This window comes from Myotis myotis, unplaced genomic scaffold (assembly GCF_014108235.1).
Source record: "Myotis myotis isolate mMyoMyo1 unplaced genomic scaffold, mMyoMyo1.p scaffold_m19_p_10, whole genome shotgun sequence".
Classification (NCBI taxonomy): Eukaryota; Metazoa; Chordata; class Mammalia; order Chiroptera; family Vespertilionidae; genus Myotis; species Myotis myotis.
This window is the reverse complement of record NW_023416314.1, coordinates 10,291,796-10,435,974: the sequence shown is the minus strand read 5'-3', so window position 1 is coordinate 10,435,974 and position 144,179 is coordinate 10,291,796. Positions and strand designations below refer to the sequence as shown.

Here is a 144,179-nt window from a genome sequence, read left to right as displayed (position 1 = left end):
GAAGTTCTCCCACTGTAGACACAGCTGATTCTCACAAAATATTGGCCTGGAGGCCAATTCCTCCCAGTGATACCTACAACAATCAAGGCTTAACTACAACAAGACTGTGCACACAGCCCACAAAGGGGTGCACCAAGAGTGTCCACCTCAGGTAATTGGGGAGGCTGAGCCACTGGGCCCTATAGGACACCTAGCACACAAAGCCACTCTACCAACACAGGGAAGCAGCCAAAATGAGGAGACAAAAAAAAAACAGATCACAAATGACAGAAATGGAGGAAAGCAAACTACTGGATATAAAGTTCAAAACCAGGGTTATAAGGTTATTCAAGAAATTTAGTGAGACCCTTGAGGATATGAAAAAGGACCAACTAGAAATTAAGAATACATTGACTGAAATAAAGAATAATATACAGAGATCCAACAGCAGACAAGAGGATCCCAAGAATCAAGTCAAAGATTTGAAATATGAAGAAGCAAAAAATACCCAACCAGAAAAGCAAAAAGAAAAAATAATCCAAAAATATCAAGATAGTATAAGGAGCCTCTGGGACAACTTCAAGTGTCCCAACATCCAAAATATAGGGGTGCCAGAAGAAGAGAGAGAGCAAGATATTGAAAACCTATTTGAAGAAATAATGACAGAAAACTTCCCCTATCTGGTGAAAGAAATAGACTTACAAGTCCAGGAAGCACAGAGAACCCCAAACCAAAGGAATCCAAAGAGGACCACACCAAGACACATCATAATTAAAATGCCAAGGGCAAAAGACAAAGAGAGAATCTTAAAAGCAGCAAGAGAAAAACAGTCAGTTACCTACAAGAAAGTACCCATACGATTGTCAGCTGATTTCTCAACAGAAACTATGCAGGTCAGAGGGAGTGGCAAGAAATATTCAAAGTGATGAAAATACAACCAAGATTACTTTATCCAGCAAAGCTATCATTCAGAATTGAAGGTCAGATAAAGAGCTTCACTGATAAGAAAAAGCTAAAGGAGTTCATCACCACCAAACCAGGATTATATGAAATGCTGAAAGGTATTCTTTAAGAAGAGGAAGAAGAAGAAAAAAGGTAAAGATAAAAATTATGAACAACAATTACATCTCTATCAACAAGTGAATCTAAAAATCAAGTGAATAAATAATCTGATGAACAGAGTAAACTGGTGAATATAATAGAATCAGGGACATAGAAAGGGAGTGGACTGACAATTCTCGGGGGGGAAAGGGGTGTGGGGTGTGGGAAGAAACTGGACAAAAATCGTACACCTATGGATGAGGACAGTGGGGGCCGGTAAGGGCAGAGGGTGGGGTGGAAACTGGGTGGAGGGGAGATATGGGGAGGAAAAAGAGGAACAACTGTAATAACCTGAACAATAAAGATTTATTAAAAAAAAAAAAAAAAAGAAATACCAGTCAGAAAAAAAAAATACAGGGTAAAGCAAAAGTAGGTTTACAGTTGTCTAAATGGAAAATAATACAACATTTAATAAATAATAATACAATAATGAACTGTGTTTTGCGTACTTTTACCATCACCTCACCCCCCTGTATATTCTATTAGAACTAAAGGAAAAAGAGATGGTTCCCTGCCTCCCCTCCTGCTTTGACTATCCTGCAGGACTGGATGCTATGTAAAAGTCTAGCAGGCCATGGGGGTGGGGACCAGGAAATTAGAAAAATGCCTTTTTGTTGGGTGTAGGCGCTCTTCTAATACTTATAATGGTGCTCAGAGCCACTGATCCGGGGAGTGGCATGCAGCTGAGTTTCCAGAAGTTTAAGCTGAGAGCAGTGTGAAGGAAGCCACTGGAGGGAGGGCATCTGGCCTGCAATAGTGCCAAGGAGAGTCACAAGGGCATGGATGGGGCCATGGCAAAGGCAAAGCGAGTGGTCAGCAGGTACTGACTATGGAAGAAGCATTGGCAATCAAATGGTGTTATTGCTGACCTCTCTCCTGAACCACAGACCCTCACTTCAACACTCCCATGGGCTTATCAACACCCCTGGGCGTCTTTCAAAATCCTCCTGGTCCACTCTGAACTCACCACCTTTTTTACTTGGCTATTCCACACAGTTCATGGCCGTGTTAAAATATCTCTCTCACGATAAACATTAATCAATATAAAACCTTTCTCTGGTAAAACCTGGGGTCTCTTTGTTTATTTGGTCTTTCTGTTTTTGGTCAAGGACAAGATAACAAAATGAATTTTGAGGGGAAGAGTAAAGAAATTATAACCATCTCTCTGTCTGCCTTGTGGGCTTCTCTCTTTCTCTTGGGTCTTTTTCAGGTGGTAAGATGATCCCTTGGAAGGAACACTTACTCCTGGGGTTGTTACAGAAGACCAAAGAAATACCAAGCACGCTTCCTAGAGAAAGGGAGGGACCCCGTTTATTAACACTAGTGGACTCCGGGAATAATTTCCAAATCAGAGTGAAGAAACATGCAGAGAGCCTGTCTATATATAGTCTCCTGGGGACTTTGTCTTGCAGATATGCCCCCTGCTCCCTCCGTGGCCCTGCAGGAAGGCCCCCATGTGTCAGGCCACATCCGATGGCCCGTCCTGGCACCAGCATATGACCCCCCCTCCCCCGCCGCCCCCGGCAGGACAGGGCATCGTTCACAGTTCCATGGCCTCTGCATTTAGATAACAAGTTCTGCAAGACCAGTTTCCTCCTCATGGTTTGAGAGGAGTCAGGGTGGGCCCAGGGAACCAAGTTCAAGCCCCACTCAGCTCATTAGAGTAAAAGAGAAAATAGGAATTCAAGCCAAGCCCTTCTCAAAAACAAGGTGTGCATTTGGTTGGGGCTGCACTTCGTCTTAGCTCTAGATTTTATTTTTTTTTTTTTAAAGCAGTCTGGCAAAGTCCAGGCCATTCTTAACATCTGGCACAGCTGCAAGTAGACAACCCCAACAGCTGGTAATCTCATGTATTCATGCCTCTGCCTACTGAAATCCAGCTTCCATTTCCATTACTTTATTGAAACTATTCTAGAAACATGGCCTTCTCATCTTCAGTTCCTTGGACTCTCTCCCTTCTGCCGCTGGCTCTCCGCAGGGGCTCTGAGCGGACTCTGGCTTCTTTGCCCTCTGGGTGGTGTCTGGCTTGCCTCCAATCTCTGGCTGCCCCTGTTCAACACACACCACACTCTCTCTCCTCCTCAGTCCTGCCTTTAGCCCTCTTCTCTTCTGGATATTTTCTCCAATGAAAATAAGAATTCATCATATGACTTCAATATTTACACCCACCCAGAAGTCTAAGTCTCTACTTCTAATTCTGAAGTCCCACCTACCAGTAAGCTGCAGCCTTATATTTTCAAACTTCTGTTAGAAAATCACCTGATATTTTGCTCCCTTCTCCAAATGAATGCACCCAAAATGAAACTCACCATTCTCCTTCCCAAATGTGCTCATTCTCCTAAATTTTCCTACAAAACAATGCTCCCAGACACTCATACTAGATGGCTAGTTGTTATTCATTCATTCACTAAGAAGAAAAGGAAATACTAACTGAACATCTGCTATATGCCAGGCACTGGAGACTGTGACAACTGCTGGATACACATTCTCGCCACAGTTGCATTTAATTCCTTTTTTCTTTATTATCCAACTAGAGGCCCAGTGCACTGGCAGCAGGGGTGGGGAGTGGGGATGTCTGACTGCTATGGAGGTGGGAGAGGCTCCCGCCACCGCTGCTGTGCTCGCCAGCCCCATAAGCCCGACTTCAGGATGAGCAGCTCTCCCCTTGTGGGAGTGCACTGCATTGAGCGTCTGCCCCCTGGTGGTCGGTGCGTGTCATAGCGACTGGTCATTCTGCCATTCTGTTGATTTGCATTTTAGGGTTTATTATAAAGGATTAATTGCTAAATTCTAACAACTTTATAATATCTTTCAGATCCTTCCTATCCTAGGATGCCAGTTTCCACTATTCAAACTCAGACCTTCATAATTTCTTTGATGGATCATTGTTATGGCCTCTGAATGGGCTGTTTTTCTCCCTCCTTTCTAACTCATTTTACAATCCTTCATCAGGTTAACTTTCTCTCTTGAAGTACAGTTGTCACTGGCCACGGTTGTCACTGGTCACAGGCCAACACAGCCAGGTAGAAAGTCAGCCCCATCTTAACTAGCTGTGTGAAACCTTGGCAAATAACTTGTAAAATGATACCTTCCTCACCCGGGATGATGTCAGGATTAATGAAATGATAACATTGTTCCAACCACACATATTACTTCAATAAATCCTTGCAACAACATTATGAAGTATTATTCTTATCTTCCTTTTGTAAGTAAAAAAAACCGAAGCACAAAGAGAAAGTAACTCACCCGAAGTCATAATGCTAGGCAGCAGCAAAGCCAGGATTGGCACCTAGGCCATATTACCTGAGCATAGTAGGCACACACAAAATTTTAGCACTCATCATCTTCCCAAATATATGCGCTAATTTTTCCCTCCTTGCCTAAACTAGGTAGAATTAGGTCTCTGGCCCGTGCAATGGAAGAGTCTTGATTAACAACTCTGCACACTCTGAGTTCACCTTCGATGAATATTAGGAGGCACAGGAGCGTCTCTGCACACCAACAAATGAACCTTTTTATGAAAAACATGCCACTTTAAAGGATAGGAAGCTTAACAAAAGCATATTTCTCAAGTATATGCTCTAAACAAACACTCCGATGCTAACTCAAAAACAAAACCTTTCTGATGATCAGTTTTACAGTCTGCAGTGTGCAGTTTTGAGTTTGAGCTTCCTCTTTAGCCTGAAATTGCTAATATGTCATCTGAAATGTCAACTGTCATTAAGCAAATAAACTTAAACAGGTATGTAATCTATACTTGCTCACCCACTCACCAGCCAGAGAGATGCTGATCATGCCCATGGCATCTTTGTATATAGATAAATATATACTTTATTCAGCAAGAGCTTTGTCTATTCTCTAAAAAACAGAATTGTACTTTTTTAAAAAGTTTTTATTGATTAAGGTATTACATATATATCCTTACCCCCCAACCCCCCCCCCCCACTCATGCCCTCACCCCACTGGTGTCAGTGTCCATGGGTTATGCTTATATGCATGCATACAAGTCCTTTGGTTGATCTCTTCCCCTTACCCCCACCCTCCCCTACCTTCCCTCTGAAGTTTGAGGTCTGATCGATGCTCTCTGTCTTTGTTCACCAGAATTGTACTTTTACTTCTCAATTTCCCTTCCTCCACCATAGAAGGGACTGAAGGCTCAGCCCCAGGAGCCCTCTCAGCGCGGGTCTTCACACAGGACCTTGGGAGCCATCATTTAGACTGCTCAGGCATATCTTTATCTTTACATCCTCAGGTTTTGCCCTGCGAAGACAGAATTTCCTTGTGAAGCATACATTTTGTTAAGTAGTTTCAGCTCTGCTTGGCATTGTATGCAGAGGACCCAGCATAGGGGAAATGCCTTTTGAATTGTTCTGCATAGAGTTTCTGCATATATAAAGATGATAATGCTAGCTAGCTTTACAAAAAAAAATTGTATAAAAATAAACCACCAAAGTGAGTACAATACAAGTCAGATGAAACAAAAATACACTTGGCTGTATCTAATTTTACAGGGTATTGGGTTTTCAATGCTCAAGACAAAATAAATAAAAATAAAAAGTCCTGAAGCTTGAACACTGAATCAATGTCTTTCCATATCCACTGCTGCTATGAGTAGAGAATGCATAAAGCTGGGATGGATGCATTGTCTGGATTAGAATTAGTTTTTGGGCTGGCAGATGGCTTTTTATTTTCATGCATTTTATTTGGATTGTTCTCATCCCTGAAGTTAGCTTCATTAAGATGTATGAGCTTTGAAAATACCTTTAAAGATTTTATTGCACCAGAGGTGGCCTGTGGAACAGACAACCCCCGTTTTGGACAAACAGATAAACAGGTAACTTAGTCACTTCCACGTAACCTGACAATGAGAGTTGTGCTATCAATGAATAAGCTCATTTGTGGGGGGGGGGGGGGGGGTCAGCAGCTGTTCATTAGTTTACCTATCTGTAGATGACAAAACTACATCATAAGGATGAAGTATCTCATTTAACAATTCTTTTAAACCTCCCTTTTTAATTCATAGGAGATTCAGGCAAAGCTTAATGGAAGACTTTTAAGTAATAATACTAATCTTTATTAACCATCAAAGGAATGGACTGCTTAAAATCCTTCCAATGGCTTTCAATAATCTAAAGCATAAAATTCAAATCCCTTAGCCTAATAAATTATTGATGACCCACCATCCTACTTACCATTCACCTCTCGTGGCAGCCAACTTATGAATCTCAGAAGCTAATTATTCTTCCAACTAATCCACCAACACCCAACAGAGAGAGCAATGTTCCCAGCTGTTTCCTTTCTGTGCCTTTGCTGCTGCTTCATTCACGATGCCTCCTCCCTCCTGTTAGCCCAGCAAATAACAAACACTTTCAGGAATTAGGACAGTTGGACAACCTAGAAAAAAACAAGTAAATTCCTAGGACAGCCTACCAGTTATGAAAAAGTAAAAATTCTAACAGACCAATAACAAATAAGGGGATTGAAGCAATAATTAAAACAAAACAAAATAAAAAACTAACCACAGAGAAAAGTCCAGGACGAAATGGCTTCGCTGATGAATTCTGCCAAACATTTAAAGAAGAATTAATACCAATTAATTCTTCTCCAACTCTTAAAAAAAAAATAAAGAAAAAAAAACTGAAGAGGAAAGAGCACTCTCAAACTCATTTTACAAGGCCAGCATACCCAGGCCAGACAAAGCAACCATAAGGAAAAAAAATTAGAAGTCAATATCCCTGATAAACATAAATGCAAAAATTCCGAATGAAATACTAGCAAACTTAATTCAACTACAGATTTAAAGGATCATAAATTATGATACAATAAGAATTTATCCTTGGAGTGAAAGATTCAATAAACAAATCAATAAATGCGATACATCACATTTATAACAGAATGAAGGATAAAAACCACATGATAATCTCAATAGATGCAAAAAAATAACAGAAGTCAGCATCCTTTCATGATTAAAAAAACCCTTAAAAATTGAGTATAAATGGAATATACTTCAACATAGTAAACGCCATGTGTGACAAGCACACAGCTAACATCATACTCAATGGCAAAAATGGAAAGCTTTGCTGTAAGATCAGGAACAAGACTAACATGCCCATGCCCACCACTTCTATTCACCATAGTACTGGAAGTTCCACCAATGGCATCCAAATCAGAAAGGAAGAAGTAAAACTGTTTGCAGAGGACACAATCTTATATTCAGAAAACCCAAAAGACCCCACCAAAACACCCATTAGAACTAATCAGTGAATTCAGCAAGTTTCAGGATACTAAATCAGCATACAAAAAGAGGTCATGTTTCTATACACTAATAATGAACTAACTACCTGAAAAAGAAAGACTCCCATTCACAATAGCATCAAACACAATAAAATACTTAGGAGTAAATTTTGTTGGTTTGCAAACTGACCCCTGCATACAGAGGGCACGGAGAGACCCAAGAAGCAGATCATTTCAAATGGGTAGGTGGCAGGTTCAATAAGCAAAGGAACTTACTTACAAGTCGTATCTTCAGTGGCTGCAAGAGAAGTAGACTTCCGCAGACATCCACCAGAATCTTAAAAGTTTACGTAGCAGCCTTAACTGGGTTCAGTCACCTATTCAGCCTAGATCAGTGGTTCTCAACCTTCTGGCCCTTTAAATACAGTTCCTCATGTTGTGACCCAACCACAAAGTTATTTTCATTACTACTTCATAACTATAATGTTGCTACTGTTATGAATCGTAATATAAATATCTGATATGCAGGAAGGTCTTAGGCGAGCCCTGTGAAAGGGTCATTCGACAGCCAAAGGGATCGTGACCCACAGGTTGAGAACCGCTGGTCTAAATGGTCTGAACAACACATTGGTCTCTCAAGGTTGCTTTTTTTTTTTGCTTTTTTTTAAATATATTTTTATTGCTTTCAGAAAGGAAGGGAAAAGGAGAGAGAGAGATAGAAACATCAATGATGAGAGAGGCCCTAACCGGTTTGGCTCAATGGATAGAGCGTTGGCCTGTGAACCAAAGGTCTGAGTTTGATTCTGGTCAAGGGCATGTGCCTTGGTTGCAGGCACCTCCCCAGCCCGGGCCCTGGTCAGGGCACATACAGGAGGCAACCAATTGATGTGGTTCTCTCACATGGATGTTTCTCTCTGTCTTTCCCTCTCTCTTCCACTCTCTCTGAAAGAACAGCAACAAAAAATGATCAGAGAGAATCATTGATTGGCTGCCACCTGCATGCCCCATACTGGGGATCGAGCCCGCAGCCTGGGCATATGACCTGACCAGGAATTGAACAGTGATCTCCTGGTGTATAGGTTGACACCACACCAGCAAGCAAGGTTGCATTCATAAAATGTCTTTGGCTGTAGGAATGGTGGACAGAATGTATATACCAAGGGCAGGGAGTAGGTGAGGGTCCTCCGATTGCTGGCTTCAGCTCAGGGGTCAACCAGCAGTCATATCCTCTCCATAACTTCCTTGAACATTCCACCCCTATGAGCAGGTCTTACACTCTTACACGCCCCCCTCTTCCTCAATGTGGCCCGAGTGTGAGCAAGGGGTTTCACTAGCATAGAGGTGGCTGTTTGGCAGCTATCTGGCTACACTGGAGGCAGATACCACAGCAGCAATACAGGCACATGTAATTCCTCCTAGGAGTATACCCCCAAAAGTCAGAAACACCAGTGAGAAAGGATATATGAACTCCTATGTTCATAGCAGCGCAATTCACAATAGCTAAGATTTGGAAACAGCCTAAGTGCCCATCAGCAGATGAGTGGATTTAAAAATGGTGGTACAGCTACACAATGGAATACTATGCTGCTGTAAAAAAGAAGGAACTCTTACCATTTGCAACAGCATGGATGGACTTGAAGAGCATTATGCTAAGCAAAATAAGCCAGTTGGAGAAAGAAAAATATCACTCATTTGTGGATTATAATGAACATAAACTGATGAACGAAAATAGAGCCAGAAGAAAAAAATATTTTAGAATATAATAGAAGTAATGCTGTTATTTGTAGATTTTTAATGTCTCCTACAACTTTTGTGATATTATGCTATGTTAGTATAGTTTTGGTAGTATTATTATATTTAAAAATTTTCTTTTTCTTGAAATATTAATGTTTATTGCATGTAAATGGCTACTTATTTTGTATCTACAATCTGGCAATAGATTTATTTTGTATATTGTAAAAAAATAAAATAAAGAGTAAAAAAAAATAAATAATAAAGAAAAGTAGGACTACATTAAACTAAAAAGTTTTTTTATAGCAAAGGAAACCATCAACCTACAAAATGGGAGAAATATTTGCAAATCATATATCTGGTAAGGGGTTAATATCCAAAACATATAAAGAACTCATACAACTCAGTAGCAACTAAAAAAACCAAACTTATCCAATTTAAAATTGGGCGAAGGACGTGGTTAGACATTTTTCCAAAGAAGACATACACATGGCCAACAGGTCCATGAAGCAGTGCTCAACATCACTAATAATCAAGGAAATGCAAATAAAAAATTATGATGAGATACTGTGTCACATCTGTTAGGATGCCTATTATAACAAATGACAAGAGATAATAAGTGTGGTAAGATTGTGGAGAAAAGGAAACTCCTGATAGAAATGTGAATTAGTAAAGCTGTTATGGAAAACAATATGAAAGTTCTACAAAATATTAAAAGTAGAATTCTCATATAATCTAGCAATTCCACGGTGGGTATATATCCAAAGGAAACAAAATAATTATCTCAAAGCTATATCTATCTACAGCCCTAGTTCATGTCTGCATTATTCCCAATAGCCAAGATATGGAAACAACCTAAATGTTCACTGACCAATGAAAAGATTAAAAAGATGTGAGTGCAGTCTCCCTCCCAGAACATGCCCCTGTCTTTCCCTCTGCCTCTTCTTCCCACAGGCATGCATCTCCTAAACTTTAATAGTCCCCACAAGACTTGCAACCAGGGGAGCAATGGGAAGTGGCAGCTCATCCTGGACTCACCCCCAGAATCTCCAAGGTCCCTTTTCTCTTCCCATTCAACTAAAGCTCATTTCTTTCCTATAACATTTTTAAAGAAGTAAAGCAGCCTAGCCGAGGCTCTTCTGTTGCTTTTTCTATGCTAATCCCTTCCCTGTTTCACTGTCCCCTGCTTTAACAAATGTACCCTCAAAGTAAAAAAAAAAATAAAAATAAAAAAAAATAAAAAAAAGTGATATAAACACTAAAATATTATTCAGACATAAAAAGAAGAAAATCCTGCCATTTATGACAATATTGATGAAAGTTGAGGACATTATGCTATATGAAATAAGTCTAACAGAGAAAGATAGTTGCAGAAATCTTGAGAAAGAAAAACAAAGTAGGAGAGATCACAATACCAGGTATCAAACTATACTACAAAGCCATTATAACCAAAACAGCCTGGGACTGGCACAAGAACAGGCATAGAGACCATTACAGTCAATTCATATTTGACAAAGAAGGCAAGAACCTACAATGTAGTAAAGACAGTCTCTTTAACAAATGGTGTTGGGAAAACTGGACAGACACATGCAAAAAGATGAAACCAGACCATCAACTTACAACGTACACAAGAATAAACTCAAGGTAGATAAAAGACTTAGATGAAGGCATGAAACCATAAAAATCTTAGAGGAAAACATAGGCAGTAAAATCTCAGACACCTCACATAGCAATATGTTTACGGATAGGGCAAAGGAAACTAAGGAGAAAATAAACAAATTGGGACTACATCAAAATAAAAAGCTTCTGCACAGCAAAAGAAATGACCATCAAAATGAAAAGGGAACCCACTGAATGGGAGAAGATATTTACCAATGTTACATCTGATAAAGGGTTAATATCAAAAATATATAAAATACTCATACAATTCAACAAAAAGAAGACAAACAACCCAATTAAAAAATGGGCAGACGACTTGAATAGACATTTTTCCAAAGAGAACACACAAATGGCCAAGAGACACATGAAAAAAATCCTCAAAGTCACTAATCATCAGAGAAATGTAAATTTAAGCCACACAATGAGATATCACCTCACACTTGTCAGAATGGCTGTCATCTAAAAACCATCAAATAACAAGTACTGGCAAAGATGTGGGGAAAAGGGAACCTTAGTTCATTGCTGGTGGGAGTGTAGCCACTATGGAAAACAGTATGGAGTTTCCTCAAAAAATTAAAAATGTAATTTCTATTTGATCCAGCGATTCCACTTCTGGGAATATATCCTAAGAACCCCCCCAAAAACAATCAGAATGACTATATGAACCCCTATGTTCATAGCAGTGTTATTTACAATAGCTAAGATTTGGAAACAGCCCAAGTGGCCATCAGTAGATGAGTGGATAAAACAGCTGTGGGACATTTATACTGTGGAATACTATATAGCTGTAAATTCTTGGGACAGCATGGATGGATCTGAAAAATATTATGCTAAATGAAACAAACCAAACTGAGAAAGACAAATATCGCATGATCTCACTTATTTGTAGAATCTAATGAACAAAATGAATTGACCAACAAAATAAGACCCGAAGTAGAGAGTCACGAAACAGACTGACATACTTTGATGTGGGGCTGAGGGGATGAAAAGAGATAAACCAAAGAACTCATATACTTATATGCATAGCCCATGGACATGGCCATGGGCTATAGCAGGGGTGGGCAAACTTTTTGACTCGAGGGCCACAATGGGTTCTTAAACTGGACCGGAGGGCCAGAACAAAAGCATGGATGGAATGTTTGTGTGAACTAATATAAATTCAAAGTAAACATCATTACATGAAAGGGTACGGTCTTTTTATTTTTTTAGTTTTATTCATTTCAAAGGGGCCAGATCCGGCCCGTGGGCAGTAGTTTGCCCACGGCTGGGCTATAGGGTAGTGAAGATTGGGGGGGTTAGATAGAGGCTGGGAGGAAGGGGGGAAGGAGGAGGAAATGCTAGATATCTATAAAACTATCAACAGAATATATATATTTAAAAATGAAAAAATGTATAACAAGTAGCAATAACATTAGAATCTAAAAGTGAAAGTATTCTTTGTCCATTCATATATTCATTCCTCATTCAATTATCAAATATGTATTGAGAGTCATGAAGTTTTTAAGGATATGCAGATCAACAAGAACTGGTTCATACTCGAGAGGAGAAAAAAAGTCTGATTTGAGTGGATTCTAGATGTAATGAATGAGAGAAATTGTAGATAACGAATGCATCATTTGTAGAAAACAGAAACGGGATAGTATCCAAGGGTGAGGGATGAGATCAAGAGAGGATCTTTTTTTAACAAATGGAAACAGAAAAAACATGTTTATATTTTTGGAGGTATTGTGCAATTAAGATGGGGAAATTGACATGCCAAAGAGGCGTGTCATCCTTAGTAAGGGAGAAGAAACTGAATTTAATGTACAGATGGAAGGGGTGGTCTTAGGCAGGAGCATGGACAATTCCTCTCTGGTAACAGGAAGGAAGGCAGAGTGACAGGAAACAGATACAGTGAGGAGGGTGGATGTGGTGGACGGAGGGAGGCAGGCTGGGGAAGGCCTCTTCCGAGTGACGCTGCTTTTTCAGTGGAATCAAGAACAAAGTAATCAGCTGAGAGTAAAGATGAGGATGCTGTATTAGAGGTTGGAGGAGAGGGGAACCTATAGAATAGTCATCAGGGTGAGCAGACCAAAAAATGCACTACAACTGCAGGGCCACACTACAACCCATTTAATATGAGTGGCCATGAATTTAAATGAGGCAGGCAGCTGGGAAAGGCAGAGATAAATGAGGAGCAGGTGTAGCTACAGAATAGTGTAGTGCAATACAGTAGAGAAATGACGATCTGGAGGGGTTTACGAGTGGTGTGTTGTAAGCCATATTAAGGATTTTATACTTGAGTCTACAAGATAAAAAGAACAAATCCTGCTTTTCAAGCCAGGCGATGATATAATTTAGTTTGGTTTGCCAGGGAGACAATCTGGTAGGTATGAGCATGATGGCCTGAAAGTTTATTAGTGAATATGTGAACTTGGTGGTACTTAAAACTTCTTTTTATAACCAGAAAATACAGTTCACTCTACAAAATGAAACTAGTAAGTAAAAGATATCCTAACAGAATGTCGTTGCAAAATCTGAGCCCATCATGAACCCTCATCTAGTTTTTCTTCTAAGTGGCTTTCTTTTTTTTTTTTCTTTTTTTTTTAATATATTTTATTGAGTTTTTACAGAGAGGAAAGGAGAGAGATAGTTAGAAACATCGATGAGAGAGAAACATCGACCAGCTGCCTCCTGCACACTCCCCACTGAGGATGTGCCCGCAACCAAGGTACATGCCCTTGACCGGAATCGAACCTGGGACCTTTCAGTCCACAGGCCGACGCTCTATCTGCTGAGCCAAACCGGTTTCGGCCTAAGTGGCTTTCTTAATTTTCCTAGGTACCTCTAGGTATGGGCCATGTTTCCTAAAATAAATCTCCTCTTGCCTCAAATCAAGGTTAATAGAAAGAAATATTCTCCCATGACTCAGCTTGTTAAAAAGAAAGAAAATAGGAAAGGAAATGTACTTGAAATAAATCAACTATATTGAATGATGGAAAATCCCCAGGATTACTTTGGACATAATGTATTACATTTGTTTCTGACTCTAGATTAGTTGAGGTTTTAAATCATCAAACACTGCACATTTTCACACACACACACACACACACAATAGTATTAAACACAAATAACTGGGAAATAACATAAATGAACTAAAAACCTAAAAGATTCATTTTCCTGTGAAATAACTGCTTTGGGAACACCTTTCTGCTTGTTTGTTTTTAATCTTTATTGTTGAAAGTGGGACCACTTTTCTATTTGATAACTTCACAAGCACATTTATCTTGATTTACAATCTATCAACTACTTTGATAAATACTGGTTTTAATGATAATTCTAAATACAAATGTGATTAAGGTCCAGGGAGAGGTAAACATTTTTTTTTTCCAGGACTACAGGCTTTATTAGAGAAGAAGGACCTGCCGGGCTGTCTCGCAAGGGGAGAACAGCAGCACGTGCAGGGGTGGGCACGCCTTTTGAGGGGCCGAATGGGAAGGGGTGGGGGCTTAGTGTACTCGGCGCACACTGATTGGTGGCTTACTGTGTTGTCCATATAGGACAAGGGCTTAGGGTGTTTGGCAGGTGTGGATTGGTGGTCCAATGTATAGTCCATATGAGGTACATGGTTAGTCACTCAGGTATTTCTGGGCTGCAGGTTACATCATACTCCACCCACCAGTTGGGGGAAGGATCTATCATTCCAGGCTTTTGGTAATACAGTGGGGCCTTGACTTACGAGTTTAATTCGTTCCGTGACAGAGCTTGTAACTCAAATTACTCGTATGTCAAATCAATTTTCACCATTATAATGAATTGAAATGCCATTAATCCATTCCAGACACCCAAAAAATACCGCAATTGTTTTGTTAAATGTTTTTAAATAAGAAAAATGTATTTAAAAGTAATGAATATTGTATAAAAACACAATACTGAACAATAGAATGTAGTGCAATAAACTTGTTTTATTAAGTTTAATGTACAGCATTTACCTTGGAGATCAAACGACTTAAAGATGCTGATGGAGTTGGAGGAGAAAGGCTGAACTGAATAACTGAATAACTGAATCTTATTTGCTGATTTTTGCCCTTTTCGCCACGCTTTCATCACTTTCATCTACAGGAGTTTTCAATAAAAACCTGTCCAATGAGACCTGTTTCATCCTCCCTTTCAGAATATTCTGAACTGAGTTAGGCAAGTGTCATTACATAGCTCCATCGCACGCCCAGCTGCAATTTTTTCTGGGTGTTTCTTTTGAATAAAGCCTGAAAGTTTCTCCCACATTCCCAACATTTCCTCTATCTCACTTACAGAGATAACCTCCTCCTCCTCCTCCGTGTCATCTATTTCCTGCAAAACCTCCGTGTGCTGCTGCGTCTGTAGCTCCTTTAGCTCCTGCGCTGTCAGTTCCTCGGAGTGCTCCTCGATGAGCTCATTGATGTCACCTTCCTTTATATCCGCGCTCACTGCCTCACCATGTCTGACAACGGAGTGAATGCCGGTCCTCTTTATGAAATTTTCGAACCAGCCCCGACTGGCTTTAAACGGCTCACCCGATGCCTCGTCCATTGAAGATAGGATCGATCTATCACTCACTTGAGCAGCTGCCGTCCCCCTCACTGGAGCAGCTGCCATCCCCCTCACTGGAGCAGCTGCCATCCCCCTCACTGGAGCAGCTGTCATTCCCCTCACTGGAGCAGCTGCCATCCCCCTCACTGGAGCAGCTGCCATCCCCCTCACTGGAGCAGCTGCCATCCCCCTCACTGGAGCAGCTGCCATCCCCCTCACTGGAGCAGCTGCCATCCCCCTCACTGGAGCAGCTGCCATTCTCCTCACTGGAGCAGCTGTCATCCCCCCCACTGGAGCAGCTGCCATCCTCCTCACTGGAACAGCTGCCATCCCCCTCACTGGAGCAGCTGTCATCCCCCCCACTGGAGCAGCTGCCATTCTCCTCACTGGAACAGCTGCCATCCCCCTCACTGGAACAGCTGCCATCCCCATCACTTTCCCTCCCGTCTGCCTCTGAGACCATCTCTGGTGTTGACGAGCGGGTAGGCACCGGGATGAGTGGGCCCAAGGACCTGGTCCTGCCCTTCCAGAAGGTGCAATTCAGCTGCCTATTTCCTCTCTGTGTTCAAGTCCTGCCAGCTCATGGAAGCTGGATCCCTCAATAAGCCCCTCCCACAGTGGCCTCAGGCTTTTCCTGCCTCCCTTACAGGTTAACACGCCTGGCTTTGTGCATTGTCATCGTAACACATTCCCAATAGTAATGAGAATAATGGATGCTTGGAAGGCGCCTTAAATCCCACCAACTGCTCCCCTGACATCCTCTCTTCACAGTCCCAGGGCAAACCGGGGGCAGGCAGAGCTGGGTGGGCACAGTGCGCCCTTGTACACAGGCAGCCCAAGGAAACCTGCTGAGCGGATGAGCCGCGCCAACGAGCAACGCTGGCTCAGAAGGCGCCCGGCCCCTCCGCTGGCGAGCGGGTCCGGGCCCAGCCCAGGCCTCTTGCTCCAAGCCCATTCTCCCCACAGGGTGGTCGGGAGGGAGGGCTTCCAGAATACTCGGTCCAGACACATTTTTGCGATTGCCCACGCAGCCGCTATGCCATAGGCTGGGGGAGATATCGGTGTGTCACTACTTAAATAGTATTAGTATTTAGTAACAGCTGTCCTTCACTGAGGAGCTTCTACTTGAGTGCTTTGCGCATGTTGTCTGGTCTCATCTTCCCAGACACCTCTGGACGCAGGGACCGCCATCCCTCCCTGCAGGCCCAGAAAGCAGAGCCTAGCTGCCAAGTGAGTGAGGGGTGGAGCCGGCGTGTGAGTCAACACCTGTCTGCGGGAAGCCTTGGCCGCCTACACTGTTCACATGACTAGCCTTTGCCACTCACATGACAAACGGCAAATTCCTCAGGGTTCTGGATGCCAGGGATCCAGAGATTCCCGGGGGAGGAAGAGCAGAGAAAGAGCGAACAGGGTCACCTAGAGGGGAGAAGAAGCTGGGGTCCCGCTTTGCTGAGACCCGTGACCACCCAGCACACCGGCTCCTTCCTCAGCCCTCCGCACACGACCGCTGCTACTCCTAGAAACAAACCTCCTCCCCGGCCCCGCATCCATGGGGTCCTGGAATTCCAGCTCTAAAGGCGCTCGGCATCATCTCATCGGCTCCCTTTTTGTACATACAAGATGACTGAAGAGCAGAGAAGGCAGGAGGCTTGTTTAAGGGCTGACAGCAATTTAACGCCAGAGTTGGTCCTGGGACACAGGTCCCCTGATTCCCAAGTCATTGCCCCAAATGACCTTAAAAATAAACATGGCAACCTGGTTACGCTTAGGGGCCAGGGACGTGGGCGTTGCCATGGGGACTGGCATCATTCACCGTTCATTCCAACCGTGTTCAGGTCCTGGGCCTGCAAAGGGCTTCCTACAGATGGAAGGAGATGAACTTTCACCCTTTACTCACCCAAGGACTCCCCTCATCCCACAGCTTGGCTTCAAAGAGACTGTTTCTCTTGGGACTCCCTCTGGATCCTTGTCCTGCGTTGGTCTATCACAGCTCCCACCCTCACCCCCAAATCCCAGCCAGAGCGGCAGGGACTTGGCTCCGAGCCGGAGTTCCAAATTAGTGTTGGCTCAGACTCCCCGCTCATCAGCCGCTGACACGCCCGGGCACTCGCCCGGGACAGAACGCGGAGCGGTAAACATTTTTTTAAATGTTTAATCATGCCCAAGCTGAAAGGATGTCAGTTGTGCAAACAGACAATTCCAACAGACAATGTATTTGATATTTGAACTGTAATTTCTGTGAAAGAAGATTTGTAAGGCTGTATCCTTCACCCCAAATCACATATTTTGGAACCCAGAAACCCTCTTCTACTTGATGACTATTATCCAAAAATTGTACTTTTAAAACAATTCATTCGGGGGGGGGGGGGAGGGAGAGAGAGAGAGAGAGAGAGAGAGAGAGAGAGAGGTGAGAAACATCATTCAGTTGCCTCCCCAAACAGGGATCGAACCTACAACCTGAGTATGTGCCCTGCCTGGGAATCAAACCCATCACATCTCAGTGCATGGGACAAACCTCCAACCAACTGAGCCACACTGGCCAGGGTTATACTTGTTCATTGAAGAAAAGGAAGGTTCAAATTACCTTTATCAAGACTCCAGGACGTGGCTTTTCTAGTCTAGATAAGCTCTAAAATGAATTTAGTTAATTTGTTTCAAGGTTATTTAGCTTAATCCTAAATATCCAAATACAGTGGGGGCCTTGACTTATGAGTTTAATTCGTTCCGTGACGGAGCTCGTAACTCAAATTACTCATATGTCAAATCAATTGTGAACGAGTGAGACATGTGATGCTGGGCTGATGTTGTGGCGTTCACTGTGACGTTCGCTGCGCCAACTAGCGGTGGGGTATCTGAAGCTGGCTCATAACCCGAATTTTAGCTCGCAACTCAAAGCAAAAAATCGGCTGAGAGACAGCTCGTATCTCGAAAAACTCATTAGTCGGGACACTCATAAGTCAAGGCCCCACTGTATAAGAGATAGATCTCAAATTAATTATTTGATTATTAAAGAAAATATGCCGCCCTAACCGACTTGGCTCAGTGGGTAGAGCGTCAGCCTGCTGACTGAAGGGTCCCAGGTTCCATTCTGGTCAAGGGCATGTACCTTGGTTGTGGGCACATCCCCAGTAGGAGGTGTGCAGGAGGCAGCTGATCGATGCTTCTCTCTCATCAATGTTTCTAACTCTCTATCCCTCTCCCTTCCTCGCTGTAAAAAATCAATAAAATATATATTTTTTAAAATATGCCTTCAGTAATGGTACAAACCAAATTCTACTAAACAGTATGCTTATCTCTTCAAGTTACTAAAACACTAATGCTTTCATTTACCTTAATGGTCAACTGCACTCATTTATCTATCAGGGATTCCTAGGAAAACAACAGGAATTTATGCTTGAAGATTCATGCTATTTCTTTGTTTTAGTTTCCATTAATATTAAGTATTTAAATGTTTATGGGCTTATTGTAGACCTATTTTCAATCCCCAAGATATTATCAGATTTCAAGTGTATTGATAATTATCTAAGTCTTTAGCTAATTTACAATGAACATTTACTTTGAACAAAATTAAATTTATTGATAAAATGGTCTTGTCTTTCATTTTTAGGAGCTACTCATACACAGAAAGAGAAAACTAATATACAGCTTCCTCAAACACAGCTTAAGACTCATCTCCACACCCCAGATACCAATTTAAAAATGATCATTAAACGCCCACTTGACCAACATCAATACATTTAGAGCAGTGGTTTGGAAATGCCAAATGAAAGCTGGAGTTCAACAGCTATGAGTCACACTGTGATTTATATTATTTCTGTCTACAGATCAAAAGAAAATATATTAATATATATTTTCCTGTCAATTAATGATTGCTCAATTCATAGTCAATAGAATTAAATTTTTCAATGCAAACATGAAATACATTTTATAGCAATGCTCATTCTAAAGTATAAAATCTATGGAGAAAAATTATAATTTTTATTTTAAACAAACACCTACACCCAGAGAGAATGATATTCTCCAATCCTATCTAATAAAAGAGAAACATGCAAATTGACCATAACCCCAACACCCTTCCCATTGGCTAATCAGCAGGATATGCAAATTAACTGCCAACCAAGATGGCGGCCGGCAGCCATGCAGCTGAAGCGAACAGGAGGCTTGCTTGCTCCAGTGACGGAGGAAGCCAACTTTCCCGGCCTGCCGCTGCTGGGCTCTGAGCTGCATTCTAAGAAACAATGTTGCAATTTTAGAAGCTAAACAAGCTGCAGAGACCTGCTTTCAGCCAGCTTCGGCCTCAGAGCTTAGAGCTCCTGTGATGGCAACAGAGTTTCAATTATAGAAGCCAAACAGGCCCAGAAACCTGCTTTCAGCCCTCAGAGCTGGAGCCGGCTCTCAGCTCCAGTGACAGCTATAGAAGGTAAATAAATCCCAGAATAAAAAAAAAGAAAAAAAGGAGAGGCTGGGAGCTTAAGTTGCCCTCCAGCCTGAAAACGGCTCTCAGGCCCCCACCCAGACTGGCCAGGCACCCCAGTGGGGACCCCCACCCTGAAGGGGGGTGTGACCAGCTACAAACTGCCATCAGCCCATCATCCAGGCTGGCCAGGCACCCAAGCAGGACCCCCACCCTGATCCGGGACACTTTCAGGGCAAACCAGCCAGTCCCCACCCGTGCACCAGGCCTCTATCCTATACTACAGGCAGGGCGGGACAGCGCGAGCTGCCATCCGGGCCCCATGTGCAGCCCTGGGCAGCGGGGCATAAGCCCCACCCCCAGCCGGGACCCCTGTGTGCCACCTGAGCCCCCAGCCAGGACCCCCGTTCCGCCTAAGCCCCGCACTGCTAAGCCTCGCCCCCAGCCAGGACCCTATGACTATTGGAGAGCAGGAAAGTGCCACTGGGCCCTGGGTTGCTGTGGTGATCCGGCCACTGGTAAGTAGAAAAGTGCGGCCTGTAGGCAGCCCCCAGCTGCACCTTCTCCCCAGTCACCATGAGGATCTGGGAGCAGGAAAGCAAGCCTTGCCTGCGGGCAGCCCCAAACTTTGCCTGCTCCCCAGTTGCCATGGTGATCTGGGAGCAGGAAAGCAAGCCTGGCCTGTGGGCAGCCCTAAGCTGGGCCTGCTCCCCAGTCACCATGGGGATCCGGGAGCAGGAAAGCCCAGCTTGCAAGCAGCACCCCCATCCAGGCCATAGCTCAAGGGAGAGTACTACATGCAGTGGAGGCCAGGAGCCTGAGAGATCAACACAGAGGGACTCCTGCTCCAAGCCTCCATGGTGTGTCTGGGGGCAGGCCCCCAGCAGACACACACACACACACACACACACACACACACACACACACACAAACACACGGGACGCCTGCTCCAAGCCTCTGCTGCCAGACTATGGCCATCAGTAGGACATCCACTGAGGGTTCCTGGACTGTGAGAGGGGCAGGCTGGGCTGAGGGAACCCCACCCCCCAGTGCACGAATTTCATGCACCAGGCCTCTAGTTCTATCTAATAATAGACAAAAAAGATAATTAACCGTAACTTCAGTACCCTTCCCATTGGCTAATCAGGGTGATGTGCAAATTAACTGCCAACCAAGATGGCGGTTGGCAGCCACGCAGCTGAAGCGAACAGGAGGCTTGCTTGCTCCAGTGATGGAGGAAGCCAAGGTTCCCTGCCTGCCGCTGCCGGCGTCTGAGCTGCAGTCTAAGAAACATTGTTGCAATTATAGAAGCTCCAGAAACCTGCTTGCAGCCAGCTTCGGCCTCAGAGCTTAGAGTGGCAGTGATGGCAACAATGCTTCAATTATAGAATCCAAACAAACCAAGATACCTGCTTTCAGCAGCCGAAATCTCAGAGCTGGAGCCGAGCCTCAGAGCTAAAGCTGGCTCTCAGTCCAGTGACAGCCATATAAGGTAAATAAATCCCAGAATAAAAAAGCAACAACAACAACAACAAAAAACAACAGAAAAAAAGTAGAGGTTGGGAGCTTCAGTCAACCGCCAGCCTGAAAATGGCCCTCAGCCCCTCACCCAGGCTGGCCAGGCACCCCAGTGGGGACCCCCACCCTGAAGGGGGTGTGACCAGCTGCAAAAAGCCATCATCCCCTCATCCAGGCTGGCCAGGCACCCAAGCAGGACCCCCACCCTGATCTGGGACACTTTCAGGGAAAACCAGCCAGCCCCCACCCATGCACCAGGCCTCTATCCTATATAGTAAAAGGGCAATATGCCTCCCAGCATCAGGATCAGCGGAGCCGCGAGGCCTCCCGAACCTGGGATCAGTGGAGCAGTGAGGCCTCCCAGCACTGGGATCAGCAGAGCCACGAGGCCTCCTGGCCTCTGGAGCAGCGTGACAGGGGGCAGCACCCAAACCCCCTGATCACCCTGCAGCTCTATGTGTGACAGGGGGCAGGGCCACCACCTCCCTATCCGCCCTGCTCTGTTGGTGACAGGAGAAGGCGCCCCAAACCCCTGATCAGCCCTGCTCTGTGCCTGATAGGGGGAGCTCCCCAACCCCCTGATCAGCCCTGCTCTGTGTGTGACAGGGTGTGGTGCCCTAACGCCCCCCATGGGCCCTGCTCTGTGTGTGGCGGGGTGGAGCCACAACCTCCCCATCGGTCCTGCCCTGAGTGTGACAGGGGGCGGTGCCCCAACTCCCCTATCGGCCCTACTCTGTGAGTGACGGGGGAGCTCCCCAACCCCCTGATCGTCTCTGCTCTGTGCATGACAGGGGGGAGCTCCCCAACCCCCTGATCGGCCCTGCTCTGTGTGTGACAGGGTACAGAGCCCCAACCCCCCTGATCTGCCCTGCTCTGTGCATGACAGGGGGTGGTGCCACAACCTCCCCATCTGCCCTGCCTTGAGTGTAACAGGCGGCGGCGCTCCAACCCCCCAGTCGGCCCTACCCTGAGCGCAACCTCCTGATCTGCCCTGCTCTGTGCATGACAGGGGGAGGCACCCCAACTCCCCAATTGGCCCTGCTCTGAGCCCGACCAGGGTCTGTGGGGCAGGCACCTAGGGATTGGGCCTGCCCTCTGCCACCCAGAAGCAGGCCTAAGCCAGCAGGTCGTTATCTCCCAAGGGGTCCCAGACTGTGAAAGGGCACAAGTGGTGCTGAGGGACACCCCCCACCAGTGCACAAATTTTTGTGCACCAGGACTCTAGTGTAATCTAATAAAAGAGAAACATGCAAATTGACCATAACTTTGCTACACCTCAAGCCACGCCCACCAGCCAATCAGAGCGACTATATGCAAATTAACCCAACCAATACGGTGGTCGACAGCCACGGAGCTGGAGCAAGCAGGAGGCTTTGTTGCCCCGGCGATTGAGGAAGCCAAGCTTCCCGCCTGCCCTAGCCGGCTGTGGCCTCCGCTAAAGGCAACAAAGTTTCAATTATAGAAGATAAATAAATCCCAGATGCTGCTTCCAGCCAGCCACCACTGGGAGCTTGGGTGGCTGGGGGCCGTGGCCAGCCTGCAAACAGCCATCATCCCCTCACCCAGGCTGGCCAGGCACCCCAGCAGGGACCCCCCTTCATGAAGGGAGTGTGGCCAACATGAAAATGGCCCTCAGCCCCTCACCCAGGCTGGCCAGGCACCCCAGTGGAACCCCTACCCTGATCCGGGACACCCTTCAGGGCAAACCAGCCAGCCCCCACCCATACACCAGGCATATAATAAAAGGGTAATATGCAAATTGACCCTAACAGCAGAAAGACTGGTCACTATGACACACACTGACCACCAGGGAGCAGACGCTCCATGCAGGAGCTGCCCTCTGGTAGTTAGTGCGCTCCCACAGGGGGAGCTCTGCTCAGCCACAAGCCAGGCTGATGGCTGCCAGCACAGCAGTGATGGCGGGAGACTTTCCCACCTCCTCAGCAGCCCTAAGGATGTCCGACTGCAGCTTAGGCCTGGTCCCCGCTGGCAAGTGAACATTCCCCCGAGGGCTCCTGGGCTGCCAGAGGGATGTCTGACTGCCAGCTTAGGCCCGATCCCCCTGAGGAGGTGGCCTAAGCCGGCAGGTGGACATCCCCCGAGGGTTACCAGACTGCAAGAGGGCACAGGCCAGGCTGAGGGGCCTCCCTGAGTGCACAGGTTTTTGTGCAGTGGGCCTCTAGTCCTATATAATGAGGGAATATGCAAATTGACCATCACCCCTAGCACAAAATGGCCGCCCCCATGTGGGCACAAGATGGCCACCAAAAGATGGCCGGCAGGGGAGGGAGTTAGAGGCGACTGGGCCAGCATGGGAGGGCAGTCGGGGGCGACCGGGCCAGCAGGGGAGCAGTTAGGTGTCGATCAGGCTGGCAGGGGAGTGGTTAGGGGGTGATCAGGCTGGCAGGCAGAAGCGGTTAGGGGCAATCAGCCAGGCAGGCAGGCAGGCAGGTGAGCAGTTGGGAGCCAGCAGTCCCGGATTGGAGAGGGTGCAGGCTGGGCTAAGGGACACACACCCCCCTTCCAGTGCATGAATTTTGTGCACCAGGCCTCTAGTGATAAATTGAGTTTCAAAGCCTGCCACAGTTTTTCACATAGAGCTCTTGCTTGTCTTCAAGAACATATGTTAAAACTTTTATAACAAAGGCACTGACCTTTCCCTCTGTACCTTAGAATAAAATAACAGCATTGCCTTGACATTAAACATTCATTGTATAATTCTGACACTTTAATAAGGAAATGAACTCTCTTAATACCCTTAGTTGTTAAATTTTACAAAGGGAAGAATAACTTCAGATGATCATCAAGGGCAACAGAATTACAGCTTTAAAATAATATAGATATGAGATTCAAATTCAACCTGTGGGTGTAATTATTCAGTGCTGGGGTCCCACCCCAGCAGGTCCAGGGGTCCCCAAAGGTGTGGACGGAGTCGGCGAAGAAGGAATGACACGGAGACAGCGTTCAGTTGATCAGCAGCCTAGCCAGGATCTCTAGCCAAGTTCTGGTCAGGACCTCCAGCCAGGTTCTGTGTCCATGTTCTCTTGCTAGGTTCTCCAGCCAGGTTCTCCAGGTTCTCCAGCCAGGTTCTGTAGCCATGTTCCCTTGCTAGGTTCTCCAGCCAGGTTCAGTCACCAGGTTCTAGTCAGGTTCTCTTGCCATGTTCTATCCAGGTTCTGTAGCCACGTTCTGTCTCTAGGTTCTTCAGCCAGGTTCTGTCTCTAGGTTCTGTGGCCAGTTTCTGTCCAGGATCTTTTGCCATGTTCTCTCGCTAGGTTCTGTCTCTAGGTTCTGTCTCCAGTTTCTGTCCAGGATCTTTTGCCATGTTCTCTCCAGCAAAGTTCTTCTGTCTCTAGGTTCTGTGTAGGTTCTGTGTCTAGGTTCTGTGTCCTGTTGTCTTGTTACATCTGTATTTATACCAGTTGATTCCAATCCTATCAATCTCTATTCCAAAGGTTAGGGCGTTTCTTATCTCCATTCCAGAGAGTAAAGATTATGTAGCTTAAGCATGATTGTTCATAGTTAAAGTGATTAATTACCCGCCTGGCACTTAGTTAAGGGGTTTTATTCCCTCCGTAACTTCAGGGGTAAATCCCTACCTGGGGAAACAACCTTTCTCAGAGAGGTGACCTTGGTTAAAACACATAGTGCCAAGAAGGTGAGCAAACATATTAAGAACAGTATGCCATATATGCTAGGTCCCTTGAAACAGCAAGGATGGACTGGCTCCCGGCAATTCAGATTCTGTACTTAGTCCCCTTTTTCTGAACCGTGAGACCTGCTTCAAAGTTAGTCTCACGCATAATACGTAAGGCAGAAGTATAGCTTTTCCCCATTCATCCTGATGTCAGTGTGGTATAGAAAAGAAAAGAGGTGCCCTAGCCAGTTTGGCTCAGTGGATAGAATGTCAGCCTGCGGACTGAAGGGTCCCAGGTTTGATTCTGGCCAAGGGCACATGCCCAAGTTGCGGGCTTGATCCTCAGTAGGGGACATGCAGGAGGCAGCTGATCAATGATTCTCTCTCATCATTGATGTTTCTATCTCTCTCTCTCCCTCTTCCTTCTTCTCTGAAATCAATAAATATATATTTAAAATAAAAATTTTTAAAAAGAGGTGTTTGAGTGAATTAAATTCAAATCACAGTGACACCATTTACTACTAGTACTGTGACCTCGGAAACATCACCTAATCTCTTTTGAGCCTCAGTTTGTATACTCTTGAAATGAGAGTAATCATACAGACCTTGAAGGGAGTTTATGGTGTTCAAGTTAAGAATATAATTGGAGTTTTTTGTTTGTTTGTTTTTTTAGTTAATCCTCATCCTAAGATATTTTTTCATTGATTTTTAGAAAAAGTGGAAGGGAGAGAAAGAGACAGAGAGAAATATCGATGTGAGAGAGACCCACCAATTGTTTGCCTCCTGCACGCACCCAGACCAGGGCCTGGGACTCTGCAACCAAGGTGGGTGCTCTTGACCAGAATTGAACCTGAGGCCCTTCAGTCCACAGGTCGATGCTCTATCCACTGAGCCAAACTGGCTAGGGCAAGAATATAATTGAAGTTTTAACACAATGTTAGGAACTGAGAATCCTAAATTAGAAGGAATACACAGACACTATACAAATAAATATATAGATATATAGTTACAACCTGGGATAAGGACAAAGAAGAAAAGACATCAGCACCAAGTGAGCAACTAATGAGGGGGGAGAGGGGACAGAAATAACCCATCTGAGGAAGTGATTAAAAATGTAATAGAGGGGCGGACTGGATGAAAGAAGGTGAAGGGAATAGCCAAAGGACATATATGCAGAGCTAATGGACACAGACAACAGTGTGGTGAGGGTCAGAGGGAGAGGAGGATGGGCTCTGGATGGAGGTGGGCAAAGCGGGGAGGGGGATGTGGGACATCTGTAATAGTGTCAATAAGATAAAAAATTAAATAAATAAAATATATTAAATATGCATAAAATACACAATATAGATAGAAACATGTTATGGAATGAATTGTACATCCCCGAATTCATATGTTGAAATCTCCCAACTCCTCTTATGACTGTACTTAGATACTGGGTCTTTAAAGATGTAATTAAGGTTAAATGAGGTCATTAGGATGGGCCCTAATCCATTATAACTGGTATCCTTTTATGGATAGGCTAGGACACCGACACACACAGAGGCAGGACCATGTGAAAACACAGTGAGAAGGTGGTCGTCTACAAACCAGGAGAAAGACCTCAGACGGAACCAACCCTGCTGATCCACTGACCTTGACTTCCAGCTTCCATGACTGGAATTTCTGCTGTTTAAGCCCCCCAGATTGAAGTACTTTATTAAGGCAGCTCTAATAAACTAATAGAAAATCCCAACATTCATTCATTCAACAAATAGTTTTGGACCTTTTATATGAGTTAGAAACTGTTCTAGGTCCCTGAGAAACCCCAGCAGTAAATAAAACTAATTTAAATTCTTGTCTTGCAGGGACTGGAGCAGGGCACAGATAGTAAACAAGAAAGGAAAATAAATGAGCACCATGAAGAAAAATAAAGTAGGGAAGGGACATTAGAAGTGTTGGGGTGGGAGAAGGGGAAGTTTTCAATGCTAGTGAGAGTAGCTAGGAAAGGCCCCACAGAGGAGGTGACAGATTAAAGAGCTGATGGAATAGAGGAGGGAGTCTCTTGGATATGTGGGAGAAGAACAGTCCAGAGGCAAAGCAAGTGCAAAGACCTGAAGCAGGAATGCGCCTAACATTTAAGAAATGGCAGGAGGCTAGTGTGCCTGCAGCAGAGTAAATATCCTCCTTCCTATGTAATAAAAGGCTAATATGCAAATTGACCAAATGGTAGAATGACCAGTCACTATGACGTGCACTGACCACCAGGGGGCAGACGCTCAATGCAGGAGCTGCCCCCTGGTGGTCAGTTCGCTCCCACAGGGGAGCACCGCTCAGCCAGAAGCCCTGAGCCGGGCTTATGGCTGGCAAGCATAGCAGCGATGGTGGGAGCCTCTCTCATCTCCACTGTAGTGCTAAGGATGTCCAACTGAAGGCTTAGGCCCGCTCCCCATGGAGCCATCAGTAGGACATCCCCCGAAGGCTCCTGGACTGCAAGACGGCACAGGCCAGACTGAGGGACCCCCTGAATGCACAAATTTCGTGCACCAGGCCTCTAGTGGGGAGAATAATTAGAGATAAGATCATGGAGGTAACAGAGGCCAGTAGATGCGAAGCAGACATGTTTAGTAGGCAGTTGGAATTATGAGTTTGAAGACAGGTAAGAGGTCTGGATAGGTCTGGGCAGAATACAAAGATTTGGGAGGCACAGACATGTCAGTAGATTTGAAGCCTGAGGTTGGATGGGTAGAAAAGAGTTGTGGTTCAAGGACCAAGATTCGGGCTGCTCTTCCTTTTAGGAAAAGGAGGAGGAACCCACAAAGACCCTGGTAAACAATGAAAGGTGGGTTGGGAAGAGGAAACAAGTAACATACCACGTTCTTGAAGATTGGTGGGTTGAAAAAAGTATTTAAAGAAAGTAATTTAACTGTGTCTATAAAATGGTGTCAATTAGTATTGTGAATGTCACTCACAAATTAGATAGAACCGTTTCTATGGATAAGTGGAAGTGAAAACCTACTCAGAATTAGATTTAAGTGAGAATAAGAGAAGAGTTTGCAGTCACTGAGTATATACAATACCATAATGTAAAAAGAGAAATAGGGGGGTAGCAGATGGGGATTAATTATTAACTTTAACAGGGAGAAACAAATGTAAGTTGGTATGCTGAAGTGAATGATCCAATTCAGAAGAAACAAATGGTGATACAGAAGAGAGAGGGAAGAACTGCCAGAGCCACATTTTTGATTAATGAGAGGGGATGGGAAGTGGTCCACAGGTGCCTCCGTTAGGAGCATGATGCATCCGTAGTAACAGAAGAGACGCCAGAGTTGTGAGAACAGAGGTAGGAAGGTGGGCTGATGAGATATTGCTAAGAGTTTATGGAAGTTCTCTTTTGAAAGCTTCAAATTTTGTTCCGTGAAATAAGGAATGGCATCTGCTGAGAGCAATCCAGTGCAATGTCAGGGGTTTGAGAGAGGGAGGAGAGGTATGAAACAGAAATTTAGAAGAACAGAAGACTGAATGAATTATAGTGTGATGACTCACTAGGTGGCCAGCTTGTGGTCAATTATCATGAATTTAAACTGAGATCATGGAACCTAGTTTTCTCCAGCCAGGTTCAGTTATGTGAGTGCAGGCACAAAATAAACTGAGAGTGGGTTTAACCAGGTTTGTGGCTTACCCAAATGTTTAACAAAGGAAGGGCAAGGAAATTAAGAGAATATGCAAGGAATGTTTGATCACAGAATTTGTTTGATCACATAATTTAAAATGATCAAGAAAGCAAGTAAGAACATGAAGGGAATAAGAGATAGTAAAACTGCAACAGGATCAATGAATTGAAGAATGAGTGAGATTAAGATTACTGGTTCATTTAGCAGAGAATTCGAGCTGAAAAGATGGGAGATGGTGGTTGGAAAGCAGGATGTCTGAAAATGAGGTGATAGAGAGGTTAGTTACTAAGGTCCAGGAATTGCTCATGGAAGAAAGTAGCTGAGGTAAGATGCAGAATGTTGGACAAGAGGTCAAGGAGCTGACACACTAGAATATTGGGCTGATCATCTACATGTACATTAGAGTCACCAAGAGTTTAATGTAATGGAGAGAGAGCGCCAAGGAATAGGGGCAAGTGCCTCAGGTCCACAGGCAACTGCAGTAAGAAGAGACAGATGGTACGTGGTACAGACTGATGACATAGGAACAGGAGAAAGGAGGGGCTAGTCCAGTGAAGGCGAACCTTTTGAGCTCGGCGTGTCACATTTTGAAAAACCCTAACTTAACTCTGGTGCCGTGTCACATACAGAATTTTTTTGGTATTTGCAACCATAGTCAAACAAAGACTTATATTTTTGATATTTATTTTACATATTTAAATGCCATTTAACAAAGAAAAATCAACCAAAAAAATGAGTTCGCGTGTCACCTCTGACACGCATGTCATAGGTTCGCCATCACTGGCCGCTAGTCAGAAGGTTTCATTAAGGTATAAGAAGAGAACCTATGCCACTTCCAGGTCGTGGTATTAGAACAGTCGGAATAGGAACAGCCACATTTGAGAGGTCTGGGGGGGGAAATGGTGCCTTCAGAAGAAAGCCACATCTAATTAAAGCAGGAGAGTGGAGGGAATGTCAGAGGAAAGGCGGAGGAAAAAGGCTTTAGCTAATGACTGATCTTGCATTCCTGAGGGCACTATAAAAGGGTTTCAGTAGATGGTGAGGGGTGACAGATGGAAACAGATGGGGACAGCCGCCAACCTTCTCAGGGATGAACCGAGAATCATGAGCTCCCAGTGACTGACATGGGCAAACACTGGTGGGAGATTATTACTTGAGGCAGTAGGAGCTGGGGGTTATGTCAGTCTGGATTCAGTCAGGAAAACAGAAACCACTCATTATTTCAAGAAGAAAGGAGGTTTCTAATTAAGCTCTTTGACATAATTGTAAATTCACACACAGCTATAAAATACTAGAGCTATTCTACCCTTTGCATATAAAACTGTAGAACAGTGTCAACAGTCAGGATTTTGATCAATCAAGATACATGACATTAGCATCTCCACAGGATCCCTCATGTTGTCCCACAGCCATACCCGCCTCCTTTTTGCCCCTATCTCCCTCAACTCCTGGCAATCACTAATCTGCTCTCCATTCCTATAATTTTATCATCTTAAGGATGTTATATAAATAGAAGCATACAGTATGTAACCTTTTAGGACTGGCCTTTTCTCACTCAGCATAATTCTCTGGAGACCTGCCCAGGTTGTAGGTCCAGGTTGCTGAGTTAGTGCCCCAGGGTATGGATGTACCAGTTTGTTTAACCACTGACCTGTTGGACATACTGTAGTAGCCTAATTAATGGCCCCCCAAGATATCAAGTCCTAATCCCTGGAATCTGTGAATTTACCTTTATGGCAAGAGAGAGCAAAGATGTGATTTAGGTAGAGATCTGAGTGGGCCCTAGATGTACTCACAAACATCTCAGAGGGAGATTAGACACAAGCAAAAAGGAGGCAAGGTGACCATGAAGACAAAGATTGGAGTGATGTGAACAAAAGCCAGGGGATGAAGGCAGCCACCAGAAGAGGCGAAGAACAGAGTGCTAGATGCTAGAGCAGCGGTGCTCAACCTGTGGGTCGCGACCCCTTTGGGGGTGGAACAACCCTTTCACAGGGGTCGCCTAAGACCATCGGAAAACACATATATAATTACATATGCTTTAATTATGTTCAATCACTATGCTTTAATTATGTTCAATTTGTAACAATGAAATTGGGGGTCACCACATGAGGAACTGTATTAAAGGGTCATGGCATTAGGAAGGTTGAGAACCACTGTGCTAGAGCCTCCAGAGGGAGTACAGCCCTGCTGACACCTTCATCTCAGCCCAGTGAAATGAACTTGCTTCTGGCCTTCAGACCTGTGAGAGAATACATTTCTGTTTTTGTAAACCACTGAGCTTGGTTTGCATAGAACAGACCCATTCCTGTCTCCCTAGGACTTTGCCCTTTATAGCATGCCAGGAAAGTTCTGACATTTCAAACCAGTTGACTGTAGGCAGCCATTGAGTCATTGTTATCGCCACACTCAGGTTCCCAAGCCAACACATGAAATCGTGTTGCCTGTGAGTACACCCGTATCAACGTGTCTGGCCTATCTTATGTCATCGTTTTGGGTTTAATACCCTTAGAATTCATTCCTAGTTATTCCCCAGACTCCTACCAATGCAAAGCGATAATATCCTGCAACTCTTCTGCGTGAATGCCTTCCCTTTGATCTGATCTTCTACTTCTGTTTGGGATACACTGACATCTAATTTATTATCATTTTATTTTTTTAATCCTAATCTGAGGATATGTTTTCATTGATTTTTTAGAGATTAAAGGAGAGGAACATCGATGTGAGAAACCCCAACCTGGGATCAAACCCCCAACATAGGTGTATGCCCTGAGCAGCAATCAAACCCACAACCTTTTGGTGAACAGAAAGGTGCACCAACCAATTGAGCCACCTGGCCAGGGCTAATTTATTCTTTTCTAGTAAGTAAAGATGGACGGAAGATATGGATCTGAGAACTGATATTCCCTTATGAGAGAACAGTCTTAGTTGACACTGTTTCTTGAGGGTGTAAGGGTAAGACGGGTTCCTCAGAGAAGAAGAGTTGCTTCTGTCAGCTACAAAAGATAAGATCCTCCCCTATGAGTTGCCATAAGTTTCGTGAAGTTTCACCCTTGCTTTCAATTTACTTTTTTTTCTGTGTGTATATCCTGGCAGTCCAAACCAACCACCTCAAAAGAATTACTTCTACCTCTGTGATTTACCAAATTTTCTCTTACAAAAAAACAAACAAAACACCTCAAAACAATGTTATCCCCACCAAGGTCATAGTGACTAACTGCTAAATGCTTGAGAAGTTCGGGTTTAAATGAGCTCATTATTGACACCATTGCCACTTTGAAGTGACAAAGATCCCCATTTTGATGTTTCAATCCTAATAGGAACATATAGGACATAACACTACCCACTGGCGAAGGATGCATACACATTATATGCATACAATGACAAGTGATAGGTTACTCCTGAAAGAGGAGAGGCTACTGTGGGTGGGAGGTCTTTAACTGCATCTGAGGGGGGAAGTTTTTCAAACAAGTATGGCAAAAACAGCATTATGTTAAACCAGGTGCTGGTTACAAGTGTGGCATTACTCTATGAAGTCAGCAAAAGCCATAAATAAAGCCTCCCAGACCTTGTCATCCCTGCCCCAGGATGCTCCTCGTTAAATCTGCCAGCATACCATTGAATTTAGTATGGTTAGGGCCCTGGATGGAGGATGTATGGTTTCAGAATCAAGTCCCCTATTCAATGACATATGATATATAGCAAGTTGCTTAATATCTCAAGACCTTATTTTCCCCACCTGCCAAATGGGGACAATAGAACCTGCTCTATAAGCTTATGAGGACTGAATAGCTTGATGCATGTGAAGCACTTACAAAGGAAGACAGCTGTTCGATTCCTGCTCAGGGCACATGCGTGGGAGGCAGCCTTGATTCCTACACGTGGGCATGCAGGAAGCAGCCAATCAATGATTCGCTCTCATCATTGATGTTTCTCTCTCTCCCTCTTCTTTCCTTTCTGAAATCAATAAAAATATTTAAAAATAAAAAAGGGGAGAATCAAGAATGATGCTAATTTTTAGAAAACTTATCCAAATCTATTTAATTCCTGAATTTCAAAAGCAAAAAAAGGTATGTACACACACAGACCCATTCCATTTATATGTTTTTATTGATTTTTTTTCTTTTTTAGAAAGAGGAAGGGAGAGGGATAGAAAAACACCAGTGAGAAAGAAACATCATTGATCAGCTGCCTCCTCCATGCCCCCTTCTGGAGATTGAGACCGCAACCTGGGCATGTGCCCTAACGGGGAATCTAACCTCCATCTCTTGGTTCCTGGGTCGATGCTCAACAACTGAGCCACATGGGCCAGGCCACAGATCTATTTTTAAAATCAGTTCATCAGAGTTCCCATGCAGGAAACTATAATAGACACCAATACTATACTCTGGGTAATGTAGTACAATACAAGTAATAGTTTTGGACACCTCAAAACGAAGCTGTCCTATGGTCTCAAAATGTATCTCCCATGTCCTCTTTGTTCTCAGGAAGTTACTCAAGGATATGATACACTGCTGGAAGCTATCCATTGTCAACACTATCATGAAAGTGCAATAGGGAATTTGGAAGGCTGATGGACCTTGAGCTTTAGCAAGGGCTAAAGCTATGCAGCGATTGTTCTGTGGAGATAATGGTGGCTCCAGCAATTTCCTGACCTAATAGTCTCAAAGTAAAGTTTTACTAATATTTACTGACCTTTAAGATAGTCTGTCTGCTACCGAATTGCCTGCCTAACTAAGGGCAAGATGTGTATTCTAAAATTGAATAAAAGCTAACAAGGCCAGGGCTTCAGGGAGCCTCTCCACTAGAGGGAAGGTTTCTGCCTGGCCCTGATGCCTTCTAAATTCTTATTTCTTGTCTAGTGTATTTGTTGTGTGCGGCCCCTTTTCCAGATCCTGAACCCTAGCCGCGAATGGATGTGACACTCACACATCACACACAAATGAAAGAGTAAATCTCAGACAGACATGAGATACAGGAAGTGAGAAGTCAGGGAATCCCACATAGGGGAGAGGCAAGCAATCCTGGGATGATGGTGAAAAGAAATTATAAGATGACAGCTGTGTACCAGCCACAGGAGGCAAGAAGTCCAGATGGGACAAAACAGGAACAATTTCTTCAAGAAGATAGATGAAAATGATGAACAAATGAGTCTGAACATATGAAAAAGGTATTCATACATCTACTAGAGTTTGGGGTTAAATTAGCATTAAGTACATGGAAACCTCTGCAAACAAAGTCAACTATTAACTCAAGGAAATAAATATGCAGTATAAGGGGGCTGGTGAAAAAGGTGAAGGGATTAAGCAAAAAACAAAGAGAAAAAAACAATCAGACACAGACAACAGTACTGTGATTACCAGAGGGAAAGGGGTGTAGGGAGAGGGTAGAAGGGGTAAACAGTGATGGGAGGAGAGAGATTTGACTTTGGGTGGTGAACACACAAGACAATATACAGATGATGTATTATAGAACTGTACACCTGAAACCTATGTAATTTTATTAACCAATGTCACCCCAATAAAAATTTAAAAATAAAATGGGTTTACCTACATTTCAAAGGGACAGAGAAAAAAGTAAAGTAAAAAAAATGCAGTATGGGGGGGTGAGAATAATACATTCAGCTGTGTAGAGCATTAGCTAATCTTAGTAACATAAACATTCTTAATTCAGTTGTTAATGTAAACACTGAATTACAATAATTATGCTGGGGAAAGGGATCAAGGAAGGGAATATGTGATGGTTGGGAAGAAGAACAGCAACGCTTTATATTAGGAATTACAGAACTGCCTAAAACTGAAAAACCAAGCAAAAGCAATATATTAATGTTATTTGGCGATATGGTTATAAATAACAAAAATCAGCTAAAAGAGTTGAAAGAACTTGCTCTGGAGACAGGTATGGGAAGAGGTCACGGTAGTGGTGTTTTTCATGTAAAAAATTGTAGATTTGACTCTTTAAAGCAGCGGTTCTCAACCTGTGGGTCGCGACCCCTTTGGCGGTCGAACGACCCTTTCACAGGGGTCGCCTAAGACCATCCTGCATATCAGATATTTACATTATGATTCATAACAGTAGCAACATTACAGTTATAAAGTAGCAACGAAAATAATTTTATGGTTGGGTCACAACACGAGCAACTGTATTTAAAGGGCCAGAAGGTTGAGAACCACTGCTTTAAAGTATGTGTAATGTGCCGCTTTGATTCAGAAAGAATAGAAAAAAACAAAAACAAAATCTAGCACAATATCTGGCTCATAAAAATTCAATGTTAATCATTTTATTATTATAATAACAAGACAGATGACAGTTTTTCATATTACCATTACATTCATGCTAAGGATGATGCCATTTCTCGTATTATAAATGCCATTTGATCCATTTAAAACACGTTATTTACTATTCTTGGACTATTTGGGCATGCTTAATAAAATATTATAAAACATTCCAATTTTTTTTACTAAGCAAAGCATCTAATTTCACACAACTTTCAATTTTAGTAATGGAAACAATAAACTTATTTCACTTCTTGATATTAAGCAATAACAAGACTAACTCCCCAAGACATGCACTACAACCATATCATAGATCTGTCATCAATATGATGGGCTTGGCGTTTTATATATTATGTTCCCACTTTAAATTAAGTCCTATTTACTAAAATGAAAACAGGCAAAGACAATAAACAGGCAGTTCATTAAAGAAGGAATAAAAACAGCCAATAACAACACTGACATACCAATCTTATTTGTAATGAAAAGAAATAGAAATTTAAAAAATAAGGTTCCATTTTCTACTTATATTGACAAAGATTAAATTAAAAAAAAATCTAGAGTTTACCAGGGAGTATGCAGGGGTGGGTGAAAGGGGGGTCACACATTTAAAACTAACTTGAAGTGCAAGTTGCACCACAGTTTTGGAGAGCAATTTGGCAATTTTTATCAAAGCTCTAAAAGTTTAAACCCTTTGAGCCAATCATTCCACTTCCAGAAACTTTCTCAAGGACATAAGCACATATCTCAAAATGTGTTTACAAGGATATTCACTGCACCACTTACAGTAAATCAAATGTCTAACCGAGGACAAAATGAGTCAACTGTGGTACACCCCCTACCACAGGCAGTGGCTTTCCCTGGATGCCATTCTCCCCCTCACTTCTGCGTCTTCTTTACCAAGTCTGCTTCCCAGAGTCCACATTGGCTTTCTCAGTGATCTGGTCTGAGTCCAGGGAAACTGAGGGGAAATATTCTGGGGACTCATGGGAAATGTACTCCTCACTGACAAAACAGAGGTGAGAAGAGAAACAGCCTTCCCTATTTTTAGATGAAATTTTATGACATGAAGATGGGAGCTATAGCACAGCAGCTATCATAAGCATGAGACAAGTCTAAGGCAAAACAAACTGAGGCTGAGGCAAAAAAAGTCTCTCTACTGACCCCTCTCAACTGTATACTGTATGAGATAATGAATGTATGAGAACATTCATTATCTCAATTATATCTGGACACTGTTATCTCTGGTCAAAGCATCCTAACTGACATTAGCCATTCAACAGAATACTTTAGAGCCAGGAAAAGTTTTGCCACGGAAGTATTTATGAACAGTAGATGCGCAGTTAAGAAAAAAAAAAAAGTATGTTCCCACTTTTTTTTATTAAAAAACAAATACATTAATATAGACTCATTTGCCAATAAAAGGGTTTAGAAATAGTTACCTCTGATATAGTTATGTCTGAAAGACAGGAAATTAAATGTTTCCTTATTGTAAATTTCCATTTTGTTTTTCTACAATAAACATGTATAGGCATGCTTCAGATATTACAGATTCAGTCCCAGATTACCATAGTAATCGTTTTGCTGGTGGAGGGTCTTGCTAACCATTTGTAAACAAGCAACACCCGTGAAGCACAAAGTGCAGTGAACCAAGGGGTGCCTGTGTCACCCAAAATTCTGCCTCCCTTTTCTATTTCTTCTGTCAATTCATGAGATTCTGGGGTGGGAGAAAAGGTAAACTTGTGTTCTGCTAAACTATTTTAAACTGGGAGTAAGCTTTATAATAGGAAAAGTTGTTTTTCTTTTTCAAACTGTTTTGTGAAATAAAATTTAATAGTATAATAGGATCAGGCATTTATTTTTTAGTGAATACAGAATATTACAAACAGCTTTCACTTCCCTTTGTTACTTGTCATATCATGTCGTTGTACCATTTCGTATCAGAATTTCTTCTGTGAAGCAAAAACAGTCCCAAAATGAAGGATCTTCAGGGGTCATAGGAACAGCAGATGAGATTAAATCATTATAGGTAAGAATTGTAAACTGCCTCTGGGATGGTTTAGAATCATCTTGTGATGAAGCCTAAAAGGGAAAAAATAAATTACCTGACTGTTACACTGCATGTTAATCTTATGATCAACTTTATAAATTAGCAAAATAACAAATAAGACCAAATTACATTTCAGTAATATTAAAGTACAAAACAGGATTTCTAATTGTTTTTTAATCCTTATATATTGCCAATATAGCAAATTCAGAAAAATAACCCGATTCTCACACTTCTTCTACATAACAATAACCTTTGATATTTGTTTAAACTGTCGACTTACTGAGTCACACATCCAAAAATTCTAATTCAGGAGATAAGTTAAAAGGGATCCCAAAATATATAACAAGAAGCTGGGTTATACTGATAGAGGGTGGGGGCCACCAGGCAAACTTTGGAGAAATACTCTAGACCCATAACCAGAGAGATGCAAAACTTCTTTAGGAAATGATTCATCAACACTAAAACTGTATCTTATTCTGTAAGATAGGTGCCCTTTTTCTTATTCTGGTGAGATAGGCCCTTGTTTACAACTGAACCCCATAGAGACCTCTTTTAACATTCCATGCATTCTAGTAAAGGTAATACTTGGATTTCATATAGTGTTTTAACAAGGTCAGTACCTATTTGCTGATATGGTTGTATTCTCAATTTTATAGATGGAGAATTGAGGCTTCGGAAGATCAACTTTGCCCAAGCTCACCACACAGGTTTAAACAGTCAGCCTAGGCCTAGAACCCAGGTCTTCTGAATAGTATTCTCATCCTTTTCCCACTATGTCAATGCTGCTGCCTAAATAGACTCTCTCCAGTGAAATAAAAAGGAAGTACCATGTGTGTAAATGTTACAAAAAATATAAAGCTCTATGGAAATATGTGCTACTCAGAGAGAGTGCAGAGCTGAAGTAAAATAGGGTAGGTAACAAGGACAGGTAAACTTGGTCAGAACATCTTCAGATAACAGCGGTCAATTTTAATATGCTACCCCCTTTTAAGGAAGATAATCTATGAGAAATTTTAATCCTTTGTTAATCTATCTAAGGAATGGTCTGTGGACTGAACTACTTTTCTGGAGATAATGGTGTGTGTATGTGTGTGTGTGTATTGATCACGCCCCATTATCTCACATGGATTCGTTAAAAATGATATGCATGTAGTTTCAATTATTATAATATGATCAATGGTCCTTATATTAGTACTACTGCAGAATCACAACTATATATAGACTAAACGTCCTTGGCCCTAAGTGTTTTGTGTTTTTTTTTAACTTTCTCTACTTACCAATTAACAGAAGTTTACAAACTGTAATAGGAAGAATTGAGACCACGTTATGCCACAATATGACACAAGGATTCTCATATGTTTGATAGTATAACTTGGGAATAACTGAGGATAGTACTACAAAAAGGAGAAGGGGTTCAATTTGCCAAATAATTCCATTACTTACTACCTGTCAACTGGGTACCTTTATCTTCAAGATATTCACCGGGAAATAAACTACTGTTAAGATGACTAAGGTTGTGAAAAGGATGAGAATACTATTCAGAAGACCTGGCTTCTAGACCCAGGCTGACCATTTAACTACCTTCTTAAAATGTTCTGTAAAATCTCAAATGATTTTAAGGATTTGATAACAAAAAACATGTCTAAATCTGTAATCTAAAAATAAACAAAAAAAAATCCCTCTAAAGCTGAGGTAAACCAAGTGATTATTTCTACTAATAAAGAAAAAACTCAAAATTGATTCATGCTTTTAAAATAGAAGTCAGAGAAATCTTAAAATCTTACATCCTGATGTCTAGATCCATCGGGTTTCCTAAGAGCTACGGCAACAAAATGGTGTTCATCTATTTTGCTTTCCTAAAAAAAAGAAGTAAGTAAAAAATACAGATTACTACATACGTAAACTTATACTTTCTTTTACATCTTTAAAATCTCAACCTCCTTCTCTCTACACACTCTCTCTCACACACACACACACACACACACACACACCACACACACACACACATTTTCCTTCACTTCCCCCAAACATTTAAGGAGAAGTCAAATACATTTTGACCCTTTAGTCTGAAATATTTCAATATGTATTTTCTAATAGGAATATTCTCTCACATAACCATAGTAGTTAATACCTTTGGTTTATGTAACATGGAAGTAGTACTTGAATCTACCACCTGTATTACAAATTTTTGAACTAATCCAATAATGTCTTTTATAGCATTTCCCCGACTCAAACAGGAGGTAGTCTAGGATTAATTTTGCATTCAGTTGCTATGTCTTGCTAACCTTTCTTTCAACAGTATTTTAAAATACAAGCCCCATTCTCCCCCTTTTACTGATAGAACACTGTTCATTTGGCGTTTGCTATTTCTTAATGATTTAAATAATACATTCTAAACCAGAGTACTACATAGATAAAGTGTCCTATCTAGGTACCACTAGAGAGCCCTCTGCCCTAATTGGAGATGCTAATTTTGTACAAGCTTAAAGTTAACATTAAAAAAAAAAATCAGGTTGCAACACTTGTGTATAAACATGTAGTTAACTATATACTATGGAAAATCACAGTGGAATTTTATAGACAAAGAATATTCAACTTTTGCCCAGTCGGTGTGGCTCAGTGGTTGAGCATCAACCTATGAACCAGGAGGTGACTGATTCGATTCCTGGTAGGGGCACATGCCCAGGTTACAAGCTCCATCCCCAGTAGGGGGCGTGCAGGAGGCAGCCAATCAATTCTCTCTCACATTAATGTTTCTCTCCCCCTCTCAACTTCCTCTGTCTCTAAAAATCAATAAAATTTTAAAAAAGTACACAAAAATACGAAACAAAATTTTCACTAAAAAGCCACTTTACTAAAGCAAACTACAATTAGAAACTGAATTACTCAGGGACTTTATATCCTTTACCCTGTTTTTCTTATCTTCGTATTTTAAGATATCCAAATTAATAAAACCTAAAATTCAATAAGAATAAATTTAGGAAAAAAACATTTAAAGAGGAAAAAAATATAACCAGTTAAGTATTAGAAAATATTTTAAAGTTATTTTCACTTTAGCTGAAAAAAGCTCACAATATTTATTATAAACCAAACTATTCTTTTTAACACATGGTTGTCCTCCCATTCTTTACACTAAATATATTAATAATGTGAACATTATAACACACAGAGATGTTTTGGCTACAAAATTACTTTTGGAAAACCACTTAGATCACCAGTTCTATAGTGTCTGCATCTAATACGCATGGCTTCCTTACTTTGGTAACTGGTACACTGAACTGACAAAACACCCAGGGACATTTGGTGCAGAACTTCATTACTCTTCCATGGCTGCCTTCAAATGTGCCCTGATGCATCTCCCTTCCCAGCTCCTGGACAAGCTCTTTAGTCACTTTCAGCTTAAAAAATCCCCTTTCACTCCTAGAGCAGATGCACAATCTTCCCCCTTGGCCTCACCTTGCTCTTCATTCTTCCTTTTCCACTTTGGTTTCCTTAAGGTGGGGGACATAAAGGGACTGCAGGAAAGGGGCAGAGGAATGACCAATGCTGTTTAACGCAGTGTTTAGAACCATATGAAGTATCAAAGGCAGGCTTACCTCACGGGTGGGCACCTGTGGTATTTTCAGTGACCCACTTTCAGTTCTTTAGCGCTCCCTGTACACTGCCTAGAGCTAGCAGTGTATTCAAGACAATTCTGCCCTCAGCAACTAGTAGACTGCCCACTGCCTCTTCCTTTGGAGTTCCCTTTGAGTGCGGCCCTTTCTAGACACTTCAGGCCCAGTGGCCACCATTTTCCACAGCATCTATTTGGTCTGAGGAACTCAGACATCTTTACCACCCAAAAACGTGAAGCACATCTGGCCCAGTCACTGACTCTTCCCTCCTCACCTTGCTACTAGGCCTACTCTCTTGGGCACCATTGAGAATAGAGGACTCCCCATGAGTGAAATGGCTAAGGTGTAATCTTGTAAGGACTAAAGGTTTTTACATAATTTTGGTTACAATTTTTAAATTGTACACTTAAAATATCCTAAATGTAATGTACTCTTTAACTGATAAAATCCCTACCTTACTCAGTATGTTAGCAGTTTTAACCCAGCTCTCACTCTCAAAATACTTTCTACCCGCCTTGGATCCCCTCACACTACTCTCTTGTTTTATTTCTATTTTCGTCATTCTTTTTGTTTCCTCCACTCCACCTTTAATTATCAGTATTCTCAGCATGCTGTCCTAGGGCCTTCCTCTCTTCAAATTTAGGTAACCTCACTGCGGCAACTTAAACCACATGGCTTCAACCACCATGCACATGTCAATGATTATGATTTTTACCTCTAGCCCAGCCTTTCACTCTATTCACCGACACCTTCACTTGGGTGTTTCTATGGCATCTCAAATTTTATCGACTTGTTCTCTAGTACTCATTTTTTCAACAGAAGGTCCTATATAAGTCACAGAATTGTCATAACATCTTTGACATCTCACTTCCTTAACCTCTACCCAGACAGAACTCGGTCTTAAAATACAAATCTGATCTTATCACTCTCTACTAACACTTGTTAAATTCTTTTGAAAAAACTGGTGAACACCTCTCATTTTATCTATTCATCACTAATTCTTTATTCTGGGCGCCAACCTACTCTGAACACAATTCAGATGATTACTGCAGCAATAAGCACGTTAGTATTGAACCCATTTGCTGGGCTCTGAACACCGGATACAAGCTGGACCAATCACAGTAGACCACTTCCTTGGCTACAGTGACTAGTCAGAAGATAAGCCTCAGATCCAAGCTAGGTCAGGGAGTCCTTTCTCTAGGACTCTTAGGACTTGGAACAGAAAGGGAGCTCACCAATCTCTGTGGGGTTTTAACCTGCAAATTGTTACACGTAAGAGTGGTAGGCAGTCATTCCTGCTACACAAACCAGAAGTTAAGAAAGCCGATGTACAGAATGAGAAACCATGGTGGGAGAAAACTGAAGCTAGGATATATGGAAAGGCAAAAGTAAAATAGAAACGAGTTCTGAGTTTTCCAGTCCCTAATTCTAGTGAATCCTGAAGCCCAGTTACATGAAACACCCTACTAGCCTATATAGTATCTTTCTGGATGAAATGAGTTTATGTTGGGTTTCTCTCCTGGCAACTAAGAATCAATTACAGAAAGATAAAATCTTCAATCTGATCCATAATGCCCGGTATGATGTGACCGATCTAACATGGAAGCCCCTCAGCATGGCTTCTTTGGCTGTGCACACACAGAGCTCTTTCCATTCAGGGCCTCTTTCTCTGCTCATTTTACTTAACTCTCTGGCCAATCTTTCCAGTATCAGCTTGAATATTGTAGATTCTCAGTTTCCCTGACTTCACCTTCAGAGCACCAGGATTCGATTCCAGCCGTGTTTCGTTCCAATGACTAGCCTCCCCAAATTAATCTCACACAAATGCACAAAATTAGCAAGTCCTTACAGTTACAGCAATCTGATCAATTTCTTACCTCAAATGCCCATTCCTTTTCTTCTTTTCCATCCAGAAACAAACGTGTTTCTTTATAAACCTGCCCTAAATCCAGGTTTAATGGGGACATATCAAATTCAAGCCGTTGCAATTCAAATCCAAGTCCAATACCTATGGCTTTTATGAAGCTTTCTTTCAGTGCCTAAGACACAGAAAACATTTTCTCTGAGAGCTTTTAGTAGATAAAATTTTTCATAAACTCTACAGGCCCCTACCAGCTGGGCCTTTGCTGGATGCAGTAAAGTAGGCCTGGAGACAAACCAGCTGTATAATCTTAAGGCAAATCATTTAAGTTCGCTGCACCTCCACTTTCTCATGTGTAACATGCAACAGTAATAGTACTTTCCTCATAGGTCTTTCATAATAATTAAATTAGCTAACTTATAAAACACTTAATGTCTTCCAGCATATAGTAAATTTTATATAAGTGTTTATTAAATAAAGCCTCATCTGTATGAGTTCCTTTAGGACAGAAAACAATTCTAAAAAGTGAAAAATAAAATGCCTTGTTTTAGCTCCAAAAGTAAACCTTCTAATTGAGCATTAAATATTTTCTTAAATGTCATTATAATGTAATAATGCATACATAAGAATCAAGTTCCCAAGTAATAACCTAAAAATTTCTGCTCCTATTTTTTGCAAAGATAATGAAATAATTTCAGTCATTTACTCTGAAAATTAGAAAGAGATTATACCCAATTCCTATAAAACATATCCAGCTGAGTCCATTCATCCTTAAAGCTTTTGATTGTTTCCCATTCTTTATTCGTAAACTTTCTCTTCATAATATGGAAGAATTCTGAAATTGAACCACGACCTGTAAATTGAGGAAATAGTGAATTAAAAATAGCAATTCTATTACCAAATCTGTTAAAGACAGCACATAAAACTATAGCCCAACCTTACTTTTGAATAGTCACAATAATCTTAAACAAAGTTAAGTTTGGAATTAAAAGAATAACACACAGTGACAAGCTGGGTTTAGCCCCCCAAAAAAGATAAGGCTAATAGCAGTAATGAAAGTCTGAATTACTCAGTATTTAAGGAGAGAAACCATGTGGTTTTATCAACAGATGCTCCTAAAGTTTTGAAAAAATTTAGCAGCAAACATGTTATACGTTTTAGTCAAGAAAAAATTCCTATATATAATAGTATATCATAAATACATAAGAACTCTTAAAATAGAGCAAGTCTATCCTGGAGTTTAAATTTTATTTTGCTATATAACAGGGGGAATGATTTATTATAATTTATTAGAAATGGGCTGAATGCTGAAAGTTGTTCTTTTATAAGTTATTACCATGACTGGAAAATACATTTCATTCAAAATAACTGTTTTAACATTTTGTAATATTACTTCTCCAAATAAAACAGATTTTAATTTCAATTCTTTTGGGGATACTATGAATCAGGCTCATTTGAAATATTTTTGAAGTATATTCCTAACTCACCTACTTCCACAGACAAAATATTACATAGCATTCTAAAAATACATGACAAAAAGGACAGAACTCAAAGAATCTGATTCCTAGAGTTAAAGGCTAAGATACAAATTAAAATATACAGTATTTTTCAAAATATTATAATTATGTGTCTGTCTCTTTTTACTATTAGGCAGGAACTTTCTATCATCCATTTATTCTATAGGTAAGTAAAACACGTGAAAATATTACACAAATATGTACTGAACTAATGGTTAAAACAAGTCAATCATGGTTCTTGCCCTCACACACTTACAGTTTAAGTGGCCTATCAGAAAGCTGGGCCCAAGGCAAGGTAGGTAAACACAAATGTTTACTGTATGAATAAATGAATGTTAACCATTATTTGGTAAGTTATTTCCTAAATGTGCCCCATTATTTTCCAGAAAACCTCTTGAAGGTAGTCCCTCTGCAGATTCTGTCAACGTAGCTTATCTACTCTGCCTCCCATTTCTAAAATACCCAACTCCAAAATCTGACATTCTTAACTGATTGACTACAATTCTTAAAAAATGACATCTGCCAACACAGCATGCCTGGAAAAAAGATGTCAAATCCCCTTACTTAATGCTTTACTAGCATGTAATAACTATCTCCCCCATGACAATTCAACAATTAGCACTCTTATGATTATTCACACTCAAGTGCCCAAGTGCTAGACGCTGGGACTATCATGAGGAAAACAGATGTGACCTTATCTTCATAGGGAGCTTATTATGTCTCCGACAGCAGCAATTTTCAACCATTTTCATCTCATGGCATACATAAACTATTTACTAAAGTTCTGCGGCACACCAAAAAATATGTATTCTTCCTGATTTGACATATAAAAACAATAGGTGTAATTTTGATTCATTCATCCTGCAAGGCTATTGTTGTATTGGCAGTTGTCATCTTTAAATTTAACAGTCTAAGGCAGTGGTTCTCAACCTGTGGGTCGTGACCCCTTTGGGGGTCGAATGACCCTTTCACAGGGGTCGCCTAAGACCATCCTGCATATCAGATATTTACATTATGATTCATAACAGTAGCAACATTACAGTTATGAAGTAGCAACGAAAATAATTTTATGGTTGGGTCACAACATGAGGAACTGTATTTAAAGGGCCAGAAGGTTGAGAACCACTGGTCTAAGGGAAAGGGGGTTAGTACCCCTGTCTAAATAGTTAGGTATTGCATGCTTTAAAAATTCTTGCAGCACACTGGTTGAAAAATCACTGTCCTACAGCAAAGAAGTACCTTTCCCATAGTTATTTTCGAGCAGCTCTCCCCAAAATTAAGATTCCCCTACCATCCCCACTTCAAGACTGTCAAAAGTCTCCTCTTGTTTAGCCAGGAAATATTTCCAACAACCCTACAATACAATAATACATGGTCCTTTAATTCAAGACAAAGATCCTCTTTTATTTTCAAGTTCATTAAACTCATTTAATTCATCTATCTATTCCTAGCCCTCTCATTTTCTCAAGAATAACATTACAATCCATTTTATGAATTCAACTGATGTTTAATGTTTGTTAATTTAAAACTATTATTTGCTGGGCTAAAAGTAGCCCAGCAAAGCTATAAAGTCATTTCATGTAATAGCATTGTTGAAGTATTAAACTGTGATCTTAGGAGCCCCAGGGCTATGAATCCCTTTGATAGTCAGCCAGGCTTATTCCTTAAGGCCCTTAATAAAAACTATCTTGTTAAAATGCAAGCATCACTACTACATACTGGCTTGATAAATTACACACTAAAGAAAGTAAACCAAGCAAGCTTGCAAAAGTGATGAAAGTATATCTGAAGATTTTAACTAATGGGACCACGACATCTACATAAATCATGAACTGTTTCCTCTGAATAGATTCTGGCACAAACAGGGTAAATAATAACAACGGGAAGCTAGCTACCTTGGATTTGGAAGACAGCATTATATAACTGGATCTGAACTGTAGTTTAACAATACTATAAAAAAGCCTAAAATTTTAAAAGATATGCTTGTTGTCATATAAGTAATTTTATTTGTTGGTTTCTTCAAGTTACAATTTCATAATCAAGCCCTCTGATTTTTAACTATATATGATGGGGCAATCAAGAAAAAGAAATTTAAATATGCATGCCAATAAAAAGCTGATTAACACAAAAAGCAACCTAGCACAATCACTGGAAAGCAATCACATAACTGATTATGTACAACTAACAGTATCTGATATGAGTGCATTTTCATATACTTTTGAGAGCATCTTATTTATTCCACAAAATAAGAGATTTGACGGCAAAAGAAAAAGATGATTTTGTAAACATTCAGCCAAAGCACAACAGTGCCACCCTGTGGCATTGTGGTGGAAAGACAAAGTGGGTGAGTACTCAAGGACTTTGTTTATTTAGAAAATTTTAATTAAAAAAAAAAAAATCAGCTCAGCCCATTTGGCTCAGTGGTTGAGCGTAGACCATGAACCAGGTGATCACAGCTCGATACCCGGTCAGGGTCAGGGCACATGCCCAGGTTGTGGGCTTGATCCTGGTAGGGGGCATGCAGGAGGCAGCTGATCAATGATTCTCTCTTATCATTGATGTTTCTATCCCTCCCTCTCCCTTCTTCTCTGAAATAAATTAATATGTATATAAAAATGAAAAAAACAGCTAGAGAAACTGGACAAAATATTTAATAAAAAAATCAGTAGGAAATACCACAATAGTAATTTGTCCTTCAAGCTATCTGAAGACAGCACAATTATTGGACATACCAATTGGCAAACCTGCCTAATAATACCATCACATATTCATGTTTATTACAATCTTCATTTTTATCATTCTACTACTGCACATGTAGAAACAAGTATATACATAAGATAAAATTACTTAAAATTTATATAGAACTATTAACCAAGTTTTAAAAAACCAGATCCCCATCTTATAGTTTAATCTTTAAGGAAAGCAGTATTAGATATTAACTAAATGTTCACAATAATAAACTAATCAAGATCATACAGCAACTTGGAAGCTGATTAAGTACACAGTATTAATCTAAAAGATAATTGATAGTCAATACCCTAGGCTGCTACTACAAACCTATGGGAGAAAGAATCCTACTAATACCAGAACCTCAAGACCAACCATCATCAATCTCTCCTCACAATAAAATCAGCATCCCAGTTAAAGTGTGCCCCTCTTTTTAAAAAGGGCCAGTTATTTTAGAAGGAATTGAGCAATGTCCATATGTGTGCTTCAGAGTAATGAAATTTAGCTTTGGATAATAAATTGTATTAGAAGTTCTAGTAGTTTCATTTTCTAAGTACTGAATTACATGTAATCTTGCTTCCATGGGAGGTGATAGTCTTCTAAAATTTGAGTTAATATGTATACAATAATGTTTGACTTACCAGCTCACTTGTCTGGGAATTTATCCAGATACAAACTCAGAATAAAACAAAAATGTCTAAGCTGCTAATATAGGTTTCATAACTACCACAAAGCCTATAGCATGCTATTGACAAACGCGGATGAAATGGACCATATGCTAACCTGACTAGTTAGGGAAGGCCTGTATGACAGTTGTGCAAACTCAAAGACCTGAAATAACCACAAACGATGGTCTGAAAACTAAATATTTAACTACAAACAAGTTATAGTGGGTAGTCATGTCCTAGGCCAGTATTTTCCCTGACAAAGATCAACTTAGATCTTTACTGAGCCCATTTGTCTTTTTGCCTCTAAGATAACATATCTGCGAAATGAAATGTATGGGTAACTTGTAACTTCTCTTCCACGCCCCCAACCCCTCAGGGCACAGCAAATGGCACTGGGACATTCCCTCGTTGTTGTTATCAAGTTAATCGTCAACTGTTAATTATGTTAAACTATCCTGTATCCATCTATGCAAAAGAAGCATATGTCTATCATTTCATTTTTTATCCTATCCCAGAGGATTCCCTGCTTTGCTTTATCACACCTCCTTAATCTATCACCAATGAATTTCATGTAACCCACTTACGTATTTTCTTTTTGATGGTAAATTTATAAAAACAAGGTATGAACTACCCTTTCTCCAGAGCATTATCTCAATTCATTGAGCTTCTCGGCAGATGTCCACAGTTTGGCTCAAATAAACTCACATAAATTCTTTACAGGTTTCAATGGGGGTTTTTTTGTTAACACAAAGGAGCTCTTAAGCCCTCCATACAAGTGGCTCAGCACAGAACACTAGATCGAAATATGATGACATAGGCTTGAATCTCTCCACCACTTAGGCAGGCCCAAACTGCAGTTGCCTAGTGTTTTTATTTCCATGTGCAGTTATCAACACCTACATGGATCAATACACACAGGCAAGAAAAGGGCCTGCAGTTTGGGCTACTTGGCTGCAAAGATTTTATCCTTCAAGTAAAAGGAAGGACTCGAAAAGCAGGATAGAAGGGCAAAGGGTGGGGCCATGCTGAGGAGCCAAAGGACGGAGCAGGGAGCCCCCAAGTATTAACCTTAGGCATGGACACCTAATGCAATTTGCTCCCCTGGGTTTTGAACTTGGTTGGGATCCTTGCCTGACCTCTTTTTCCTTCCAACTTCTCCCTTTTAAAATGGAAATGTCTATCATATGCCTGCCCCACCAATGTGTTTTAGAAGCAGGTAATTTCTTCTCCCGTTTTACAGATTCACTGATGAGAGAAGAATTTTGTCCCACATTGCATCATACAGAGTCTCACCCACGCCTAATTTAGATGATTCAGATAATGAGGTTTAGGACTTTTTGAGTTGATATTTAGGTAAGACCTAGGCTTTAAAGTTAATGTTGGAATAGTTTAAGACTTAAGGATGCTGGGATGGGATGAATTTACTTTCTTAAAGCTATAAATTAGGGACAAAGAGTTGGGCATATCTATCTATCTATATAAAAGCCTAAGTGACAGTCCGACCGGTAGCTATGATGCACACTGACCACCAGGGGGCAGACGCTCAATGCACAGGCATGGAAACATGGAACAGACTGATGAATCTCATGGAGAAGAGGATAGGGGGGAGGGCAGGAAAAGATTAACCAAGGATCTTATATGCATACTAGAGGCCTGGTACATGGATTAGTGCACTGGTGGGGTCCCTCGGCCTGGCCTGCGGGGATCAGGCTGAAACTGGCTCTTCGAATCTCCCGAGGGGTCCTGGATTGTGAAAGGGTGCAGGCCAGGCCAAGGGACCCCACTGGTGCACAAATCCGTGTACTGGGCCTCTAGTTAAGAAATAAACATGTAAAGTGCCCAGAACTATTAAGTACTTAATAAATATTAGATCTAAAGTTGTTGGGGTAGTTGTTATATATATTTCCTCTTTTGTGAATTGTTTTCTCAGGTTCTTTGTCCATTCATCAAGTAAGTCTTAAGTAATTTTACTATTAATACAAGCATTTTATATATTAACAACATTAACCTTTATCTGTCAGATTTTGCCACAAACATATTCTCTGGTTTGTGCGAGAAAAGATATCATATGAAATTAACCACATCTCTAACTTTGTGGTTTCTTGCCTTTCTAAGCTTAAAAGACATCCTTTAAGAAGTCACACCAAGGCCCCCTGGTGGTTACCACAGGCTGTGTTCTGACACTGACTGTACAGAAATAGGAGGCAGAGTAAACTTACCCCATATACACCTCAGCTCAGGCTCTTTGCCTGGTCTGTATTGTGAATGGGGATACATTGAAGAAAAAAAAAAAAAAGAGTCAGACCAAATATACAATTCTATTGTGTTCTATTAATTGTTATTAAAACCTAACTCTAACCATACTGTTGTACAGTGTGAAACAAAGGTCTAAAGGGCTTTATGATTATTTAACTCATAAAAAATGTTGATTGGTTATAATTTGCTTTGATGACTCTGTAAATTACATCTAATATGTTGTCTAAACATTAATGTGTCTAACCTGGGAAATTATTTATATATAGAGAGAGTGTCATTAGTTGCATCTCAGAAATTCTGGTTCAGTAAGGTAGGTAGTTTCAAAAAAATTTGAATTTTTAATAAAATCCACACTGATTTTAATATTCTGACCACCATTCTGGAAACATTATCTTACCTAATAATAGACAAACATGTAAATTGATTGTACCTTCACTACACTAACCAGCCAATCAGGAGAGTATGCAAATTAACCCAACAAACATGGCAGTTAATTTGCATACATAGGCTCCAAGCGGTGGAGCGAAGCCTGACGGAAGCCCTGTGTGTTTATGTCTCTCGTCAGGCCCCAGCAGCCCCAAGCCCCACCGCCTCGGTGCTGGGACTGCTGGGGGCCAGATTGGAGACACAAACATGCAGGAGAGCCGGGCACGCAGCAGCCCCAAGCCACTCCAGCGGGCCTATCACAGACTCGGCCGGGAGCCGTGGGGCTGAGCAGCGAGGCACAACCCACCCACGCCTGCGGGCCGATTGCGGCAGTGTCCAGGCCTGTGGGCCGGGCCGCGGGGGGTGAGCAGGAAGGCATGACCCACCCACTCTGGCAGGCCGATGCAGCCTCGCCTCTCTGCCGCCGCCGCCTCCACCTCCGCAGTGTTCGGACCCAGGCCCCCAGCCTGCCCTGGACTCCGCTCAAGGAGGGGCTGGGGGTCTGGGGTTTACTAAACTTTACTGGAGCTGCTCCCCAAACGCCAGCCCCTGCCCCAGAACCACGCTGCCCACAGCAAGACTCCCCGGCAGCGTCCTGACAGGTGGGGGGTGGGAGAGCCATGGAAGGGCGGGGCCACCAAAGCCAAGCTCCCGGGGGTCTGAGGAGAGAGCCTGAAGGAAGAGGAAGCTTCAGCAAAGCGGCTGGCCAGGAGCCCTGGCCATGGGGTCTGCAGGCGTGCAGACAGGCCTCCGCCTGAGGGGCGGCTCCTGGGCAAGCGCCACGGCTTCGGCGAAGCAGCGCCAAGGTGGGGTGCACTGGAGGGGGCTCAGGCCTGGGCAGGGTGCTGGCGGGCGGGGATCTGCCTCGCCCGCAGAGAGCAAGGTTCTGCAGTGGCCCCAAGACACGGGAAACTAGAAGCAATGACTGCCGGCATGGAAGGACACCCGGACAGACTCACAGCCCTGAGGCGGGGGTGGAGGGGCGGCACCACCTCAGTGGAGGAGCGCTGCACTGCTGGGTACCCCACTGCGGCAGTTTGGTGAAGCTCCCGGCCTAACTGGGCCTCGCCGCGGCCTGAGCACTTGAGAGGCTGGGACTCCTGCTTCCACCTTGGCCCAAAAGCCAGCCTGCACCCACCCTGCACCCAGTTCCCGCCTCGCTCCACGCCCAGTTCTCGCCCCGCCCCATGGGGGTGCACACCTGCACCGTGAGTGCAAGCCTACCGCCTGCTCCCCAGAAGGGGGGGCATAAGAATGGAGTTGGGGGCGGGGGAGAGGAAATAATGTGGAGCATCCATGATGAAGAGGTGGTTGAGAACGAGGCTTGGAAGCCTCATGGGCAGGTTCGTTCTGTTTGCTTTCTGGCTGTCCCTTAGGAAAGGTGGAGAGCATGGCTGTGAGGGCTCCCTGTGCGCGCGGAGTCCAGTTCCATAGCAAACTGGAATTGGCCTCAGTTTCCTGGTCTGTAAAATGGATTAAGCATGTCCCAGTGCCTTCGCTGAGCTTTGAGGGCCAATTGAGATACTATAAAAAGAAAATGAGGGAAGACATGAGAAAGAAAAGGAAGGACGAGCAACACAAAAGAAAGACTGGAAGGAACCTGTAAACCTATTGTCACTTAAACAGGGAGTATAGTCAATAGTGTTGTAATGATGGTATGAAGCCAGGTGGGTACTGGAAATATCAGGGAACACTTTGTAAAGTATATGATTGCCTAACCCAGGGGTGGGCAAACTTTTTGACTCGAGGGCCACAATGGGTTCTTAAACTGGACCGGAGGGCCGGAACAAAAGCATGGATGGAGTGTTTGTGTGAACTAATATAAATTCAAAGTAAACATCATTACATAAAAGGGTACGGTCTTTTTTTTTTTTTTTTTTAGTTTTATTCATTTCAAATGGGCTGGATCTGGCCCGCGGGCCGTAGTTTGCCCACGGCTGGCCTAACCACTATTCTGTAACTAATATAAAACCTGAAACTAATATAAAATAATATTGAATGTAAATAAATGAAAAGAGGAGTGAAATTTTTCTAAATTTCAAAGTTTAAATAAAGGCTGTAAAGGAAGGAAGGGGGAGAATAAAAATAGTGTTTTTCATTTTACCACTTTATTGTCGTTTTAGTACATGAGAAAGACAGTTGTCTTTATATGATGCTTTTATACTTTTCTAAGTCATTATCTCATTTGATGTTCAGGGCAACTTAAAGACAAGATAATTATTCCCTCCACTATTCAAAGAAAGGAAATCTTGGTGCCTGGCCCCAATGATTCAATCGTCAAGCCCTTATTGTAAAGCAGAGCTAGTGAAATTTTCTGTGAAGGGTCACAGCTATACTAATAAAAGCCTTGGGGGTGATCTGGCCAGCAGGGGAGGGCAGTTGGGGATGATCAGGCCGGCAGGAGAGTAGTTAGGCATCAATCAGGCTGGCAGGGGAGCTGTTAGGGGGCGAGCAGGCAGGCACGCAGGCGAGCGGTTAGGAGACAGTGGTCCAAAATTGTGAGAGGGATGTCCAACTGCCGGTTTAGGCCCGATCCCAGCAGTCGGACATTCTGGGATCAGGCCTGCCAGACATCCAGGGACATCCTGGGATCAGGCCTGTCAGACATCCTGGGATCAGGCCTAAACCAGCAGTCGACATCCCCCAAAGGGTCCGAGATTGGAGAAGGTGCAGGCTGGGCTGAGGGATGCCCCCCTCCCGTGCACAAATTTCGTGCACTGGGCCACTAGTATACATATAACAGTAACAGCCACCACAACAATCTTAGAGTTAACATTTATCAGGAACTTAAGAATACCATTCACTTTACATGTTTTTCCTATCTACCCAACTCTGATGTTGATAGAACTGTTTAGCCATCAGGATCTAAAATATACTATATACATATACCCACAAATTCTACAGGAATACAATTAAATATAAAAAATACAATTTTAGACTAAAATCTAGGAGACTCTATAACCTACGATTGGGAGTAAATCTTTTACCAATTTATTTTTTTTTCCAAACGAGACAGAATTCAGAATTTATCAAGGAAAAGACAAATATATTTAATCAAGTAAACTTTATATGGCAAATAATAAAACCCAATTCAAAAGATAATATATAAATACTGGGCTCTAACTCTTCGCTCTCCTAGTTGTCTATTGTTTTGCTAACACCACACTCATGTTTATAATACCTGTTTTAAAAATGGTAAGTCAAGTCTTCTTAGACATTAGTTCCTCTATAAAAACTTTAAATTTAACCTAGTTCTACAGAATTGTAAATCCTTAAACATTATCAATAAAGCCTGGTATTGAGAGGCCATATATTGTAGAGCAGGGGTCCTCAAACTACGGCCCATGGGCCACATGCGGCCCGCCGGGTGTTTTTGCCGCCGCTGTGTGCATAGGAATTTGTTCAGTTTTTTTTTAAACTATAGTCCAGCCCTCCAACGGTCTGAGGGACAGTGAACTGGCCCCTGTTTAAAAAGTTTGAGGACCCCTGTTGTAGAGTGTAGTGCCCAAATACACAGGTTTTGTAGTATGGGTTCAAATCCATGATCTTCTCCTGTTTAAGTTGCCTTGAGCAAGTGTCTTAATCTATTTTATAAAATAACAACATTGCTGGCCCTTGAACAATGGGGGTTTCAACTGCAAAAGTCCACTTACATGTGGATTTTTTCCAATATAGTCAGTCTTCCCTATCCCACAGTTTCACATCTATGGATTCAACCAACCACAGACCAAATATATGTATATATTGGTTAATCCTCACCCAAGGATATTTTTCATTGATTTTTTAGAGAGAGTGGAAAGGGTGGGGGGAGACAGAAAGATAGATGTAAGAGACACATTGACTGGCGGCCTCCTGAACGCACCCGCCTGGGACCAGGGATCGAGCCTGCAACCAAGGTATGTGCCCTTGACTGGAATCGAACCAGGAACCCTTTAGTCTGAGGGCTGTCTATCCACTGTCAAACCAGCCAGGGCTTACATGCAGTTAGTTAGTTAGTTATTGTATTTTCCCCCACCCCAGGCCTTCAGGACCCTATTGGTTATGCATATATGCATATAAGGTCTTTGGTTGATTACCTCCCACCACCAGGGCTTACATACAGTTATTTATTTATTTATTTATTTGTTTATTGTTTATTTATTTATTGTATTTTCCCCCACCCCAGGCCTTCAGCACTCTATTGGTTATGCATATATGCATATAAGGTCTTTGGTTGATTACCTCCCACCACCCACCCTCTCCCACCTTCACTCTGAGATTCCGCACTCTGTTCCATGCTTCAAGTCTCTGGATCCACTCTGTTCATCAGTTTATTTTGTTACTTAGATTCCACATGAGATCACGTGATACTTGTCTTTCTCTGACTAACTTATTTCACTTAGCATGATACTCTCCAGGTCCCTCCATGCTGTCTCAAAGGGTAAGAGATTCTTCTTTTTTACTGCTGCATAGTCTTCCATGGCACCAGTTTTTTTATCCACTCATCTACTGATGGGCACTTGGTCCGTTTCCAGATCTTAGCTATTGTAAACTGTGCTATGAACTTAGGGGTGCATTCCTTTGTAATTGGTACTTCAGGTTTCTTAGGATATATTCCTAGAAGTGGGATCACTGGGTCAAATGGAGATCCATATTTAATTTTTTTGAGGAAACTCCATACTGTTTTCCATAATTGTTGCACCAGTCTGCATTCCCACCAGCAGTGTACTAGGATTCCCTTTTCTCCACATCCTCACCAGCACTTGTTTGTTTATTTTTGATGACAGCCATTCTGACAGGTGTGAGGTAATATCTCACTGTGGTTTAAATTTACATTTCTCTGATGATTAGTGACTTTGAGAATATATAAGGAACTCATACAACCTAACAAAGGGAAGGAAGACAGTATTTTTGAAGCAAGGTTGGAAATCCACAGATGCAGAGTTGACTGTATGCATTTTTCTATACCATTTTATGTAAGGGACTTGAGCACCTGCAGATTCTGGTATCCACAAGGGTTCCTAGAACGAGTGCCCTGCAGATACTGAGGGAAGACTGTAGTTAAGTCTTTGGGGAGTCCAAAGTTAGACAAAGATTTTCAAATGCATGGGAGTTCAGTGCTCCTGAGCCCGGTGTTTGTTCAAGGGTCAATTGAACTTACATCTTAGACTGTATTTTCTCCTGCCCTGCCACAGAAGCAACAGAAGCAATGGGAGAACTGGGAGGAGGTGGAGGGAAATGATCTGCACCTAGTAGATATAGCTAATGAGACAAGGAAAGACTCCACAAGTTCCTACATGTTTCCCTGCAGACAAAATAAGAGTCATGAAAATGAGTCTTTCAAATACAAATGATGCCCACAAAGATTGACTCCATCTCCAGAGGTGACAATCTAATAACATGTCCAGTACAAACTACAATGCACTTGAGGCTGTCCTAAATGTTACCCTCCATCATTTAGTAACTTTTGGGAATGCCCCTTAGCTCAATTTCATTCCTTATTCTGATAAGCAGTGGGATTCAAATGATTCTCCAGTGAAATAAACCAGTCTGCTACCCACCCTCACTGAGAAATAATGTCCATCACTGTTATCACTAGTGGAAATTACTGACATGATAACAATACTAGTGACACTGGAAAGTATCGCTTGTCTTATGATTTATTGGATATATCATAGCTTTTTGGCAATGAACCAGACAAAGAATAGGAAAAGGCATGGATACTATGCTTAGTCAAATAAGATAATAAAAGTTGGGGGTAAAAAAAAGTCTTAATATAATAATCAGGAAACTAGACCTTCAATTAATGCTCAGTTATCATCCTATCATTTACTAAAAGTTTCAATGAGTAATTATCTGTTTATTTAGTGATCAAAGCCAACATTATCCATCAAGGCAATTGGTAATAAAATCTGTGTCTTACAGTAAAGCATAATTTCCAGGCAGATATCAACCTGATGAGCCAACCTTTCTATGTAATTAAGCTGACTGCATTCTGAGGAGCAATGGCCTCACTGGTAATTTCTGACTTTAGGAAAAGTTCATAAAGGGACAAAAGAACATTATGAAGGCTTAAGGGCTCATTCCAAATCCTCTACAGCAGTGGTTCTTTCAGAATAAGCCTTTTATGACACTGCTGAAAAACAGATCCTCTCCTGAGAAAAATTCACACAAAATGTGGCAAATAATTTCAGTAGGTTAAAATAAAATGACTTGATGCTTATCCTGGGTCTCAGGTCAAGAATCCCCGTCATTGCTAGCAGAGCCTCTTGCTGAGCAAAGTTCACAACAGAGTTGTAATAGAAAGGTTTTATGATCAAGTCAGAGAACAAGTAGCTGGTGGGAAAATTCAAGGTAAAGACAATTACAGCAAAAGTGAGCGGTGAGCTTCACAGCCATTCTCTGAATGAAACCTTACTATAGCAGCACATTTGACAAATATTTATTGGGCATTATTATAACCTAGGTAGGGTGCTAAGAGATGTGATAGTGAACAAACTCAGAGGTAGCTACCATAGTTCCTGCTCTCATGTGGCTTATAAGAACTGGGGCAATGGCAATCAATCATCCTGATAAATAATTATGAACAGATATAATACCAGAATGCAGGAAATACATTTTATAAGAGAGCCTACAACGAAAAAACCTAGCTTAGATTAGAAGTTCACAAAGGCTTTCCTAAAGACTGAGGTGAAAGGTAACCAGTCAATAAGTTATCTACACAGAAATTGGGGTGGGGGATAAACTTAATACAAATCTTCCAGACCCAGGAAAACATAAGCAAAGATTCTGAGGTAGTGTGGAGATGAAGAAGTTGCACTATGAAATAAGAAAGATGTTTCTATTAATAGCTTTCTTCTTTGCTACTTATCTTTTGATAAAAATAACAGTATATCCATTGTAGGGTGGTTGGGACAATTAAATCGGAGAATATATGCAAAGCACTTAGTAAAATGCCTTGGCACACAATAAGTGCTAAATGTTAATGATGATAAAAATTATAGCTAAGAGAACCTGTGTTCTATAAAATTCCCTGGGCATATTCAACCCACAACAAATGTTAGCAGTTCCTACATCCACCAATTACAAATTTTTAAGGCAAAATATAAGCAAGTTAAATATTTTAATAATTGCTTGCTCTTCATTTTTACTTACATAAATGTGCTACAAAGAGTTGTAGATATAGCATAAACACGTTAACTTTTCTAAGAACTACAATATACTTTATCATTGAGATTACCTTTTAAACAAACCAAACAATTTACTGATTAATTTTGAGATACGTTTAAGTGAAACAAAGTTCTCATAATTATTGTTTTTAATAGAACGCCACTAAAAATTAACTCAAGCCCAGTTCGAGTTAATATCATTTAAGTAAGATGAGCTTTTGAAAAACTTTACACATTTAAGACTTCTAAAATAGTTTCAAATTTAGTCTTTCTTAAGCTGAGGTATAGTTCAAAAATCTTTACATTTCACTTTGCCTCTGGCAGAACATTATATGGAGAATATATTCTTTTTTAAAAATATATTTTTATTGATTTCAGAGAGGAAGGGAGAGGGAGAGAGAGATAAGAAACATCAATGATGAGAGAGAATTATCCATCGGTTGCCTCCTGCAACCCCTGCATAAGCCCTGACTGGGAATGGAACCATGACCTACCTCCTGGTTCAAAGGTCGATGCCCAACCACGGAGCCACGCAGGCCAGGAGAGAATCTATTCTTTATGTAGAAGTTCATTAATATTCTAAGTAATATACCCTTTTTATATATATGCTCTCTCAGATATACTACCTTTGAGTATTGAGCATATTTTTCCTAAATTTAAGTATGTAAATTACATCTCCTGGCCTGATTACTCAATAAGTATGAATGGAGACAAGGAGATACAAACTCTTGCACTACAAAAATGCAACATTACCTGGAAAACTAGTTTTCATTATATCAATTCCAACCTGTAGCTCAGGTTCAGCAGCAAGTACAGCATAGTCCCCTTGATGAGAGATGTTAAAGTTGAAATTGGGGTAAGGATTCAATGAGTCTTTTGCAAGAACTGGTTTTCCTTTTGCAGTTCTTTGCAAACGAATATTATTCCAAGGGATATTCAATTTCTCTGTAATTAATTTCCTTATCATCAGACGACCAGCCTGTTAAGAAAATAAAACAAATATTTGGTATGTGTACGTACATTGCCTGTAATATACAAAGTATGTTTCTGTGGTTTCTAAAATATTTTTTAGGGTTTTAAAACATACATTGCATTAAGATTTAAGCAATGCGTAAGAAGATAGGAGAAAAAGTTAGTCTCTCCTTAGCAATTCTCTCCCTTCAACAGGTAAGCAATATTAACAAGTAGGCATCCTTCCAGTCTTTTTTCTAAGTACCTAAATATAAGTTCATGGGCATATGATTTTGCTATCTATCTACACATATGCGATCCTACTCTATGTAGTATTCTACCATGTATAATCTTTTTAACTTGTGCTGGGGATTATTCCGTGTCTGTCCATATCCATCTGTTCTGTGCACTTTTAACTATAGCATAGTGTTTCACGGTATCAAGGAAGTACAAATAGATTGACTTACTCCATTACTGGACATTTTAGGCTGCCTCTAGTTTTGCTATTACAAAAAACTCCCCAGTGAGTAACGAACCCTGTTGTGCATACATCTCTGTGCACATGTGCAAGCATGTCTAGATCCTACACACCAGCGACTTCCAAATGGTGTGATGCAAGAATTTTTAAAACATGAAATACCAGACTGGCCAGGGGCACTGACCTCTTTTCCCTTATATTGCCAAATTATAAAATGACAACAGCCAACACAACAACAGCCATAGGTGTAAACGAATCAAAACTATACCTATTTTTTGTCAGATTGTAAAAAAAAAAAAAAAAAAAAATTGTATTTTTTGGTGTACCACAGAATTTCAGATGTTTACGTGTGCCACATGAAAAAGGTTGAAAATCGCTGCTATGTACCCATCACTCATTTTCAACAATTAGCTATGCATGATCTTTTGTCACATACACTCCCCCTCCTCCTCTCCCCCACCTCCACCTAATACTTAAGAAATTACTATAATCACACATAAATACCCAGGGGTATAACAAAGTATACAATATTTTGTAAGACAGCTTTCGTTGTTGTTTTTTGTGGGGGTTTTTTTGCTTCAATCTAACGAGTTTTAGATACCGCAATACTTTGAATTTCACAATGTCTTACAACTGAAAAAAAAAAGAGTATAAAAATATTCACCCATATACCTTCAAAAGATTAATGAATTAGGCCAGATTTCAAGTGAAAAGGTGTTTCAACATAGGAGCAATTTCAAGAAACGACTGTTTCTGGAGGGATGGCCATACTGCACTACACAGAAATAATTCTGAAGTCCAATTTTCCATTTGTTGCTTAAAAATACGTAACTAAAGTAAACAGTTCTATTTAAGACGCTGTTTTCCAAGGTATGTGGTCAGGAAGGTAGACACGGGGCCGCATCCTCCGGGGGCTCCCGCTTCACGGGTGCAGGAGGCCGGTCTGGGCCTCGTCCGGCTCCCCGGGGCGCAAAGATAAACGCAGTCGCACCGCCAGTGTTTTGGGGGCCTCTCACGTGCAGGGTGCCCTCGGGGAGCGGTGGGACATTTCACAGGCAGACGCCCAAGCAAAAAAAATTAAAAAGATAAAAATAGAAATACAAAAGCATTCATTGCGAGGAAAGAAATGCAAGTCCCCCGCAGGCCTTCCCTACACCATCTCACGGTTTCGCAGGGTCCCCGTTTCCATGGCAACGTGGGAGGGGCTAACTTTTTGGCCACGAGCGAGGCCTTCGAAGCGACTACAAAGGCCGCGGAGACCAGGCCGAGGCTCCGACTCGCAGCGCCCACCCTCCGCGCCCGGACCCGCCCCGCGTGTCCACCGGCCCGTCTCCCCCAACAGCTGCGCCCTCGGCTCACAGTCCCCATGCCCCGCAGTACCATGGCTGCCTTGGCGTCCCGGGCGAAGACGAACTGGCCAATGCGCTCCTTCTCCTCGGGCTGGATCGACCGCACCGCCAGCAGCCACTCGGCGCGGCTCGGCAGCCACGTGCCGCAGGGGAAGGCCCAGCGCACGCCCTCCATCGCGGGCACCGAGCAGAACCGCCGGCCGGGCGGAGCCGGGAAGCATACGCTGGAAACGAGCCTCGCCGCCACCTCGGGCCTGGCGGCACGGACGCTGACCGGGCTCCAGCCCCTCTTCCCGGCGTCCGTGCGGAAGGGGCGGGGCGTCGCGTCGCGCAGGTCCTCGCGCTCGCTCCCACCTTGACCCCTCACTGCCCCGCCCCCAGCGCCGCGGCGGGGAGGAGACGGAGACCCGCCCCTGCGCTCTGCGGCAGCGTGTGACGTCACGGGGCGGGGCTTCGGCGCGAGCGGAAGGCGGGACCAAGGCCAGGAGCCGGCGAGTGATGCCACTCACACCCGGGAAAGAGCTAACGGGACAGCGGCGCAAGCCAATCGCAGCCAGCCCTCCGGAGGCAGAGGGACCGGGGTGGAGACTTCGGATGCCGCGGTTGCAGGTGGGTGAGCCCTGGGGTCGGACCGAGTGGGGTGTTGGCGTCTTATTCCAGGAGACCCCCCGGGGCCCACAGGAGAGAGGATCCCCCTGGCCACGGCTGCCTCTACCGCTCCTTCGCGTTCGGGGCCGGGAGAGGTTCCCGCGTCTGGGAAGGGACTGCCTGGTGCCGGTTGGACTTGCCCTCCTCCCCCAGCCCCCACCCCCTTGGTTGGACCCCTCCGCTCACCTAGGACTCTTCTGCCCCCAGGAGCCCAGTGGGGCCGAGGCTGCCCCCGAGCCCGAGCCGCTGGGCTGCTGTTGACCCTTTGTTCTCACCATCAAGTGACTCAGGCTGCTCTGCGATTGCCAAGCCTGGACCAAACCCCGGGGGAGAAAACTGAGGATTCTCTCGCTGAGGCACCGGTGGGTCCACAGGTCCTTGCTCTAAAAGCCGCAGAGCCGAGTTAAATAACTGCAGCAGCCCTTCCGAGCTACTGTCTCTGCTCAGTTATTTTTGCTGATGTCTCTGCTCCCACAGTTGTTCCAGGTAGACTGTCGGTGACTCCTAGGACAGCCCTAGTGACCAAAGCCCCTCCCGGGGACGGGTCCAGGGGAAAGGTGATCTCTGCAGATGAATGCCAATGCCTGACTCTGGTTGGTTCAATGCTACACACACGGTGGGAATCAGATGCTCTTCTGCCTTCGGTTGCCAAGAAACGCCAATAAAAGGACAGCAATAGGAATGAACACAATCGTACTCTTTCACGCGGGTTGTGTTCTGTTTGCATCGATGCCTGTTCCATTAGCTTTTCGTGGTATCATGAGCCCCCTTCAATACTTTGCAGATAAATGGGCTTTTGAACACACACATACACAAGTCTGCAAAGAGCTATAAAATGAATTCCTCACTTGATAGATGAGTTTACGATAAAAGTCCGTGGCAATGTGTGATATTTAAGGTCTGCTTACCATCTTCCAGAGTTTACAGTCTGGCAAAGCAGATAAGATAAGGCATGTACAAAAATGCTACAGTAAGAAAAAATATAAAGATATGTAGAGTATAAGGCATTCTACTTACTAATACATGATTTCGTGCAGTGAAAGAGAGGACCTTGATTATAGGGGTTTCTGCTAACTGGAGGTGAAGAACTAGAGACTGTTTTTTGTTTTTATTGATTTCAGAGAGGAAGGGTGAGGGAGGGAGAGAGGTAGAAACATCAGTGAAGAGAGAGAATCATTGATAGGCTGCCTCCTGCACACCCCCCTACTGGGGACAGAATCCGCACCCCCGTACATGTGCCCTTGACCGTAATCGAACCCAGGACCCTTCAATCCATAGGCCGATGCTCTATCCATTGAGCCAAACCAGCCAGGGCACTATAGATTGTTCATTAAAGAAGTTTTTCTCAATTAGGGTGTAACAAAAGGGATGATAGCTAGAGGGGAATAAAAGGTCAAAGGATATAGTTTTGTTTGATGTTTATTTAAAGATGGAAGGTACTAAAATTTGTACACTTATGGAAAATGTCCAGTAGAGTGGAAGAAATTGTTGATGTAACGTAAAGAGAGGTGTGTGTGTACCACTCTAAAGTTTATTCCAGAGTGCAGGACTTTGTATTGTTTTTGCTGCATTTGCAGTACCTTGGATAGAGCTAGCCACCATATTAGCTACTCCCTAAACTTTTTAAATTTGTTGAATAAATGAGTAACTTGGACTCGATTTCTCTTACCTTCTTAAAATTCATTCTTCAAACATCAGCAAGAATGATATTTAAAAATATAAATCAGATTCTGTCACTGTTCAGTTCAAAATCTTCTGTGATTCCAGTTGCACTTAGAATAAAATTTCAGGTTCTTGTGGCTTATGGGATCCTGCATGAGGTAGCACTGGCCTTCTGGAGTCCTATCTCACCTATCTCCTAGCTCTTGTTAACTATATCCCAGTGATGAAAGTGATAGGGGTGACTTATAATCTAATAGATAGGGCACCTGCATTAATCTGAGAAATAATCATTTTAAATCTTAGGACATATACTTATGTGAATAAGGGGTTAAGTTTTTTATATGTGAACACATTTGTTTACTGGGGGGATGGGGGGAAAGGGCAGGGGAAGATCCCTGCGCCCTTTCGCAGTCCAGGAGCCCTCGGGGGATGTCAGCCCGGCTTCTGACTGATCGCATTGACCACCAGGGGGCAGCTCCTGCATTGAGCATCTGCCCCCTGGAGGTCAGTGCACGTCATAACGACCGGTCGTTGTGCTGGTCAGTCTATTTGCATATTACCCTTTTATTATATAGGAGGATAGGAGGGTAAGTTTTTCTTAAAGTTTCCTTTTCAAGGGCTGTGTGAAGTGATTAGGGAGGTGACTCAGCTGTGAATCCAGCAAGCAGAACCGATAAGCAGGGTCAGACGGACCCACCAAGAGCCAAAACATCATCTTATCAAGTCATCTCGCCCCCTTGATGACTAGTTACAAAAGCTGACGTCTGCAGACCCCCAGCCTCACCGTAGCCCCTTCCCCTTTATAATCCTGTCCCCTACACCTTGCTGTAAGACAGGATTTGATGCTTGTAAGCGCCTTGTTTTCTTGGGACCCTTTCCCACTTTAGGGCTTTATACACATTTTGTTCAGCAGCCCCTTACCTTCTCATCATTCAGGTGTAAACTTAAATGACACTTTTCTCAGAAAGACTCTCTCTCCCTAATGTTGTAGTGGATGAAAACAAGGACCTGGGATCAGACTGTGAGTTTACAAGCCAGCTCCCTATTTATGTGCTTCATCATCTTGGGCAATTTAGTTAAATTCTCAAAGCTTCCTTTTCCCTGTGTATAAAATGGGGACAATAGTGGTTTAGAAGATTAAAGAGTATATAAAGTATGGACTACACAGCCTGACACATAGTAACACTATGTAAGTGTTCACTGTTACCATTTTTATATGAAATTGAATACTTTCCCTCACAGTGTTCATTTTTATTTCCTTTTCTCAGGTGTTTCTTCACAGTATTTATAATAATTTATAATTTGTCAGTCTTTTTCACTAGATACTAAATACCAAGAAACCAGGGATCAAATCTGACTTTATTCTCCACTAGTAGCCTGGTGCACGAAGTTCGTGCACATTAAAAGGGAATTAATTAGAGGAAATATTTTAATATTGCTATTTGCCCTTTTTCTATAATAGAAGTGTCAGATATGAAAGAAAATTAGTAAAATGTATATGAAAATCTTCCTCCTGTCAGAGTCTGGGGCCTGCCGTGGGACCCAGAGTCAATCCCCGCCCACCCACGTCTGCCTAAAAATCACATGAGACCCAGACCTGGCCAGCCCCACACCCATTAGGCGAGATCCAGACCCAGCCGGCCCCATCCCCGTTAAGCCCCACCAGATGGGGGGCACAGCCTCAGGTCCCCCGGTGCATGTCGGTGGGGGTGCACCCTCAGGTCCCCTGGCCCGGGCCAGGGTGGGGGACATGCCTTGAGGTTCCCTGTCAAGCCCCGCCAGGCGGGGGGCATGGCCTGAGGTCTCCCGTCAAACCCTGCCAGGCGGGGGGGGGGACAGCCTGAGGTCCCCCATCAAGCCCTGCCAGGTGGGGGTGTGGCCTTAGGTCTCCTGGGCCAGGGTGGGGTGTGCATCTTGAGGTCCTCCGTCAAGCCCCGCTGGGCTGGGAGCACAGCCTGAGGTCCCCTGGCCTGGCGCCGGGGTGGGGGATGTGGCCTGAGGTCCCCATCAAGCCCTGCTGGGCGGGGGGTGCGGCCTGAGGTCCCCTGATCCAGACTGGGGTGGGGGGGTGCTTTGAAGTCCCCCGTCAAGCCCCACTGGGCAGGGGGCATGGCCTGAAGTCCCTCCTTCCCCCCAACCCCCGCCCGGCGCGGCGCTACACAGCCTCAGGTCCCTGCTGATCGCTTGTTATGGCTCATTACGGGAACCCCACCTCCGCTGTGGGCACAGTCATCTTGTGTTACAGGAACCCTGCCTCTGCTGTGGGCACAGCTATCGTGTGATGGCGTGAGGGTTAATTTGCATATTACCTCTTTATTATATAAGATGCTATCTCTAGTGCCTACTTTGATACCTGGCAATGTAGTTAGCACTCTATAACAAATATGGAATAGAATAGGCCAGAAATCATGCTCTTTATTAAAACATCAGTGACCAAACTAATATCACTGGGGGGACCAATGAAATCAAAGTCCTTTTCTAAAAAAATTATGTATCCCCCTAGTACATATATAAAAAATATATATAAGCAAAATTAGTTGAGATGCTCTTAAAACTTCTTCACATTCAGAGTCTTTAACTCTTCTAATTCACTTTCTTGATGTCCATATTTTACCACATACCGTTCTCTGTTATGAACATTAATGGTGTATCATTTCTTTTTTTTTTTTTAATATATTTTTATTGATTTTTTTACAGAGAAGAAGGGAGAGGGATAGAGAGTTAGAAACATCGATCAGAGAGAAACATCGACCAGCTGCCTCCTGCACACCTTCCACTGGGGATGTGCCCGCAACCAAGGTACATGCCCTTGACCGGAATCGAACCTGGGACCCTTCAGTCCGCAGGCTGACGCTCTATCCACTGAGCCAAACCGGTTTGGCAATGATGTATCATTTCTTAAATGAGTATCCATTATTATCTATCTCCAGGGTTTTCTTTAAGATGCTGATACCCATTCTTCACACTTAGAGGCATGTACACATAGTTACAAATATGATGACTGCTCCCTGAGCAAAAGTGATTTTAAGATACCTATCAATTTTAGATATGTTAAATGTGGGAAAAAGTGTCAAAATTAATGAAATATGATATTGAATTTGCAGAATGTTTGGAAGGGAAAAATGCCTTACAGATATTTTTCCCAGAATTAATGTTACTGGGTAAGTGCATGCTATTATTGATTTTAACCATTAATCTTTGTATACCACTTGACAATCTACACTAATAAAAGAGAAAAATGGTAATTGGTGTACGACGCTACCCTTTTCATTGGCTAATCAGGGCTATATGCAAATTAACTGCCAACTAAGATTGGCAGTTAACTGCCAACTAAGATTGGCAGTTAACTGCCAACAAGATGGCGGTTAATTTGCATATGTAGGCACAATGCAAGGAGGCGAAAGGGAAAGCAGGAAGAAGCCCCCTGCCACTGACAGTGATCGGAAACCCAGGGGGGAGCTAAGAGCTGGGGGGCAGGGCAAAGGCGGCCCTGGGGCTGCCTTTGCCCCGCCCCTCAGCCATGATCGGAGAATCAGGCGCCTTTTCCGCCCTGGACAGTGATAGCAGGAAGTAGGGGTGGAGCCAGCGATGGGAGCTGGACACGGTCAAAGCTGGCAGTCCCAGGAGCTAGGGGTCCCTTGCCTGGGCCTAAAGCGAAGCCCACGATCGCGGGGCCACTGCAGCTGTGGGTCCCCGCTGCCCGGGCCGGACGCCTAGGCCAGAGGCGTTAAGCCTGGGCAGGGGCGGAGCCTGCAACCGCGGGGAGCTGGGGGTCCCCTGCCCAGGCCTGACACCTCTTCCGGAGGCCTCAGGCTTGGTCAAGGGGCCGATCCGGTGACTGGTGATCGGAGGGTGATGAGGGTCAACTCCTCTGGCTGAGGCGTCAGGCCTGGGTGGGGGGCGGAGCCGGGGATTGGGGGGATATGATGGTCCCCTTGCCCAGGCCTGAAGCCTGGGTCAGAGGCGTCAGGCCTGGGCAAGGGGCCGATGCTGCAATTGGAGGGTAATGGGGGTCAACGCCTGAGGGCTCCCAGTATGTGAGAGGGGGCAGGCTGGGCTGAGGGACACTCCCCCCCGCCCCCCCACACACACCCAGTGCACAAATTTCGTGCACCGGGCCCCTAGTATTTAATATTCATGATATCAATTAAGCATTACAATAGTACAGTGTGATTGGTGTGTCCACTTGGCAGATGGGCAAGCCAAACCCTCAGAGAGCCTCAATAGAAGTCACTAGTGCCAAAACCGGTTTGGCTCATTGGATAGAACGTCGGCCTGTGGACTGAAGGGTCCCGGGTTCGATTCCGGTCGGGGGCATGTGCCTGGGTTGTGGGCACATCCCCAGTGGGAGATGTGCAGGAGGCAGCTGGTTGATGTTTCTCTCTCATCGATGTTTCTGACTCTCTGTCTCTCTCCCTTCCTCTCTGTGAAATATCAATAAAATATATTAAAAAAAAAAAAAAGAAGTCACTAGTAACTGATGAGCCGTTTAGGACAGTGATGGTGAACCTATGACACACGTGTCAGAGATGACATGCGAACTTATTTTTTTGGTTGATTTTTCTTTGTTAAATGGCATTTAAATATATAAAATAAATATCAAAAATATAGATCTTTGTTTTACTATGGTTTCAAATATCAAAAAATTTCTATATGTGACACGGCACCAGATTTAAGTTAGGGTTTTTCAAAATGCTGACACACCGAGCTCAAAAGGTTCGCCATCACTGATTTAGGACCTTTACTCAAACCAAATATAAGAAATAAAAATTTCAGCCTTCTCTCCTTAGGAAATCCCACCCCTGCCGGAAGTTGGAGTCCCTGCTTCTGGAAGATGGTGGTGTTCCAGTGCTCATGGCCTCAGGAAGCGCGAGGCAGGCATGGGCTGGAGCACAGAGGGCGGCGGGGCGGCCCTGGAGCGGCTAAGCCCGCGGTGAGGAGTCCGTGCTGGGGCCTCAGAAGCCAGCCCCGCGGGGGAGCAGCGCCCATTGCAGGTGGTCCGTTCCGCCCCCAGAAGGTGGCCAGGGCCAGGCAGGGCAGGACGGGCCGGGCTTGGTCCTCCCGGCGGGGCCCCCGCTATGCGGGCACCAGCTGCGTAGGGAGCCGCCTTCTGAGGTCGGGGTTCCCGCCATCCTCACCTCGCCAGGCCCGCTGCTCCCTGCAGAGTGTGATGGAGCCCGGGCCTTCCTCGAGCCCGTGTGGATCCAGAGTTTCCCAGCGCCCCGCCCCCCCATGTCAGACTGGGACCCCCCACAGCCACACGGTTCTGACCAGGACAGGATTGCAGGGAGATGCGGGGACAGCCATGGGCCTGACCACCTACCAGGTCAGTTCTCTGACGGGAACACGGGAGGTTATGGCCACTCCGCACTTCACCTTCACTCGTGGCCTGAAGGGCACCAGCAATGACGGTTCCAGGGAAGCCATGGCGGCGCCTCAGCCCAGGGCAGCCCCTGAAGCCTGTGCCCAGCGAGGAGCTCTCCCGACGCTGCGCCCATGGAACTCCAGTTCTGTGGGGCCAGGAAGGGCCTCCCGGATGAGAGGGGCACGGAGCCCTTGGCGCCAGTCACTGAATGGCCCTTGAGTCACTTAAAAATAAAACCAGGTCTCTGCTGATTTGTGTTAAAATCCCATCGAATGAATGTATGTGCTTAAATAACTTCAGTAACAGAAACGGCATTGCTATTTTTAAATGCTATATTAAGTTATATTTTATTTTGAAGACATCAAATGAATTTAAAATTTGAGAAAATTTGATATAATAAAATAATCCCATTCGTGTGTTCAAAACATCAAAAAAAAAAAAAAGAAATAAAAATTTCAGCTTTTTTAGATTTGTCATTAGGATATATATGAAAGGCTTTAACTTTTAGCAACTTTATACAAGTGAATAGCTACATATGAGATTTTATTTATTTGTTTTTTAGAGAGGAAGGGAGAGAGAGAGAGAGAAGCATCAATATGAGAGACAAGCATCTATAGGCTCCCCTACACGCCCTGACAGGGATCAAACCAGCAACTAGGTATGTGCCCTGACTGGGAATTGAACCCACAATCTTTTGGCACATGGAGTGATGCTCCAACCAACTGAGCCACACAGGCCAGGGCTGTATGGGCTTCTTAAAATTAATATTCTCAAGATTTGTGCCACTACGCAAGAAATACAGTTTTTATCCTTTTGAAAGTTTCAGGTTTGGGTACCTTTCAGCTGTTTTGTTTTACATTCAACTTGTTTTTAAAAACTGAGGAACCACATATGGATACCAAAAAACAATGTTTTCTTTGCATTTTCTAAGTATTTTAAATTAGAACAAAACTGGGATATCAAAATAGTTTCTGAACTGAATTTATATTTTATTGTATTTTTCTTTCAATTTTTATTTTGAAACATTGCAGATACAGGAATTTATAAAGATAGTATAGAATGATCACATGTATCCTTCACTCAGTTTCTTCAGTGGTTATAACTTATATAAATTATTTGACCAAAATCAAAACCAGGAATTTGTTATTTGTACATATAGTTCTGTCGTTTTATCACATGTGTAGATAGATTCCTGTAACTACCACCACAATCAAGTTACGATTACTACAAAGGTCTTATGCCTACCTCACCCCCCACCCTCACCTTGTGCATACCCATCTCCTCATCTTCCTCAGTCACAGCTGAGGATTGCGAACCATAATCTCAATCCCTGGAAACCACTAATCTGTATTCCATGTCTCTAATTTTGTCATTTCAAGAATATTATAGATATGGAATCATATGGTATGCGACTTCTAGAGATTGACCTTTTTTACTCATCATAACGACCTTAAAAGTCATCTAAGTCAGTGGTTCTCAACCTGTGGGTCGCGACCCCTTTGGGTTTCGAACAACCCTTTCACAGGGGTCGCCTAAGACCATCCTGCATATCAGATATTTATATTACGATTCATAACAGTAGCAACAACAGTTATGAAGTAGTAATGAAAATAATTTTATGGTTGGGTCACAACATGAGGAACTGTATTTAAAGGGCCTGAAGGTTGAGAACCATTGATCTAAGTTGTTATATAAATAATTTATTCCTTTTTAAGGATGAGTATATTCCATGGTATGGATGTACCATGGTTGTATACTCATTTCTCTATTGAGCAACATTTTGGTTGCTTTTCAGTTTAAAGCTGCTATAAAAAAATCATCTATAAATTTTTGGGATTGAGTCTGCAACCCTGGCATGTGCCCTGACTGGGCCCCAACCAAGAATCAAACCATGACCCCCTGGTTTATAGGTTAATGCTCAACCCCTGAGGCATGCCAGCCCGGCTGCCCATTTTTATTTATTTATTTTTTATTTTTTAAATTTTTATTGATTTGAGAGAGGAGGGAGAGGGAGAGAGAAATAGAAACATCAATGATGAAAAGAATCATTGATCAACTGCCTCCTGCATGCCCCCCTCTTGGGGTTCGACCCCACAGTCCAGGCATGTGCCCCTGATTAGAATTGAACCTGGAACCCTTCAGTCTACAGGCTGACACTCTATATCCACTGAGCCAAACCAGCAAGGACGACTGCCCATTTTAATTGGATTAGTTGGAGTTTTTGTGCTGCTGAGTTGTTGTTGTTATTGTTGTTAATCCTCACCTGAGGATATTTTTTCAATTGATTTTCAGAGAGAGTGGAAGGGAGGGGAGATGGGGAGAGAAAGAGAGAAATACCGATGTGAGCGAGACACATTGACTGATTGCCTTCTGCATGCACCCCAAACAGGAATGGGGAAGGAACCTACAACCCAGGTATGTGCCCTTGACCAGGAATCTAATCCAAGACCCTTCAGTCCGTGGGCCGACACTCTAACCACTGAACAACCAGCAAGGGCTGTATATTATATATTTTGGATTGTAACACCTTAGATATGTGATTGCAGAATATTTCCTTCCATTTTATAGGTTGCCTTTTTATTTTGTTGACTGTTTCTTTTACTGTGCAGAAGCTTCTTACTTTGATGTAATGTCATTGGTTATTTTTGTTTTTGTTGCCTGACTTTAGGTGTTAGGTCCAAAAAAATCATTGCTATTACTAATGGCAAGGAGCATATTCTCTATTTTTCTTCTAAGAGTTTTATGGTTTCAGGTGTTACATTTACATCTTTAATTGATTTTGAGTTAATTTTTGTGAGTGGTATGAGATAGAGGTCTAATTTCACTTCTTTTGCATGTAAATATCCAATTTCCCAGCATTATTTACTAAAGAAAGTGTTTTCCCTCCATTGAGTATTTGTGGCTTCCTGTCAAATATTAGTTGACTCTGTATGTTTACTTCTGAGCTTTCGATTCTTTTCCATTAGTCTATGTGTCTGTTTTTATGCCAGTATCATATGGCTTTGATTACTATACCCTTGTGATATAGTTTACAATTAGGAAATGTGATGTGTCTGATGTTGGTTTTTTTCTCTGGATTGTTTTGGCTATTTAGAGTCTTCAGTTCCATATGAATTTTAGGATTGTTTTTTCTTTTTTGTGAAAAATGCCTTGGAAATCTTTTTTTCTTTTTTAATTGATTTGAGAGAGAGAGAGAGACATCTTTTGGTTTCCTCCTATACGTGCCCTGGCCGGGATCAAACCTGAAACCCTTTTTGGTCTTCAGACACTCCAACCTACTGGGCCAGTGCATGCCTTGGAAATCTCGATAGGGATTGCGTTGAATCTACTGATGGCTTTGGGTAGTGTGGGCATTTTAACAATATTAATTCTTCTGATCCATGAACACGGGTTATCTTTCCATTTATTTAAGTTCTTTAATCAGTGTCTTTTAGTTTTCAGTGTATAAATCTTTCACCTACTTGGTTAAATTTATTCCTGTGTATTTTATCGGTTTTGATGCTATTGTAATTGGAGTGTTATTATTATTTCATTTTTAGATAATTTGTTGTTAGTACTACTAATTTTTGTATGTTAATTTTGTATCCTGCCACTTTACTGAATTCATTTATTAGTTCTAACACTTTTTTTGGTGGAGTCCTTAGGCCTTTCTATATAGAAAATCATGACATCTGTAAAAAAGACAGTTTGACTTCCTTTCCACTTCTGATGCCTTTTATTTATTTTCTTGCCTGATTACTCTGGCTAGAACTTGCACACTATGTTGAATAGTGGTGAGAGTGGGCACCCTTTTTCTTAAGCCCAATATTAGAGAAAAAGCCTTCAGCTTGGCACAATTGAGTATGATGTTAGCTGTGGGCTTGTAATAGTTTGCCTTTATTATTGTGTTGAGATTTTTTTGGGTCTTTATTATTGAGAGTATTGTAAATGTCCCTCCTTTTCCCCCCATTGCTCCTCCATCTGGTTCCTGTCCCACTTTAGGCTTTCCTTCACAGCACTATTGTCTGTGGCCACGGGCAATGCATATGTGCATATAAGTTATTTGGTTAATCTCTTACTGCCCACCTCTCCCCTTCTCTCCAAGGTTCCTTAGCCTGTTGCATGCTTCTATGCCTCTGGATCTATTTAGTTTGTCAGTTTATTTTGTTCCTTAGATTCCACATATAAGTAAGATCATGTGATATTTGTCTTTCTCTTACTGGCTTATTTTGCTTAACATAATAACCTCTAGGTCTAGTTTGTTGAGAATTTTTATGAATAGAGATTGAATTTTCAAATACCTTTTCTGGATCTATTGAGTGATTGTATGATTTATATCTTATAATTAACTGGAGGCCCAGTGCACGAACTTCGTGCACAGGTAGGGTCCCTAGTGGCTGCCGGCTGCTGGCCGGGGTGCCTCCCTTCCCCTGGCCACCTGTCGCCTGGTCAAACTCCTGGTCAAACTCCCAGTCAAGGGGACAATTTGCATATTAGGCTTTTATTATATAGGATGTAATGAATCACATTTACTGTTTTGTGTAAGTTGCATACCAGGGATGAATCATGGAATATAATCTTTTTATAATATGCTGTTGAATTTGGCCTGCTTATATTTTGTTGAGATTTTTTTTTTGCATCTATATTTATTAGGGATTTGCTTCTAGTTTTATGTAATGGCTTTATGTGGCTTGGTATCACAGTAATGATGGCCTTGTAAAATGAGTTTATGTGTTCCTAACTCTTCAGTTGTTTTGGAAATGTTTGAGAAGGATTGGCCTTAATTCTTTTTTATTAAGTGTTTGGTGAATTTTACCCATCAATCCATCTGCTCTTGGACTTTTCTTTGTTGGAAGGTTTCTGATTATTCATTCAATCTTATAGTAATTGGTCAGATTTTCTATTTCTTCATGAGTCAGAATTGGGAGGTTGTTTCTAGGAATTTATCCAGTTCATCTAGGTCAGGGGTCCTCAAACTTTTTAAACAGGGGGCCAGTTCACTGTCCCTCAGACTGTTGGAGGGCCGGACTATAGTTTTAAAAAAAAACTATGAACAAATTCCTATGCACACTGCACATACCTTATTTTGAAGTAAAAAAACAAAATGGGAACAAATACAATATTTGTATTTGCATGTGGCCCGCGGGCCATAGTTTGAGGACCCCTGATCTCGGTAATCTGGTGTGATGATGATAAATGTTCATAATAGTTTCTTATGATCCTTTGTATTTCTGTGATACCAATTTTAATGTCTCTTCTTTTATTTATAATTTTATGCATTTGTGATCTCTCCACCTCTCCCTCTCTCTCTGGTTAGTTTATGTACAGTTTTGTCATCCATTCAAAGAACTATGTCTTGGTTTTGTCAATCTTATTATTTTTTTCCCTATTTCATTTATTTCTGCTCTAATCTTTATTATTTTCTTACTTTTCCTCGCTCCTTGAGATGTAAAATTAATTTGTTTTAGTTGAGAGCCTTTTCTTGATTTATGCATTTATTGCTATAAATTTTCCTCTTAGAACTGCTTTTGCTTCATTTCATAAGTTTTGGTATGTTGTAATTTCACTTTCATTTGTCTCAAGATACTTTTTATTTCCTACTTAATTGCTTCTTTGATACATTGATTGTTCAAGAATGTGTTGTTTAATTTCCAAATATTTGCCAATTTTCTAATTTTCCTCCTGTTACTGATTTCTAGTTTCATATGATTATGGCTAGAAAACAGAGTTGATATGGTTTTAGTCTTCTGAAATTTGCTAAGACTTACTCTGTGGCCTAACATATGTCTCTATTCTAGAAAATGTTCTGTTTATGCTTGAGAAGAATCATTCTGCTTTTGTTGGACAGAATGTTCTGTAAACATCTGTTAGTTCTCTTTGGTCTATAATGCTGTTCAAATCCTCTGTTTCCTTATTGATTTTCTGTCTGGATGATCTATCCATGTTGAAAGTGGGGTATTAAAGTCCCCAATTATTACTGTTTTGCTGTTTCTACCTCCTGATAGTTCCGTTAATATTTGCTTTATATATTTTGATGCTCTGATGTTGGGTGTATGAATATTTATAATTTTTATATCTTCTTGATGGATTGACCCCATTATTATCTTTGTCTCTTTTGACTATTTTTAGCTTAAAATCCATTTTTTTTGTTATAAGTACAACTACCCCTTGCTTTCTTTTAATGACCATTTGTTTAAAATATCTTTCTCTACATCTTTACTCTCATTCTGTGTGTGTCTATTGCCAAAGTGAGTTTTATGTTGGCAGCTTATTGTTGGATTTCGTGTTTTGTTTTGTTTTTAGTATTTTTATCGATTTCAGAGAGGAAGGGAGAGGGATAGACAGATAGAAACATCAATGATGAGGGAGAATCATCAATCGGTTGCCTCCTGCACTCTCCCCACTGGGGATCAAGCCAGCAACTCAGGCATGTGCACTTGGCCAGAAATCGAACCTGGGACCCTTCAGTTCGCAGACTGATGCTCTATCCACTGATTCAAACTGGCTAGGGCTGGATTTTGTGTTTTATCCATTCAGCCATTCTTTCTTTTGATTGGAGACTTTAATCTATTTACATTTAAAGTAATTATTGTTAGGTAAAATCTTGCTATTGCCATGTTGTTAATTGTGTTCTGACAGTTTTGTATATCCTTTGTTTCTTGTTTCTTTATCTTTCTGTCTTCTTTGTGATTTGATGACTTTTTGTAGCATTATTCTTAGACATCTGAATCACAATATTTTGTGTAATTACTACAGGTTTTTCCTTATTGGTTACCATGAGACTTACATAAAATGTAACACCCTTTAAGCTGATAACTTAATTTTGCTAACATACAAACTGGACATTTTTGCTCCCTCCCTCCCCTAGTATATTTTAGGTTATTGATGTTTCAATTTATATCAGTTTTATATTGTGTATTCAGTAACAAATTATTGTATTTATAGTTATTTTTAATATGTTTGTTTTTTAACTTTTAAACTCAAGTTGTCATTCAGTTATTTAGCACCATTATAGTATTAGAAATTTGACTTTGACTGTATATTTACCATTACCAGTTAGTGTTACACTTAACATTCATACATTCTCATGATTTTAGTTAGCATCCTATTTCTGCTTGAGGAACTTACTTTAGTATTTTTTGTAAGGCAGGTAGAGTGGTACCTCAGCTTTTGTTTTTTGGGGAAAGCTTTTACTTCTCATTTTTTCTGAGAAGCAGCTTTGCCAGGTATAGTATTCTTAGCTGATAATTTTATTCTTTCAATATTTTAAATATATCACCTCATTCTCTACTGGTCTGCAGAATTTCTGCCCATAGTCTATTGGGGGTGTGGTGTCGAGGGGGAGGGTTGTATGTGATGTTTTACTTTTCTGCTTCTTTCAGTATCATTCTGTCTTTGACTTTTGACAATGTCATTATGATGTGTCTCTGTGTAGCACTCTTTGGCATCCTTTGGGCCTCATGACTCTGGATGTCCATGTCTCGCTCCAGGTTTGGGAAGTTTTCAGCTATTATTGCTTTACAAATGCTTTCTGTCCTTTCCTCTTTATCTTCCTTCCAGCATTTTCATAATGCACATATTATTCTTTGGATGGTATCCTATGAGTCCCATATGCTTTCTTCACTTTTTCATTTTTTATTTTCCTCTGTGCTCCTCCTCCTAGTAAACTGATTCTTGTAAACTGATTCTTCTGCTTGACTGAGTCTGATGTTTAAACTCTCCAATGAATTCTTCAGGCCAGTCATATATTTCAACTTTAAAATTGCTGGGTATTTTTTTTAATATTGTTTTATTGCTTAAACTATTACTAAGAGTAGTACATATGTCTCCTTTTTTCCCCCCTTGATTGCTGGGTATTTTTTAATAATTTTTAATTCTTTGTTGAAATTCTCATTTTGTTCATACATTATTTTGCTCATCTATGTATATAAAAGCCTAAGTGACCAAATGACTGAACAACTGAATGACTGGTCGACCAGTTGCTATGATGCACATTGACCACCAGGGGGTAGATGCTCAATGCAGGAGCTGCCCCCTGGTGGTCAGTGCACTCCCACAGTGGAAGCGCCGCTCAGCTGACCAATGGGCGCCAGATGCCAGGCTCACGGCTGGCTGCTGCAGCCCGGAGACCACAGCGAAGTGGCAGCGAGCCTACCAAGCGACTGCAGGCGCAGGGGGGCCTGGATGAGCAGGAGCGGCAGGCGGTGTGGGACTGCTGGTTTCGTTCCAATCCCCGCAGGCTGCTCCAAGGGACCCCATTGGGGCATAAAGCCCTGCACCAGGCCTCTAGTTTTATTTAACTGTCTGTGTTTTCTTGTAGTTCAGTAAACATTTGTAAGAGGATTATTCTGAATTCTTCGCAGACAGTTCATAAATCTCCTTTTCTTTAGGGTTAGTTATTGGAATTTATTACTTTCCTTTAGTGGTGCCATGTTGGCTCAGCTCTCTATTCCAGTGCCATTGTAAGCAGAGCTGTAGGTTGGGCTATGCAGCTACCCGGGTATTCTGGTTAGGCTACTTGGCTTGATAGGCCTGGAGGCTGTTCTCAGCCCTATGCAGAGCTTCAGATTTGCTTCCCAAACTGGTCTGTGTAACAGACGCCACAGTTGATACGGCTTGCTGGCTGGGAACCTGAATAAGACAAAACTGAGCACCAACCTTCCGGGCCACATGGGGTCACCAGCTGGGTTTTGCAGATGAGCAGGATCACTGGTCGGGTGCTCTGCTTACGTGCTACTGGCCTACTTAGCTTCCCAGGTGCCCTGGCCAGGTTTCTTGGTGAGGTGGGACTGGAGGCTGCACTCAGCAGTAGACAGCTAAGAATTGGCATCCCTGCCCGAGTGGGCAGCATAACTGGCTCCCAAGCCAGCGAGGCTCGTTATTTGAGGTCTTAAATCGGGCAAAACTGTGCATCGAGTTCCCTGCCAGATGGGATCACTGTCTTGTGTTCATATTCTTAAGAAACTGTCAAGTGGTTTCCACTGGCAATGTATGAATGATCCAGTGTCTCTACATCCTCTTAAGCACTTGGTGTTATCACAATTCTTCATATTAGCCATTCTAATAGATGAGTAGTGGTATTTCATTGTGGTCTTAATTTTGCAATTTCATAGATTTTTGCTCTTTACGTTTCCTTCTGCATATCTTGAGTTTAATTTGCTTTTTATTCTAGTTTCCTGAGATGGGAGCTTATATCATTGACTTGAGACCTTTATTCTTTTCTAATGTCAGTGCTTAGTGCTATGAATTTTTCTCTGTGTTGTTTTAGCTACATCACACACATCTAGATATATTGTATTTTCGTTTTTATTCAGTTTAATGTGTTATTGTTTGTGGTTTGTTTGTTTTTTTTCGTTCTCTTGAGACCTTCTCTGACTCATGGATCAATTAGAAGTGTGTTATTTAGTTCCCAAGCGTGGACAATTTTATGTTATCTTTTTCCTATTTCTAGTTTGATTCCATTGTGGTCAGAGAACATAGACTGTGTGATTTCAGTTCTTTTAAATCATTTGAGGTTTGTTTTGTGGGTCAAGATACTGTCACTCTTGGTGTATATTCCACAGTCACTTGAAAATAATATGTATTTTGTTGTTTGGTGGAGTTTTCTATAAAAATTTATTAGATTGTGTTGGTTGATGGTATTATTGAGTTCTATATCACTGCTGACTTACTGACTTCTTGATTAATGTTAGAAAGAGGTATTAATGTTTCCAGCTGTAATAGTATATTTGTCTGTTATTCTTTTCAGTTCCATCAGTTTTTGCTTCACATATTTTGCAGCTCTTTTGTTTGGTACATACACCGTTAGGTTTTCTTCTTGGTAGATTGACATGATGTAATGTTACTCTCTGTCTCTGATAATTTCCCTTGCTGGAGTCTACTTGGTAGAGCCATACCTGTTTTCTTTTAATTAATGCTTGCATAGTCTGTCTCTTTCCATCCCTTTACTTTCAACCTAATTATATAATTCTATTTGGAATGAGCTGCTTGTAGGAAATATAAAGTTGATTCGTTTTTTTCAATCTATGCTGCTAATGTCTGTCTTTTAATTGGTGCGTATAGACTGTTTACACTTATTGATTTACATGTATTGCAGTTATTGATACGTTAGTATGTAAGTCTGCATTTTTTTGTTTGGTTGTCTGTTTAGTCACATTGATTGGTTGCCTCCCATTCGCACACTGACTGGGGCCAGGGATCAATCCTGCAACTGAGATATGTGCCCTTGACCAGGAATCAAATCCATGACCCTTTGGTCTGAGGGCCAATGCTCTAACCACTGAGAAAACCAGCCAGATCCATACTATTCTTAACACATTGTTTGCAGGTAGTTTTTATCGCGCACTAACAGGTGGCGCGGGCCATTTTTGCAGTTGAATAGATTGATTACCGTTATACCTGGAAGTACATACATAATTCACCATTGTATGCGTTAGAGACCCAAATTTTGTCCTTTGGAATTCGTATATCTGCATGTTAGCATCCCTTTAGAGCAATAAAAAAGTATAAAAATAAACGTATTTACACGTTACCCGCATTCTACCGCTAGTCTATAAAAAACATATTAATACGTGTCCTGCGCTCTACTACCAGTCAACGTAAAACATATAAATACGTTTCCCGCATACAATGTGTTAATATAGTACATTAGCTATCCAGTGAAACTTGATTTGTGCTATGAAAAATAATAGGCACTAGCCACATGTCTTAGTTGAGGGTTCTCCAGAGAAATGAACCAATTGGAGGGAGGGATAGATGATAGATAGATAGATAGATAGATAGATAGATAGATAGATAGATAGATGATAGATTGATTTATTGATTTACTATAAGGATTTGGCTTACATGTTTATGAAGGTAGAGAAGTCTCACTCACCAAGCTGGAGACCCAGGAGAGCTGATAGTAAAGTTGTTGTCTATCTGAGTCTTAGTTCGAAGAGAAGCCTGATGTCCCAACTCAAAGACAGTCAGGCAGAGAGAAATAATTCTTTCCTACCTTTCTGTTTTCTTTAGGCTTTCAGTGGATTGGGTGAATCCCACTCATTAAGGAGGGCAATTTGCTTTTATTCAGTCTACTGATTCAAATGATAATCTCATCCAGAAACACCCTGGCAGACTCACCTACAAATAATAGCCAAATAGTGAAATGGACACATAAAAGTAACCATCACATTACCAGTATATATGGCTACTGATCACTTAAAATATCACTAGAGCAACTAAGAAACTTAATTTTTTTTAATTTTTAATTAATTTAAAGAGCTAAACATGGTCCATGGTTACTGTCCACAGCAGTAGATTGTCTCAGTCCTCAAATGGAGCTTTGATGCTGTAGGACAGTGGTTGGCAAACTGTGGCTCGCGAGCCACATGCGGCTCTTTGGCCCCTTGAGTGTGGCCACGAAGTTTCAATTGCACTGTACGTGCGCGCCCGCACGTGGTATTTTGTGGAAGAGCCACACTCAAGGGGCCGCAGTTTGCCGATCACTGCTGTAGGACCATTCAGACTACTTCTCTAGTGTCTGGTTTCCATCTAGGCTAGAAACATCCCCAGCTTGGTGGTGAGAAGTCCAAATACCATGAGACTGCCACATGTAGGGACGTATAAGCTATCCACATGGAGAGATCGCAGAGAGAGAGGGAACCCCATGTGTTCTAGCAATCCATTTGAAGCATCAGACATGTGAATGAAGAAGCCATATTGGACCTCTAACCCAGTCAGGCCTTCGGATTGAGACAGGCCAGTAAGCCAGGACAAGTGGAGTAGGGAAATAGACAGAGAGCTGAACAAACTGGCAGAGCAATTGACCGCAGATACAGAAAGTCACCTCCCTAGAGATAACATTAGGCCTCAGTTGTATTTCAGCTCCAAGTCCAGAAAAGCAGGAAAACCAGGTGGGCAAAAGTAGGACCAGCTGCAATGACTAAGGACCCCCTGCCCTGACACTGACCAATCAGTGGAGACCATGACCCTGAAGGAGCACACCTAGAAAACTGATGAATAATCTGCCGAAACCCTTCCCAGAGACCTCTACTAAGATTCCCACCCACAAGAGAGAGAGAAAAGCCTCAAGGCAAAGGCCCCAGCTTGCGCACTCCCTGTGGGGAGCAGCCCCCCCATCCCCTTTGCTTCTTCCCTCTCTTATTCCCCCACAGGCAGGCGTATTCTAAACCGTAAAGGACCCCATGAGACTTGCAACCAGGGGAGCAATAGGCAGCAGCAGCTCCTCCCAGGCTCACCCCTGAACCTGTTCCCAAGGCCCCCTTTTCTCTGCCTTCCCAGTGAGCTAGGGCAGCCCAGCCTAGGCTCTCCTGTTGCTGCTTCCATGCAAAGCCCTTTCTTGTTCTACTGTCCCAGCTTTTTTTTAAATATATTTTATTGATATTTTACAGAGAGGAAGGGAGAGAGATAGAGAGTTAGAAACATCGATGAGAGAGAAACATCGATCAGCTGCCTCCTGCACATCTCCTACTGGGGATATGCCCGCAACCCAGGTACATGCCCTTAACCGGAATCGAACCTGGGACCTTTCAGTCCACAGGCTGACGCTCTATCCACTGAGCCAAACCGGTTTCGGCTACTGTCCCAGCTTTAATAAATGTTCCCACATAGCCACCTGGACTCATGTGAAATTTTTCCTGCACTAAGTCAAGAACCCACACACTACTGGTGGGTCCTAGGAGACCCACCAAGGGCTCGATCCCCTTCCCAGTAACAAGATGATTCAGCCAGAGCTGCCACCTGACTCTAACCATATGCAAACCCCCGAGCAAGAAGCTTCAGCTAATCCCACAGAACCATAAGAGATTACAAGTTTTTTGTCTTAAGCCACTAAATTTTGGGGTGATTTGCAAAGCAATAGATAACCAAAACAGAAATATCCTAAGAAATCGAGGCTCTATATTTCTTTGCCTACTCTCATTCCTGGTCATCTTTATTTTTTTTTTCCTACTGCCTTGCTTTTGGTGGTGTCAACTTTCATGCTGAGCACTGACTTTGCAGTTTGGGATAGTCACAGTTATCTGGCCTTCAACTATCCAAGATTTCTGACCTCATGGTTAAAAGGCCTTTAAAATAAAGTTATTTGTTTTTTCTTTCTGCTTTCAAATAAGCCAACTTGGATCAATGCTTGCCTTTTTCTTTCTTAGCAAAGGCCATAAATAGTTAATACAATTTAACAGAGATCCCCCCCCCCCCCCATCAGTTGTCTTTTAAAAGTCAAAAGGCATATAGCTGCAAGGAGTGTCTTGGTCATGACTGTAAGAACCCACTGTTTACATTGGGAATTCTGCTTACTTGTGTCAGAATCAAACAACTTATTTGTTCCAGAATCAAAATCAATATTTTAACATCTGCTTTGTGACCAGAAGAAAATGAGTGGGCGGGGAGAGGGATGTGTTGGGTATATACCCAAATGATTATATAAACAATGGCTCTTACATAAAACAAGACCAGTCAGGTAGTGAGATTCTATATAAGCTATTTATACAATTTATAAATTGTGCTGCTTAACACATTTATATATCTTGAACTGTATCCCTTAATAATATACTTTTTATTCCAGTGAACACATTTATACAAATTTAAAAGGAATTTATTTTTAAGTGTCATGAAAACAAATGTTTAGAACAAGGATTACTATTTTGTCATTGTTCTTAGTGCGCATTTTTTATAATTGATAAGAGGGCAAATTTTGATCTGAAAATTTTGTTGGGACTCTACTTCAGTGATTTTTCTTTTCATTTCAGTTCTAAGTACAAATAGAAATTGGCTATGGATAATTCATATGCTTTCAATCAACGAAGCTCATGTAATGGAATTCCATCTGAGAAAACAAACAACTTACTTGTGTCAGAAGATCATGGACAGAAAATCTTGAGTGTACTACAGAATTTTAGAGAACAAAATGTCTTTTATGATTTCAAAATAATCATGAAAGATGAAATAATCCCATGTCATCGTTGTGTGTTAGCAGCGTGCAGTGACTTTTTCAGGTATTTTACCTTGTGTATGCCTCAGATTTTATGATATGGATAATTAAGTTAGCTTTTTAAACTCTCCTCAACTCTCCATCCACAGGAGCATGCAACAATGATTCTTATTTCTTGAAAAGAGCCCATTAGAGCCTAGATTAACTAATTCTTTTTGAGCATGAAAATTTAGGACTATCTTTTGTGATGTTTTATAGAACATTAGTCCCTTAAAATGTTCAGCGGGAAATTGTTTCCATCTGCAGTCATTTTATGTAGGGGATCCCTGCACTGTATCCTTTAGAAAAAGAGGAAAGAACAGATTCGTCCAAAATGGAAGCCAAGTTCAAAGAAAATGAGGAGCCTGAGAGGAAACCACATTTCAGTCACATATTGATTGTATCAATGGATTATTGGGAAGGGAGGGACTCCAACCCAGAGGATTTCACTATAGTAGTGAGAAGTTCCTCTAGAAGTATTTCTGAAGGGGACCCAGCTTGTTCCAGTTTGGGCAGCCTTCTGAATATAAGTTGGTTCCCATGTAGATCATCTTACAAGGAGTGTCTTAGTCATGGCACTGTAAGAACCCACTGTTCACATTGGGAATTCTGCAAGGGTTGGGGTCAAACACATGACCCTGTGAGGCCTCTTGGTGGCATCCTGGACTTCAGCCGTCCCAGTCACGCTGCAATAAACTGAAGTGCTCATTGCAACCTTTTACATTATGTTCAAGTTTGAAGCAATAAACTGAAGTGCTCATTGCAACCTTTTACATTATGTTCAATTTTGAAGCAATTTTTTTTTGAAGTAAACAGGTTTTAAATCTCTAATAAACAAACAATGTAAGAGTAAAATTTAAGACAAAAATACAACTCTTAGCTGTTTGCCTAACTACACTGTATGTTTTCATCTGTTTTTTGTTTGTTTTCCCAGTTCTTTTCTCAGATAACTTCTGTTATTTTTCTTTATACTTCCCTGGAGCCCTAACTGTTCTTATGCTCTGTCACGCTCAGGTTCCACCAGTTTCTTCCCCTCTATCCCAATCCAGTTTTTCTTCCAAGTAGTTCTGTTCTGCTCCCTTATCCTCATGTCACCTCTTCATCAGAGGAAGCTGTACAGTACAGTGCTGCAGCACTTGGCCTCTTAATACTCATGCCCTAAATCTAAATCCCAGCTCTACCATTTATCCCATAGGTGACCGTAGGTGTGGGGCCTGGTTACTGTTTCATTTTTTGAAATCACTTTCCCTTTTTCCTCAAGTGCTGTATGAAATGTGTCCTTTTAGATGTGTGTTTATCTTATTTGGTGGATTTTCCCCCAGACAGGCAGATGCACTTGCAACATCTGATATCTCACTGTATTCCCTCTTTCATAGGTCTCAGTACTGCCAAATCACAAATTCATTTTGAAAGAGACTTTTAAATGCTAACCGCAGAAGCATTATGCACCTTAAATAATTTTAGTTGTTACCTGCAGAGTTGGCACTGATTAACCAACCCATAAATAAACAAATTAAGTCATAAGAGAGAGATTTTATGAATAATACATAAGAACATCAAATCAGTATACAAAATTTGAATCTTTTTATAGCCTTCTTTGGATTAGTTGCTGTAGCTCAGTTATAATGAATATTGTGCAATATGGGAGTTATGTAATACATCTGTTTTACAATACTAGATAAATAGTATTGTATGTATCCATTCAAATTTTAAACTAATTTATTACGATGCTTTGAAATATATTTTAAATCAACTTAAGGTTAAAGGAAATCTTTTCAAGGTAATACTGAAAATTTTCATGGAGTAGATTATTTCTGTTTACTTCTATGTTTTTTATTTTTGCAGGGCTATGTTTGAAGTAAACATGAAAGAAAGAGATGGTGGGAGTGTTACCATTACCAATTTGTCCGCCGAAGCAGTAAAAGCCTTTCTTGATTATGCCTATACTGGAAAAACAAAGATAACAGATGATAATGTGGAAATGTTCTTCCAGGTGTCATCGTTTTTTCAAGTTCCCTTCCTATCCAAAGCCTGCAGTGACTTCTTAATAAAAAGTATTAATATTGTCAATTGTTTACAGTTATTATCTATATCAGATAGCTATGGCTCTCCCCGTTTGTTTGATCATGCATTATACTTTGTACAACATCACTTTTCCTTGTTATTTAAATCCAGTGATTTCTTAGAGATGAATTTTGGAGTAGTGCAGAAATGTCTGGAATCGGATGAATTAGATGTTCCTGAAGAAGAAACTGTCCTGAAAGTTGTCCTGAATTGGACTAAATATAACTTAGAAGCAAGGCAAAAGCATCTGCCTTATTTGATTAAAAAAGTAAGATTACATCAATTACCTGAGGAGACACTTCAAGACTGTCTGCTTAGTGAAGAGTGTTTACTCAAAAACACCAACTGTTTTGACATAGTCATGGATGCAATTAAATGTGTGCAAGGTTCTGGTGGACTTTTCCCTGATGCGCGACCATCCACAACTGAAAAATACATCTTTGTTCACAAAACTGAGGAAAATGGCGAAAATCAACATACATTTTGCTATAATATCAAAACTGATTCGTGGAAAATACTGCCACAATCACACCTGATTGATTTGCCCGGATCTAGTCTGGCAAGTTACGGAGAAAAAATATTCTTGACAGGTGGTTGCAAGGGGCCGTGTTGTCGAACAGTTCGGCTTCATATTGCAGAGTCATATCATGACGCCACTGATCAAACCTGGTGCTATTGTCCAATCAAAAATGATTTCTGCCCAGTATCAACCATGAAAACACCCAGAACCATGCATACATCGGTTATGGCTCTTAATAGGTTGTTTGTCATAGGTGGAAAGACGGCGGGATCTCAGGACATTAAAAGTCTCCTAGACGTTGAATCTTACAACCCTCTTTCCAAAGAATGGATGTCTGTTAGCCCGTTACCCAGGGGCATATACTACCCCGAAGCAAGTGCATGCCAAAATGTAATTTATGTGCTTGGATCAGAGGTAGAGATTACAGATGCCTTTAACCCATCGCTTGATTGCTTTTTTAGATACAACGCTACAACTGATCAGTGGTCTGAATTAGTAGCAGAGTTCGGGCAATTTTTTCATGCCACACTAATTAAAGCTGTCCCGGTAAACTGCACACTGTATATATGTGACCTTTCCACCTACAAGGTTTACAGTTTTTGTCCCGATACTTGTGTCTGGAAGGGTGAAGGATCTTTTGAATGTGCAGGCTTTAATGCAGGTGCTGTTGGAATTGAGGATAAAATTTACATATTAGGTGGTGACTACGCACCCGATGAAGTCACAGATGAAGTGCAAGTCTACCACAGCAGCAGGTCCGAGTGGGAGGAAGTGTCCCCGATGCCAAGAGCCTTAACTGAGTTTTACTGCCAGGTGATTCGGTTTAACAAATACCGGGACCCCTGGTTTTCTAACCATTTCTAAAAGTAGTGTGTGCTTAGACATTGTAAAACTCTTCCGGTTCTAGAAACCTAGGGGAGGTTTGTTAAATAACAGTCGGTAAAAAAGGTCTATACATCTTAAATTAAAATTTACCTTCTATTAGAGAATTACTGTGAATGTACACTGTGTAAGAATTAGCAGTTCCCAGAAACTTAAAATATAAAATGCATTTTACCAAAAACTATACTGAATATAATTTAATCTTGGAGAATCCAGAATACTTGTATTGTCTTCTGTAAATAAAACTCTAGGCTTGAATGTTTTAATTTTTAACAGTGAAACACAGAAACAAATCAAATAGTAAAAACAAAGTTCACAGATTTGTACTATGTAAATGGGAGAAATCTCTTTAGGTAGTAAAAATGAATTATGTACACTATATTTTATGAACTGAAAAATAAATTACAAAGGTGAGAATCCTACCCTGTTACTACAGGTTTAAGAGTTACTGAATTCCTATCCTTTCTGATCATAGTTAGCTTCTTTTAAGTACTTTTTTCTTTCACCATTATTTGGTCAGAAATTTTTCTAAAATGCAATGTGTTTCCCCAGCATCCTAAACTGTACACTGAACATGAACATTTTCTATAATTCAACTTTTTAATGACTCAACTCCTCATTAGGAGTGTAATGTACCATATTATACTTTCATAATGCTACCAGCAGTTACTGAAATGTTTTTAAAATTGCCGTTCCTATTAGAACTCAGTGTTAGTTGGCGTTGATGTCTAGCAGTATGTCTCCCTTATTTTCTGGCTCAAGCTCAATAAATTAACATTCTTGATTTAATTATTAGTTCTAAGTTACACTGCCCTGAGTTTACTTAACATGTGTGAAGTTCTTGGATTCTTGGATGGAAATGCTGAGATACTTTTTCTGTATCATTGCCAGGTTCCAACATAATTGAGAATATAGGCAATCGGACCTCTGGCTAAGTGGATCATTATCATTGCATTTCTTAAACTATTAAATGCCCAACTTTGTGTTGCAAATAGGAATTTCAGCACTTAAATTAGTACCATATGAGTTTCCTGTGATGATATCCAAGTGTAAAGCACCAGGTTGGTTTGTTACTTTAGTAAATTATTCATAGTGAATTATTTTCTAAATTAAGAACAAAATTTAAATTTAGAAAATGTTGGTATTGATAGTAGTATTCACAACCAACATCTGTTTAGATGTTTCATCATCTTTAACCCAAACAATGGAAGAGTATTCATCATCCTTGTTCTCAGCTAGGATGATTCTGGCTTTGCAAAAGGATATGCTTCTTTAATCAGTTTAAAAGATATAAGCATTTTAGGTTTTAAGACCCCCTATTTACATCTCAGGCAATGTGTGGATTGGATTTCTCCAATGTAGTTCCCATACTCTAGTAAATGTTAATCTGTTGTAAATGTCCATATTCTTTAGAAGTATGTTCCAAAGTAGAAATATACCTAAGTGAAGGTTCTTTTATCATATAAATGTATACAATCATAAGTTCAAATGTGTTTTTCAAAATAGAATAGGGTATTAGAACACATTATCATGCAATTACAAAACCAGGGACTGGCCCTAATCAGATAGGAAGTATTCTGTAGAATTGGTGGCCTTCTTCCCTGCCTTCCTTAGTTGGCTCCTCTCTCTCTCTCTCTCTCTCTCTCTCTCTCTCTCTCTCTCTCTCTCTCTCTCTCTCTCTCTCTCTCTCTTTCTCTCTCTCTGACTTTGAAAACAAATTTACACCATAACAGTGGGTGGCTTATATGTATGTGGATTCACTCAACTCTGTCACTCTTCTCATCGCCCATTGATTAATGGTAATGTTTCTGGAAATAGCCTTGTAATCCAGGCCTGGGTGACTCCCTCTGCATTTGATATAATATACTTTCTAATGCACAAGGCCTCCTGCCTTGGTTTCTATAATTGCTGCAGGCTACGTAATCATTTTTCCTATTGCCATCCCTTTACATCTGTACCCATGTGCTCTTCATCGTTTATATCTGCCAGAAAAGTATTCTCTCTAGTCACAAATCCCCAAACCCTTCCTTTACTGTTCCTTTTCCTTGGCCCAGTTGTAACCTGTGGTAGGCTTGTCCCTGTTAATAGTTGCTGTTGTTCTAATTGTGTGCCTTCTTATAAGATAATGCTTTAATTTGACCTATCTGCACTGGTTCTGTGTATTCAAAAATCCTCAGCACCCAACCACACAGACTCATGGTCAGTGACTGAACTGGTTATATTTTCCTGATCTTGTCAATCACCGTGGCTTCACTGCCAGGAACCGTGTGTGTGTGTGTGTGTGTGTGTGTGTGTGTGTGTGTGTGTGTGTGTGTATAAATTCAGATCTCTCCATTCTGGATCTCTGATGTGCAAGTTTCAGTGTTTTCTCATCTATTCAGTACCCCAGAAGGAGCTATTTTTTCTGCCTCTAAGATTAGGGAAGAGAGAATATTCTTTCATCGGTGACCTCTTCCTTAAGTATTTTTTTCCTTTCTGGTCTGATTTTCTTTCATTATCATTCTTCAGCCACTGCCGCAGTGTAAGAGACAAAGTGATTGTGCTCATTATCCAGATTGCTTTCGATCTTGTGGAAGAACTCTAACACTTTTAGTCCTTTATCATTTCTCTTGCCCCACTACATTTGGATTATGCACACACACAAAATGCTGATACTGTAAATCTTCTAAAATTGAAAGTAGGTATACGGCATTATTAAATGTAAAAAAGATTACACTTAACATTTTTTGAAATAAATTCAAAGTTAATGGATATTCCTAGAGTGATCTTCAAACTTGATTTAAAATGCGGAGCATCTTTTATTCATCTGTTGCCTGGGAGATGGAGCATATGAAGAATATTTGAATAATCAAAATTGACTACATTCCCAAAACACTCAACTGTAGTTTGGGGATGGAAAGAGGTCTTTATCACCACATCCTGCAACCTAATTCCATTTTCCCCAGATACCAAGAAGAGCAATTGAGTTTATGTTCAGTGTACCCAGTTCAAGTTACACGATTCGGGAATCGGAGTCAAGTATAGAGGGAAGCATTTGTTTGCATTTTGAGATATGGAAGCAATAAATTTAATGTAATGATTAAATATATTGTTGACTATATAATGTTACTTTTAGATCACCATTCTCAGTTTAATTGGATCCAGTATTTGGAATATCTTTTCTCATATTTAGAACAGAATTTGTAAGACTCAAAAATGTCTCCCAATAGGCAGCTCTCGAGGGCAACCTAAAAGCAAAGGCTAGAATTTGTAGGGAAGCAGATTCCTGTTCAACATAAGAAAAAACTTTACTCCAAATTATAAAGCCACATATATAAATAGACAAGTGATCAAAGACTGAGGCATGTGGCACATGATTAGTCCAATAAATCCCTACACGGGAATGCACACCCCAAGATTTCTACATTCTATTTACATCCACCTTTTTATCTTAATAGTTTTCTGACATGTGACTAATTGCTTTCTCCTCCAATTTATTCAGGATTTTTGTAACAATTTCAATGGTTCTGCATACTTAAGATTTAAATAGGATTTGAGTCTTAAAACTACATCATTTCAAGAGCGTTCCTATTAAAGAAAATTTGTTCTGTGTTCTTTAATTACTCAGGAAAAAGTCTGCAAATGGTGCTGACATAATGGTAAGCTGCTAATAAGGATTTTTCCTTCTGCCTACCATAGGTGCACATTTGTTTTATATAAATAGAAACTGAAAGACCAGTACCTAACATTTTCTTCTGAATTATTGTTCTTATTTTGCTGCTAATGTAGCTATATATTTAAATGTAGTGATTCTCATTAAAGGTTGTGTGATTTAAGAGAAATCTTTATATCTTAAAAATGTAGATGTATTTATAAATAATATTTGATGGCACTATGATGCTTAATCAAATTTAATATCTAAATAGGGGATATAATCAGAGGATGATGCTATCACATCAAAAGACAACTATTCTAAACCATAGTAAAACTTGAAAATAACCAAAATAACCTTAGCATCTAATACAGCTTTCACCTGTTACAGAAAGCCCCTCTAAATTCTAAAACATCCTTGAATGATGATTTTTTAAAATTTGTAAGTCAATGTTTTCAGCGGTAAAGAGTTCACCACTCCATTTTTGAGCAGTTCTATTGGAAAGTTCTTCCTAACATTAAAAGCAATTCTGCCTCCTGGTAATAATTTCCAGCCCTTCGTCCTAGATTGCTGTCTCCATAAGTGTCCCACTTCTCACAGAAACTCTTGATAATTCAGGCATCTCTGTAGATCCTATTAATCCAATTTGGGCTGGAGCCTCTCTTCTCCCCTCTCCCCTCTCCCCTCTCCCCTCTCCCTTCTCTCTCTCCTATCCTCACTCCCTCCTTCTACTCTTATCAACATAACCACATCACATTTTCTGGGAGAGGAATTCTACAACCAAATTTTAATGTCTTTTAATCATGTGTCATTGGATACGGTTTTCAGAATTTTAAAAACACATCTAAAACAAGGCTCTAAAAAGTGTACACAAAAAAAGAAAGAAACCAAAGTAGTCACATCCTTGATGGTTAATGAGGACAATTCACTTGCAAATTAATCAAGACCAGCCTTATGGTAATAACGATCTAAGTTTGGAGATTCATCTGTGCTGTTAACCAGTTGGATAGAGTATATTTCCATAAAACAGTGCCATTATTATAAAAAAAACCTTTATGGGTGACATAGCTTTATTCATTTCAATATCTTTGACCACATTCCCAACCATAACTGTCTAGCTCAACAAATTATTAATTTGGTTCCAAGGGTAACAAGGTTGCTGGAGTAATGAGAGCAGCACAGTTCTCTGAGTATCATGATTGTGTAAATATTTCTTTACATATCTGTCTTCCTCATTAAATTGGAAGCTCTTAGGAATAGGGACGTACATTCCTCATTACTGGACCTAGTAATTAGCACAGTGTCTGCATATAATAAGGCATCCAATAAACTGATAATATATTGAGCTAATATGTGAAAATATATTTATTAGTTATATTGTTAATGAATGGGTTTGATACAATTATACATTTTGCAGCTTTTTTCATGTACAAAGGAAATTAATTGGATTTACATTAGGATTTTACATTTTAGAATGCTATCACATTGTACTTGAGTTATTTGTGTCTTCTTTTTAAAATACTTGATATCTTTTTCGTTTAAAGTCTGAGAAATTGGGTTCAGTAACTCATACAACTTCAATTTTTGTTAGTATATGGGAAAGTTAATAATGAAGCATTTTTTAATTTGAGAGTGAAATTGCATTATCCAGTGCACTGCCCACCTTTAGAGAACATGTATAGTTGATTATATAATTGTACAGGATATGCATAGTTGGTTCTTGAAAGTGAAATTATAGATTCAAAGTCATTTATCCACCTAATTTTTTAGTGCTTATAGCTTATTTATTCTCAGTGAATTTTATTTATACTAATTCTCTGTTTCCTTTCAAAGGCAATAATAGATAAGACGACTACAAATTTTATTATTAGTCAACCTTTTCTCCTATAAGAGCATGATAGTTTTAGTGGCCTTTTTCCCATTTTGGGGATAGTGCTCAAAGCTACTTATATTGCATTCACAAGTAATTTGCTTAATTACTCTGTCATTGGAATGTGGGCTTTTCTCATAAGCTGTGAGAAATAAAATCAGCATTTTCGCAGGTTCATGTTAACCAGATTAACATGTAATAAAACATGTCCATTCTAGAAAACAATTATTTATTAAAGTATCTCAGAAAAGAATATACTGTTTGTCTTTGTTGTCATTAGAAATAAAAGGGGTAGATAAAGGTGGATGTTAAGGCTCTTGTTTTCTTGACTCCCCCTTCCCCAGATGCCCTGCAGGGCTCTGCTGACTCAGAATTACTGAGTTTGCAATGTCAAGGTGAGGGGCTTCTGTAGCTCTGATGACATGTCCTGTAATATAGACCTCGGCCTGAAAGAATGGAGTACCTGCTACACTTCAGATGAGTCATAGGTGGGACAAGGCCTCCAGCCCCTGACTGAGCTAACAGACCTGATATTTATGAACCACAGATGACAGCCGCAGAAGCTCGCTGACCGCGCAGGACCAGGGGTCCACCCTGGACCAGACAGCTGCCAGGGGATAAGCCTTCCTACCTCATGTGCACAAATGCTCATGGAGTCAAGCTAGTGACTGGGATCAAAGTCTGAGACTGTGGTACCGTGAAAATGCTTTTTGAATGTTTACCTTGAACAGGTGCTGTCAATTGCAGTTCCTGTGATGTTTCCTCTTTCTGGACAGGCCCATTTTTCTGTCGTGTTCCTGGTTTTCCTAGGCGATGAGCTGTGGTTTACTAAATGACCTTAGCTCCCATGTCACTCTCCGGAGACTGCTGCCCAGGTAGAAACAGAGTTCCTCCTTGGAAACCCACCCCTTGAAAACCTAGCTCTGTTTTTATCCCACCTGATTGCATAAGGCGTTTCCTTCCCTGAATGTCTGGGGCTTTCCGCTGCTCTCTGGTTAATCCTTGGTCCAATTTACCTGCTCCAGCCTTTTTTCCTTATCACCTCCAAATCTCTGTGTGCCTCCAGATTTCTCCAGTGCACTTTGCCCTCAAACTTTGACTCATCTCCTTCTCTTTAATCCCCATAGGCAGAAGCCTTTAACAAAGTTTACTAAAAATGTAAGACCAGGCCTGTTACCACCTCGTTGGGGATGCCCCCCTCAAGTCCAGTGTCTCCTCTCTCAGTCAACATTTGCATACTCACAGGCCCCCAGTGAAGCTGTCCTCTTGAGTCACTAATCAGAATGGTTAATCATCGCAGTCTGATGCTTTGGCATTTGAAGTTCTTTCCCTGAATTCCAACCCTGACTGTATTTCTCCCTTTCCCCCCCCACTAAGGACAAAAAAAGGTAAAAGCCCCTCTTTTCAAAAATTTATCTCCATACTTAGAGAAAATAAATTGCAAGGAGCATATAAACTAGCAATTTGTCCCTTTCCAATCACCAAGCTTTACTTAATATTGTGCTGCAGGCTCTTATGCATGTAATATGTTACAAAATATGTTTTGTCAAAAGCAATTTGTAGCAATTAGCCAATACAGAGATTTTATTAATTTATATATTTTTTTCCAGAGAAAATAAACCTTAAAAAGTAATACTCTTTTCACTGTGAATATAGTTTCAAGATCATGTTTATAAAGTGTTTTGAGGTTTTTGAAACTGCAAAATATTGAATTTTTCAGCAATGCAGCACTAAATCAATCTACCTAATGAACATTAATTAAAACTACAGACTATATTTTTAAATATTTGTATAAAATCCATGTTTCCAGGATAAAGTTTCTTTGTACTTATTGACTTTTATAATTTTAAAACTTCCAGAGGCTTAATGAAACTAAACTTAAGGTAACAAATTAATTATTCATGAAAAAAAATCAAGAAATCTGTGGGATCAATCTTAAAATGGGGAATCGAGGCATACATATTAAACAGCTCATCCTAGTATTTACAGAGTTAGATTCCACTGCACCTGATAAATACTTTCGCATTTCTTCCGAGTTCAGGGCTTGTTGAACCTGACTTTGCTCTAGTGGTAATTAGTGAATCTTCCATGGGAAGTTAATTACCCTTCCCTAACCCTGAGCAAAATGTATGCTATAAAATGAGTTTAAATTTTTTAATCAAGGAAAACCTTTCCCTGTAGGCTTTTCAGATTTAAGAAATCCAATTAGCCTTAATGTTTTTCTTTTATAGATTAACCACTCTTTTATGTTATGAAACATTAATTGAAATTCAAACTATTTATAGCTCCTCTTTTAAACACCCTTTTAACAAATCAGTAAAATTTTGTTTCTTTTACCAATGGTATTCACCTTTTATCTATTCCTGGAGGAGTGTATATTGCCACAGTATTCTTCTTTTTAAATGCAGTTCATATTTCTCTTACAAGCACAAATTATATGCACTACTAGAAGCCCGATGCATGAAATTCGTGCAAGAGTAGGCCTTCACAGCCCCGGCTGCCTCAGCCCTCGCAGTCCCAGCTTCGTCCGGAAGGTCGTCCGGACGGTCGTTCATTCAACTGTTCTGCTGTTCGGTCAATTTGCATATTACACTTTTATTATTATAGATTGTTTCTAAAAATTTTTATGAAGAAAATTATTCAAAAGTTGAAAGCATCTACATTTCTTCCATGGATGAGTGAAATGACGTTCTAACCAATATTTTTTGTAATGGTATGTCTACCAGCCACATATAGTGTCAGGCAGTATTCCTCAAACTTGCTTCAAAAAATAAGTCATTTGTGGTACCTGTTAAAAATACCAAATCAAGGACCTGATTTACTTAGTTCTAGATTCAGGTGCTGGAACTCATATTTTAAACAAGCACTGCAAATAATTCTTATTGCTGAGCCAGTTAGGAAGTATGCTGGGTAAATGCTGAAACCTCCACTCTTACTCCTAGCATAGAGAGTGGTTTAAAAGCCATATAAGCTTGAGCAAGTTACTTAAACATTCTGTGCTCCAGTTTCTTTATTGGTAAAATTGGACAATAGTTGTACCTACCACAAAAGCTTATTGTGAGAATTAAATCAAATAATGTATGTGTACTTGGCACAGTACATGGTGATGGAAAATGTTCATTACATGTCTGTCTCCTCCCTCTCCTTTTTCTTGTTTGATTTCAGCAGAAGCCATCTTCTCCTCTCTAATATGCTACCACAGTCTTACATTCTACAAGTAGAGATAACATTTTAAATCTGAAAAGTCCCCAATTCTGCTTTGACAGAGGGACTTGATGGGACAAAGTAAAACTTTGCCTAATCCAGTTTAGCTTTCACTTGGCCCTAAACATCCTCAAGGCTCAACCATGGGTTTCTCATATGTTCATTTAACAACCATTTCCTGAGCTTCTCCTTTGTGCCATCACTATACTAGAATTGAAGGTATAATAGCGAGAAAATCAGATGTGTCCCCTGATCTCTGAGTACCTGGCTACTTCTGGCAGTCTCTCCAAATTTGATTTTGCCTGATTTCTGTTGCTAACACTTTCAATTTGGCCCCATTTTTTTTTGTTTGTTTGGTTTCCATTCTCTCTCAGTTCCTTGGCTTCTACATCTGACCTGCCCAGATGAGAATTCCATTTTGCTTCTCAACCCACAGCTCCCAAGTTCAACCATGGCCCCTGTGGCTGATGCCAGATGGAGACTAAAGCTCACATCTCCTGCACACAGGAGTGGAGGGGTCAGACAACCAGGTGGTCTGCCCCTAGAGTGGTCCTAAAATGGCTGGGAGTTCTTAGCAGTCTACAAGGAATTTCAAATCTATCAAATATTTTATTTCACAAACTGCAATGTAGACAAATCTTTGAAAAAAATTAAAAAAAAATTTTTTTTCTCAATAATCTCCTACCTTGGTATTTCTATTTAATGTGCCATGTTGGCAAACTCTCAGGTATCATGCAGAGTAGTACTTTAACATTTTTCACCCGGTAAATTGGTGCAATTACCATTTCTCATCAGTTCCCCAAGTGTACATCCTCATCACAATAGAAGAGACCTAAGAAAATCTGCAAAGGTCAGCTTATTTATATTTAGAAATAAAAATGGTGATGGTCAGTCATGAAAAATTCCTCTTATGTATAATGATCCCTCTCATCAATGATTTAAGAGCTCTCCTGGATCCTGCAACTATAATTAATGCAGCATTGGGAGAGTGAAAGGAAGTGGCCAGGAATATTGAGGGGATCTATACAGTGTTGCGTCAGGGCCACAGTGGAAAGGGTAGGGCTGAAGGAGAGAAACCAGTGATTCTGTAAGAGGCATTATTTCCACAGCTGCTGGAAACTGTCATTTCTCTACCCTGCTTTGCTAAGCCAACATCTCTGGCCTTACCTTGGCTGTAATTCCTTATGGCCAACAGTTATGCCAATCTATGTCTGGTGAGGGGGGGGGGGGGGCGTGATGAGTGTAGGTTATCTTATGGGGAATAGGAGGGATCTGGATTTCTAGATTCTGTTGAGGCCAAACAAGAGACATTCAAACCCAGTAGCTGGGCCCAGACTTCCTTGTTATAAACTCCCATTGTATCATAGTAATCTCAGGAGAAGCCTGCACATGAAGACCCTGATGCTTAATAAATGAGATGGTTTCCTCTTGCACATTCTGCTTGAAGCACCTTACTTTCTTCAGCTGGGGCCTAGGTGCAGTCAACATTTCTGTGGAATAACACTGTCATAGTTTGAATGCGAAAGCACCTGGCATTAGGTGTCACTGTCGCCTACGAAAAGCCAGAGGGCTACCCTAGACAGGTCCTCATCGAATGGCAGGAGCGTGTAGCCGCCATGTCTGTGTTAATTATGTATTTCTACATGACAAACTACATTGAATTTGATGGCTTAACACAATCTTGCTCATGACTCTGTAGGTCAGGAATCTGGGCAGTGCTCACCAGGGACAGCTTCTCTTTGTTCCACATGGCGTTGGCTGCAGAGATTCATGGAGGGCTGGCGACCTCACGTAGCCGGTGCCTTGATGCTGGCAGACAGTGGGACACCTCAATTCTCCTCATGTGGCCTCTTTCCTCTAAGGCTGCACTGTCCAATATGGTAACCACTATCCACGTGTGGCTATTTACATAGAAAATTACATTATTCGAAAATTTAAAAAAGTAACCATTTAGCTTCTAGGTCACATTTCAAGTTCTCAGTAGTTATATGTGGCGGTGGCTGCCACATTGGCTGCTGTATAGCATTTCCATCATAGCAGAAGTTTTTCTTGGAAAGCACTGTTCTCAGGCTCTTCTCTCCATGTGGTCTCTCTCCAGTAGGGTAGCTTGGACTTCTCCTCATGGTGCCTGGCTTCTCTGACAGCAGAGCAACAGGGGCCTCAGAACCTGGCCTTGGATATCACAGACACCACATCTACATTCACAAAACAACAACAAGAGGGGGGAAATAGACTTCATAGCAAATAACAAAGATGTATTGTAAAGGATGCAGAAGTAGGATTCATTGGGTGCCATTTTTAACACAGTATCACCATAGCAAATTCAACTGTGAATTCTCTCTGGGGAGTAGGTACTTGCCGGAAGCCGGGCCATCCTTGCTGCTTGACACAGTTGCTGCAGGGAAGAAACATCTGCACAGCATATGTTTCAAGGGACCTGGTGTATATGGCATACTGTTCTTAATATGTTTGCTCCCCTTCTTAGTGCTATGTGTTTTAACCAAGGTCACCTCTCCAAAAAAGGTTGTTTCCCCAAGTGGGAATTTTTCCCTGGAGTTAGGGATTAACAGGACTAAGGGAGGGAATAAAACCCCTTAACTAAGTGCCAGGCAGGTAATTAATCACTTTAACTATGAACAATCACCCTTAAGCTACATAATCTTTACTTAGGATAATCTCCTTCAGTTACTTCCTTGTAGTTTAACAGAACAATAGAGTAGTGACCTTGGAATGGAGATAACAAATGCCCTAATCTTTGGAATAGAATGGATAGGATTAAAATCAACTGGTATAAATACAGATGTAACAGGAGAATAAAGACAGAACCTGGCTGGAGAACCTGGCTAGAGAACCTGGCTAGGCTGCTGATCAACTGAACGCTGTCTCTGTGTCCTTCATTCTTCATCAACTCCGTCCACACCTTTGGGAACCCCTGGGGCTGGACCCCAACAGGTACTCACATGTCAGAATCTGGCCCCCTTTCAGCCTCGTCTCTCTTCACTTGCTATCTTGCATTACATGCACTATCTTTGTTTGGCAGCCATATTCTATCTAACCTCTGCCTCTATATCCTCTCTCCCTCTTACCATTGCAAGGTAAAATTATGTTGTAAGGTAAATTCCACTGTCAAACTTTATGATCACTCCCTTGCTTCCATGCTCAAATTTTTGCTCCTCTCTTGCTTTGTCAAAACTGAAGTGATCCGATGAAAACTTCTATACATTCCCACACATGTGCTCACCTGCCAGCATCTTTATTCAAATACTCTACCTCCCCTCTTTTTACAATAGATGAACTGTTCCTGTGTCCACTCCCTACTTGTGAAGAGATCATATCCATTCTCCTTAAGCATCCATTTTCCCATCTTTGTGGGTCATTGCCATCAGCTTCCAAACATGTTGATTCCATATGGCTCCCAGCAACTGCCCCATTTCTCTCTATGCATCCATTTCTTATCTTTTTTCTATCCGGTTTGTGCCAATCATTTCACCAAAACTGCTTTTAATGCTTCTCTTACCTGACCTACCAGCAGTTTTTTACCTAGTGAATCACTCCCCCCTTTTGATATTCTTTCCTCACAGGGCTTCTAGAATGACACCCTCTCCTTTCTTTCCTTCTTTCTCACTCTATCTCAGTCCCTATGATTGTTCCTCATCTCCTGATGTTAGAGTGCCCCGGGGATCAGCTCTTAAGACAAGTTCTATTTTTCCATCTACACTAACTCCCTGAGTGATCTCATCCAAGTCAAGGACTTAAATACCATCCATTTGCTGATGACTTCCAAATACAGTGGGGCCTTGACTTACGAGTGTCCCAACTAATGAGTTTTTTGAGATACCAGCTGACTCTCGGCCAATTTTTTGCATTGAGTTGATAGAGTCATATGAGTTAACGAGCTCCTTAACGAGCTTGGTCTTGGAACGAATTAAACTCGTAAATCAAGGCCCCACTGTATATAGTTCTAATCCACCTTAAGTTTGTATCTTAAAATTCTTTTTTTTAAATATATTTTTATTGATTAAGATATTACATATGTGTCCTTGTCCCCACGTTACCCTCTACCCCCCCCCCCCCCGCTCATGCCCTCACACCCCCCCCCCCCGTTGTCCGTGTCCATTGGTTAGGCCTATATGCCTGCATGTAAGTCCTTTGGTTGATCTTTCCCCCTTACCCCCACCCTCCCCTCCCCTCCCTCCAAAGCCCGACAGTCCAATCAATGCCTCTCCGTCTCTGGATCAGTCCTTGTTCATCAGTTTATGTTGTTCATTATATTCCACAAATGAGTGAGATCATGTGGTATTTATTTGCTCTCCAGTTCCATCCATGCTGTGGCAAATGGTAAGAATTCCTTTTTCTTCTTCCTCTTCTTAAAGAATACCTTTCAGCATTTCATATAATGCTGGTTTGGTGGTGATGAACTCCTTTAGCTTTTTCTTATCCGCGAAGCTCTTTCTCTGACCTTCTATTCTGAATGATAGCTTTGCTGGATAAAGTAATCTTGGTTGCAGGTTCATGCTATTCATCACTTTGAATATTTCTTGCCACTCCCTTCTGGCCTGCATGGTTTCTGTTGAGAAATCAGCTGACAGTCGTATGGGTACTCCCTTGTAGGTAACTGACTGTCTTTCTCTCTTGCTGCTTTTAAGATTCTCTCTTTGTCTTTTGCTCTTGGCATTTTAATTATGATGTGTCTTGGTGTGGTCCTCTTTGGATTCCTTTTGTTTGGGGTTCTCTGCGCTTCCTGGACTTGGAAGTCTATTTCTTTCACCAGGTAGGGGAAGTTTTCTGTCATTATTTCTTCAAATAGGTTTTCAATATCTTGCCCTCTCTCTTCTTCTGGTACCCCTATAATTCTGATGTTGGTACGCTTGAAGTTGTCCCAGAGGCTCCTTACACTATCTTCATATTTTTGGAATCTCTTTTCTTTTTTTCTTTTTCAGTTGGGTATTTTTTGTTTCTTTGTATTTCAAATCTTTGACTTGATTTTTGGGATCCTCTTGTCTGCTGTTGGATCTCCGTATATTATTCTTTATTTCAGTCAGTGTATGCTTAATTTCTAGTTGGTCCTTTTTCATGTCCTCCATGGTCTCACTATACTTATTGAGGGACTCATTAAATTTATTGGCGGTTTCCATAAAATTCTTGAAAAACCTTATAAACGTGGCCTTGAACTCTATATCCAGTCGTTTGCTCTCCTCCATTTCTGCCATTTGTGACCTGTTTCTTTGTCTCCGCATTTTGGCTGCTTCCCTGTGTTGATAGAGTGGCTTTGTGTGCTAGGTGTCCTGTAGGGCCCAGTGGCTCAGCCTCCCCAGTTACCTGAGGTGGACACTCTTGGTGCACCCCCTCGTAGGCTTTGTGCACAGTCTTGTTGTAGCTATGCCTTGGTTGTTGTAGGATCACTGGGAGGAATTGACCTCCAGGGCAATTGGCAGCGAGAATCAGCTGTGTCTGCAGTGGGAGAACTTCTGTGGTGAAGACACCCTTCTGGGGCAAGACTTGCTTCAGTGGGGCTTTGGTGCTCACTGAGACTGCACCCTGAGTGTGTCCCTTATGGATCTGAGGAGTTGTGATCTGGATGGTTCCCCTCTGACCACTGGGTACAGTGGCTCTTGGATCTAAGGAGGTGCTAATTTAGCCTCTGCCTGAGGTTACACAGCAGGAACTACGAAGAGAACTGCAGATTCCCCTTCCTTTTTTTTTGGAGTTTGGAAGTGCCCTGATAATGCTCAGCTGTGTAGGAATGCAAGCCGCTGTGGGGCCTTGGGCCTTCTCTTGGAAGCTCTGGGTCTATCTGGCCTGGCTGCGGTTAGGTAATTACAGGTTGCAAATGGCCGGGGCATTCATATGCAAAAGCCTCTGCCGCAGCCTGGGCGGGGCGGGGTCTCAAGAAATCAAAGGGCGGAGAAAGCAGCTATGGCAGAGCCTCAGCCCTGCCCTAAGGAGTCGCGAGTCCCAGTGTCCAGGCAATGGCTGCAAGCACCTCTGAGGGAAAGCCGCTCTCAAGCTCGCCCGCTGCCAGACAGTCCAGTTTCTCCCCATATGAGTCCTGGGTCCCCAGAGACTTCCCGGAACCGGATTTCAGAGCCGTCGGGAGCTTGTGTCTCCCTCCGGATTAAAAAAGACAGCCGCGTCCTCAGGTGCCAGACCCTTTCCACGCGCATGAGCCCCCTACCTCTGCACTCCACCTCTGCAGCTCCTCCCGCTCGCAGTGTGCTTTTCGTTCCTTCTAGTTGTAGAATTTACACTCAGCCAGCCCTCCTGTAGATCTGGATGGTGTCCACCTTGTGTTTTTGATGCATTTATCGATTGTTGTGGGAAGCAGCAATTTCCCGGTGTTTATCTATGCTGCCATCTTAGTTTCTCTCAAAATTCTTATATATTACTCTTACTTGATATCGAATAGACATCAAAAACTTAAAATTTTCAAAGCTAAACTCTGTTACAACCCAGATACTCAGTAATGGCACTACTATCTTTCCATGTCCTCATGACAAAGCTTTTATAGCAATTTTCAGCTGTTCTTGTTGACCCTTGCATGCCATCTACCAGGAATTCCTGTAGACTTACTTCCCCTTTGGAAAATAAGCAGAATCGTCACTTCATCTGCCTCCATCTGGGCTAACATCGTTTCTTACATGATTAGTGTAATAAGCTCTTGGCTAGTCTCTGCTTCCAGTACTACCTGTACAGTCTGTTCTCAACACAGCAGCCAGAGGGATACCATTAAGATATCCATAGATCAGATTATTTCACTCTTCTGCTCAAAACCTTCCAATGGCTTCAAACCTCTCTAAGAAAACCCAAGCCCATGCAATGGATCCATTCCCTCTTCTCTCTCTACCCGCTTTCTTATTAGAGTCCTCTCCCCTTCACTCACTCTGCACAGGCAGTTCCTCCTCAGGGCTTTTGCACTACCACTGCCTTTGCTTAGAATGCTCTTCCCCCAGCTATCTGCATGGCTAAATCCCTCCCCATCTTCAAGGCTGAACTCAAATGTCACGTGGTCAACTATGCTTAACCTAGTACTTTGTTTAAACCTGCAACCTTCCCCTAAAGCAGCGGTTCTCAACCTGTGGATCCCGACCCCTTTGGGATCGACCCTTTCACAGGGGTCGCCTAAGACCATCCTGCATATCAGATATTTACATTACGATTCATAACAGTAGCAACATAACAGTTATGAAGTAGCAACGAAAATAATTTTATGGTTGGGTCACAACATGAGGAACTGTATTTAAAGGGCCAGAAGGTTGAGAACCACTGCTAAAGCCTCCAGGCCTCACACTCTGCTCTTCCTTTATTTATTCCACAGATCTGCTCATCTTCTCATACACCATATATTGTATGTCTTCCTCTGATAGGCTTTAAGTTCCCTTAAGGCTGGGGTCTTTGTCTATTTTGTTTCCCTGATATCTTAAGTACCTAGTACCTGGAACAGCATAGGTTACTAATAAATGTTTTTTGAAAAACTGAATGAGATTTTAGAAACCTGCATATTTACTTGTACCAATATCAGAAACAATGCTAAAACCAATTTAAATACATTATAGAATAGTTTGATACAACATTAACTATTCCAGGTGATGAAATTATCTTCTGAGGGTAAATCATATCTTATTTAAGGCTAGTTCCAGGACAAATAGTCAAGAAAGGTTAATTACCGTTTTTTTCCCCTCTGCTAACTTATTTTATTTTATTTCTTTATATTAAATTTATTTGGGTGACATTGGTTAATAAAATTCTGTAGGTTTCAAGTGTACAATTCTATGATACTTACCTGTGTATGCATTGTGTGCCCACCAACCAAAGTCAAATATTATTTTTCTTATCTATATATTATTTCCCCTAAAAATCTGCTACATAAGCTAATTCTTGCTAATTTATTAATCTATATGGCTTAAAGTAGGTACTTCATCAGGAAAATGCCTATACAAAAATTTTATTTTTAAAACACATAGTTTTCTTAAACTCGTGTTTTCTGTATTATACTTCCAGCCGTTCTTTATTTTTGAATATTTGAGAACCTTAAAAATCAATTTTGCAATGTGAAATTATTTTTATTTGAAAAAGTCTTTCTTCTTTTACTCTAATTCCCTTCACTAGAAATGTGGGGTAGGGAGCAAGAGGGCTCTATCGCTAAGCTATTTAGCACCTTAGTGGCTCAATTTCTTCTCTGAAAAATGGAATTAATAGAAGTGTCCTCTTCATAGGATCATTATGAGAATTTAGTGTGTGAACAGGTACAGAACCCTTTGAATAGTGCCAGGTCCATAACAGCACCATATAAGGGTTAGGTTTTATTATTAATCCTCTTTTTAATTTTGAAATTTTAAGTTATCAATTTATTTTCAAATGTAAAAATAATTAACTTAGGATGCAGATTTAAAGATAAAGAGAATAACATGAAGTAATCTAATGTTTAAATAGTAGTTTTGCCCAATGATCTAAGAAATAATTTTTAGAGCTACTATTAAATAAATTAATATATTATATACTATCTAATGTTTACCTGCTTCTTTCCTTATTTTAGTCTGCATTTTCTGAGGGCAAGAACTACTCTAACCAAAATTACAGCGGTCCCAAAGTACCTATAGAGTACAGTCCATTCTGTGGATGCTCTGTAAATACTTAAGCATTCTCGAAAACAGGGTTTAATATTTTGTTCTGGTATCTTTTGGTAAAGTAAATTGCATTTTTGACCATCATGTCCTTTTAGTAGTAGGATATGCAAATGGTATTTGCCAGGTTAAAAATATTTAAAATCAAGGACTCGGCCTTTCCTCTGAACATTTTGTCCCTTAATGATTAAATGCATCCATTAAAGACAACTCAGATTGGTAGCTCATCTGTTTCATAGCTTAATGGATTTTTATTTAATTACTTTATTGATTTAAATATTTAAAGATGCAAGTATGTGTGGCTTACTTGCTGAAATGTTCTTTTCTTAAGTGGAATAAAATTCAGGCACTGTTCTCTTTCTCTTTTTCGGTCTGGTTTCTTTTTAACCATGTTAGAAAGGCAAATCTAAGAAGAAACATGTCTACCTAGGCTGAGTCTTCACAGTCAGGATACTCTTGAGGGAAGCCTAGCCCCAGGTCTGACCTCTGGCTTGATACAGTAGGTGATTTCACAGTAAAGACTAGCAGGTGCCAAAAGAACTGCCACATAGAAAATCATCTACAAACTATCAGGAATCTTTAGCTGTGAAGTCCCTAAGGCTTTAGGAGAGGGATTACACCTATTGAAAAGTCTGAGACGATGAGGGGCAAGTCACTCTTACCCCTCGGAGTCCTGTTCACATGCGCCTACAGACTTAAGACTGTCAAATAAGAGACACTAGAAATAAGAGTCTCGAAGAAGTGTGTTGTATTAGATGAGGTGGAGGGAAGCAGTATTGGCTGCCCCAACCTCTGAGAGCTCTCCTGGCACTCTGACTGTGCACTGGCATAGGGACAGGTTGGACAGGATTCAAGCTTCCACTACCAAGCTCAAGGGACGCTTATCTAGAACAAAAGGACTATAAGTAATGTTAACATATGAGGTTTTCCTTTCAGGAGCCTCTGGTGACTCAGCAGGAGCAATAACAAGGAGTGGGAATACAGCTGATAGCAGTGGTTATAGAAGTGACAAGGCTGATATTGGTGACACAGGTAGCAACATGGCAGTCCTGCTTTCAAGACAGGTATACACACACTTCAAATAAAGCGCTGAGACATAAAGCATAATGGTAGGTACTTTACATACAATTTCTTATTAACCCTCATAACCCCAATCCCATAGGTATCATAATCTCCATTTTATGAGTTGAGATAAGCAAACTGAGGTTTAGATGGTTGTGTACCTTGCTTGAAAATACACAGCTGGTAAGACAATCAGCTCAGGATGAAACCTAGAACTATTTTCTTGAAATCCCACTACGAAAATTTTTATTAACCAGACTATTAAATTGACTAGAACACTTAACTCCAGGAAACTATAGTTGGAAGTAGCACAGTTTTGAAACTTTTTGGTCAATGTTTTTCTGTTTTATTAATAGAAGAAATGTAGCCTTTGTTCAACATTTTAAGGTTATTATTCATGGGAATTATTATTGAAAAGTGAGCCCTTCATTAACTAGAATGCCTCAAAATTTGAGACTTGAACTACATTATTGACCAACTCTGCAGATTGAGAGTCTTTTAGCTGACTGTAAATTAAAAATATGCTTGCTCTATGGAAATAAAAACAAACAGCCAATACATTTTTACTGCTTTCTTGATTTCTCCTTTGCTTTTCTATTATTTAGAGAAGTGCAATTGATTTTTATTTCCTCTTTCAAATTACCTTAGTCATGAAACAATAAGCCATAGAATTCCTTTAAGGCTTTGTCATTTGTTCAAATGATTGGAAAATCATTTCAATGACTTAAATTATGTAGGGGTGCTTTCTAATCATATTGGACTGAAATGTAAAATATACTTGCAAGGAAAATGCTAGCAATTGAAAGATTGTTATTAAAATAACATGATAGGGTAATTCCTATCTATATATATAAAAGGCTAAGTGTCTGACCATCCGACCTGTAGCTGTGATGTGCACTGACCACCAGGGGGCAGATGCTTAATGCAGGAGCTGCCATGATGCACACTGGTCATTTAAAAAGAAACGGCACCACAGACCTGACACCAACAAACCAACACTTGGCATCAACAAACCAACAAGTGGCACACAGGCCCCACCACCGCCCCAGAGTGATACCCCACCATATCACAACCAATGCTGCCAAGACCCCATGGTGCAAAATGTGGCCCACAGCACAGCTGAGCCCAGAAACCATCACTGTGACCACCAGGTAATGACATCACATAGTAATGCCCAGCTTCCTCTCCCTAGTGACTAGCCTCCTTGGAATTTCTTCAGCCCAGGAACCCGACTTGCTTTATAGCCAGGTGCAAACATTTTACAGTTTAACCAAACAAATGTTTGTGAAGCATTTTTCTGTGCCTCATCTTATTTGATCCTCACAGAAGTCCTGGAGTAGGTAGATAGGAGACTCAGTAGAATCCTATTTTCATTAGCCAGAAAATGAAGATTTAGAAAGCTTAGAAACTTGACCCGACTGAAAAGAAGTAAGAAATGGTGCAACTTGAAAATGATTTCAGGTTTCCTCACTGCGCAGACTATAGTCAAACACTGCTACAGTTAAATATTTTACCCTTTGTTCTCCCTGCATGATCTACAATAATAATCTGCTTCATGTTGATATTTACTGCTGTGTTGCTGACAATTACCTGAAAGAGAAGTTGGGGTGCTTCACTGGGCTGGAAAAGTTTAACTAAATCAGAAAGCAGATCTAATTAAGCAAGTTTATTCTATATATATATAAAAGGCTAAGTTGACTTGCGCATGCGTGATGCATATAAAGCTCTCACTGGCGCCAATCACACGCATGTGTTTCGATCTGTCATTGTCCATTGTGAATTTGGTTGACATTTCTATTATAGAGAAAGGGCAAATAACGATGTTAAAATATTTCTTCTAATTAATTTCCTTTCAATGTGCATGAATCTGTGCACTGGGACACTAGTCCTATATAATAAAAGCATAATATGCAAATCGACCAAACTGAGGAACAACTGGGGGGGCGGGGCCAGTGAGCAGGTGGTGCTATGCCAGCCAAGGCATGTGCCAGGGGGCAGAGGGAGTGGACAGCGATTGGGGGGAGGGCAGTATGGAGGGACAATGGGGGGGTGGGGCTGGATCTGGCCCATTTGAAATGAATAAAACTATTGAAAAAAAAGACCGTACCCTTTTATGTAATGATGTTTACTTTGAATTTATATTAGTTCACACAAACACTCCATCCGTGCTTTTGTTCCGGCCCTCCCGTCCAGTTTAAGAACCCACTGTGGCCCTCGAGACAAAAAGTTTGCCCATCCCTGGTAGCCACTCGCCTCCAATGCCGTCCCCTGATTGTCCCACCAGTCACCTTCTACAGAGGGAGGACAAACTGCTGTCAGTCAGACATTCCCTGATGGCTCCCGACTGCAAGAGTGGGCAGGCCAGGCTGAAGGACCCCCCTGAGTGCATGAATTTTCGTGCACCGGGCCTCTAGTGTTTAATAAAAAGCTACATAAATTGAAAGCCACCACATAAATTGAAAGCCACAAAGGCTGCAAAAGAAATGTATTGACCTAATCTCTAGTACCTATGCTTATAATTGGAAAGAACAGTCATGAAAACATACATGTAGACACAGAAATAATTATTATAGACACATAAGCATTTTCAAGGGCCATTAATAATATCTTGTGTCCACAAAACTTACACCCATGTACCTTCTTTGAACGTCACATCAAGTGCAAGAGGTAGCGTGACTGGTGTAGCTCAGTGGTTGAGCATCAACCCAGGTCACAATTCTATTCCCAATCAGGACACATGCCTGGGTTGGGGGCTCAATCCCCAGTAGGGGATGTGCAGGAGACAGATGATCCATGAATCTCTCTCATCGTTATGTTTCTCTCTCTCCCCCTTCTTCTCTCTGAAATCAATAAAAACATACTAAAAAAAGGTACATGAGGTAAATAGCCAAGGATCAGTGTCCACATATTATAGAGGTGGATGAAGAACTTTATTTACTGGATTACTAAATGACATAAGAACCCTATTTTGGCTATCTATTGCTATGTAACAATACATGTCAAAATTTAGTGGCATAGAGCCACCATTATATCCCCGCCTCCCCCACTTTTGTGGATCAGAAATCCCAGAAATCTTTGGCTTTTGGGGTTGTTTCTGATCTATGAAACATCAGCTGGGGTAGATGGTAAGGATTCAACTTCCAAGATGGTTTGTTTCTTCACCCACATCTGCCACCTCAGTGCCTCTTGGTGTCTTTCCATCTCCATGTCGCATGTTACCCTCCAGGACCTCTCCGCTACCTGTGGACTTCTCTCATGCTTGGTGGCATTGGGGTGCTCATGCTTCTTACGTGGCGGTTGCCTTGCAAAAGGCAGATGGAAGCTACAAGCCACCTAAGGGCTATGTCTGGAACTAGCATAGTATGACTTCTGCTGGTTTTGTTGCTATTGTTTTGTTTGTTTGTTCTTGTCAAGGTAGCCACAGGACCTGCCCAGATTTAAGGAGGAGGAGAAATAGACTCCTTCTCTTAATGGGGGAGTAGAAAGGTCACATCGCAGAAGAGATGGGTGATGGGAGATACTGTTGTGGCCATTGTTGGAAAATATAATCTTCCACAAGCTCAAATCTCTTATAATATATCTCCAGTGATATCTCCACCACACCATATGACTCCACGGGAACAACAAAAGTGAATTAATAAATGTGTTTGATTTTAAACTTGCATATTAATGGCTACCTATATGCATCTCATTAAATTTCTTTCAATCATGGATTGTAGAGTATTTTGTACTGCTTTTCCTAACCAAGTTGATTTAATTGTACTTAGAGAAATGGCCAAAACCCTCTTTTCACACAGCCTCTACTTGAAATCCTTGTGTTGCTGTGATTCCTACACCCATTTGTCTAACGAGGTCTAGTGTACTACTCACCAGATTTTTAACTCTGCCTGCTGTTCCTTCATCATTTCTCATTTAAACCACATAAGTTCCATGAGTTTTTTGTGTTTTTTTTTGTATCAACCAAACTCTATTGTCTTGTCTGCTCTTCTCACCAACTTGCAATGCTTGACAAGATATTATAGCCCCCCTTCCTGCCAAATAGACAGGAATTCACTCATTCATTAGAATGTATACAGGCTAAAAATACATAGACCCTCCTTCTCTCACCACCCCCTTTCTCCCCTAAGCAAACAATACACAGAGACAAACATCCCCACATGTATAAAGTCCCAGATAAAGGTATAGGAAGGGGAAAAGAGCTCAGTTAGTGGTAAGAAAACTAAATGAAAACTACCTTGTAAAGTCTCAGAAGTTGTAAATGAGATGTTGTTAAGGAAAAAACAACAACAGGAAGCACAATGAGAGGTAGGCGTTGAGGTTCTTGAGGAAGAGAGTGATAAGATGGGATCTATGCTTGGAGGTGAGAATCTTGACAGCAGGGAAGGGGTGATTTGGAGTAGGGAGATTATTTAGGAACCATTCCTTTCTATAGGCAAAAGATGTTGAGAACTGGAACACAGAGGAGATGGAATGTAATAGTTTAAAAAAAAAAAGTGAAGAAAGAAAATCAAAATATTAAGGTTGGAGGTAGGGGAAAATACTAGTCTCATTAGAATGCTGAACAGGGCCCTTCCTTTGTTGGCTATGAAACTCCCTGTGGATTAGTTTATGTTGATTCAAATGACCTTAGGTATCTTTTTTTCTCAGCAAATGTAGCGCCTCATGCTTTAAAAAAGGTGCCTTGAAATAACAGTTATTACTTTAGTCAGTGATGCTGCAAAACCATTTTGTTTTCTACATAAAACAAAAATCATGTTCGGCTTTCTTTATGGCATAATTTAAAATAATGTCCGAAGTCCACATGCATGAATGGAACAAGTATAATCAAATGGCCAGCTCGAAGAATGCTGGGTGATGTGCTTCCTAATAATTGTCCTCAATAATGCGCTGCTGCTGTTGTTGTGGCAACTGACTACAAAGCAATGCTTAGGTCTTATATTTGTGCATCATTTCTTCTTCTTTTCGTCATTCTTAAAGTGCTGAGGTTGTATCTTGTTTTGTTTTGTTTTATAAAATAGCTCAGTATAGTTCTGTAGATTTTCGTTCAATGTTATATATATATATATATATATATTTTAGGAAGGGAAGGAAATAGTTAATAATTCTGAGTTAAATGACAAGTGTAAAAAGTGGATAAAAATATTTTCATTTAAAGATGTTTATTGTGTTGCCCTAGCTGGTTTGGGTCAGTGGATAGAGCGTCAGCCTGTGGACTGAGAGTTCTCGGGTTTGATTCCAGTCAACAGCACATGCCCGGGTTGCAGGCTTGGTCCCCAGTGGAGGGTGTGTAGGAGGCAGCTGATCAGTGATTCTCATCATTGATGTTTCTATCTCTCTCTCTCCCTTCTTCTCTGAAATCAATTACATTTTTTTAAAAAAGAAGAAAAAGAAGATGTTTACTGTGAAAGAATGGTCATCCTTACACATGGTAAGCCACAAAGTCTTTAAAAATGTTTTTAGAATAGAACAGCAACAGACACCCTGACTGGAAATAGGAAGAATACTTTTTTCCCCAAAAGAAATGAGATTTTCTTTTTCCCTTATAGCCTTTTTGTGAACTCTGTGAGTTTCTTATTAAATAATGGACAGTGAAACAAATTGCTTCCATCTCTTGAAGGGCTTCTTTCTTTCTTAAATGAGTTTAAACCTTTTCTCCCCTTTTTGAACATTCATATACGGTAGATAAGCATAATTTAAAAACTGACCAGAATGGAACAGTAAACATAACTGGTAAAGCAACTGACTATCACTATAGCAACAGTGAATGTGTTTGACATTTAGTCTTTCTATTTGCTGTTGCTATAGTAATGAATCCTTGGATTCTGACACCATTTCCAAATTCTATTAAAATAAAACCCCTTTCAAGTCCCCAAGAAAAAGGGAGGGCCAGTACTATTAATGCCCAATATGTATGAAATGTTTTCTAGACCTAGGACATAGATAAGACACAGTGTGCTGCACTTTAATCAACCTGGAAAACAGGCTTAAAAAAATAGCAAAATATAGAAGAAAAAACTCAAAGTAGAACAAAAGTAAAGCAATTCTTCTGTTTTAAAAATTAGCCTTTTAAATGTTTATAAAAATGGCTTTAATTTATGGAATGATGAGATTAATGTCAAATATTAATGAATAAAGAAGAATAATTTTGTTTCTTTTCAGGAGAATTAAACAGTCAAATATTGACAGTTAAGAGCCTAAAAATTAGTAAAGAAGTTACTTGGGATTTTGGGGAAATTTTTGTGTTTAAGAAAGTATTCTCACCTACTTTTCAACCTATGAATATTATTACATGATTATTAAATTATTATATGTAACAATAGAAATATACTTCAGCTATACATTTTTGGTTAATGGAGAAAAATAGGAAGACATTTAGTAAGAATTCAGTATAGAAAGGATATTAAAGTTAAGTTTGTGATAATATAACAGAACTAGGGGTAATATAAAAATAATTTAAAAAATATGAAAATGTAGACAGAGTGATCTGAATGGAGACAGAGCCAACATTTCTGAGAGGGATGTTTTATGTGACCTACAGTTTATGCTATTTTTTTTTTTTTTATAAATTACCAACCTATTTGGAATTATCAACATCTAGATAAGTTGCCAGTGATTTCAAAAGTTTATTCAACTCTATAGTAATTTAGGAAAATTACTAATTGCTCAGAGAAAAAGCCTTCATAATGGTTAGGTGAAGCATGGGGCTGGAATCAGAGAGATATCTTAGCTCCACCACTTCCTTGCTGTGTGATCTGGAGGCAGCCTCCTAACTTTTCTGAGCTTTGTTTTCCTTTTTCATAAAGTAGTAACATGTCCTAAATTCCAGGCCTCAGTTTCCCTAGCTGTAAAGCCTTTAAAGAGATAATATATACAAAGCCCTTAATAGTGTCTAGTACTTAGTAAGCATTTACCCAGTGCAGTGGTTGTTATAGTATTTCCAAGGTAGGAATTCTGGGAATGGGGCAAATTTGGAAAGGACACAATGTGGGTCTATTTTATTTTATTTTATGTTTTTTATCTTTTGCTTCTAAAGTCATGAAGTTTTCAAGAAATCAGATGATTTGATATAGAAGAACATGCTATTTGAAGCAGTAGAACATGACTCTTTGAAGTAGAACACAGTATGATGGAGAGAACTCATAACAGAAACTAGCAGACTCAGGACCTGGTCTCGGGCCGACCACTGATTAGTGACTAGACAAGTCACATACCACTCCAGACCTGCTTTCTATTTTGTAAAATGGAGATTAAATATCCTGAGAAAGGATATAGATTATAAATCAAGATATAATAATAAAATAGTCTTTTATCTTTTTAGGAAGTTAGAAATTATTTTGAAAAAATGAGTAATTAACATGTACCCCCATATTATCTTAACTATAATTTAAATCTGTATTTTTCATATTTGGACTTATGTATACATTTATATACTAGAGGCCCATTGCACGAAGAGATTCATGCAATAGGCCTTCCCTTCCCCTGGCTGCCGGCACCAGTTTTCCTCCAGCACCCGGGACCCAGGCCTCCGCTCCTCTGGCCGGAGCCTTCGGTCTTCGCTCCACCGCTTCGCGCCTATGTATGCAAATTAACTGCCATCTTTGTTGGGTTAATTTGCATACTCTCCTGATTGGTTGGTGAGTGTAGCAGAGGGATGGTCAGTATACACGTTTGTCTATTATTAGGTAAGATAGTATGATGTGTTAAATGGTATAAATACAGTGTTTGTAGGTTAAAACTTGAGGTATTCCCTATTTTTAGATCTTGTGAAATGCAATTCTCCCCACTTTTCTATGTCCTCTTTGCCTTTTCTCTTGCTTCTGTAGTTGAACAACCAAAAAAGTCTTTCCAGGAATCACAGCTCCTGTCTCTAAAAAATTTAAATAAGTTAAGTCACCAAAGGCACATTTTCTAGGCCAACTCAGGATCTTGTTTACATTTGTGTTATTGTTAATGTATCTTGATCACAGCCACTATTACTCCCCACAAACAATCTGAATAGAAAAAAAAAAAAATCGAGAGCTTTGCCTATGGACAAAACAGGCTGTGGTGTTTAAATTATTCTGTGGAAACTGGTGAAGTGAAATAAAAGCAATAGATAGTTTAGTACAGAAAAGCTTTCGATCAGCTGCTAACCAATGACAGGTTCACTGACTAAGCCTACTGGTTAAAGGAATTATATGACCACTAGAGGCCCGATGCATGAAATTCATGCAAGAGTAGGCCTTCCTTCTCCCAGCTGCTGTCACCGGCTTCCCTCTAGCACCTGGGACCCAGGCTTCCCTCGCAGCCCCGGCTTCGTTCGGAAGGTCATCTGGAAGGATGTCTGGTCTAATTATCATATTATGCTTTTATTCTTATAGACTGTTAATCCCACAACACAAAATCTAAGTTTATTTGGGAATAAACAAGGTTTGTGATAGGTCAGCGGTTCTCAACCTGTGAGTCGTGACCCCTTTGGGGGTTGAACGACCCTTTCACAGGGGTCGCCTAAGGCCATCGGAAAACACATATGTAATTACATATTGTTTTTGTGATTAACCACTATGCTTTAATTATGTTCAATTTGTAACAATGAAAATACATCCTGCATATTAAATATTTACATTACGATTCATAACAGTAGCAATGAAAATTATTTTATGGTTGGGGGTCACCACAATATGAGGAACTGTATTAAAGGGTCACAGCATTAGGAAGGTTGAGAACCACTGTGCTAGGTGCTGGGGATAAAAGAAAGATAAATGACATGACCCCTGCCTTTGAGGACCTTACAATACAGTCCAACAAACGTTAGGAAAAAGACAGTGCTTTGTGGAGGAAGTTTTGTTGTTCTCTTGCTCCACTAGAATCTTTTTAAATGTTCTGGCCACAGTTGAAGTAATCTCCTTCGAGGTTGCAATCATATCCATTTTGAGTGATAGTACATCGTGGGGTTTAAGTGTAGACTGCTTGGGTTTAAACTCCAGCTCTGCCACTTACTACCTGTGCAAACTTGAGAAAAAAATCTTATCATTTTGCTTCAGTTTCTTCATAAAAAATATGAGGAATACTTGTAACTTCCCCCATAGGGTCATTATAATAGTAAAATGGGTTAATGTACATGAAGTCCTTAGATCAGTACTTGGCATAGAATAGTATTCAATATTTATTTTTAAAAATAAGTTGAAGAACCCTAGCCGGCTTGGCTCAATGATTGGAGCATCAGCCTGTGAACTGAAGGGTCTCGGGTTTGATTTGGGCCAAGAGCATGTACCTTGGTTGCAGGATGCATCCTGGGCCCTGGTCAGGGCATGTGCAGGAGGTAACCAATCGATATGTCTCTGACACTGATGCTTTTCTCTATCTCTCCCCCTCCCTTCTACTCCCCTTAAAACTCAATGGAAAAAATATCCTTGGATGAGGATTAACCAAAAATTTTTTTAAAAACATAAATAAAATAAAATGAGTTGAAGAATGAGATCTGGCCAATAAATGAAAAGCTCCTAATTCTGTACAATTCTTATTAAAGAAACTCAAGAAAGCACATGCATAAACACAACCAAGAGGCTACAAAAAGTCACAGTAATTTCTCACATTGAGAAAACAATATGATTAATTTTTACTACTAAATAAAATTTATGCATATGTTTTCCTGTTAATACATGATGCAAAAAGGACTAGATCAATTTTCACTAAATATGCAACAAATCAACATACGACAAGCACTGGTGAGGATGCAGAGAAAAAAGAAGTCTCGTGCACTGCTGGTGGGAATGCAGACTGGTGCAGCCACTGTGGAAAACAGTATGGAGTTTCCTCAAAAATTAAAAATGGAGCTCCCATTTGACCCAGTGATCCCACTTCTAGGAATACATCCCAAGAAACCAAAAACACCAATCAGAAAGGACATATGCACCCCTATGTTCATAGCAGCACAATTTACAATAGCTAAGATTTGGAAACAGCCTAAGTGTCCACCAGCAGATGAGAGAATTAAAAAACAGTGGTACATCTACACAATGGAATACTACACTGCTATGAAAAAGAAGAAACTCTTACCATTTGCAACAGCATGGATGGACCTGGAGAGCATTATGCTAAGCGAAATAAGCCAGTCAGAGGAAGATAAATATCACAGGATCTCACTCATTTATGGAATACAATGAACAACATAAACTGATGAACTAAAATAGATCCAGAGACATAGAAGCATTGAACAAACCATCCAAACTCAGGGGGAGGGGGGACATGGGGGGGAAGAGGAAGTGGGGGGAAAGGGAGAAGTGAGGGGGGAAAGGGGGAAAGATCAACCAAAGGACTGCATGCATATAAGCATGGGTATGCATGCATATAAGCATAACCCATGGACATAGTCAGTAGGAGGGGTGAAGGCAATTGTGGGAGTTGGTGGTGGGGGGGGTGGTGGGAACAAGCGGGGAGAGGTCAATGGGGAAAAAGGATTCACATGTAATACCTTAAAAAACAAAGAATTTAAAACAGAAATAAATAAATAAATCCTATATAATAAAAGCGTAATATGCAAATTATCCCCTCGATCAGGAGTTGTCCGGGAGTTTGACCAGGGGGTGAGGCCGGACGGGGAAGGGAGGGGGGCCCGGGTCAGCGGCAGGTGGCCTGGTGAAGGGAGGGAGTACCCAGCTGGCAGCTAGCAGCAGCTAGGGACCCTAGTAAATAAAGAAATATGCAAGTTGTATCGGGGATGGGTGATTTAAAATATAGGTTAGTCCTAGCTGGTTTGGCTCAGTGTATAGAGCACTGGCCTGCAGACCAAAGGGTCCTGGGTTCAGTTCTGGTCAAGGGCACATACCCAGTTGCAGGCTCCTCCTAAGCCTGCGCCCTGGTCAGGGCTCATGCAGGAGGCAACCAATCAATGTGTTTCTCTCACATTGATGTTTCCTCTATCGTTCTCTAGTCCACTCTCCCTAAAAATCAATGGAAAAAAAAAATCCTCCAGTAAGAATTAACAAAGTAAATAAATAAATAAAATAGGCTATTTTGCATAAATAAAACTAATTCTGCAGGGGAATCAAAGAAACAGGTGGTCCTCCTACAAAACTCCTAAAATTGTTATTCAACAAGAGGCCTCTTTGACTACCAAACAGGAGAGAGAAACAAAAATGTATTTATACCAAAAGTGATTTTTAAAAATGAGCTTCATATAGAAAGTTACCAGAGCATAAGTTTCCAAAGTGCAAGACTAGATTTGCAATTGATCTATTTCTCCCATGGGCAACTTCATCTATAGGTACTGAAATAAGGAATAGGCTGATTTTTTTGAAAAAGTATTGTTACTGATTCTCCACTGGCCCATAATATTTCATAGGCTATCCCATAGAAACCACATCTCTCACCATAAACAAAAATGGTAACCCAACCACAGTTGGTGCTGGTTGGAATGCTGGGACTATTTGACTTCCCAAGATTTGATGCCAGACTGACCTTTGAAACTAAAATCTACCAATGCTACTTCTTGCTATAATGATTACCATTTTTAAATAGCTCATGTTCTAGCCTTTCCTATTTCTCCCAGTTATAAAAAAAGTAGTATAAAGAAAAATAATTGACACGTCTATAGGAACCATACTGGCTTTCCATTATAAATTTTTTAGAAACAGAAAATTTGCTGGTGAAAAGCTTTCAACGTCATTTTATTAACCACTAGAGGCCCAGTGCACGAAATTCATGCACGGTAGGGTCCCTAGCCGATTGGGGCCTTATGGCTGCCAGCCGGGGCCTTCCTTCATGCTGCGCCGCCCCCTGGTGGTCAGCACACATCATAGCAAGCGATCAAACTCCTGGTCTGTTTGAACTCCCGAGGGGACACTTTGCACATTAGCCTTTTATATAGAGAGATTATAATTTACCTGATGATGAAAATTGCAAACAATTTGGTGGAACACCACAGAGAACAAAGCAGAGTGAGTTTTATCATGTCAGTGTTCAGTTCAATTCATCAAATATATTTTTGCCAGCCTAAGTGCTAGGTAATATGCTGGGTGCTAGAGATAAAGAGGTAAAAGGTAGTGGCGATATGGAATGATATCTCAATAGAATATGTATAAGGATAAAATTCACATAAAAACGGAAAATCTGTTCTAAGGTTGTTAGGGAAGAGCAGGCTTGAAGGAGATAAGAGTGTGTAATAAAGACAAGACAAGGAAGAAGCAGGGCATGTGAAAGGAAGGGGGGGAAAGCATGCGCAAAGGCAAAAACTGACTGAAAAGAGCATAATACTGTTAAATGTAATTGCTGGAATATGTTATAATGTGTTCACTGGTTGTTTCATTTTTAACTAAATTGAATTTGGAGAAAAGATGGGGAAAGTGACTTTGTTCTTTTGCTTTGGTTAAATAATAAGCAATGATATGGAAATATTTTAGTTAACTTATATTTTCATTCTAAGACTTTTAATAAGCTGTGGCCAGGCATAGTCTATAACAGAACTGTATAAAAGAAATACACCACAAATCACATGAATAAATTTAAATTTCCTGTTAGCCTATTTCAAAAAATAAAAATTAAAAAAACAGGTAAAACTAATAATATATTTTCCTTAGCCCAAATGTGAAAATACAGTAATTTCAACTTATAATCATTGTAAAATTATCAATGATCCATTTACATTTTTATAATAAATCTCCAAAATCCTGCATATGCTTTACACTTACAACATATCTCAAGTCAGATGCTATTTTTTTTTTTTTTGACCAGAAACACTGGATCTTATTTGTATTTCAAAAAATTTAGTTGACAAAGTAGATTCACATAACTCAAGTTTTCCTAACATACTTAAAAGTGATCTGGTCACTAAATTGATTATCAGTTTTTTAAATTAAAATTAAATACAATTAAAATTCAGTTACTGTATTTGATTGTACTAGATCTGACTAGAGGCAACTGCTGTTGGACAGGTCAGTTCCAGAAGAAGTGTGGTTCAAACCTCTAGCCTGAGATTAGTATTAACAAAAACCAAATCAATAAACACATTATCAGGTTGGTAATGGGATACTCATATTAGGCATTTTGGTTTACCTTCAATCTCTCTTGATGGTCCACATCCTCTCAGACAAGATATAGCTGAGAAAAATAAAGAGCATATCTGGAAAAGATCTCCCAACCAGCAAGGAAACTGAGGTTAATTGGAAAAAAGCTTAAAGAGTTCTGATATAAAAGCAGAAGGTTCTGAATATTTACTCATTCTAGGCTTTTTTCCCTGTTATTGATGCAAATAAATAGATTCAAGTGGTGAACAGACTCTGCAGAGACAGGAAGTGACTGGTCATAATAGGGATAGATAGTTCTTTTACAATCTGATGGCATTCACCTCACAACCATCCACCATACCGAAAACAAAAATTATGAAATACATGTTCTCAACAAAAGTTTTTTTTTTTCTACTTAGGCAAAAGTAAAGACATGCTTCATTCACAAAATATATGTAAAAATCTGAAAGATTAAACTGATCATTACATTTCAAAGAGCATATTTTGTGTTTCTTATTTTATGGAAGACAGTTCCTCCAGGAATATCCACCAAAGATTCATCATTCATCCAGGATATTCCATTATTTATTTACCAAATCTCTTTTGAGGATCTATTATATTCTAGGCAAGATGCCAAGAAAAGAAATTACAACAGTGAACAAGAAAGACCCAACCGCATGTAACCTGTGATAAAGCTGTGAGAGGGGAGGTACCAGTTGTGATGGGAGCATGCCAGGGTCGGGTGGCCAGATTGAGCAAATAAAAATACAGGATGCTAAGTATACTTATACTAAAAATTATTATTAACCTGAACTTCAAACGTAGCCGAGCTTTTCTTTCATTTGGCAAACCTACATCAGAGGGACAACTTGGAAGTGGAGGTAGGGTGAGTGGAAAATGGAAGACTTCCTTCAGAAAGTGACCTCTACCAGGAATCCCGGGGTAGGAGGGAAGAGGCCCCGAGAAGTCTTTCCACGTGGAAACAACGCAGTGCCAACTAAGTCCCAAAGTAACTGACCATCTAGGCACTGAAAGAGGCAAAGGAATTGGGGTAAAGAAGAAGGAAGAGGGTGGAGAGGGGATGCTGGGCAAAGAGAAAACCTGAGATTATATAAAAACACTTGGAGCAGCCCATCTGGGTCACCATGTGCAGAATGGACTATAGGAGAGCTGGCGGGATACTGAGGCGAGGAAGAAGGCTACGGAATCGGGGAGCTCGATAGGGTGGGATAGCAGATCCATCAGTAAAACCAGGAATGGCAATGAAAGAGAGGCAGCTGCAAAGGGGGGTAGAAAAGAGCACCTAACCTGGAAACAGCCCAGGTGTCCATCAGTAGACAAGTGGATAAAAAAGGGTGGTACATTTACACCATGGAAGACTGTGCAGCAGTAAACAAGAAGGATCTCTTACCCTTTGAGACAGCATGGAGGGACCTGGAGAGTATTGTGCTAAGTGAATAAGTCAGTCAGGGAAAGATCAGTATCACGTGATCTCACTCATATGTGGAATCTAAGTAACAAAATGAACTGATGAACGGAGTGGATCCAGAGACATGAAGCATGGAACAGAGTGAGGAATCTTGGAGAAGGCGGGGGAGAGTGGGTGGGTGGGAGGCAATCAACCAAAGACCTTATATGCATATATACATACCCATGGACACAGACAATAGGGTGCTGAAGGCCTGGGGAAGGGGGCAGGCCTGGTGCAGGTCAGTGGGGGGAGGGAGGGAAGGGATATATATATACTTTCTACAATGAAGAATTAAAAAAACAAGCCCTAACCGGTTTGGCTCAGTGGATACAGCGTCAGCCTGCGGACTCAAGGGTCCCCGGTTCGATTCCCGTCAAGGGCATGTACCTTGATTGCGAGCACATACTCAGTAGGGAGCGTGTAGGAGGCAGCTGATAGATGTTTCTCTCTCATCGATGTTTCTAACTCTCTATCCCTCTCCCTTCCTCTCTGTAAAAAGTCAATAAAATATATTTTTTAAAAAATTTAAAAAAAAGAATTAAAAAACCAAAAATACAGAATATACTCTGCCCTGGCCAGTGTGGCTCAGTTGGTTGGGCATCGCCCTGTGCAGTGAAAGGGCACTCATTCCATTCCCGATCGGGGCACATGCCCATCTCCATCCCCGGCAGGTGGCGTGCAGGAGGCAAAGGATCAATGCATCCCATCCCTCTGCTCTCCAAACACCCCGAATAAAAGTATTTTAAAAATATTAAACAAAAAGAAAAGAAGACCTAGAGGGAGGAAAACCCGGGGGGAGAAGCACGTATTGTGGAAAACCATGAAGAAACAGTCAACAAGTCAAATGTTTTTTGAGGCGTCAAGTCAAATAAAAATAAGGACCGAGGAGTGATGCCTAGATTTAGCCCTAAGGAAAACACTGGCGACCTTGGCAAGGGAAACCCCAGAGACATGGCTGAGGCCAGACTAGGCTGCAGTAGTTTGAGCAGAAGGTGATGCCGGGCTAGGCACCCGCGGAGGCGGAGCAAGGGTCCTACTTGCTCTTCGCCCTTTTAAAAGTTGAGGGTCAAGGACGAAAGCCGAGTTTGGAGAGGGAGCGGCGAGCGACCCAGCCAGGCGGAACCGCGCGGCCGGCTGATCGCTGAGGCCCAATCCTGTCCTAGAGCGCACTTGACTGACAGAGCTGCGCGCCAACGCCTGAGCGCAGGGCGGGAGGCCGCGAGTCACGGGGGAGGGATTCCAGGGCACTAACCCGGAACCGGTTTGGGACCCGTCTCCCATTGTGAGGCCAGACCCGGGGCGGGCCGTCAGCCAGAAAGGCAGGACCCTCCGGGCCAATAGACGAGCCGCACCCGACGAGTGGCAGCCGCGCCAGCCAATGGGTGGTGGTAAGGGGACGGGCGAAGCAGGAGGGCGGGGAATCAATGAAGCATCTTTTTTCCTAGCCCCCTGAGAAGCGGCGGGGCGGAGGTGCCTCGGGGTCGCAGGTGTGTGGCTCCGACCCGGGGGAGGCGGCAGCTCCGCAGACGGTTGGTGTCCTCGCAGCGGGGAAGGCGCCCTCGGGGTCAGCGGCAGGCGGCTGGGTTGCCCCGCGGCCGGCTCTGTCCGGGCTCTGCGGCGTAGCGGGACTACGACGCCGGGGAGAAGCACGGGTCGTGGCTGCAGCCTGACCCGGAGGGCGGGGCGGGGCGGGGCGGGCCCGGGCTGCTGCTGGAACCAGCGAGGCTGCAGAAGTTGACGGGCAGCGGGTCGGGGCGCTAACTGAGTATCGGGAGCGAGGCTGTCTTCCCTGGGTGCCCCGTCTCCCACGGGTGCAGCCGCAGCGCTGTGACCCAGGCAGGTGCGACTCCCGGCTCCGAGGCCTCCTGGGGATTCAGTGCCGCATCTTCCCGGGGCTGTCGCCGGGCGGTCCCCGGGGAAGCGGCGGGAGGGAGCGAGGGGCACTTTGTTAACCGGGTATCCGGCGACCTTAAGGAAACTTCAGTTATTTCCCCACTGCAAGTTTTCGAGGAGAGCGTTTTATTTAGCAAGGTAGTGAATTGCAGCGATTTTCAGCCCTTTGCACCTCATGGCACACGTAAACTATTTACCAAAATTCTGGGGCACACCAAAAAATATATGTATTTTTCGCCGATTTGACAAAAAAAAAAAAGAGAGATAATTTTGATGTCTACTATTGAATTGGCTGTCATAGTTTAAAAATGGACAATGTAAAGGAAAAGAGGTGGGTGCCCTTGGCTAGGCAGGTATTTCATGCTTTAAAAATTCCTGCTGCACATCGGTGTACCCCGGCGCACTGATTGAAAACCGCTGTCCTGCGTGGTGGTCGGGGTGGCGGGGCAGGTGGGGGAAGCTTGTAGATTTTGTGATGCTTTTTTTTCTTGAATAGCCTAATGAATTTGCCCACCCCCCAATTTTTTTTTTTTTTGGACCCAGAATTTACTGCCTGGCTTTCCTCAGATCTTTAATTCTGTCTTGTTATGCAATATGTAGGAACTTCCTTCTCAAGTGTTAGTCCTTGAGAAAAACTGCCCAGTTCTACTGTGCCATGGGCGGCACATCATCTTCAAAAGGATTACGTAAGTGAACCACTTATTCTACCTACTTCCAACCAGTAAAGGACGATTGTGAGATTGGATTCAGGAAAATGGCTGTTCGCTGGGGCCGAGCATGGAAGATGTATGAATTTTTAGAGGGTGCCACTACCGATTTCCCTTCTGTAAAGACAGGGAAGGCCACCGATTTAAAAGGGATAGCGTTTGACATCTAAAGCGGCATCTTCTCACATTTTATGAGGCGTTATATACCCAGGACCAAGAATATGTGCCTGGCACATAGTAGGAGCTCAACAAATATTTTTGAGTAAAGAATTGAATGATGATGCCCTGACTTGTTTGGCTCAGTGGATAGAGCGTCGGCCTGCGGACTGAAGGGCCCCGGGTTCGATTCCGGTCAAGGGCATGTAGCTTGGTGGCGGGTACATCCCCAGTGGGGGTTGTGCAGGAGGCAGCTGATCAATGTTTCTCTCATCGATGTTTCTCCCTTCCTCTCTGTAAAAAATCAATAAAATATATTAAAAAATATTTTTTAAAAGAAGAATTGGATGATGGATGAGAGAAAACTCAAGCTCTGTTATATGAATACCAAAATGTGAAGGAGAGGATAGGAAAACAAACACACCACAGAGATGGAAATAAAGGTTAGTTTCGATCCCTGCAAGCATAGCTACCAAATTTAAACTTCAGGTGCTTTCTACTGTTAATCAGAAGATATCAAAGGATTTTTATACAGCTAAGCCATGACTGACGAGAAAGCCAAGATACTAATGTCAATTTCGGTAAAGTTAAATATGTGTGTTAAAGTGCATTTGGTCAGTGAAATAGTCCATCCGTTTAATGTAGAACAGTTAGGGACAAAGGGGATACCGCTTTTGTAAGATAGAGGCGTGGAGCTACAAATCCTTGGGAAAAGATAGGACATGCGAGTAACAGTGCTGCCAAATTGTAAAAACATGTTGATTGAGGCATAGTTTTAAGAGGACTCTGATTTCTGCCAGGTGCTGATAAGTTTACCAGAGTCCGATTACTAAACTGATCTCAGAGCCTAAGAGCAGCGAAATCTGAGGATGCATCTCTGCATAAATTAGGATTCTCTTGACAACTGTAATCATTGTTTATTATATATTTATTATATTTTATGTATTACAGTTTATATATTAGTACAGTAACATTGCCTCCATATAGAAGGTAACCTGCTTGAATTTCAAAAATATACATGAACTCTCATAGATATATTTGTCTCTTGTAGTAAGTTCTCTAGCAGAGTAAAAGGTCTTAGTAAGCCAGCATTACAGATTTATTGACATTCGGCCCCAACCTAGTTTCTTTGTCTCTGATGAGTCTTTTTGTTTTATAAGATCCAAATCAAATGCTGATTTCTTCTCACATCCTTGATCCCACCAAACATGTCTACTTTTTCTGAACACCCAGTGTATTTTGTTAGTACTTCTCTTGTTGCACTTTTTATATATTCGCATTCATCCAGTAATGAAACATTTGCTTACTGTATCCAGACACTGTACTAGGAAATGGCTAATAGATGGTATTTGTTGAGGGCTTACTATATCGTAGGCATTGTAAGATTCTTAGTTGGATTATCTCTTTTAATCATCAAAACATCATGCGTATTAATTCACTCTTTTTCCTATTTATAGATGAGGAAATAAGTTTAAAAGGTTAAGTAATTTGCTTAAGCACACAGAGCTAGTAAATGGGAGAATTAACATACAAGCCTAGGCAGTCTGTATTCACATCACAACTTCCAGTTTGTAGTCTTCATTATAATTTTTTATGTAAATTTTTTATGTACAATGTTTTATAAGATTATAAATTAATAGCTGGAGTACTATAGTCTTCTGTGATCCCTTATTGCTTCTAATGTAAAATAAATGATTATAATACAACTTGATAGTGGAAGCATGTAGCAAAGACGTTAGAGGGGATGAAAGTGAAGGCATCTTGAACAGACATTTAAGCCAAGGGCCGAGGATAAGTAGTCATTGGCCAGACAATAGAGCAGAGACCCTGAGAGTTGGGAGGGTGGGCTAAAGGGATGCATTATGATAGTCCTGAGGCAGGGATCATGAACGCTGGAACTGTGCTGTTTAATACAATAGCCAGTAGCCACATAAATCTATGTGTGGTTAGTCCAAATTTTACTGTAAAATGTAGTGTAAAATACCCATTGGATTTTGAAAACAATGAAAAAGTAAAATATCTGCATTACTTTTTATATTGATTATTTAAATGATAGTATTTTGCTATATTAGGTTAAATAAAATAATAATTTTTACTTGTTTCTTTTTTTAAAATTTTTTAAATTGATTTTTAAAAATATATATATTTTTATTGATTTCAGAAAGGAAGGGAGGGAAGAGAGAGAGAAATATCAATGATAAGAGAGAACCATTGATTGGCTGCCTCCTGCACTCCTACAGGGGATTAAGACTGCAACCCAGGCATGTGCTCCGACTGGGAATCAAACCCGTGACCATCTGGTTCATAGGTCAATGCTCAACCACTGAACCACGCCAGCCAGGCTAAATTGATTTTTAAAGAGCAAGGAAGGAAGAAGTATAGAAAGATAGAAGCATCAATGAGAGAGAGAAACATTGATTGGCTGCCTCCTGCATGCCCCCTCCTGGGGATGGAGCCCGCAACCCAGGCATGTGCCCTGACTGGAAATCAAACAGTGATCTCCTGGTTCATCGGTGGATGCTCAACCAGTGAGCCACACTGGCTGGGCTGGAAGTCTACATTAGAATTGATTGGCTTGCAGTCTTTTTTGTTTTTGAATGCTTTGCCCTTTTTATAGGAGTGTGAAATTGACAATGATTTTTTGAGAGTTCACTTTCTGCTCTTTTGAAATTTTAGTTCTCTCTCCTCCATTTCAGCAGCAAGTGGCAGTTTATATAATTATGTCACATGAATAATTGGAAACAAAAAAATAGTGAATGGCATCTTTTTGGTGATGTTATTACATACATAGAGTCAGTTAAACGAAGATTACTGGGAACTTGAAAAGGAAACATTGTGTAAAAGTTTAGTAAAATTGTAATAAAAAATACCTTTTTATTTGAGTTTAGACATAAGGAATTTGCATTCACTTTTAAGTCCTAAACAGAAAAGACTCAAACAATGATAAAATATATGTGTGCACTTTTCAATTAACTTTAGTTAGCCTTACTCAGTTGTTATGTTTTGCTTCAGTAGGAGATATTATTTGAATTGCCAATACTAGAGAAATATTTTTTACATTAATAAGAATTTTAAATGGGCCGATACTAAAATATTTGAGAGAAGAAACCATGGTAGAGTGAAACCTACCTGGTTGAAGCTTTGAAGTGTTTTTCTGCCTGCCTATACACAGAACTTTATCAGAACCTTTCACATATATTAGAAGCTGCTCTTTTAGAAAATCTACTAAAATAGTTGAATCTCAAAACTTAGCAGTGATTTCTAAGATTTAGGGATCACAAGCTGCTGCTAATAAAGTGGAAGGAGATGTAACCTAAGGGAATCAGGATATAATTGTATGTAACTGTCTTTGTTTAGTGAACAAATTATGTAACTTCTGAATTTTAGTTCATAAATAGAAATGCTGGTATTGCACATTCCATGCTGTGGTGGGATTACTTAGTGGATATTTGGTGTGGGTTTTTTTTCATGTTGGTAGGAAATGCTTATGATCACATGACGATAGAGCTGGAAGGGCCTTAGCATTCTCATCCCAACCTCTTTGTGAGTCAGCTCTGTCACAGTAACCAATGAGTGAATTTGAAGTAAAACCTAAAAATGAGTTTTCATTTGAGAAATAGTAAAATATAAGTAGTTGTCATTTCTCTGATTAAATTACATTGTCTATAGTTGTTTCTGAATTTTATGGATTTTTTTAGCCAGCCTTTTAGTGTGCCTCTAAATTTATTCTACAGAGTCTGAATTTTTTCTTTTTGATATCTCAGACTAGTGGTCATTTTGACAAATTGGCTCATTCATTCATTAAAAAATTATTTATGCTATGTCTGCCGTGTGCCAGAAACTCTGTGAGACTCAGGGAAGGTGATGGTGAGCAGAACCCTGCCACCCTCATGAAACTTCTAGTGAAATGGGGAGAGACTTGGCTGCATGTTAACACAAATGTGACATTTAGCGAAGACAAGGAAGGAAGGTGCGTAGTCATAGCTTTCGTTGCAGCGATTTGACTTGCCAAGGAAAGTTTCACTGAGGAACAGATGTCTAGTCCGGGAGCTGCAGCATGAGGAGGAACTAGTAGGCCAAGAAGAGAGCGGTCCATTTCCTAGGCAGGGCGAACAGTGTGCACACATGCCCTGGACAGGGAAAGCTGCGTGAGAAAGGGTGACTAAAAGAAGGCCCTACACGTGTAGTTGGACTCGAGAGGATGGATTGGGGAGAAGGAGCTGGAGAAGTAGGAAGTAGATCAAGAGTGAATATTACCAATTAGTTAGGAATCATTACAGAAGCCCAGGTGAGAAGATGGTACTGGCAGGGCAGAAGTAAACGTAGGCAGTTTTGAGCCATATTAAGAGGGTTTAAAAAAATGTATATAGCTGAGTGGGTTGAAGTACATTGCAGAAGTTACAGGTTGACTGATTTTACTTTTTTTCTCTAGGAATTATCCAGCCTGCCTTTGCTGCTATGGAACAGAAACTGATTTAAACGAAGTACCTTGATTTTTGTACTTTGTAGCATTCCTAAAATTCTAATCCTATCTTCTCTTACATTAAACACTTCATTTAAGTTAGAAATATGAAGCAGTTGAAAAGGAAAAGGAAAAGCAACTTTAGTGTTCAAGAAACTCAGACTCTTTTGAAAGAAATTACAAAAAGGAAAGAAGTCATTTTTTCCAAGCAACTCAACACAACAATTAACGTGATGAAGCGCATGGCTTGGGAGGAGATCGCACAGTGTGTGAATGCCGTGGGAGAAGGAGAGCAGAGGACAGGCACCGAAGTGAAAAGGAGGTACCTCGACTGGCGCGCACTGATGAAGAGAAAGAGGATGAAAGCGAACATGAAGCTGGTTGGTTCTGGGTTTCCCCTTCCTTCGTCTGATTTAGATGACTCTCTTACTGAAGAGATAGATGAAAAGATTGGATTCCGAAACGAAGCAAATTTCGATTGGCAGAATGTGGCAGATTTCAGGGATGCAGGTGGCTCCTTAACTGAGGTCAAAGTGGAAGAGGAGGAAAGAGATCCCCAGAGTCCTGAGGTAAGTAATAGCCTGTGAGCCCTTTTATTCGTTTAATTTCTTCAGCTCTGATGTGTGAGTTCATTATAGTCCAGCAGCAGTTCAGAAGCTCTCGGATTTTCAAGCTGACTTCAAAATAGAATATAAACTCATTTCATTTTCTTTATATCATTAATCTCTTTCTTCTCCCCTAAATATACTTCTCTCAATTATCTGTTAGTGACATCAGCTAACTCATTGCAAAATTATTCAAAATGCAAAGGAAATGGTTTTATGTCCTCAAACAGTACAAAAAGATTTTAAGAAATATTTAGACAGATAACAATCATGAGATAGAAATAATACTGAAAATTGCTTTTTTCTTTTAGTTTGAGATCGAGGAGGAGGAGGAAATACTGTCATCGGTCATACCAGATTCCCGGAGGGAAAATGAACTTCCTGACTTCCCTCACATCGATGAGTTTTTTACTCTTAACTCAACACCATCTAGATCTGCCTATGATGAGCCCCATTTGCTTGTAAACATAGAGAAACAGAAGCTGGAGTTGGAAAAGCGACGGCTGGATATCGAGGCCGAAAGACTGCAGGTCGAAAAGGAGCGCCTGCAGATCGAGAAAGAGCGGCTGCGGCACTTAGACATGGAGCACGAGCGGCTGCAGCTGGCGAAGGAGCGGCTGCAGATCGAGAGAGAGAAGCTCAGGTTACAGATAGTCAACGCGGAGAAACCGGCTTTGGAAAACGAACTCGGTCAAGGAGAAAAGCCCCTACTTCAACCACAGGACATAGAAACAGAGAAGTTAAAACTCGAGAGAGAACGCTTGCAACTGGAAAAAGATAGGCTGCAGTTTTTGAAATTTGAATCGGAGAAGCTGCAGATTGAAAAGGAGCGCTTACAAGTAGAGAAAGAGAGACTCCGAATTCAGAAGGAAGGACACTTGCAGTGATTTCTCTAGGTCTCCACTAGCAAGTGTTTGTAAACCATAGGTTTTTCTCTGTATCAGGTGATACGAAAATGGTCGCAGGATTAGCTGTTTTTCCCCGTTTAATGTCAGTGTTTCCATAGGAAAAAGATAGTTGTATGTGGGTAACTGTATGCTTAATAGTGTATTATATAAAAATTATGTGCCCTAGCATAGACAGCATAGCAGGAGCTATTGCGCTGTACTCTGTAAAGTAGTGACATTACATAGTGTGTAGAATCTGTGCACTCAGTTTACAGTCATGTCTGCGTAAAATTCTAGCTCAGTGATTCTCAGCTGGGGATGATTTTTGCCCCCAGTGGATGTTTGGCAGTTTTTGGTTGCCAGAACTGGGACGTGGGGCGTTGCTGTTGGCATGTCGTGGGTAGAGGCCAGGGATGCCTACATCTGGCAGTGCGCTCGATAACCCACCACAGAAAGAATTGTCCAACAGAAATGTCAGTGTCACTGAGGGGAGAAGCCCTCTCCCAGTCTGACTGCACCTCTGTGGCTTGTTGTATAGTTTCAGAATATTAAACCTCAGATATTTGTGTGGGTAGTTACTTAAATGGCCAACAAACTTTACTAGTAACTATGAAACATAACTGTGTAGTATATAGCATTTAGGAAGTGATGAAAATTACAGATATTTTATTTCCATGTTTCCATCTATAAATAACCCGATTCAGAAACAATACAGGGAACATCAGTGATTCTCCAAAATGAGTTACTTTGAAAAATAGTTCATTCATCTAACTATTGGTGCTTTAGAAGCAACACACACTTTTTAAGCTTTAGTTCCCTGTCTTCTTTGAATCCCTTTCCAATGTAAAATTGTCATTTCAACCACGTACTGAAGTCTTAAAGTAAGTGAATGGTTGAAGCTAGTAAAAATGATGCCAATGTAAAAACGGTACCAGTAGTCCATGAGCTTGAACTCAGTGAGTGGTTATTTGATTTTTAAAATAAATAATAGTTATTTGGGTGTAGGGGTGGGAGAGAATGTCCTCTGAATCATCATGATGATGATGAAATAATGATAATAGTAGCTGTGTGTTATGAATTAGGGAAGCACTGTCTGACCTAAACTGTAGAACAGTTCTTGAGGGTAGTACCTAATATTCCTTAATTGAGGCTCAGAGAAGTCACACACTGAATGAAGGGCTGATCTCATATATTGCAGTGTGTTTTGTCTTTGCTCCTTCCTGAGGAACAAAGTTTATATCTTCAGTCCCTTAGGTCTGATATTCTGAGACCAAGGGCTTTTGCTTAACCTGGTGATTTGCGTTCAGCCCCCTGAAGTCCTTTTCCACAAGCCAGGTGATTCTGATACACACCAAAGTTGAGAATCACTGCACGAGATCACTTTGTATTTTCTGATTTCCAGGGCTGATGTGTAGCTTTAATATATATATTTCCCTTTTGTTGACAGATATTGTCTTGATTCTACGTTTGTTCCTTGTTAATTTAAGAATGTCTTGAAACCATATGTGATATCGGAGTATGGGTACACAAGGAAAAATAGACTTCTGCTTAGTTACCTTGACTTGACATAGTGTTATTTTTCTATAACTGAAATAAATGCTTCTACTCTAGAAATAAAATTTGCCTATACTAACTCTCTGGAAGCTTATCATTTCATGTGAGGCTGTGAGGGTAGAGGTTATCCAGCTTGGAAGAGAACCTTATCACGGTGAATGGGGGCAGGGGACCTAACATTTGTGTTAGGCACTATGCTTCCTGCTTTTCATACATTATTTTATTAATCCTCAGAACAACCCTTCAGCTAAGTCATCTTATGCCTCCTTTTATAAGAAACAGTGCCTCATCAGTTTAATTAATTAAATATCTGAAAAATGACATTAATCCTGACCCAAGATTTTAGTGTAAGAGCTCTATGGAGAAGTTGTAGTGAAAGTTTGGAGGTGTAGTTATGTGTTGTAGCTTTGCCACATACTACTTGTGAAAGTCATTTAACTTGTCTGTGATTTGATTTCCTCCTCTATAAAATGGGCTTAATGATACCTGCCTTGTCTCTGCTTTATAGTTTTTTTTGCCTTCCTCATTCTACCCAGGTGGTTGATCAAGTCCTGTCTTGTCTTCTGATGCTTCTGATCAACCTCCTCCAACCTCACCTGTGGCATTTGCAACCTGTTTTGCAGCAGCCTCCTGTCTCAGCTCCTTCCTTCCTAATCCCCCCGTATGACACTTCCAGAATAGATTTCCCCAAAATACTGCTCTTACCATGTCCTGAGAGTAAGCGGCATGAAGTGGAAGAGGGGCAGAGCACTGGAAAGATGGGGGTCCAGTCCCAGATCCACTTGACCTGCCGGGTGATGTGGACAGCAGTCTCAGCCTCACTGTTCTAGTCTCTATTACATCAAACACCTGCCATGCTCGACTCTCACCATGTGTGGAATAATAGCGTGAGTATATGAAATGCAGTTTAAAACTTGAGAGCAACTTAGTGATATTGCAAATGTGTTCTACCTAAAATGAGTCTCCCATTCCTTTCTGTAGAAAGTCCTCAAATGTTCTTTGCCTCCTTTAAGATTTTCTCGTACCAACATGATTAAATGTCTGTGAAGCTGCTCTCCAAATATTCCATTAATCTTTCTTTGATCGTGTTGCTTTCCTTGACCGTATCCTCGTGTGGCAATCAGCAGAGCAAAGCTTTTTCCGACCCAGGGACGTGACCATTTCTGCCATTCTCTACCATAATTTTAAAACACGGAAATGAACTTTGCTGAATAGGAATATTTTATCATATGAAATTGGTATTGGTATGTCTTCCAAAGTCTCCATAGGGAACTTGAATAAAAATGTTAAAGTCAACATCAGTCTGCTCAGCTTATGTCTCATTCCCCACTTGTCTGAACACTGCTCCTAGACCAGGGGTTTGCAACCTTTTTGTGAGTGCGTGCCAAAACCAGCAAAATCTCTGACTCAAAATTCTTCTGCGTGCCAACCCTAATTTTTTGAGAACATGCTACGCCTACTTGATATCGCTTAAGGTGTACGTATGTGAAGAACCTTGAAGAAATAATAAAATTCATTCAAGCGACAAAAACACAGTATATGATGATGAAAAATACATTTATTTTTTAATGTATACATGTACACTGATGGTCCGACAGAAAACTTTATGACTCCGTTTGATATTATCAATGGGACTTTTGCTGCTGCATCACTGATGACAGAGATTTTACATCAGGTTTATATTTCGTGACCTTCAGAGAGATGCACGAGCTACTACTTTCATCCCTCAGGCTACTCCTATTACGAGACTTAACAAAATTCATCACTGAGAACAAAGATTCACAAGCATATGTGAATGAAACCAAAACACTGGTCAGATCTAGGAAGGCAGGGAGAGTTAAGGCAGAGGCATAGAAATTGCTCTTCCCCTCTCCCGTCAATCCATGTGTCTTTAAGATAACTTGTTATGTAAAATTATTTATCTAAGATGCACCTACACTGAATTTATCTGAAAAATAAAAAAGTTGATATTAAGAAAAAAATTTTAAATGGAAGATTATAAGAGAAGGTTTCGCGTGCCAGCAAAAGTTACTGGTGTGCCATGTTTGGCACGCGTGCCAGGGGTTGCCCAACCCTGTCCTAGACCATAGGTATGGGCCCTGGCCAAGTGTGTATCGTGACTGTACCATTGGCTGTGCTATTGGCACTTGACCCAGAAGTGGACTGGCATGGCCTTGCATTCCCAGAGGTAACTACCATTTGGAGGATTCTCTTTCCCATTTAAACATGATCTGCATTCTGACCCAGATCTAATGTTTCTCTTGATGATTCTACAAATAAAAAGAGTGACAAGGATTTTAATTCAAATATATTAGCTATGTACTCTGGTGCCCTCCTATGAGACCCAGAATCAGTTGTTGGCTTTAGGCTCTCTGCTTCCTATGCCATTTCTAAATCATTGCTCCTTCATTCCTTTATTTATTTATTTATTTTTTAAAAAAGGCAAACAAAAAATCCTTGCAGGCATGGAACAGACTGACATACCTCGATGTGGGGTTGAGAGGATGAGAAGAGATAAACCAAAAAACTTGTATACTTATATGCATAGCCCATGGATATGGGCAATAGGGTAGTGAAGACCTGGCAGTGGGGGTAAATAGGCTGGGGGGCGGGGGAGGGAATAGGAGATAATATATCTGTAATACTATCAATAAAAAATTGGAAAAACAAAAATCACTCTTGCACCTTTGAAGTGAACACCCAAAATCATTGCATTCTTTTCATTACTGTTCTTGGTCACATTCATTGACTCATCTCTGCCATTGGTAATCCTAGGAAGTTCCCAGGGAATTTGGTGTCCAGGTGAAGAGTCCTTAAAAGCTTTGGCCACTTAGTTCTGTGTACTCATCACCCCTTTCACCTCTCCCACTTCCATCTCAAACACTGTCTCAGTATTCTTGACCAAGCCACCTCTCTCTATAATGACAAATTCAAACACCAACTCAGGGACTATAATCCCCAAGCTTCCCAACTTGTTGCTAGTGTTCATCATCCTTAGGACTTGAAGTCCAACTCCCCTTACAGTTTGCCTTTTCATAACTTTTTTTCCCCCCCCACCTCAAATTCCATGATCACCATTTCACTCACATACCAATGCAGATTGGCTTTATTTTAAATTCTCAGTCCCTTCTGGGCTCTCAACACTGCCTGCCAACCTTATTGTGGCTCTTTAGTCTGTCCTCCTCCACTCTCCAAAACCATGTGCTGTGGGTTGAACTCTGTCCTAAAAAGATATGTTGAAGTTCCAAAGGTAGGCACTTGAATGTAATGTTAGTTGGAAATAGTATTTATGGATGTCATCAAGGTCTTACTGGATCATTGTGGACCCTCAATCCAATGACTAGTGTCTTCATGAGAGGGAGAGATTTAGATACGGGAATGGCACACAGGGGAGAATTTGTGGAGATAGATGCAGATTGGAGTGATGCAATTGTAATCAAAGGAATGCCCTTGCTAGCGATGACCAGAAGGTAGGAGAGAGGCATGGAACAGATTATCCTTCAGCTTCTAGAAGGAAGTAACCTTGCTGACACCTTGATGTCAGACTTCTGAACTATGAGGTTCCTAAACTCTTAACCAAGTTAACACAAAACTAACCATCACACTTACTTAATCAGAAACTGGGGTGGGGCCCAATAATCTATGTTTTAAATAGGTTCTTCAGTTGATTCTCATGCACACTGTTTGGAAACTATCGATCTCTACTTTTTACCTAGATGCTCAACCGTTCCAGTGACTTCAATTACTATTTATATACTGACTCAGGAGAGTTATTTGTATTTTAGGATAATCACTCTGGCCGACATATAGAAAATGGACTAAAAGGGGATATGTGAGGCAAGGAGCAAGACCTATTAGACAATTATGACAACAGTGAGGAATTATGAGCCATTGACTTAAATCAGTCATAATATGGATGAAGAGCAGGGAATAGAGTAAAGAAATATTTGGGAGATAAAAGAAATTTAAGATGTCGATTCATTGGATGTGAGAATAATGAAGAAAAGGGGTTTTAGAATGATTTTCATGTTTCTAATTTGGGAGATTGGATAAATGGTTGTGCCAGTCACTGAGACAGGAATTACAAGAAGAGGTAAAGATGTAGAGTGAAAAAGGAGGAATTTGACATGTGGCAATTGAGAAGTCAAAAAGAGATGACCGGTAGAAAATTGAATATATGGGACTAGATTAGAAGTTAGATATTTTTGAGTTAATAATGTAAATAGGTGATTGCAGACATTTTTTTTTAATATATTTTATTGATTTTTTACAGAGAGGAAGGGAGAGAGAGATAGAGAGTTAGAAACATCGATGGGAGAGAAACATCGATCAGCCACCTCCTGCACACTCCCACTGGGGATGTGCCCGCAACCCAGGTACATGCCCTTGACCGGAATCGAACCTGGGACCTTTCAGTCCGCAGGCCGACGCTCTATCCACTGAGCCAAACCGGTCTCGGCGATTGCAGACATTTAATGATGGTGAAATCAACCAGGTGAAATAGGTCCTATGAGAAGAGAAAGGGGCACAAGGTAATCCTGAGTAATATCAACATGTAAGTTTTGGCTGAAGAAAAAGAGGAACATAAAGTAGACTGAGAAGGAAGAAACAGGCTTAGGGGAGAAACTAAAGAATGAAAAGATTAATTGGCTTAGTTCCATATTGAGAATGTGTAGTTCATATGGCTGAAAGATGTTAATGGTGACTTTGGGAAGGACATTTTGGTGAAGTGATGGAACAAAATAGAGGGGTTAAATAAGGGATTAAAGGCCACTCTTTTCAGTGATTAGGGTAAAAAAGGAAGGATAGAATTCAGTCATCATCTGGAGTAAGATGACAAGGTAAATAATATGGCCTGCTACATGTCTACTGGTCTGAGTGACTTAAGATAGGGACTAACTAAGATCAATGGGAATCAAGGAACTGCAGGACTAGGGCTTAAATACAGCATCTGCACTCACCTTGAAGTCGCTGAAGGTGATAAAACTTAGGGTGTAAAGAAAAAATTAGCCAAATGCCGCAGTCCTTTACAAATATAAAGCAATGAGACAGAAGTCAGAAAACCGAATGGACAAGTAGGCAGTCCATTTTTACAGCATGGTTACAAAGAGGAGGGTTTTTTATTCATGGAGCAAAGATGTAATTTTAAGAAATGCCACTCCTTTTCTTTCTAAATTTATAGTGTATGAACTGATATAATCAGGAAGAATGATGTCATCTGGAGATTGGACAAGGCTCTGGGGAGTGGTTGAGGATGTTGGAAATGTCCTTACTTTATATTGAAGTCAGTAAGAAGAATGGTGGCAAGGTCAGGGACAGAGGGAAGCAGTGGGGAAATAATTGGAGAAAGATAAGAAGTGCAGAAAAGTATTGGGAGGAGAATGTGGGATGAGAGAGAGAGATTATTAGGATGATTTTAACATGAGGTGTGACCAACAATGATATGGATGGAGGCCTAAAGGGTTCAAAGTTTCAAGTGACACTCAAGTCAAAGTGTCAAAAATTCTTGTGCAGGTCTGAGGCCCAAAGATTCAGAAGATCTGGCCTGCTCGGTGGTGACCTTGGATTAATGATGCTGGCAGTCTTTGTTATGCATAGAGTTAAACACAGAATATTGTTGGGCACTGTGGTTCTGAGGAAGTCTCAGGTGGATGGAACTAATCAGTTCCCACATTTTGTAAGTTTGACACAGCAACAGTTTTAGGTGGCTGAAGGAAGATTAGGTAAATCTCTAGATGGAGGCAGATATGACCTAAATTGTTGCAAATACCTTCTTTTTTAAAAAACATCGAAAGCATCCACATTTATGCAAGGAATCAGCTCAAAGAGCTGGCAGAAGTTTCTAAGTAGGTAATGATCAATAACTTCTTTATTTTTTATTTTATTTTTAAAATTCATTTTACAAATATTTATTGAGGACATACTATCAACCAGGCGGGTTCACTAACTTCTTTAGAGGGTCTTTATTCACTCATTCCTTTATTCACAAGGTCAGTCATTTCACTCAATCGTACATTGAGTCATTGATTGCCAATGACTACAGACGTATTCAACTTCAGAAATAACTTTCTACTGACACAGTGTTCAGTTATTCCTAAATATTTAGGACTTTCAGGGGTGTTGGTGAAATGTAGGAAATCTGAGGAAGCAATCACAGTAATCTGCTACTTAAACAGACTCTGTGTTTTTTAAATTACAAGATTACAAACTCCTAAATAACCCCTTCACTCAAGCATTGTAATTTAGGCATTATAATTTAACAGAATATTTACTTGATGATCTTATATGTTATTAAAAAATGACATGTTTTATGCTTATTTTGTTGTTGGAACACTTTGCAATCAGTACAGGTGGCTAAAAGCAGTTATGTATTCTAGATATCCTTTTAACCTATCATCAGCTTCAGATCTAGAAAAAAGTCAAATCAATCTTTTTTTTTCTTTTCTTTTTGCCATGTGGAAGGACAAGTCCCAATCTAGATTTCTGCGTTTCTGTGAGAAGGAGACATATTATTGAGGTTATTGCTGGCTTAGTGTAAACATAAACATGGGACTTAAAATTTTTGCCTTAATTCCCTGCTTTTATCCAACCACAAATACCAGTTTGTGGGATGTAGCAAAATTTAGCCCAGAGGTATGCAGGCCCTGGGAAGAGGGATACATCAAACATTACACACCTAACAATGGAAATCGTACGTTAAACATCCCTGTTCTTATAAATTCTTTTGGCCACACAAGGGAAACCTATGGCCCTTCCCCCAGCTTTCTGCTTTCTTAATGTTACCTTTCCCCTTAACTTTAAATTTTCCTTAATCCTCTGCCCACTTTTCCCCCCAAGAAAATTAAATCAAAGCAAGATAAACAAGCAGGTTGTTTCTAGTTCATGGAAAATAACTTAGTTCTCTGTTGTTTTTTGAGATACAATTTCTAAATCTCATCTCTTTTCTATAATAATTTATCAAAACCGTTTCTTAAAGAATAGTTTTTTTTTTTTTTTTTTGAAAAGACTACTGGTACTAGCTGTTTAGAAAATATATAAACACACCACCTATCACATTTGCATTTGGTTTTACAAATCCTAAGTACTCTAGCCCACCTCTTAATGAGTGTGCATGAACACTTTTCACGCAGCATTATATTAATAAGGAAAATGAATCTGCACAATTTTGATTTGTCTTTACAGAAACTCCCCTGGATGTTACTTTAATTTATTCTTATTCCTATTAGCATTATTCTGTTCTCTGGAAAAATTATTAGAACGTTTTTTCATTGATACTGGCAATATATAAAGTTGTGTTTATGCATTGACAAATATACATTGAACAGCTACTGTCTGCTATGCTTTAGGGAAATGGAATCAATTGACAGGTATGGAGACCAAGGAGTAGCCAGAACCAACACCAAAGCAAGTGCAAGAACAGTGTGGCTGGCACTTTCAATTAGTAGCTATTGAATTGAATGAGGCAAAATGGTTCTCCTGAAGGGTCTTCATATCTTTCAAATGTGATCATTATATGCTTTTAACTAGCTGATATAGCTCCAAAATTGGCTTTGCCGGGTATATCAGGAAATTCTGCACTAGGTGGTAATCTTGTTTGCTTAGCAATTGAGCTCTTTATGGAACTAAATGTTTTAACTTAAATGTTTTTAACTTAAACATAAATGTTTTAAAGGTACATTTCCTAGCTTTGTAGCATTTCCTCAGATTGGAGTCGAGTCCAGATATCTTTTTTTTAGTAAAGTCAAATTTAAATTTTGTTTTCAGCAAAATTGTTTTATAAGAAATATAGAAAATTAAGCATATACTACTGTAACTAATATAGAAATAAAACTATAAGAAATGTAACTTCTTGCCCTAGTCAGTTTGGCTCAGTGGACAGAGAGTCGGCCTGGGGACTGAAGGGTCCTGGGTTCCATTCCGGTCAAGGGCACATGCCTGGGGTGTACGCTCAATCCTCAATTAGGGGGCATGCAGGAGGCAGCTGATCAATGATTCTCATCATTGATGTTTCTATCTCTCTTTCCCTCTCCCTTCCTCTCTGAGATCAATAAAAACATATTTAAAAAAAAAAGAAAAGAAGAAATGTAACTTCTTAACTTTACATCACTAATTCACTCAGATTTAAGTGAAAGATATCTTTAGAAGTATGACTAAAAACCAAAGCAAAACCCTGTTTTAGGTTATTTAATTGCCTGTGACAATCTTTCTAGCTAAACAAATTTTTCCACAGTTAGGTACAATTACATGGAATACCTTCTCATTGGATCAGAAAATTCATCACCTCCCTCCCTTCCTCTCTTCCTCCCTTCCTCCCTTCCTCCCTTGTTTCCTTCCTTCCTTCCTTCCTTCCTTCTTCCTTCCTTCCTTCCTTCCTTCCTTCCTTCCTCCCTTTCTTCCTCCTTTCTTCTTCTTCCTTCCTTCCTTCCTTCCTTCCTTCCTTCCTTCCTTCCTTCCTTCCTCCCTTTCTTCCTTCCTTCTTCTCCTTCCTTCCTTCCTTCCTTCCTTCCTTCCTTCCTTCCTTCCTTCCTTCCTTCCTTCCTTCCTTCTTCCTTCCTTCTCCTCCCTTCTTCCTTCCTTCCTTCCTTCCTTCCTTCCTTCCTTCCTTCCTTCCTTCCTTCCTTCCTTCCTTCCTTCCTTCCTTCCTTCCTCTCTTTCTGCCTGTCCCTCTCTCTTTTTCTTTCTTCATGACTACTCCTTCCAGGGAGGTAGATAAGGTCATGAAATCAGCTGTCAGCCTTCATTTTGACTCATCATATACTTAATACACACTCTAGGGACTGTTAATGAGGAAAAGTATCTTTCTGTTCCCACTTAATCAGATTCAATTCAATTCATTCAACAAATATTTTATTAAGCACCTACAATATGCCAGGCACTGTGCTGGGTGCTGGGGATACAACTGTGAACAAGATAGACACAGTCCCTGCCCTCAAGGAGCTTACAGTCTAGTAGTTATACAGACAAGTACACAGGCAATTACAATGCAGTATGGTAAGTGCATTGATGGGGAGAAAACATTAAAAGGGCACCTAACTCAGTCTCGTAGGCAGGGGATGGTGGATGGAAATCTTCCCAGGGCAGGTAAAATTTGAGTACTGAAGGGTGAGTACAAGTTAGTCAGGAAGAGAGGAGATAGGAAAGAGTTATAGACTGAAGAAGTAGTAAATACAGTGTCCCATGTGCTGCTTTTGAGGTTCATTTGCAGCAAGGAGAGGTTGGGTAGGGATGAGAGAAGTCATGAAAAGATACATAAGGACCAGGTCATAAAGGGTCTCATTTGCTCTGCTCAAGAGCTTGGAATTTTTCCTGAGGGAACTGTGTGTGTGTGTGTGTGTGTGTGTGTGTGTGTGTGTGTTGTTAACAAATTTGAACTTTTACCAATTGCTCTTACTGCAGCACAGAGATTGAAAGGGGGATAGGAATCTTGAGCGCTGAGGCAAGATAATCAATCCTTTATGTTTTCCAACGTTTTTTCCAGGATATCACCCCTGTATTCTCTCCAGTCCATTCAGTTGCATCCAGTCCTTAAGCCATTGCCATGCACAGCTTTGGGGCACTGTTCATCCCTAAGGCTTTTAGCACCTTCTCCACCTATGAAAACTCAACTTATCCCCCAAAGCCAGACTTCCAAAATAATCCTAACTTGTGCTTTCGGTCAAGTATTGTGATCTCTAAGTATTGTGATGTTTATCTGTATTATAATACGTATTTATTATTTCAAAAGATTCAAACCTTCTTTGGATCCATGTTAATCCATTCACAACATAAGGTGAATTTGTAAATAAACATGGATATAATTTCTTCACACTTTTCAGTTGAAAACAAGGGCTGAGTCTTCATTTGTAGTCTACCACAAACTATTATCAGTGCCTTCAAATGATTTAAATGGAATAATGAGAATGGGGGAGAAGCCCAAAGAGACATTATTTTATGCAGCAAAATACAGTCAAGTAAAATTTCAACACACAATTACAGGGTTTGTTGCTATTTTGACAATGATTCATTTCCCAATTCAAACACTCCATCTTGGACATTAACCTGCTGACGAGGCAACCACCTGTAAAGGAAGCTAGCTTAGTAAGCAAAAATTAGAAGGGCTAGCTATAGTTTCCAATATGGCCCACACTTTACAGTCTTAAAATTTCTCAAATAACTTGTATAACGATAAGAGAAAAAAACCTTGTTGATACTGTAAGAATGCCTGTTGTTTTATTCTTTTTAGTGGGTACAAAAACCACAATTTTGTACACAGAACAAGAGTATAAACAGTATTGATACCATGAGTGACCCCTAGTCTCTTGGTTCTACATTGCAGACTGACGATTTTATGTTAACGTCGTCTTCCTTTTGTTCCGGGTATTGAGACAAATGCAATCTGTGGGTACCGGTTCATGTGACGAAGTGAAGGTTACAGCAAACAAGATGACCGACAACTTTTATTTAAAAAAAAAAAGTCTCTAGAGTTTATTACAGTGATGGCATTTATATCAATTATTGCAATGTACTGTTCCCTAAGATGGTTAGAAAAAAGAATCGTATTGTCCTCTACTGAATTTACATCATTTAAAAAGCAAGCATGGTTCAGTATTTTTCTCCAAAGTAAATGTAAATACTTCCTTTAATTTTTTTTTTTCTCTCACAGGATTTACATGTGTGTTTATGATGTTTTTTTTTTAAATCACAGTTTAGTGATGTGTTTTCTCAGCTGGACAGTCTTCGGTTGATTAGATGGGTGCTCGGGCGACAGTTAGCGTGGTGGTTGACTTCTACAACTAGCTCATCCCTTGCTGCCAAGGCCGAGGCCCTTGTGAGCAAGAGCCGCAGAGTTGATGCGCTAACTCGCAAGTCTGATTAGTTGTTAAGTCCGCTGGAGTGAAATTGGTTGCTGTTAATACGCCCGTCCCAGCTCCCCCCACCCACGTCCCGAGAAAACCTAAGGGGTGAGTTTTCCTGATAGAAAATCGGAGTTTGGGTTCCGGAGCTGAGCTCATGCACACGTCGCTGCTGCTGCTGCTGCCGCCGCCGCCCGGCGCTCTCAGCCGAAGGGTCGGGCCAGCCAGGACCGCGCGGGCCTGTTCCCCGGGCTGCGTTCCCGTCGGTCACCAACACAGTTTAATTAAGGCACTCAATTATTTTTTTGGTTTTTATGGTAGGTCCGATGCAATGACAGCCAATCCCGAACTCTGTCTGATTGCAGTTCCAGCGTGGACGGCCTTCGGGCAGTCGGGCGTCAGGACGCGGCCGTTCTCCCCCACACTCCCCGTGATGGATAATCGGGCCTTGTTTCTTATGGCTTCAGAAAAGGTCAGCTGGGGGCATGGAAAGGAAACAGAGAGAAGGTGGGGCGTTACACTACGTCTGCTTCTTCACCAAGTTAGGACACAGCACACACCAAGAGATCAATAGTAGACATCTGCATTTTTCCCCGTATTCTTTTGGTCGTGTGAACCCTGGTCATCAGGAGAGAGAGAAGGTCAGCGGTGGGGAGGAATGAATCCGCTCAGAGTTTGTGGTCCTACCTGTTCCAGATCTCATTCAAAAACCACCAAAGGAGGTTTTGTGTAGAAAATCTGGGGAGGACACGTCTTTTCACCTGCTGCACCCTCCACCCTAGTCCTTCTTCAAAGCTCCTTTAAGATTTTACGCCATTCTTTGAGTCTTTTTGTCTTTACAGGGATTTGTAAAGTCCTTTGCAAGGATTGTACTCTTAAAATGGTGATGAATCGTCTAAACAGACTATATACATAGAGTGTTCATGACAGGTCTTCCTGTGTTCAGAACACAGACCTAGCCACAGACACTTGCATTCGTTCACACCAGTTACAGACATGACCCAGAACAGCACAGTTAGTGACATAAAGTTCGTTCTATGTCTCACATGGAAGCTAAGGCTCATTAAGAAGCTGTAAGTGCTCAAAGGGGTCACACTGCACAGGGCATCTTTCAGTCCATCATGATGGTCATCACTGGGGAGCTTCCCAGATGGAGGTTATGGGGTCAGGTCCCTGGAATCCTCATCAAGTTCTTGTTCTCTGTCACATTAGGTAGCAGGTAGTAACCTTACACAGTGGAGATACAGGTGGGATTATGTAAATCTACTTACTGTTCATTCTTTGCCTTTAAATTCTTTCTAGAGCTGAATTTTAATGTTAGCTCAAGAGGAAAGTAAGCTAAACAAGATATTCCCTAAATTTGTTATGGTTGAGATCATAACTTTCTCATAACATATACTGTATCTCAATTCCATATTGTGAATCTAAGTTAACCTTATTTGTTAGGCAATTCCATCCTGAATTTATTCTGCCATGAAATTTAAATATTTGAATAATTATTGATTAAATAATGAAATTAGTAACTGGAGTAAAACTGTTATGATGAAAAGGTTTGGAGATCAGGCCCCTATAATGTTAGAAAGTTGAAGTCAAATTGCTAGGTAATGACACATTTATTATAAAAATCAGATCATTATCATAGTTCTGCTTTAGTGAACAACTAAAATATTAATACTTATTTTAATAATCAGAGGTCAGCATACAATCTCTACAGAAACCCTAATCATCATTAAATGAAAATAAACCAAGACCAAAGTCTGATTTTGCTTCTTCAGATTCCCTTTCAACATTTAATATTTAGTAAAGTAGATAATTATTTTTTAAAAATTAGCAGTTTTGTTTTGTTTTATTTTAATTTTTTTGAAAAAGAAATACTAATATACAATTAATAAATGCAGTGTGATTTTAAAAAAATATGTATATATTTTTTTATTTCAGAGAGGAAGGGAGAGTGAGAGAGAGACAAAACATCGACGATAAGATGGAATCATTGATCGCTGCCTCCTGCACACCCCATACTGGGAATCAAGCCCGCACCCGGGGCATGCGCCCTGACAGGCAATCAAACCGTAAACTCCTGGTTCATAGGTCAATGCCCAACCACTGAGCCGTGCCCACCGGGCAAGCAGTGTGATTTTTTGAAGGAATTTTTGCAGAAGGCTTTTGCCATAAAATCTGTTTTTGTTTCTTTTCCCTTCTCATTTGCCTTTGGAAATATCCAAAGCAGGAAAGATTCCACATGGTTGTGAGCACTCTCTCCTTCTCTATAGATTGATTCAACCAAGTGTATTAGTTGTCAACTCCTTAATCGTTGTCAACTCCTTAACTTCTCTTTACATCTCAGCATTCTTAGTTCTCAGCATCCTATAGTTATATTTTTCAATTCTTCCTTAAAAATTCATTTCTATTCATCTTGGTGTGAACCTACTGAGGCTGCTCAAACTGAAAAACTTTCTTGCTGAGACCGGTTTGGCTCAGTGGATAGAGCGTCGGCCTGCGGACTGAAAGGTCCCAGGTTCGATTCCGGTCGGGGGCATGTACCTGGGTTGCGGGCATATCCCCAGTAGGAGATGTGCAGGAGGCAGCTGATCGATGTTTCTCTCTCATCGATGTTTCAAACTCTCTATCTCTCTCCCTTCCTCTCTGTGAAAAATCAGTAAAATATATTTAAAAAAAAAAAAGAAGAAAAATTTTCTTAAAAATTTCCATATGTTCTGCTCCTGGTTGGTTTGTTGTGACTAATGGTTATGACCTTAATTGTAAATATTCTCCTGAGGGATGGTCACTTTTAAAGTTGAACCCTACCATATATTGAAGGTTTTAGGTTGTGTTTTTGAGATTCTGGGACAATATTATCTAAATTATCAAATATTTGCATAATTATGGCCAATAGAGTTTTTAAAAGGAAAAAGCCATTTAATATGGGAGTGTAACAAAAACAATTTACTTTTAAGGCTTCTCTATAAGTGCAGATCATTTCATTTACCCTGAGTTCTATTAAGTCTTTTGAAAAGTCATGTGGATATGAATGCTTTATTTTTATATGAAATTTATTGTCTTAAAAGTTCAACCCCAGCTCTAAAGGCTATTCATGTGATGAACTGCAATGCCAGGCTCTGACCTAAAAACATTATTACATGTAAATTGTATGTACATAACCTGGGAATTTATATCTCTTTTTAACACCTTCCCAGAACTTTGTAATTAATTGGCACCCACGAGTATTTCTTTCTAGAATTTTCGTTTTGCTTTTTTTGTTAATCCTCACTCGAGGATATTTTCCCATTTATATTTAGAGAGTGTGAAGGAGGGCGAGAGACAAAGAGAGAGAAACATCCATGTGAGAGAGACACATCTATTGGTTGCCTGCCGCATGCACCCCAACCAGGGATGGGATCTGAGGCTGCAACTGAGATACATGCCCTTGACTGAAATTGAACCTGGAACCCTACAGTCCACAGGCCAATGCTCTATCCACAGAGCCAAACCAGCTATGGCTCTAGAACTTTCTAATATTCTTTTTTCTTTGCTTGCTTCTCTGCCTTTGGACCTTGCTGATGGTTGGAATGCTTTTGCTGTGCCGAAGAAAACTCAGTTTTAATAAACTGGTTATAAAATTCATCTCAGAATGAAGTCTAAATAATTGGCTCTGAAAACTTTCAGGTATTCTTTTTCTCAGTTTGAGAAAATTTCTTCTCAATTCTGCAAATATTAAGATGAAAGAATTATAATGGCCCAGACTTTTGATAACATTCTAGCTTGCTGTTTTGCTATTAGAAAACGTGCTGAAAACATTCTGATCTTAGTGAACTGAAGGTTTTGTTCTTAATTCTTTTCCACAAAATTGGGCTTACCCATGTGTAGTTATATCTAGTCATTGATTTCCAGATTGTAGATAAAAGCAATTAGATATTGAGATACAAGTATTTCAATAGCTTTCATATGAATAAATAAATCTTAAAGTCAAGCACATTTACCTGGCATAATCTCAGATGTACATCTTTTTTGTTTTGTTTTGTTATCCTCACCTGAGGGTATTTTTCCATTGATTTTTTAGAGAGAGTGGAAGGGAGGGGGAGAGCCAGAGAGAGAGAGAAACATGGATGTGAGAGACATTGATTGGTTGCCTCCTGCATGCGCTCTGACCAGGGCCAGGGATCCAGTCTGCAACCAAGGTGTGTGGATTCCTTGACTGGAATGGAACCCAGAACCCTTTAGTCTGTGGGCCAATGCTCTATTCACTGAGCTAAACCTGGTAGGGCTCAGATACATCTTACTATAAAAATTGTATTAGGTTTTTGACACCAAGCATGGGATGTCTCTTATGGGTTTAAAGGCTCATTTATTGTTTTAATCAGAATGAGCAGCCTATTCAGTTGGCTATTATATATAATTTTAGAAAATGAGTTTTAGAGACCTGATTTTAGGAAGAGCAATAACAAGGGCTTTTAGATCTTATTTTAAAACCACTTGCAACCATTAGAGGAAAAACATAGTGGACATTTAGATTCTTTAAAAATGACCTCAATTTCCTATATTTCATTGAATACCTACAATTTTTTTTATTGTGGCATGATGAGAGCATATGAGTAAGGGGGGCTGAGCTGGCTTACTTAAAAGCAATTGAAATAAAAAATCCATAACAACTCATGGCAATTCTTATCTTTTGCTGTGTTCCTCCTAAGAAACACATATATTACTGATATCTTTAATGGAGAAACTGCTAAATTGCCTAAAATGGCTGCTCACCTTAGTGATATTGTGAACATACAAGCTGAATTTCATGTAATAAACGTGAATTGTGCTCAGATATCCTGATAACTCCTGCCTCAAGGTCTGGCTCAAGGACTACTGTCAGATGAGCAAACAGTTAGGTTTTACTCTTTAAAAATACACAATATGGCTAGTGTAAAACAAACTAGAATAGGAGCTAAAATTTTTTGAGCATTGACTCTCTGCCTTGGAGCTGTTACATATATTTTTTCTCAGAAAACCTTATTCGGCAGCTGTCGAAGCTTTGGTCATTTGAATTAGGTTTTATGCTTATTTTGTTAACACTTATTTTAAAACTTGTTCCAGAGAAGATTAGCCTAGTCGATGTACAAAGAAACCCCAGATCTAATTTCCAATTTCTCTCAAATTTTGGGTAGAATATACTGTTTGGATCATTTCACAGAGCAATTCTGCTGGTTTGTTTGTGTCTTTCGGACCCTCTCAATGCAGATATCTATTGGCAACATAAAGATTCGAACAGTACATCTGCAGCCAAAGAAAACCAAACCACTTTGCGCTGAAGTTTTAGAAAATATAAAGCTCTAATGAGAAGCAAGCAATACCACCACGGGACAGACAGTCACAACACTG

At 41.0% G+C, this 144,179-nt stretch overlaps 4 protein-coding genes and 1 non-coding gene across 19 annotated transcripts in view; 3 read left to right on the top strand and 2 right to left on the bottom strand.

Moving 5' to 3' along the window:
* Positions 1–34,720: 34,720 nt before the first annotated feature.
* Positions 34,721–60,114, bottom strand: AASDHPPT (aminoadipate-semialdehyde dehydrogenase-phosphopantetheinyl transferase). 2 transcript variants are annotated; one of them, XM_036324454.1, is made up of 7 exons: positions 57,764–57,901; positions 51,064–51,386; positions 49,400–49,434; positions 43,000–43,121; positions 42,285–42,446; positions 38,578–38,649; positions 34,721–36,825 (listed from the first exon to the last, which is right to left on the bottom strand). In XM_036324454.1, the coding sequence occupies exons 2-7, from the start codon at positions 51,252–51,254 to the stop codon at positions 36,661–36,663; spliced, it is 747 nt and encodes a 248-aa protein (XP_036180347.1). In that variant the 5' UTR covers positions 51,255–51,386; positions 57,764–57,901; the 3' UTR covers positions 34,721–36,660. The 2 variants fall into 2 exon arrangements, with proteins under 2 accessions (XP_036180347.1, XP_036180348.1); XM_036324455.1 differs by lacking the exons at positions 49,400–49,434; positions 51,064–51,386 and adding an exon at positions 59,820–60,114 and having other exon boundaries at positions 57,764–57,989.
* On the top strand, positions 49,328–49,459 carry LOC118665580. The gene has a single exon (XR_004970686.1). It is a non-coding gene; the product is annotated as a small nucleolar RNA SNORA51 (small nucleolar RNA).
* Positions 60,115–60,210: 96 nt separating the features above from the next.
* KBTBD3 (kelch repeat and BTB domain containing 3) lies at positions 60,211–86,519 on the top strand. Of its 5 annotated transcripts, XM_036324450.1 has the most exons (4): positions 60,232–60,397; positions 60,644–60,798; positions 81,191–81,436; positions 83,257–86,519. In XM_036324450.1, exons 3-4 carry the CDS (start codon positions 81,216–81,218, stop codon positions 84,857–84,859), a joined length of 1,824 nt encoding a protein of 607 aa, XP_036180343.1. In that variant the 5' UTR covers positions 60,232–60,397; positions 60,644–60,798; positions 81,191–81,215; the 3' UTR covers positions 84,860–86,519. The 5 variants fall into 5 exon arrangements, 4 of the variants coding, with proteins under 4 accessions (XP_036180343.1, XP_036180344.1, XP_036180346.1 ...); XR_004970312.1 differs by lacking the exons at positions 81,191–81,436; positions 83,257–86,519 and adding an exon at positions 60,914–62,095 and having other exon boundaries at positions 60,211–60,397; XM_036324451.1 differs by lacking the exon at positions 60,644–60,798.
* Positions 86,520–119,151: 32,632 nt separating this feature from the next.
* MSANTD4 (Myb/SANT DNA binding domain containing 4 with coiled-coils) lies at positions 119,152–128,468 on the top strand. Of its 6 annotated transcripts, none has more exons than XM_036324447.1 (5): positions 119,153–119,248; positions 120,213–120,298; positions 120,817–120,918; positions 124,908–125,506; positions 125,854–128,468. In XM_036324447.1, exons 4-5 carry the CDS (start codon positions 125,045–125,047, stop codon positions 126,427–126,429), a joined length of 1,038 nt encoding a protein of 345 aa, XP_036180340.1. In that variant the 5' UTR covers positions 119,153–119,248; positions 120,213–120,298; positions 120,817–120,918; positions 124,908–125,044; the 3' UTR covers positions 126,430–128,468. The 6 variants fall into 6 exon arrangements, with proteins under 6 accessions (XP_036180338.1, XP_036180340.1, XP_036180339.1 ...); XM_036324446.1 differs by having other exon boundaries at positions 120,814–120,918; XM_036324445.1 differs by lacking the exon at positions 120,817–120,918 and having other exon boundaries at positions 119,152–119,206.
* An 8,309-nt stretch (positions 128,469–136,777) lies between these two features.
* GRIA4 (glutamate ionotropic receptor AMPA type subunit 4) overlaps positions 136,778–144,179 on the bottom strand; it is a 413,129-nt gene continuing 405,727 nt past the window's right edge. For 2 of the 5 annotated variants that reach the window (XM_036324439.1, XM_036324438.1), the window contains exon 17: positions 139,183–139,292. Coding sequence is in view for 3 of the 5 variants with exons in the window: in XM_036324437.1 (XP_036180330.1) it covers positions 139,128–139,292 (165 nt within the window). In the remaining 2 variants the exon portion in view is untranslated. Of the gene's footprint in view, positions 139,293–144,179 lie in introns of all 5 variants that reach the window. The other 3 variants (XM_036324437.1, XM_036324436.1, XM_036324435.1) reach the window with 3 other exon arrangements.

Coding starts and splice junctions, on each gene's coding strand:
- AASDHPPT (XM_036324455.1), bottom strand. CDS start 59,963: ATGGAGGGCGTGCGCTGGGCCTTCCCCTGCGGCACGTGGCTGCCGAGC. Junction 57,990..59,819: donor GGGACGCCAAGGCAGCCATG/GTACTGCGGGGC, acceptor TTTTCTTAACAG/GCTGGTCGTCTGATGATAAG. Junction 42,447..42,999: donor ATATGTTTTATAGGAATTGG/GTATAATCTCTT, acceptor TCTGTGTCTTAG/GCACTGAAAGAAAGCTTCAT.
- KBTBD3 (XM_036324451.1), top strand. CDS start 81,216: ATGGATAATTCATATGCTTTCAATCAACGAAGCTCATGTAATGGAATT. Junction 81,437..83,256: donor GCGTGCAGTGACTTTTTCAG/GTATTTTACCTT, acceptor TTATTTTTGCAG/GGCTATGTTTGAAGTAAACA.
- MSANTD4 (XM_036324445.1), top strand. CDS start 125,045: ATGAAGCAGTTGAAAAGGAAAAGGAAAAGCAACTTTAGTGTTCAAGAA. Junction 125,507..125,853: donor GAGATCCCCAGAGTCCTGAG/GTAAGTAATAGC, acceptor TTTTTCTTTTAG/TTTGAGATCGAGGAGGAGGA.